Source organism: Arvicola amphibius, chromosome 2 (genome assembly GCF_903992535.2).
Source record: "Arvicola amphibius chromosome 2, mArvAmp1.2, whole genome shotgun sequence".
NCBI lineage: Eukaryota > Metazoa > Chordata > Mammalia > Rodentia > Cricetidae > Arvicola > Arvicola amphibius.
The window spans coordinates 132,978,202-133,121,695 of record NC_052048.2 but is presented as its reverse complement, the minus strand read 5'-3'; the positions used below and the strand labels follow the sequence as shown (position 1 = coordinate 133,121,695).

General features: G+C 50.3%; 1 protein-coding gene across 1 annotated transcript; it reads right to left on the bottom strand.

Moving 5' to 3' along the window:
- Window positions 1-37,283: 37,283 nt before the first annotated feature.
- On the bottom strand, window positions 37,284-143,180 carry Dnmt3a (DNA methyltransferase 3 alpha). The gene is made up of 23 exons (XM_038317942.1): window positions 143,084-143,180; window positions 115,799-116,040; window positions 101,168-101,272; window positions 79,105-79,372; window positions 72,917-72,960; window positions 72,357-72,503; window positions 48,619-48,834; window positions 48,200-48,358; window positions 47,597-47,704; window positions 47,230-47,386; window positions 46,817-46,966; window positions 46,655-46,699; window positions 45,398-45,477; window positions 44,875-44,987; window positions 44,533-44,716; window positions 44,229-44,313; window positions 42,726-42,871; window positions 42,010-42,100; window positions 41,668-41,816; window positions 40,706-40,791; window positions 39,801-39,870; window positions 38,548-38,666; window positions 37,284-37,876 (listed from the first exon to the last, which is right to left on the bottom strand). The coding sequence occupies exons 2-23, from the start codon at window positions 115,859-115,861 to the stop codon at window positions 37,735-37,737; spliced, it is 2,727 nt and encodes a 908-aa protein (XP_038173870.1). The 5' UTR covers window positions 115,862-116,040; window positions 143,084-143,180; the 3' UTR covers window positions 37,284-37,734.
- Window positions 143,181-143,494: the final 314 nt, after the last annotated feature.

Genomic DNA, 143,494 nt, shown 5'->3' with positions numbered 1-143,494 from the left:
ACTGCTTGGCCTGTGTTCCAGAACCTTCAGGGCACAGTTCTGCCTAAGATGACCCCCTAGTCCCCCATCCCCTGGGTCCTCCTCTGCATTAGTTTTTGTTTTCCTAAACAGCTTGAAGGACAGTGGACCTCTTTCCTTGCTTGTTGCCTGTGGCATTTCATGGTTTGTCTGGCTCACCTGCCCCCTCAGAAAGTTCTCAGAGCAGGGCCTGGAGCGAGTAGAAACCCATGAGAGTGCTGGCAGGAGGGTGAAGGGGTAGGAGGAAGAAAGGAGAGGTAGAGGGAGGAAAGAAGTTCCAAGGGGGCTTCTGACTGAGTCATGTGACCCCCTGCATGGTGAAGGCTCCTGGGAGTTCTGCACCCGGCTACAGTCATACCAGGTGGCTGTGGGCGCAGGGCTGAGGCCGCTTTCGTCATCCCAGCTTTTCACCTTTGAGGATTTAATTGGAAAAGAGATGTCACCAGGGTGTGAGAACATTACAAAGGCAGGTGCAGAAGTAACCTCCTCATGGGAAGAAAGGACTAGTGGGGGCTAGAGGGAGGATCAGATGGTCTACCGCTCAGCGTCCCCAGTGGGGACAAGCACTAGGGTCATCTCACTGGGAGACTAGGCTGTAGCCAGCACCAGCTCGAATCTTCAGGGTGGGAGCCCTGACCCATGGTCCCCCTGGAAAAGCCATGGTAGCTGCTCTGAGGTGGAAGCACGTATGCCCTCTCAGGGCCCCCTGGCAGAAAGAGACCTCTCGTTGCTGTTTGAGAGTCTCTAAATACCGGACTGGTGCCGCTATTGGCAAGGACAGAGCAAATAACAAGTTCCTGGCTATCTGGGAGAGGATAGAGAAGAGAATGAGAGGCAAGGATTCCCCTCTTGTCTTAGCGCTTTCGTATTGTATGCTACCCTTGGGGACCAAGGAGCCTGGAGCAAAAGCGGCTTTCCTATCAACTTCAGGGCCATCTGGGAATTAACCCAGCACCTGCTACTTGATGTGCTGAGTGTCATGATGCTGGGGAAGGAAGGGATGGAGGGAGGGAGGGAGGGAGGGAGGGAGGGAGGGAGGGAGGAAAGGAGCCTGTAGATTGGGCACAGAATGTGAGATATAGGTTGTGGGTCTTGGGAAGTTTAGTGTATTACGCAGCAGCCCAGGACCAAAGATACATCCTGGATAGAAAAAGTTAGAAAATGGCCTGGACCAGACCTTGCAATAAGCTGAATTCTGGATGTTGGGGCAAGGGAGCTGACCAGCATTTTAGAGTGGGGGGGGGTTAGGGCACCAGATGTGGTGGCACACCCTTAACCCCAGCAATTGAGAGGTAGAGACAGATCTGTGAGTTGGAGGCTGGCCTGGTCTACGTATCAAGTTCCAGGCCAGCCTGAGTTACACAAGACCCTGTTTTTATATTTTTAAAAAAAAAGTTGAAAATTTTATACATAATCTAGAACAAAAGCCACCATTCTGAGAACTTCTTATTCCCTGAATATGGAATATACATGTTGTCACTACTATAGAGGTAGTGGGACCTGGGAGAATGGAGCCGATAAATGAGGCAGACTAAAGTCTCATGCTGTAGCCAACTTTATTCAGAGCATCAGACAATTTATACTCTGAGGGCTAAGAGAAGTCACATAAGTAGAGTATCCAGTCACAAGGGTCAGCGGAACATGCTGGGCAAGCCACACACACGGGTAAACTGTAGGAGGCAGGCAAGCCCCAGCCTGCAGGCAAGCCCCAGGCTGCAGGCAAGCCCCAGGCTGCAGGCGAGCTGCACGTGACGAAACATGTTTTTCCAAGGAGGCATATAAACAAATACTAGCCAGGTGTAATAAATCATCTGAAGTAAACTCACTCCTCCCAGCTATATCGAGAGGGGACTGAAAAGACATTCCAAGAACGATTTTGTGTATTGAAGAAACTGAGGTCACAAGACTCTTGTTTTCTTACATTCAGAAGTTCATGCATGTTAATAAAGCTCTCTCCCTATTAGGGGTCAAACCCAGACCTCACACATGCTTCCCAAGTGTCCTCTTCCCTTACAACATAGAGAGAGCAGGAAGGGGCCATGCTGGGTGCAAGCCAGAGACAAGATCCCAAAAGCCTCCTTGAATGGTGCCTCTGGCCATTTCTGCGGAGCCCCTAGGGGGACAGAGAAGCCAAGGTTGTCAGGGAGTCACAGCGTAAAAGCCTGGGTGGAAGTCAGCTTTAAAGTGAAGCAGAGGCTGGGGCTGTGAGAATGCTGGGCGACTGGCTGGCTGTGTCCTCCTGTGTGTAGGAAGACCGCGGGTGAATGACGTGAGGAGGGGACTCATGAGTAGTTATTTAACCTCTCTGAGCTTCTCAGAGGCCCACCTCAGGGCCGGGGAGGGTTCAAGCAGGTTGGAAGATTCCAATTGCTATTAAAATTGTCAGCGCTGGCCTTTAACAGCAGCATCAGGAAGACAGAGGCAGGGGGATCTCTTGAGTTCTACAGAGAGAGTTCCAGGATAGCCAGAGCTACACAGAGAAACAAAACAAACAAACAAACAAAAAGATTGTCCGTGTAGAAACACTGGGTCCATCTGTGGGACACACGATTGACATCTGTCATCCGAGGGCTCAGGATGCTGAGACAAGGGCCTCTCAAGATTGAGGTCAGACTTGGCACTTTAGTTAAAGGGAATCCTGACTCCTCTGAAGGCTGCCAGGTGGAATGAAGGAAGAAATATGAATTTGAGCTCCATAGAAGGGCTCCAAAGCCAAGAACAAGCTGGAGAAGAGGTCCCTGGTGCCTCAGATGGTCCTGGGAAAAGGGAGGGCCCACTGCCCCCTCATCCCTGCCAAAGCCCCGGGAGAGGCAATTTTTCAAGTCGTGTTCCCATCCAGCTACAGCTGGGGCCCTTTATGGCATTCATTGCGACCCCACGGGTAAAGAGAAATCAATTTGTGTGGAGAAGTGGCATGAAAGGGATTTCAATTGACCTTTGAATGGGGTTTTAATTTGCTTTATTACAGCCAAAGGGCCCTGGTGAAGAGCCCCTTGAGACGGCTTTCATCCGCTAATGCATGTATTAGCACAGTAGCCCACGAGAGCCTGCAAGGATTGCCTGCCCCACAGAACAGAAGGGTCCAGGCCAGAGACCCACGGCCAAGGCAAGGCCTCTTCCCTGGGATTGGCTTTCAGCACCCTGGGGCCCAAGTAGAGTCAGAGTAGCAGAGAGAGAAGCAGTGGGGGACAAAGTAATCTAGGTTCTCAGTCTACATTTTTATCCCTCCCCATCTAAACAATGGCAGGGTTCCATGACCCTTGGGTCTTTCAGGGCATAATATTCTATGGATTAATATCAGGTCTAGGAATGGAACTCTGTGAAGAAATGACAGAAGCTAAATCTGGTGACTCATGCCTGGAATCCCAGCACTTGAGAGGCTCAGGGTGGAAGGGTTGCTATGAGTTCAAGGCCAACCTGGGCTACATAGCAAGACATTACAGAGAGAAAAGAAAAGAATGTGGGTTAGGGGGGATGACTGGGCATATGGTCCAGTTGACATTTCTTGCCTGGTACTTTCAGACTCCCGGGTTCAGTCCTCAGCATTGCACAAAACCAGGGGAGGTTGTGCACACCTGAAACTCTAGAGCTCTTGAGATGGGGGATGGGAAGATCAAAGAGTTTAAGGTCATCTTCAACTACTTAGTGAATTCAAGGTCTTGAATTGACCTACATAAGACCCTCTCTCGTAGGAAGGAAAGAAAGAAGGAAAATAAAATGTGGCCAAAGGCCAATGGCTAATAGCCACAACAAAGCCCTCTGAGCTTTGAGCTGAGGAGCTAGACACTTGTCCATCTGTCTTTCTGGTCTCCTTTGTACCTGCTCAAGTCTCCTCATGTGGGCTGGTCAACCGCCCTTTCTGCCTGTTCTAAATCCCAGAGAAAGTTAGGGCTGGGAGGCAAGGTGGATCTTTTGCTAAGTACCAGGACTGCTGGCAAACCCATCTTGTGGATGGCCAGCCAGCCAGCTCGGGTCACAGCTGTACCATTCATTTCATCACGATGGCGTGATGTGGAAACTTCAGTGACGCAGGAAACTGAGTCAGAACGGCCGGCCCGGCTCTTGTTCCCTGGTTCAGAGCGTGGGCGTGTTCTGCTGAGGAGCCTCTTGTCCTCTTTCCAAAGCTTGCCTTAGTCCAAACCCTCTTTTCAAAACGAGTGTTTGTTTCTGGGCAGTCAGAATGGACTTCCTGGAGGCGAGGTCTTTGCTGAAGATGTCCTGGGCCTTACATTGATACCAAGCTCTCCCGGATGACGTCCCTGTAACCACTTACTCCACACTTAGCTCGGGTGCCAACAGTCACCAGTCTGACTCAGTGCTGACCACAATACCCCCTTTGTGGGGGCCCTCATGCATTGTCTGCTGCCCTTCCTCAGGAATGCAGAGTTCTCTAGCGGGGGCCCGAGAAAGGGAGACCGACGTGGTGGCCAGGAAGGACGTTGTTAATGCACATCCATTAGCGCAGCGCATCACGGGAAGAGGCATTCAAAGTGCAGACATACCCACCTGCTGCTGTCCCCACAATGGGGTTTGAAGTGGCCTTTTTACAGACACTCAGCGCGGTCCCTGTCCCTGCCTCTGTCGGCTGGCGTCCTCAGCTTTTTTCAGGCTTGTTGCTCAAAGGTACGGAGCAGCCTGGACTTGGAATCAAGCAACCCAACTGAGCCTCAGTCTGCTGTCGCAGACGAATGACACACGGGGTCCCAGCAGAGGCAGCTCAGAGTCACCTGCTCCACAACACACCCAACAGACCATTACTCTGTGTGTGTGTTTCAAAACCTTGTTGGGAATTGAAAGCTAATCTCTAAACTGGCTTCCTAGACAGCTGTCCTTGGTCCTTTAGCTGACCCCTTACTTGAAAAAGCCAGGAGACTCCAAAGTCACTTTTTTGAAACATTCTCAGTTATAGTCCTTCATGTTATAAATCGGCCCTGCTGAATCACTTTTTTTCTCTAAATCACTTCTTATAGGTATAAGGCTTTTCATTCCAAGGTAGTAAATAAGGTTAGACATGGTGGCAAATGCCTTTAGTCCCAGGACTTGGACAGCTGAGGTAGGACTATTGCCTACTTGGAAGCCAGCCTTTGCTACACAGTGCGTTCCAGACCAGCCTGTGTGATGTGATCCCATTTCAGAAACAAAATCGGACAGGCATGGTGGCCCACATCTTTAATCTCAGCATTCAGGAGGCAGAGGTGGTGGATCACTGAGTTAATAGGGGTTAACCTGGTCTATATAGCAAGCTCTACACCAGCTGGGGATATATAATGAGACTCTGACTCCAGTCAAACAAACAGGAAATAGTAAATAAAATCTTATAATTTATTTGATTTTAAAAGGAAATTTTCAGGGCTGGAGAGATGGTTTAAAAGTTAAGAGCAGGGGTCCTGGAGAGATGGCTCAAAGGTTAAGAGCACTAGCTGCTCTTCCAGAGGTCCTGAGTTCTATTCCCAGCAACCACATGGTGACTCACAACCATCTATAATGCATTCTGGTGCCCTCTTCTGGCCTATAGGGCAGGCACACATGCAGGCAGAACACTGTATACACTGTATCCACAATAAATAAATAAATCTTTAAAACAAAAAAGTTAAGAGCGGGATTAAGAGCGTGTGCCTTTAATCCCAATACTCGGGAGGCAGAGGCAGTCAGCATCTTTGAGTTTGAGGCCAGCCTGGTCTACAGCTCAAGTTCTAGGACAGCCAGAGCAACAGGAAAAAAAAAAAAAAACCCTGTCTCAAAACAACAACAACGAAAAGAAGTTAAGAGGACCGAGTTTGCTTCCTAGCACCCATTCTCACGTAGTTCATGTCCACCTGGAACCCCAGCTCCAGAGGTCCTGGTGTTCTCTTCTGGCCTCCACAGGCTCCTGCACACACAGCGTACATTCACATAGACTCGAACAACAAAGTAAAAGGAAGGGTCATTTTATTTTTATTTATTATTTGTTTGTTTTGAGAAAGGGTTTCTCTGTGTTACAGCCCTGGCTATCCTGGAACTCATTCTGTAGACCAGGTTGGCCTTGACTTCATTAGAGATCTGCCTGCCTCTGCCTCCCAAGTGCTAGGATTAAAGGCATGTGCCACTAGCCTGGATCAATAAAGGACATTTTAATCATACACAATAGTAATAAATATGTTTAAAGGGTCAGCAAGATAATTCAGCTGCTAAAAGCACTTGTCCCCCATGCCTGATGACCTGAATTCAATTCCTAGAACCTAAGGAAGACAGAAGGAGAGAACCAGCTCCACAGAATTGCCTCTGACCTCCACACCTGCACTGTGATACACACTCACTTACACACACAGCAACAATAAGCAGAATTTTATTTTATTTTTTAAAGATTTTATTTATTTATTATATATACAGTGTTCCACCTGCATGTATGCTTGCAGGCCAGAAGAGGGCACCAGATCTCACTACAGATGGTTGTGAGCCACCATGTGGTTGCTGGGAATTGAACACAGGACCTCTGGAAAGAGCAGACAGTGTTCTTAACCTCTGAGCCATCTCTCCAGCCCTAAGCAGAATTTTATAAAGTAGAAATTTCCCTGGGGAATATAAAATGATACAAACTGTTTTGCAAGTCTACAGAAATGATAAACAAACTGGCATGGCTGTGGACATCCATAACCATAGCCCTGGAAGCAAGACAGGGAGATCCCTGCAGCTTGGGATCAGGCACCCTGCCAGATCAATGGGCTTCAGGTGCAGCAAGGGACTTGGTCTCAAAAAATAAAATAAAATAAAATAAAATAAAATAAAATAAAATAAAGGTAGAGCAATTGAGGGAAGCAACTAAGTGTCGAAATCTGGACAAACACACATACACAGATACCCTCCTCCACACAGGGACACACACAAACAAGGCTATCATGTGACCCAATAGTTCCATTCTTGAGCATAAACTTAAAAAATTGTACGGAAAATTTTGTAAAATATATATGCTCACTGTATATTATTTATAGCATGTACAGAATAGCTAGAAGGTAGAAACAATCCAGGTTGTTATCTACTGATGAGTAGATAAATAACATTGGATATGCCCCTACAATATACTATTATTTGGCAATGAAAGGAAATGAGCTGCATTGACACATTATAGGTGATTGACATATTATAGGTAAACACGATGCTAACAAGAAGCAGCCATACACAAAGGCCTATACATATTTTAGCAATTTTTTGAAACAGAGTCTCTTGTAGTCCCATCTGGTCTTGAGCTCTGTATATAGGCAAGGGTGACTCTGGATTCCTGACCCTCCTGCACTTACCTCCCAAGTACTGAGATGACAGACATGCATCCTCATACCTAGCTTATTCCTTTGATTTGAAATGTCCAGAATGGGCTAAACCATCCAGAAAGTAAGTAAATGGGTGGTTGAAGGGCTTGGGAGGTTGCTGGGAAATGGAGACTGAGTATATATTATATTATATTATATTATATTATATTATATTATATTATATTATATTATTATTATAATGGGTATTGAGGTTTTGCTTTTTTCTTTTGATGAAACATTCCTAATGCATACATTTCTAACATAGACATTGACTGTGTCAAGCTGGGCATAGTGTAATCCCAGTAACTCACCTGTAATCCCAGTAACTCACCTGTAATCCCAGTAACTCACCTGTAATCCCAGTAACTTGAGAGGCTGGTACAAGAGGATCGGGGGTTAACCTAGGCTAACATAGAGAGAGAGAGAGCCCTCATCTCAAAGAAAAGCATGGAGTCCCAGCACTTGGGAGGTGGAGGCAGGAAGATCAAGGAGTTCAAGGTCATCCTTGGCTACCTAGTTTGAGTCCAGCCTGGGATACGTGAAATCCCACCTCAAAATAAACAAACAAACAAACAGCAAAACAAAGCAAGCAAGCAAAGTTACACATACCTGGGCTCAGAGATGCCTCAGTGTCGCATGTTCTAGTTGCCTGTCACTGCCTCACAAACGGTTCAGACTCAGTGGCCTAAACCAGTAACCAATTATTTACCAGTTTCTGGAGACTGGGGGTCTCGGTTTCCAGAATCGGGAGCCCTGATGCAGAGACTGTATTTGAATGATGGAATAATTTGTAGTGCGAAGACCGGAGTAAACTTGCATTTCTGCGCATGTCTGGGCTGGGTGCTTCGCAGACCAGATTTATCTGGGTCTGTTTATTCATGTACATACTCAGGGCATGGGGGCGTCGTCGTGGCATGGTGGCCTCGGGTAACTGTGCTTACAGTATAGACCAATGGTTCTCAGCCTCCCTACCACTGGGACCCTTTAGTCCAGTTCCTCACGTTGTGCTGACCCCCAACCATAACATTACTTCCTTTGCAACTTACAACTGTAATTTTGCTATTGTCATGAATCATAATGTAAATATCTGTGTATTCCAGTGGTTTCAGGTGACCCCTACAAAAGGGTTGAGACCCCACAGGTTAAGAACCACTGGTATAGAGACCCCAGCGCTCTAAGAGTAGCGTTTCAGAAAGGTTGTAGAAGCTTGCGTGGATTGGCCTGGCCTCTGATGTCACCCAGCGTCTCTTCTGTCATATTTAGTTGGTCAAACAGTCATCAATTTTCTATATTTGTTACTTTTTCCTCATGGGAACAAAAATATTTGATAGAAGCAACTTAAGGAAAGAAAGATTGACTTTGGCTCACAGTTTCAGAAGATTTCGGGTCATCCTGACAGGGTTGCCATGGCAACAAAGGCAGATTTTGTTGTTGTTGTTGTTGTTGTTGTTGTTAGTAGGAGCATGGGGATGCTGTCACACTATGGCAGCCAACACAGAAACAGAGGGCGCAAGCTGGAACCCGCAGCAGATATAACCTACAAGAACCACCTCCAGCTGCCCATTTCTGATAATGACATACATGTCTCAAAGGTTCCACAGCCTCCACTCAGCAGCTGGGAACCAGGTATTGCAAACATGTAGCCCATGGGAAATGTTTTACACTCCAACCAAGATGCTCTTTACTCCCGGCCCCCATTAGCTCATGGCTGTCTCATAATGGAAAATGCATTCAGTCCAACTTAAAAAATCCCCGTAGTCCTAAGAGTCAAAATACTTTTCTGAAGCCTTAATGTCTTCTCTGAAACTCAAGGCAGTCTCTTAGCTATGGGGCCCTGTAAAATAATTTTTTTGAAGTTCATGCTTCCATTATACAGTGGCATAAACCTTCCTACTCCAAGAGGAATTGGGACATAGACTGACAGTCAACAGGGAGAATCTCAAGTCTTATAACTCTGTGTACAGATGTCTATGGTGGCAGCATCTAGGCTCCCATGGGCTGAGTAGACTGTGCCCCCCTTGCAGCCTGTAGGCCATATGGCGCCTCTGATGGATGCCGGTAGCTTTCCTCAGTAGATGGCCCACGTACCCCAAGATTCTGAAGATGCATCTTGGGGTTTCCAATAAACCTTAGGTTTCAACTTCGTGGATTGGCCTCACTACAAAGACTTCCACCCAATTGTACATTGCCTAACCTCAAAGGCTTGTCTCTACAACCTTAGCAAAGCCTTCCCGCAACGCTTGTATTCTACATGTGTGACTGGTCCCCAAGACAGCTTAGTGGCCTGACTCCTTGGCCTTGAGAATACTCTGGCCCTTTGACAGATAGGGGCTCTGTCTTCAGCTGGATCCCAGAGAAAGAGTCAGTAGCAAGCTGGCTTCTTGGGGAGGGGTGGTCACATCTCTAGCTTCTATCCTTCTTTCAGAAGGCTTTAGGCTGTGAGAGGGGAAGTGGTTTGCTACAAAGGTGTATTTCTCTGAGGGAGCTGGAGGGGAGCAGCACTGGAGAGGGCCTCCGCTCTCAGGAAAGTACTGCCCTGTGCATCAGCAGGCAGGAGAGCCATTAACCATTGTGCCCATGACCTTCAGTTCGCTGTGCTCCTGGAGAAGAGGATGGAAACAAAGGCCCTGGAGCCCAATGACTCAAGGCCTGGTGGATGCTTTAGACGCTAATGACAGCAAGAGCAGGATAATGGATGCAAAGGGATTGGGGGCTGGAAGGACAATGAGGGAGGCCAAGGCTGAGCATTTCTAGATGTTCTCAGAGGTCTACAACAGCGTCCCATGCTGGGCCATCTGAAAGGATTAACTTCAGGCAGCGAGACACTCATGTGCCCTCTATAGTCAGAGGAGGGACAAGGGCACACAGGAGCCCCTACTCCTGAGTCTACCCCGAGCGTGTGTCCTCAGGGGTTAGCGGGGGGGGGGGGGGGCGGCGGGTGTCCTTATGCATCTCCTACCTCTATAGAATAAGACAGGACACATCAAGGAGAAGGGGCTGCCCATGTGAACCCCCAAAGGCTCTTCTTCCAGGTAGCTTATGGAATTAGGCACCTTCAGGTCATAGGCAACCCTGTGATGTCAGGTGAAGATGTTCACACTAAGTATGTTGCTAGGCAAAACAGGTGGGAAACCGCCACATGCATGTCATCATGGCACACTTACCATTTAAAAGAACATGCATCAGGATATCAGGAACTTTGAAAAACATGCGTCTCGTGTGAATAACACCCATCCAGGGACTGCTTGATGCTCTTGTGTTTTCCTTTGTCTCTATTTTCTAAATTTTCTAAAATAAACACATGGTACTTTTTCTTTCCTTAGTGCTTTTATAAATAATAAAAATGTAAATGCTGAGGCCGCAGCTTAAGGGAAGAATGCTTGTCCAGCATGTGCAGTCCCAGGTTTGATTCTCAACCCATAAGAAGAAATTAAATTAGAAATACACATCAGGGAGACTGGAGAGATGGCTCAGCAGTTAAGAACACTGACTGCTCTTCCAGAGGATCCGGGTTCAATTCTCAGCACCCACCTGGCAGCTCACAACTGTCTGTACCTCCTGTTCTAGGGGTTCTGACATCCTCACACAGACATGCATGCAGGCAAAACACCAAGGTACATAAAATAAAAATAAATAAATTAATAAAAAAATAAAATACATGTCAGACAAGGATGATAATCCCTATATATAAAATGCTGAGGCAGGAAGCAGGGGGATCCCAAGTTCAAAGCCATTCTATGCGGCATCGTAAGACCCTGTCTCAAAAAGCGGTTACTATAGCGCTTGTCTAGCATCCTAGTTACTTCCCCATTGCTGCGATAAAATGTCCTGACAGAATCAACTTAAGGGACTGGCAAGGTGGCTCAGTAGGTGAAGGCAATTGCCACCAAGCCTGGTGATCTGAGCTCAATCCCTAGGATCCTCATGGTGGAGGAAGAAGACCAACTTCCATATGCACTCCTGCACACACACACTACGTACATGTACATACACACACACATACACACATACATAAACGTAGAAAAAGCAACTTAAGGAAGAAAGGTCTATCGCGGCTCGACATTCAAGGGTGCAGCCAGTTGTGGTGGGGAATAAAAGCAGCAAGAACTTGAACAAGCCAGCTGCTCTCCATCTACAGCCAGAGAACAGAGAGCAAGGAATGCACGAATGCACTCTGCTGCTCAGCTCCCTTTCTCCACTCACACAGCCCAGCAGACAGCACAGCCTCCAGTGGGTAGGTCTTGCCACCTCAGTTAAGCAAACGAAGATACTTCCCACAGGTGGGCTGTAGTAGGTGGAATGAGTATGGTCCCCATAGACTCACATATTTGAACACTTGGTCCCCAGTTGGTGGAACCGTTTGTGAAGGATTAGAAGGTGTAGATTTGTTAGAAGAGGTGTATCATAAGGTTGGACTTTGAGTTTTCAAAAGCCCACAGTATTCCGGTTGAGTCTCAGCCTCGTGTTTGTGGATCGGATGTAAACTCTCGCCTACTGCTACATGCCTGCCTGTTGCAATGCTCCCTACCATGATGGTCATGGACACTATTTGCCCAATCAAATGCTTTCTTTTATAAGTCTCCTTGGTTGTGGTGTTTTGTCATGGCAATAGAAAAGGAACTAGGGCACAGGCCCAGACGTAGTTGGAATTTTCTTTGGGTCATCAACCAGCTCCCAAATAAAGAAATGGAGATGTTATTAATTGTGAACGTTCTGTTTCAGCTCAGGCTTATTTTAAGTAGCTCTTATAACTTTGTTTTTGGTTTTTTTTTGGTTTTTTTTTTTTTTTTTTTTTTTTTTGGTTTTTCGAGACAGGGTTTCTCTGCAGCTTTTTTAGAGCCTGTCTTGGAACTAGCTCTTGTAGACCAGGCTGGCCTCGAACTCACAGAGATCCACCTGCCTCTGCCTCCCGAGTGCTGGGATTAAAGGTGTGCGCCACCACCGCCGGCTGTTTTTGTTTTTTTGAGATAGGTTTTCTCTGTGAAACACTCCTGACTATTCTGGAACCCACTCTGTAGACCAGACTGGCCTCAAACTCAGAGATCCACCTGCCTCTGCCTCCAAAGTGCTGAGATTAAAAGCTGCCTGATTTAGCTCTTATAACTTAATTTAATCTGTTATATTCATCTACATTTTGCCTTGGAGCTATTTTACCTATCTTTTTTTTTTGGTTTTTCAAGACAGGGTTTCTCTGTGGCTTTGGAGCCTGTCCTGGAACTAGCTCTTGTAGACCAGGCTGGCCTCGAACTCACAGAGATCCGTCTGCCTCTGCCTCCCGAGTGCTGGGATTAAAGGCCTGCGCCACCAACGCCTGGCTATTTTACCTATCTTTCAATCTTTATGTCCTACTTTCCTGCTTCCTCCATGCCATGGCCGTGGCATCTCCCTGGCATCTCTTTTTCTTCCTTTTTTCCCAGCCTTCCTCCTCCTAGTTACTCTCCCTGCCCGGAAGCCCTGCCTATACCTCCTCCCTTGCTATTGACCATCCAGCTTTTTTTTTTTTTTTCGAGACAGGGTTTCTATGTGTAGCTTTGGAGCCTGTCCTGGAACTAGCTCTTGTAGACCAGGCTGGCCTCGAACTCACAGAGATCCGTCTGCCTCTGCCTCCCGAGTGCTGGGATTAAAGGCCTGCTCCACCACTGCTCGGTTCATCCAGCTTTTTAGACCAATCAGATGCCTTAGGCAGGCAAGGTAAAACAGCAACGTATCTTTACAAAATTTAACAAACACAACACATCTTTACATAGTTACATATTTTGCAACACCCAGAGGCCTAACTCCAAGGTGATCTAGATTTCTTCAGCTGATAATCAGCAGTCACTACACCTGACAAGCACAAATCCTTACACTTTTTTCCAGCGTCATTTAATCGGAGCACGGTGGTGCGTACCTGTAATCCCAGCACTCGGGAAACTATATAGAGTTCATGGCTAGCACAGGCTGTGTCAGAGCCTGTCTCAGAAACAAAGAGTCTGCTAGACAGAGAAAGCACTTTCTGTGCAAGCCTGGTGACCTGAGTTTGATTCCTGGAACCCACACAGAAAAACTAAATGTAGTAGACCTAGAGCGTTAGCTCAGCAGTTAAGAGCAGGTGCTGCTCGTGCAGAAGCCCGGATCCCCCTCCCAGCACCTACACAGTGGCTACCAATCATCTGTTGCTCCAGTTCCAAGAGATCCAATGCCTCTCCCTGGCCTCCACAGGCACTGCCTCCACGTCATGCACGTCCATACAAGCAAGCAAAAACCCCATAGATATAAGTCTTTAAAAAATATTTTTAAGCTAGACATGGTATGTGTGACAGACTTCTGGAGAGATGCAACCCACACATCCACTCATCCCAGGAAGGGAACCTACAATAGACCAAAGTAATGACTGCATCCAAGTCCTACTCAGGGAGGTAAGGTGGATACTAACAGGAGTGTATGGGCCAGGGATGACTCAAAGGAGCAGCCATAGCACGAAAAGCCTGCCTTGGGTGACAATTTTGTTTTGTTTTGTTTCTCTGTGTAGCCCTGGCTGTCCTGAAACTCACTCTGTACACCAGGCTGGCCTCGAACTCAGAGATCCGCCTGCCTCCCGAGTACTGGTGTTAAAAGCATGTGCTGCCACACTTGGGTTGCATGACAACTTTTGACAAGTGGAGCTCTCTGAGCTCAGCAGTGGGAGAGGCTCTTCTCTGTAACTCAGTTCTGAGACGCCTCCCTGGCAGCTGTTTGCTCCTGCTATAAAGCCGGGGAGGGGCCTTCAAGGATCTACCAAGTTTCTACTTTCTCAGATACGTGACCATTCTTATGCCTCCTCAGTCTTGTGGGCCTCCAGCTCCCTCCTGAAGGAGAAGTTCTGGTTCAGAGGAAGCTGCTATACAAAATGGTGACACACAGCTGTAACCTCAGCACTCCTGTGGCGCCATGGAAGGCAGAGATGGGAGGAATACCAGGAAGCTACCGATATGAGATGAGATACTTAGCAGAAACAAGAGAGATACCGCTTTAACATGGTGATGATTGGAGCCAGTCCCCAAAAGTTGAGAGCACATGTATGTTCTCTACTGTGACAGAAGTTATAGAGTGACTCTCTCTATAAAGAAAGGGAACTTATTAGAATGACTTACAGGTTTGGTCCAGCTAATCCACCAATGGCTGCCTATAACGGAAGGTCCAAGAAACTTGCAGTTGTTCCATCATGAGGCTGGATGTCTCAGCTGGTCTTCAGTACATGGCGGAATGCACAAGAATTAGGTTTTAATGCCAGCGATGGAATGGACTCGCTAACAAGTCAGAAGAAGGCAGGTGAAGAGCAAAACTTCCTTCTTCTACATCCTTACATAGGCTTTCCAGCAGAAGACGGGGCCCAGACTAGAGGCGGGTCTTCCCACCTCAGAGATGCAGACTAGAAGTGATTCTTCCCACTTCAGATTGAGCAAAAATCCCTCACAGGTGAGTCCCAGCTTCAGATATAGTCAAGCTGACAACCAAAAGAAGCCAGTACAGTCCCTTTGGCCTCTGGCCAGTCAGTGAAGCCTAATTGTCAAGTTCCAGGTCCCATGTGTCAGACAAGAAGCAGGTGTCAGGTGCTGGGAATGTTCTGGAAACAACAGGTTTTTCCTCGAGAAGCTTATGTTCCAATGAGTGAACTTGACAGACGAGAAAATAAATAACCAAATAAATGAACAGTTGCAATGTATCATAAGTGCCATGGGAGGAAAAAAAGTAAAATTTTCAAGAATCTCTAACATGGTGCAATACTGGAAAACTATCAGGATTATGATAACAATAATAAGCATTTCGGGGAATGAAACAGGCAATTAGGTGCTCTGGGAAGACAAAAAGCTATGTGGAAAGAAATATAATCAGTGTGGGAATTTGTCTTTGCGGTGAACAATATTTACATAGTCATTATGATTTAACTAAATGTAAAGTGTCAGTTTGGAGGTAACAGATTGCACAGTTACCTAATGGGAGGGTCTAGAAAAGTCAGTAGAGGGGTAAAATGCATAAAGTAAATTTGTAAACATTGCAAACTAAGTGTTGTGATACAAGCCTATAGTCCCAGCACTGGGGAGGCAGGGGCAGGGGGGATGGTACACCAGTCTGTCCTACTGAGCGATTAGTGAGCCCCTATCTCAAAACAAAACAATGGCAATAACAACTGCAACAGTAGCGCATTATTTAGAGAAACTGAGCTAGAGACTAACAAATGCCCTTAGAAATGATTCCCTCCAGCAAAGAGCCCCCAGATGGTAGAGGGGGCTGTCACAGGGGTTTGGCAGGGAGTAGTGAAACTTGCTTTGCGTTCATTGTTTCTGCCTGTTTACTGCCACTTTGTCGCCAGGCCCTATCCCAGACACTAGAAACCCAGAAGTAAATGTAACAGCTGAAACAACCAACACTCAAATCCACACGATGTTGCAGAATGGTAAATATTGTGTACAAAAGCAGGCGAGCAGGACCGGCTTAGAGACAGGCCAGTTCAGTGGATAAAGGTGCTCGCCCTAAGCCCTAAGCCAGCAGCTTGAGTTCAACCCCAGAACTCATATTGTGGAAGGAGAGAGCTGATGTCTCAACACACATGCCATGGCAAATGCTCCTTCACCGCGTGCATGTATACATATACATGTACATGTATATGTACATACACACATACATAAATGTAATCTTTCCGAAAAAAGAGAGATAGGATGGGGAGAATTTTTGTGCCTGGTGCCCTCGGCGGTCAGAAGAGGATGTTGGGTCCCCTGGAACTGGAGTTACAGATGGTTGTTAGCTACCACGTGCGCGCTGTGGACTGGGCCTAGAGTCTTGCAAGAGCATAGAGTGCTTAACCAGGCAACCATCTCTCCAGCTCCTGGTTTCATTTTTTTTTTTTTTTTTTTTTTGAGACAGTCTCATGCAGTCCAGGTTGACCATGACTCCTTAGGTGACCAAAGATCGCCTTGAACCTCTGATCCTCCTGTCTTCATCTCCCAAGTGCTAGGATTACATGGCTGCCCCCACCATGATGGGTTCACGTTGTGCTGGGTATGAACCTGCGTTTTTTTTTTTTTTTTTTTTTTTTTTTTTTTGGTTTTTCGAGACAGGGTTTCTCTGTAGCTTTGGAGCCTGTCCTGGAACTAGCTCTTGTAGACCAGGCTGGTCTCAAACTCACAGAGATCCGCCTGCCTCTGCCTCCCGAGTGCTGGGATTAAAGGCGTGCGCCACCGCCGCCCGGCTGAACCTGCGTTTTGTACTGGGTCTAAAGCCAGGGTTTTGAGAAAGCCAGACAAGCAAGCACCCTAGCAACTAAGCTACACCCCAGCCCCTTCATTCTTGCTCATATCTGAATAAAACTTTGCTGCATGGCATATTTTATTCATATATCTGAGCTCTTCCTCATTTAGCTGTTATGAGCATTCATGCTGAGGGTTTTGTGTAAATGTTAATTGGTTCTCTTGGGTTCATGCCCAGAAGTGCAATAGCTCATGTGATGACTCTAAGCTTACTTTTTTCCCCTCGGAAGAGTTTTAAACAGTTTAAATTGTATTCTTAATTATTGTGTGTATGAATGTGCCTGAGTGTAGAGAGCAGAAGGGGTCATCAGATGCCCAGGAGTGGGGATCACAGACAGTTGTGAGACTCCTGACCTGGAGCGGAGAAGTCTGCTGCTCCACCTGAATTGCTGAGCTCTCTCTTCAGTGCCCTCGCCTCCTTCTCCTCTTTTTTTTTTTTTTTTTTTTTTTTTGGAGGCACACTCTTACAATGTAGCCCTGGCTGACCTAGAACTCACTATGTAGACCAGGCTGGCCTCGAACTCACAGAGATCTGCCTGGCTCTGCCTCCCAAAGGTTAGGGCTAGCGGTGTATGCAGCTGTGCCCGATGTTAGTTGTTGTGGCTGTTCTTCTCCTCTTCTATATTTTATTGTAGGTAGCTGGGCAGTGGTGGTGCATGCCTTTAATCTCAGCACTCGGGAGGCAGAAGCAGGTAGACCTCTGAGTTTGGTTTGAGGCCAGCCTGGTGTACAGAGCAAGTTCCAGGATAGCCAGGGCTACACAGAGAAATCCCATCTCAAAAAACAAAATAAAAAACAGGACAGGCTCCAAAGCTACAGAGAAACCCTGTCTCGAAAACCAATATATATATATATATATATATATATATCGTAGCCAGGCGGTAGTGGCACACACCTTTAATCCCAGCACTCAGGAGGCAGAGGCAGGCAGATCTCTGTGAGTTTGAGGCCAGCCTGGTCTACAAGAGCTAGTTCCAGGACAGGCTCCGAAGCTACAGAGAAACCCTATCTCAAAAAACTATATATGACAGTATTTGCATGTACACACACACACACACACACACACACGAATTTCCCTTAAAGCCTATTGCTCAGTGTTGGAGAGATGCCTCAGTGGTTAAGCGTATTTACTGCTCTTATACAGGACCTGATTTTGGTTCCCAGCATCCATATCAGGTGGCTTCACACAACCATCTGTGTAACTCAAGTTCCAGGGGACCCAACACCCTCTGGCCTCCTCGATCACCTGCACATACATAGTGCATATAAACTTATACAGGCGCACACAAATCTATGCATATAAACAAGCCTTCTGTTCTTCGTTGTGATCCCAGTGTATAAATCTGCCTGCATTGCTGTGGGCTGCATCCTGGAGCAGGAAGCACAGGACCACAGTGCATGGTCACTTAATATCCCTCACATCAGCATCGCACACAAGTGTGAGTCTCGGCCAGCATCTATTTCTGATCTGGGTGCTGAGTGAGAGGATCAAGGAGCTGCCGAGTGCTGAGAAGCTAGAGCTGCCTCGGAGACCTGGAGAAGCAGGCCGAGTACGGGTTGTGAGTGTAACATTGCCAAGCTGGCCTGCTGACTGGCATGGCCTGTGGCCAGAGACACTAGCATATCTCTGCTGCAACCCAGGGACTGTGGGGACAGAGTGGGTACAAGAAGCTAAAGACGGCACAGCAGCCGAAGCCAAGTGCACAGAGGAGCAAGCCCTCATTCTAGCGTCCGCGGAGTGGCTCAGATGAGTCACCTCACTGCCTACCTTCAGATCTGGAATTCGACATCCTGTGGGCATTTCTGGCTTCAAACTCCATGGTTCCTGGCAGGAAACAGGGACTCTCTGTGACTCCCAACCTCCCTAATCCAGATGGCTTTTCCTGTGGAGATTTTTGTTTCTAGTGGGGGTGGAGGAGAGCCTTCCTCGTGCTCTGGGAGGGATTGGGAGGTCCTGATTTCCACAGATTTGAAGCAAAGCAGCTCAATTCAACGGAATAAACACTTCCTGAGTGTCCTGGGTACAGAGCCATCTTCCTCTTTCACACGGGTAGTTGCGGGAGATTCCTGTTCAGGCTTCCAACCTCGGTGGCCCATTCTCCACACACTGAGCAGAAAGACCAAGAGGCACTGCTATCCCTAATGGCCCAGGGGACCCCTGGATTCTTCCACCTCTGCAGGTTCTTCACCCCACTCCTCCCTCCCTCCCACAGGAGCACTCCACTGCCACATGTCCTCCGTAGCCTGGTCTAGCTTCTCCCCCAGCTGCCACTGCTGTTTTGTTTCCATGAACTCTGCATTTTGGTCCGGGCTCTGTGCGGGCTAGCCAAGCACTCTCCTGTTGTGGCCGTAACTCTAGCCTTCCCGTTAGTCTTTCTTGGTTAACTTCCTTGAAGCCTTTGTTCAAAGTCAACCTTGTGAGAGACTTCCCTGACCTTTGTATAAAATAGCACCCCAGGGGATTGGGGCAACTGTGCAGAGACGTGCTTGCTGTGCAAGTGTGAGTTCAGACCACTGACTCCCGCGCAACAGCTGTATGTGGCAGACAGTGGGTACCTATGTCCCCTTACTCGGGTGAGACAGCGACAGGTTGATCTCTGGAGGTCACTGGCCAGACAACCTAGCCAAACTGCTGGGTTCCAGTTTCAATGAGAGACCCTATCTCGATCAAGAAGAGAAAGGTGGAAAAAGACTCCTGACATCTCGACTCTGGACTCCTCATGCATGTGCATGCATGTCTGAACACGTGTGCGCGCATGCGCGCACAAACACACACACACAAACACATTCACGCAAACCTTATTAGAACACTTAAGCCTTTCTCTCTCAGTTCCCTTGCCCTAATTTATTTTCTTCACAGTACTTACCAGAGCCCTCGTTACATGTTTATGTACTTCTCATCCATCCATGCACACACACACACACACACAAACACACCCCAAACCATGAGCTTCATAGCAGAAAGGACTGTTGCTCTAGGTTGGTTCAGATCCGGTAGTCAAGGCCTCCTCCAAGAGAAACTCCTCTGCACCAGTCCTGAGGTTAGCAAAGCCGAAGGCGCTCTTCTGCAGCAGTCTCGAGGTTAGCAAAGCCTAAAGCGTGCGCTAGAGAGGAGACGCGGCTTTTCCACTGAAGATCTCCGATAAAGCTCTTAAACAGGGTTTAGTGCTCAGGGAACCGTGAGTTCAGAGAGGGCATTTGGCCCAGGGTCGAGCTGTGCTCATTACACAGGAAGCAGAAAGACACGCTTGCTGCTCGGGTCTCCCAGTCCGGGAGCTGCGGTTTGAGTGAGGGGAAAACAGGCTGATTCTTATCTCCTTGAAGATCTCAAACAGGTTCCACAGGCCAGAGCTGTTTGGAACTCAAGCAGGCCATTACAATCCCCCCACAGTAGATCAACCCTGCCCCCTGGTGGCCATACAGGGCAGAGCCTCCTCCGGACTCAGCCAAAAGAACCTAGCTTTCTTGTGGACATGTTAGAAGACATAACATGCGGGATTTGGAAAAAAAAGAATCACATTAACTAGGTTGGAGCGAACGCCTGTAATCCCAACACTAGGAAGTCTGAGGCAGGATGATCAGGAGTCCAAGACCAACTTGCTTAGGCTACATAATGAGTTCAAGGCCAACTTGGGTTACATGAGACCCTGTCTCAAAAGAGAGTACAATATTGTTACAGTGACCTTATTATCTAGGTGTGATGTGCACAAATCCCAGAACTCAGGAGGCAGACGCAAGTCTACAGCAGGTTTGATACTAGCCTGACCTATATATGAGTTCCAGGTCATACAAGGCTACACAGCAAAACCATCTTCAAATAAGATGGGGCATTGTAGAGCACACCTTTAATCCCAGCGCTTGGGAGGCAGAGGCAGGTGGGTCTCTGTGAATTCGAGGACAACCTGGTCTACAATAGTGAGCTCCAAAACAGCCATACATAATACATAATAGAAAGACTCTGATTAAAATATCAAAATACAAACAAAACAAAGCAAAAGGGCTGGAGAGATGGCTCGGTGGTTAAGAGCGAGTGCTGCTCTTCTGGCGGACCCGAGCTCAGTTTCAAGTACCCAAGTGGGACGGCTTGGCCTATAACTCCATCTCCTGAGGATCGAACACCTAGGAAGCTTTCTGCTTACACGTGCAGGCTCATGCACGCACACACATACACACACACACACACACACACACACACACACACACAAATTAAAAACAACCACAAGCCGGGCAGTGGTGGTGCACACCTTTAACCCCTGCATTTGGGAGGCAGAAGCAGGTGGATCTCTATGAGTTGGAGGCCAGTCTGATCTACAGAGTGAGTTCCAGGACAGTCTCCAAAGCTACAGGGAAACCCTGTCTTGAAAAACCAAAAGAATAAATAAATATATAATAAAAATAAAAACAACCAAAAAAAAAATCAAATCCTCTTTTGAAGATGTGTTTATTTGAGGGCAAGCACTCACGACATGAGCACGCCACTGCACTTGCATGCTCAGGGCACATGAATTTCACAGTCTCGGGTCTCTACCTCTCACCTCCATGTAGGAGCTGGGGTAACAGTCCAGCCATCACATGAGCTATTTTTCACGTGGGTTCCAGGGACAAGGGTCGAACTTGGATGTATCAGGCACATGCAGACATGCTGATCCTCTGAGCCACCCCCATTGTCCTTTGGCGGAAGTGGGAGGTTGGGGTTTTATTATTTATTTAGTAATTTTGTTTTGTTTTTCGAGACAAGGTTTCTCTGTAGCTTTGGTGCCTGTTCTGGAACTAGCTCTGTAGACCAGGCTGGCCTTGAACTCACGGAGATCTGCCTACCTCTGCCTCCCAAGTGCTGGGATTAAAGGTGTGCGCCACCACCGCCCGGCCTTATTTAGTAATTTTTTTTGGTGTTTGTTTGTTTGTTGTTTTGTTTTGCTTTGCTTTACTTTGCTTTGGGGTTTGTTTGTGTGTTTAGTTGGTTGGTTTGGTTTGGTTTTTCAAGGCAAGATTTCTTTTGTGTAACAGCACTAGATATCCTGGAACTCACTCTGTAGACCAAGCTGGCTTCAAACTCACTTACCTCTCCCTCCCAAGTGCAAAGATTAAAGGTGTGCGCCACCACACTTGGCCCTATTTAGATCATTTTTATAATCCTCATGCTCCTGGAGTTTCCACCGAATTTTGTTGTTACCAGGTCCTCTGCTCCATGAAGAACATAGAGAGTACCTTCCACATTGCAGGCACCAGCTAGGAGCAGAATTACTTAGGATACAGCTTCTCTCAGTCCTGGTTGTAATCACCCTGGGCTCCTCTGCCCTGAAACCTCCACTCCGTGACATAAACTATATTGTCACATACTTGGCAGGAAAATCATTGCTTAATGGCCACAGGCAGCCACTGAGTGAATGCCCTCAGCCGTTTGTCTAGTAAACAGTCTCCATAAGTGACTGCTTCTTCAGGTCAGAATGAGGCAGAATGATGAGTGTTTAGTCTCTGCAGGAGAGAGCTCACGATGGTCATTACTGCCTCTGCGGCCTCCACCCCATGCCTGAGAGTTCCAGTAACAAAGTCACGGCATCCAATATCAGAGTCTACCCACGAGGGGCCTTGCTAGGAACAAAGCAGTAACCGGAAGGTATCAGCAGTTTAACTTAACCAAGGGTCCACATCCCTGGCAGAAGCTGCTGTGGCAATCCCAGTAACTCAGGAGGGAGAGGCAGGAAGATCAGGAGTTCAAGGCTAGCCTCAGTAGGTAGCAACTTCCCAGGCAGTTTGGGCTACATGGCATCCTGACGAACACTTTTTTTTTTAAAGAACAATCCCTTGCACGCTGGATGAAAAGAGCGCATTCATAATGACAACACAAAGAAAAGCTGTTCAGAAATTCATTAATGGGAATCTTATAAATCCTCTCTAAATGAAAGATGTGGGCTTGAGGAACATGACAGGCTTGAATAAGCGGAAAGATACATGCTGTATGGAACAAAAAAGAACGGCGCTCTGCACAGTGCCGCGCTGTGCACAGTGCAGTAGGCAAGTGTGTAATCCTAGTATTCTGGAGGTAGGTGGGGGACTGGGAGTTTACAGTCATCTTTGGTGCATAGAGAACTGGAGGCGAGCAGGGGCCACACGAGATTCTATATTCCATAAAGGGCGTGGTGGTACACGTATTGAGTCCCAGAACTGGGAGGCAGGGGCAGGCATATCTCTTTGGGTTTGTTGGAGGTCAGCATGGTCAACATAGGGAGAACATGTATGTGAGAGAAAATGCTTCCCTAAGTTAACTTACATTTTTGCCAGACATGTATTGCTGTGGAATATTATTTTAACTGTGCAAAAAAGATGTGTTTTTTTGTTTGTGATGTGGAATATTACTTTAACTGTGCAAAGGTGTGTTACATTTGTTTACGCTGCATTTGTTTAATGATGTGAGGATGTGTTTGGTTATGTAAAGATGTGTTATATTTGTTTCACCTTGTCTGCCTAAGGTACCTAATTGGTCTGATAAAAAGCTGAACAGTCACTAGTTAGGCGGAGAAAATATAAGTGGGTCTGGTGGACAGAGAATAAATAGGGGAGAGAAAAAGAAAGGGGGAAAGAGAGAGACGCCTGGGACAAGAAGCCAGCAGCTGCCAGACAGACAACGATTAGCAGTGAGAGTAAGACACACAGGAGGAAGGAAAGGGAAGGCTGAAGCCAAAGGCAGACAAACAGGTTAATTTAAATTAAATGAGCGAGCCGGATATGAGCCTAAGCTAGGCCGAGCGTTCATCATAATAAGTCCCCCCGTCATGATTTGGGTGCTGGTTGGTGGCCCAAAAGCAAAAGCCTGGTATTTTCATAGATAGACAAAAACCTTCTGTCCTGTCTTTCCCTTTCCAACCCTAGGACTCTCTCTCTGCAGAGCCTGTGCCAATGTGGTGATATTGAATGTTTTATATGGCTCTCCCAGGAGGCTAAGAAAGCAACACTAAAAGTCATCTGGCAAATAAGTGACAAGAGGCAATAAACCTCTTAACAGGTCATCTTACTAGGTGGCAAAAGTAGGGTGAAGCTGAGGCAGCTTGGCCTGACCTCAAAAGTCGGCAGAAAAATCAATGAGACGCACTGGACCGGACGTGGACCCGCTGTATGTGGATGTTTCATATACTCTCAAAGTGGTGCAAAATCAATAGGGAAATAGCACAGGAGAAAGGGAACCATTCACAGAGCAATTAAATATGGATCCAGACCTAATCCTTTTCATCAAAATTAACTGCGGGTGGGTTCAAAATGGAACCCGGGGGGGGGGGGGGGAACCAAAACAAAAAACAGGACCATTGAGCTTATGGGGGGTGGTATGCATTCATTAATCTGAATCTTTAAAATGTAAAGCGCCCTTGTGGCAAAAAATACAGCTAGACAATAGATAAACTGGGGGAAATATTTGCACCACAATGAGAGACAATATCCTTAACTAGGAAGAAGGATTAGAAATCCATAAAGCGCACAGAGTGAACCCATCAGAGAGTCTGAGATCGATGCAGGATAGACTCGTGGGAAGCCCATCTCAACGCTTGACTGTTAAGACACAAATTAAGACGAGAGGAAAGTGTCAAATGATTAACAAAGACACCGGGAAGTGCTCTTGAGGGTGAGATTATTTGTGGAAAGGGAAATTGCTGGAGCCTTTCAGGGTGGTGATTTTAACAAAAGCCATCAACATTTTAACTGCTTATGCCGATCAAGCCAGCAATTCTACTTCTAAGGATTGATCTCTGAGGTATTTTCTCGACAAGGAAGAAAAAAAAAAAGCTAGGATCGAAGGCGGCTAGGACAGAGGGTGTCAGCCTGGATTGGGTGGCTGGAAGAAGCTCTGGCACCTGGAGTCGAGAGCTGGGCTGGTCTTGCTAACGTTACTTATATATTAGTGTAACTATACGTGTACAAGCAACAGGAAGAAGCATCTGTGTGCTTGAAAACTCCTGGACTGGGGTAGTAGAGGGAGCGGCTGCAGGCAGCAGGCTAGAGTCTGGAGGAGAATGAGATTGCTTACCGCCTTCTGCACTTTCATTTACTATGCCGTGGGGATTTCTTTTTTCTTTAACCTTTCTATTTTTTTGTTTACTTTAATTTGGGTGTGTGGTGTTTAGTGTTTGTGGGCATCCATGAAGGTTAGAAGCCCCTAGAACTGGAATTACATGTGGTTGGAAGATGCTCTACTCAGGTATGGGGATCTGAACTCAGGTTCCCTGAAAGAGCACAGACAGGTGCTCTTAACCACGGAGCTCTCTCTAGCTCCCAAAAGCTTTTTAAAAATAAAAAAAATTGTTATTCTATGCATATAAGTATTTTGTCTGAATGTATGTGTTAGAAATAAGCTTAAGATCACAAAAAAAAAAAAAAAAAAAAAAAAAAAAAAAAAAAAAAAAAAAAAAGACCATCACTTCAACTGAAGTGTCTGGACAAGGCAAAAGTTTACTCCTACCTGATCTAGAGGGTGCGTGCTCAAGTCAGGAGTGGCAGTACACACCTTAAGTTCCAACACTGGGAGGCAGAGGCAGGTGGCTCTCGGAGTTGGAGGCCAGCCGGGTCTACATAATGAAATCCAGGACAGCCAGGACTACATAGTAAGACTTTGTCTCAAAAAACAAAACAAACACACAAGGTGATTTACTCCAAAGAACAATCACAGAGCCAGGAAGGGCAGTTGAGGTTTTTGGTTCTTGGGTTTTTTTTTTTGTTTTGTTTTGTTTTTTTTGTTTTTTTGGTTTTTCCAGACAGGGTTTCTCTGTGTGGCTTTGGAGCCTGTCCTGGAACTCGCGCTGTAGACAAGGCTGGCCTCGAACTCACAGAGTTAAACTCTGCTTCCCAAGTGCTGGGATTAAAGGCAGGTGCCAACACCGCCCGCCTGGGCATGGGCATTGGTTTTTACTCTAACCCAGGTGATTGTCTTTTCCCCTCCTTGCTGCCTCTGCCCTAGCAGTCTTATTGACTAAACTCTAAAAGAATTGAGGCACAGGAAATGAAGGAGGAAAGGGGCCACTACTCCCGCCATCAAATTCCTGGAATGTTGTGGCCCATTGTGCAATAAAAGGTTTGTGGGGGGGCAAACATTTGCATAAAATTTTCAAAAGGTGGGGGAGAGAAAAAATTTGATTTCCTGTCCTAGACCCACGTTTTATAGTATATGATGAAAGAGACTCATATTTAATATTTCTTTCATATATGTGGACTGCATGCTTGCCTGGCACCCCCAAGGAGGCCAAAAGTGTGAGTCTGATTCCCCTGGAAGTGAAGTTACAGATGTTTGTGAGCTGCCACATCCCCCACCTTTAAAAAATAAAACAAGCCGCGCGGTGGATCTCTGAGTCTGGGCGGTGGATCTCTGTGAGTCTGAGGCTGGCAGCGATCACCCTGGACCAGCTGCCGAGGCCTAGGTGGCCACTGAGGCTGCAGACGTGCAACGCCAGTCATCACCAGAAGGAAGCCCGCCCTGTCCCCTAGGCCAGCAGGGGCACAGAGCACCGCCCTGCTCTGCAGGTTCCTGCCTGTCCCTGCCACGTGACTTCGCAGAGGAGAAGCCAGAGGCGCTATCCTCACCTGGTGTGTCCCAGGAGGCCCCGGAGGAAGGTGACAGCCATGACAGCTCCTGCAGCTGCTCCGGGCTGCCTGTCATTCTGCCACTCATACCTCAGGCGTGACACTGTGTGGGCAGAAAAAGGTGGGGGCTTCCATGTTCTTCCCTACGGAAGCGAATGCTGAGAGCCAAGCCGGGAACTTTTGGTGGCTAAAAAGAAAGTCAGCCTGTGCGGGAGAGGAGGGGCTGTCTGACATCAGGTGAAAAAACACGAAAAGGCCCTAAGCAAAAGCCCAGCAACCCCACTTCTGGGTATTTTACGCTAATGCAAGTGTGCCCAGGAACACGTGGCGTAAGCATGCGCGCTCAGAGGCCTGGCTGGAAGCCTAGAAGCCGGAAGGGCTAATTGTGAGCCGTGAAGGACGGGTCATGGCTGTAGAATGCGCTAAGAAGGGGAGTTGACCAGGGTTCTTGCGGGAAAACTACGGTTTTCCTCTCTCCCTTCTTCTAAGATTTAGTGTGTGTGTGTGTGTGTGTGTGTGTGTGTGTGTTCATTCATGTAGGCACTCACACTTGACACACTGAGTCATTTCCCTAGCTTTGCTTTTTCTTTTAATGGAAAAAAAGGTATTTATAGGTTAGGGCTTGGATTTTTTTTTTTTTTTTTTTTTTTTTTTTTTGTCTCTTGGAGGACATTTTGTGAAACTACCAGTATGGCCTTAAACTAGATAAAAGTAACCAAGACTGGGCTTGAATTACTAGTCCCCTGTCTCCACCTCCTTCAGGCCTCTCTGAAGCAGTCACAACCAGGACACAGGAGCCTTAGCCCATCCCCTGCAGACTTCTCCAGTCCCACGCATGGGTCAGTGTGAGTCAGCATGAGTCCACATATATCATGGTGGAATTGTCTTTAAGTGTTTTTACATTTACTTATGTGTTTGTGTGTACATGGGCACATGGATGCACACGTGCCACTGCAGACATGTGGAGGTCAGAGGACAACTTGGAGGACGTTGTCCCGACTTCCACCACGTGGCTTCTGGCAGTTGAACTCAGGTCGCCAGGATTGGCAGCAAGGGCCTTTACCCATGGAGCTATTTCACAGGCCCTAAGGAACTGTCTTTTAATGAACACACTTGTATGTGTTGTATGGAGATGGTGGCTGAGAGATCTGACTTTGAGAGCCAAGCCCTCTTAGAAAAAAAACCCAGCGACCACTGGAAAAGAAAGGAGTCTGTATTTCAAGAGACACACACAGACCTCCGTCATAGCTCACTGGTCCAGGGTGACACTGTGGTCCGCTCTGAGCAGCCAGAGGTCAGAGGTCACAGGAACCTGGTGAGGAGCCAGAGATGGGGCTGACAGGTGCTACAGGTTGGACCTGAGGCTGGGAAGTCAGAGGGAAAACAAACGAATGAAGGAAGATGTGGGACACAGCCCAAAGGGGCAGGCTCTTCCTAGTTGCCTTCCCTGGCTTGGGCAGCTGGGCTCCAGGCAATTCTATGGGTAGTCTAAATCCCTATAATATCGGCCGCTAAGCCAGCACACAGGGAAGTCTTCAGAAAATGTAGGAAAGAAGCCATCAAAATGACAGAGGCCTGCCTGCCTTCTATGGCTGGGGCTTTTTCCTCTGCCCAAGATTGACTGGGCAGCCAGGACCTGGAGGAAGAGAGAGGAGCCAGGACTGAGTTCTAGCATGGGGAGAAACAATGGCTCAATATTAACCCATTTTCCAGAACCCAACACATTTTACACCCAACAACCCAGGGGAAGTTCTTCATTGAGCCCATTTCACAGATGGAGAAACCTAGCCAGGCTCTGAGCTGGTTGGATTTCTTCCGCTTTAGATTCACTGAATCCACACCCACTCCTGGATCTCTGCTCCTCAAGTCTGGTCCCCTTAGCTGGCCTGAGACTATTAGCAGAGCAGTGAGGGCAATGTTGAGTTGGCACCTGGTACAGTCCTAGGCAGCCAACCACTGGAGTTCCAGAGACTGTGGCCTTCTGCCAACCACACTGGCACATGGCCTGGGCACGGTGGTACTGTCTCACCAACTGTGGCCCTCGGTGGCTGCTAACTGCACCCAACTGCAGGCCCGGTGTCTGGGTCTCAGAGTGACCTTGGTTGCCCAGAGTGAGGATGTGTGCCGGGTGGGCATGCAGGACCCTTCTGGAAGGGTAGGGATCTTCCTGTTACCCAGAAGTCTAGGCAGGCTGCCTACTTGGGGGGGGGTGTGGAACCAGGAAACCCACTGAGGGTGGCACAGGCACGTGCAGGGACAGCCCTCTGAGAACCTGCCACAGTCGGTCAAATAATATCAATAATATCATTGTCAAAATACCACAGTCACGTTATGGTGATTATTTTTTTTCTTGAAGCTCTGTCTTCTGAAGCCCTGGGCAAGTTTACCTGCTGAACCATCTTGCTGACCCCACCTTTAGCTTTTTTATGTGTGTTCTGAAGATCAAACTCAGGTCTAACCGGTGTTTCTCAATCTCTAGACAGTGCAACCCCTTGGGGCTCAAATAACCCTTTCACGGGAGCTGCACTTCAGATATTTACTTTATGACTATTTTTAAAAATTTAGCTAAACTTAATGTTATGTGCATTGGTGTGAGGATGTCAGATCCCCTGGAACTGGAGTTACAGACCATTGTGAGCGTCCATGTGGGGGCTGGGAATTGAACACGGGTCCTCTGGAAGAACAGCCAATGCTCTTAACCGCTGAGTCATCTCTCCAGCCCATACCTTACGATTTTTAATAGTACCAAAATTGCAATTATGAAGTAACAACAAAGCTAATTTTATGGTGGGGGTGGGGGCTCACCACAGTATGAGGAACAGTATTAAAGAGACACTGTGTTCTGTCTGTTTTGTTTTTGAGGTAAGATCTCTTTATATAGTCCTGGTTGTCCTAGAACTAACTGGTTATGTAGACCAGGATAACCTCAAACTCAGAGAGATCCTCCTGCCTCTGCCTACCGAGTGCTGGGATTAAAGGCAGGTGAGTGCTATCACACCCAGCCAAGCATCAGTTTTTAAGGGGCCAAAAATGGGGGCAAGTCAGGAGGGAGCCGAAGTCCTGGGGGAGGGGCATTTTGTTTTTCAGACCGCATCAAAGGCAGCCCAGGCTGCCCTTGAACTTGCCACCCTGGTAAACCACGTGTAGTTAGGAGCACTTTCTGCTCTTCCAGAGGCACCCAGCACCCACATGGGGGCAGCGCACCACTGCCTGCAACTCTGGCTCCAGGGAATCCCACGCTTCTTCTGGCTTCCAAGGGCATCTGCATGCACATGTCACAGCACGAATAAAAATCAATTTTTAAATGTTATTTTAGCTCCTATCCTACAGCTGCCCTTCAGCTCCCCAAGTTGACTTTCCTCCCAAATCAGTTGTCCCTGTCACAGAGTCCCAGTCAAGGAGGGGGCAGGACCACTGAGGGAAAAGGTTTACCCTTTCAATGCGCCCTGAAGCCAAGGCAGAATGAATTCTTGCAGGTGACACCTGGTGACTGACAGGTGCTCCCATCTGCAACATCCATTTTCTTAGGTCCCCGCAGGCCCCATTCACAAACACACACACACACATGACCAGAGATTACGCAAAAGCCCACACCAGCTCTGATGTGTGCTCTAAGCCTCCCTCCTGGTCAGCTATGGCAGCCCCCGTCCCACCTCTTTTGTTCAGAGACCTGCCAGTCCGGGCTGACTGAAGTTCAGCCGGGGTAGCGGAGTGTATGCACCACACACCACCTAGGCATGGGGTATAGGGTGTCACTCAACACTGTAGCTTGTTTCATCTTCCATGATTCTATCAGCCCTGGCTCTGCACCCCCATCCCTGATCCTCCAAATTATCGAGGGACACCAGGAGTTTCCTTCACCAATAGGTTTTGGGTTGTTTTGTTTTGTTTTTTTGAGTCAGGGCAGGGTTTCTCTGTGTAGTCCTGTAGTCCTGGAACTCACTCTGTAGACCAGGCTGGCCTCAAAATTCAGAGATCCTATCCATAGGTTTTTACTAACTAAATGGCAGGCAGTTCCTTGCCTCGAGTACGCTCAGGCTTGGATGGCCATTAGATATTTAGGCATGGCTTTCAGATCTAAGGATGTCTCCACCCATCTCTCCCCAACCTCTCCTGAGCCTTGGAGCCAGTCTTGGAGACTGAGGCTGTGTTGTCTCTGCCTGGATTCCACCAGGAAAAAGGATGTGCAAGCTCCTGTACCCCCTGCTTCTCCTTACTGTCTAGCTTCTCAAAAATAAGTCTTGGGCTGGGGAGATGGCTTGGTGGGTAAGCCTGCTTGCTGTGTAAGTAAGAACCTGAATCCAATCCCAAGAACCTATGTAAAACGCCAGATGTGGCTGCACCTCTGTAACCCAGCACTGGAATGGGTACATGCTGGGTAGTGGGCTGGGGCAGGTCATGTTGCTTTTCTCACACCCAAGGTTGTGCCCTGACTTTGTCATGCAATGTGACATTCGCATGTGCAAACACACACACACACACACACACACACACACACATTCCCCACTGGGATTAACATGTGCGCCATGGGTTCCGTGTGGTTTGTCTTTATAGCTCGTAGCGGCATTGGAGAGCCTCTGAGGAGAGTTCCCAATGAAGGGAGTCTGAATTCTTCTCTGCCCTGTCTGTCATGACAACACTAAGGTCCCTGATTCTGGACCCAGCCTCCAGAACAGTGAGCTAAATTAGCATCTTCTGTTCTGAGTTACTTAAGCTCTGGGGACCCTGTGAGAACAGGCTAAGATACCGTCCAGAATATGCATCAGAATACTATGGGCCCAGTTTGTTTCCTGCCAGACACAATCTCAGAGCTGACACCCATACCCCGTCTGCTGACCTCTTGGAAGGAATTGGGCACCAACCAAAACGTCCACTGTAACTTTCTCCGATTGGTCTCATTTCTGGGAATCTATTTCAAGGGGAAAAAAATACAAAAAGGGGGAAGCCAAAACATAAAGATGTTTATTGAAGCTCTATTTATAGCGAAAATAAAATATATATAAACAAACATTCAACAAGAAAATGCCATGCAGCCATTTAAAAGTAAGATTTCACATCAACATTGAAAAACATCAAGAAAAAAGTAGCGTAAAAGTCAAATATACATTTACAACCTTGTCAAAGAAAGAAAGAAAAAAGAAACAAGCGAGAAAAAGTGCCCATGAGGAAACCTGTTCAGCAGGGCTTTCCGTTTGCCCCCGTGTCCCCACACGGTATCTCTGCCATCCTAACCTCCCAAAGCCTGGTGGAATAAACGGCCTGAACAATCCTTAGGCGTGGGCACCCGGGTCAAGCCTGCTGGGTACTGCTGGAGATATGTAGGACAGACAGACCTTACAACTTGTTGGACCACAAGGCCCTGCCAGGCAGCCTGTAAGCCGCCCAGGAACAGCCGGGCTACTTGTCCCGGCCCTTGGGCCACCTGTCAAGCGTTTGCAAATATCTCCTTTAAATCCCAGGTTCTCCCAGGATTCTCCCAGCCCCAGTCCTCTCTACCTCTCAGGCTGCTACTCTCTGGACCCCCGGAGTAAGTAAATTCCCTCTGGGTCCTCCTATTGTCATCTGACCAGAACGCCCGTCTGTTTCCTGCTCTGGTCTCAAGACATCTGTTGTTTCCGGAAGTTAAGCTGCCTTTCTAGACAACTTCATCTAACTTATTTCTGAGCTTGAGCAAACTCCCTGTCCCTGGGTCCCAGCCCCTAGTTACCACCCACATGGGCGATACTCTAGAAATCCACTCCCCCATGGTATTATCTGCACCCTCTAGGGTACTTCAGCCCTCTGGAGGACTGTGAGCTGTCACATGGTGGGGGGGGGGAGACGCAGGACAAAAGGACATTATGACGGTGCTTTTTTTTCCGTTTTTCTTTTTGCACAAAAACAGTCCATTTATTCAAGTGTTCTCCAGCACAAGTACATTAGAAAGGAGCTTTATTATATTCTTCTGGGCACAAAAAAATGTGATGGAAGCGGAACTTGACAGACTTTCTACATCTGCTGTACGCATTGACCTTTTTAATTATTTCATCAACAGCTATGTCACAAGCATCACGTACACAGAGATACAAGGGGACGCCGGGTGGTGCAGCAGGCTGTGTGCGGCCCCCACGCCTCTCCTGGCTGTCCCAGAACCAGACTGTGAAATGTACATTATTATTGTCAATAAATAGAGAAGCAACCCTAACAAAAAAAAAAAAAATACAGTGGTAGAAGGATGCTGGGACCAGAAAAAACAAACAACAACAATAAAAAAAAAAAAAAAAAAAAAAAAAAAAACAGGAAAAGAGAGAGAGGAAGAGGAACCAAAAAGAAAGAAGGCCAAGGGAGGGAAAATTCTGAGAGGTCCTGCACTTAGCTGCGTGGAATGTGGAGTAAAGCGCTCTGCCACCGGGGTCAAAGCGAAGTCGCCTGGAACAGTAAACGTTATTACCAAATCAGCTACAGAGTTTATTTTGCAGTATGAATACATGATTTCCCACGAGAAAGCACCCGCTACTTCGATGCCTCAGCTAAAACACGTGAAATCGCTCACTTAGTTTTCAAGTACAAAGTTAAAATGCCTTTTTAATAATAATATATCAGAGTAAAATAATAGTCTCTTTTAAACTCCACTACAAGAAAACAAAACAAAACATCATTGTCCAGACAGCAGACTTAATTTAACAATATATATTTTTAATAAAATGTGTTTAGCACCTTGTTGAGTCACCTCCTCCCCTCTGCATATTCTAAAGAATTTCAGCTTTTATTTGTTGTTGTTTCTATAGAATTCTAGGGCTGGGCAATCAAATTAGTCTGTAAAATGGGACTAGGTGAGACTTTAGACCACTGCTCATGTCCTCAGGTTCAGGGGCGGGGCCGCTTTAGGAGGACCACTCTATGAGCCCGCAGATGAGCTCCACCCAATAGGGGAGCCAGTTACTGGAGTTTCTGGTGTCCCCTAGAGAAGCTGCCAAGTCCCCCACCAGCTAAGGGCCTTCCATATTTCTCCCTCTGGGTCCACTTCTTGGTCTCAAGGCCAAAACTCCAGTGCCTGGGGCTAGAGCCTTTTAGCCAGATCATGGAAGCCTGCGTACAAGATCCCTATTTCCCAAAGACTTCAGCTCTCTTACCACGAACATGCACAAGCTCACAATGACCCTCACTGACCCTTTCCTTAGGGGTCCCCTGACCTGGCACTGTTGCTCTGACTAATGGGAGAGAGTCAAGAGCCATTCTAACTCAACCTCATCACTCAGCATCACCACCTCTGCCGTGTAGTGGGGTGAGAGGTTTCAGCTGTTCTTTGCTATGCGGGGCAACTCAGGGTCCCCACCTCATCACAAGCATGGCGAGCAGTCAAGTGCCAAACTCAGATCTAAATATGGACTGGCTTAGAAGCTCAACTGGGCTGTTCACACAGTCCTGGCCCGGGGCCAGGGCTCCTACAGCAATAGTTTCCTCTGGACAAACTGCGTAGTAAGAAATATAGAAACCAATAATCTGTAGTTTTCCTATAAGCACATTCTTTCAAAGTGACTCAGCTTAACTGCCCCCAACTCCTAAACCAGAGGCTTTACCCTGGACACAGCACGTGATGACTGGAACAGAGCATCCCCAGGAGAGAGATGCTATCAGGGCTGGTAGGCCCTTCCAATGTCGGCCTGCCCCACTACCTGCCACTCCTGGATCCACACTCGCCACTTACCAACAGCCACAGGGATACTTATTTGCAATCTCCCTATCTGCTGCCACACCCAGCCCTGCTGCCAAAATGAAAAGGTCCCTGCTCTTTAGGGGACCTTTGCTTTCTAATAGGGTATCCAACCCCAGAGATACAGCCTGCTGCAGGTTCCCAGGCTTACTGGGTCCTGTGGGGAGGAATTAGCACCAGCTTGGACCCCACTGGCAAGTGTGCCTCCACAGGAGGCCTTGGTTCCGTGACCCTGGCGCTAGCACCGGCTACCTCCCCTGGGCAAGGGCCACAGATCTTTGGCACGAGGCTTCACATGGCACCTGCAGAAGGGAGGCTGTCACTCAGTCCCTAGCACCTTAGTTTCCAGGGAAAACAAAGCCTTCTCTTTGGAAAGGAGACCCCACAGGGAACCCCACTGGGGATCCTCCCAGCACCTGGCTCCAGCCTCAGCTCCACCCACAGTGAGCTCCTATCTGTACAGCACAAGCTTCCTACAACCCCACCTCAGTGCCCACAGCAACCTAGCAGCTTTCCTCCGAATGGGATTCCAGAAGCCCCACTTGGAACAGAGGTGGATGAAGGGAATTACAGCTGTGCCAAGCTGGCACACTCCCAAAGACCCCCCAAAAAGAGACTGGGGAGGGGATGGTCAATGGCTGACTTGGCTGGTGCCTCCATGCTACAGTGAGTCCAAATCTACACAATAGGCTGGGAGGAAAGCTAGTAAACCACCAGAGGCCCCATGAGGAATCCATTCTAGGGAACTTGTCAGGTCAGGATTGGGCGGCCATCTGGAAGCCTCAACTCAGTTCCTCAGGGATGCCACATCCTTCGCCACGGAGGCCTCACACTAAGCCCAAGGACTGGGGAGCACCAGGCCTGGCTGAGGTGGCGCTGGGAAAGGCTAGCTTCTTTACATAAGCAGTGGGCAGAAGTGGAAGAGAAAGGCCCTTGAAGAAATACCTGCCAGTAAGAGCTGGGAAGACCTTGGCATTGGCTATAGGGGGAGGGAGCACCCTGGACTGCCTAAGGCAGCCCTCCTCCCCCCCAGTCCTCCTGCACGGTGCTGGTGGACTCCAGGTCAGAATGGAACCCTGCTGGAGCAAGGGAGGACATCACATTCAGCACAGGGACTTCAAGGGGGCAAGCACTCCCCTCTTGTGGATGCTCTGGCCAGTCTCTGCCTGCCGTAGCAGGGAGAACGAGCTGTAGTCTTAAGTCTATCCAGAGAAAATGAGCAGAGGCGGGTAGGACCACACAGCCCAAGAGGAGTGACGAGCCACCAGCTGGGCTTACTCCTGAGCAGCAACTAAGGGAGCCAAAGCCTTTGTTTGGTTTTACTAATTTGCTTTATTCCAAAGGTAAGGTTCCCTGTCCCATTTTAATTTTTAATTTTTTTTCGTTTTCCCAATGGAAGCCCAGTGACCAAGATAGATTTCAATTTGACTCTGGTTGGGGAGAATAGGTAGGGGGAGTTGAGGGCTGACTTGACTGGTGCCTAGAGTTGCAGGTCAGTAACCACAGGCTGCTAACAGAAGAATCTTTGACATCACCAGGGGCAAAAGGTATAGAACACAGACCTGCTAGAGGAAGCACCTGCTTGGACCAAACCTCCTCCTTTTCCTGACTTCAGCACCTAGCAACTTCGAGTCTTCTCTGTCATCAGGGCAACAGAAGTGTGAGAGCTGCATGGGCTGACTCCAGTGTCCTGACCCTGGGAGGAGTGTGCCAGGAGCCCCCTGTGTGCGTCCAGACAGAAACAGGTTCCTGTGCGTGTTAGACTGACTGCTGTGGGGCTGTCTGTGGGAGGGACCCAGGCTCAACACAGAGCCCACTCCCTCCAACCCCCACTGTGTCTACTTCTTATACATGACCCTATCTATGTATTTATATGGGGCCTATCATAGGCCCCATCTTTCTAGGGATGCGGTCTTGGGACCATGTGCTTGACAGCACACCTCCCAGCCCCTGCTGGTCCCAGGAGGTGCCGTCCCCCCTCCCATTATAAAATATATATCTCTATATGCCACATATCTACACTCCATCCACCCAGGCAAGCTCTGCCCACTGGGCCCTCACCTTGGGGCCAACAAACGCCTTCCCTTCCCACTGCCAACACCAGGCTGCCTGCCCTGGGTAGGGAGCGGAACAAAGTGCGAGCAGGTGGGCCCCAGGTGACACCGACTCGAGGCGAGAGCCCAGCTGTCAGACCAAACACTAGAAAAGAAACACACGCCATTCCAACCACACATACGAGGAGAGAGGCTGCCCCGGCCTCCCTCCGGCCCTGACACACCGGACTCACGAGGAGGGGAAGAAGAATAAGAAGAGAAGAGTGACTGGCCCGGAGGGTGGGCCTCAGGATGCCCTGGCCGCCTAGCTTGTTGCTGTACTGCCCAGTGGCCCACCTGGCCCGAGGGGTGAGAGCCAGGGCACCAGAGCCACTGGGCCTTAGAAGCACCTGCCACCCCCACCCCCCTGCACCTTGGTTTGAAACCTAAAGGGAAGGGTGTTGGGTTTCTGTTTTCTCAAAGAAAATCTGAAAACAAACAATTATAACCAGAACCGTAAGAATAATTATAATAAAGGTGTCATCAGCCTTCCAAGTACGAAACTGCAGTCTGTAGAGATGACCAAAAACATCACATTCCAGGCCCAGAGCTGCCTTGTGCAGATGGGACGGTGGGGGCCTCATAAAAGAACACACAAAAGGCAACTTAGACAGAAAGCACCAGCACATTTTGTATGTTTTTTTATTTGCTCCAGGTGGGGTTAATGGCAGACTACTTTCCCTCACTCTGGGTTATTTCTGAGCCCACGAGGAGCCTTCAATGTGGCTGACAAATTCAAAATCGCGGGGAAAGTTTTCTCACACCATCTTACCAAGGCAGTCATTTTAGATTATATTCAAAGGTTATTGCACGAGTCTGGATAAACTCCACACTCAGCTTCCCCAGGTTCTGACCACCTCAGCTTGACCCTGTTTTGGGCAGGGAGAGGCTGGGCATGGGGGGGTGGATATGGAGCTGCCTCCCTCCCCATCCTGGGCTGAATCCCTCTGCACAGAAGGCCGGGTGGAAGCTGATGTCTTTACTCATCCCGCTGTTGTGAAAGCACCGTTATGAAGTCGGGTTGTACAGTAGTTATCAGTACCTTTTATATATATATCTCAGAGCTACCGTATATATATAAACTGTAAACAAGAGGTAACAGCGGCTTCTAGAAACTGGTTTTCTTCAAGGTTCCCTGTATGGTAGGCACCTGAAATACTGTAGAAAAGTGTCTGGTGTGGTGTTCTAGCGCCCTGCGGCTAGCTGGGTTCTGATTTGCATGACCAGGAATGGTGCTGTTGAGACTGCTCAGGGGCTGGGAGGGGACTCTGCCTCCCGAGGGTCTCTATTCTGTTCCTGTTTGTGCTCCTATCTGCAGGCTAGAGACAACCAAAGATATATAGAAAAAAAAAACAAAAACAAAACAAAAAATATATAAATTTTTATAGAATTTTTCCTCTCTCCCTTTCCTGTCCAAGGTATCACTACTTTCTGTTGTTACTGATTTTGCTGCAATAACCCTCGTTTCAGTCACAGCAAGAAACAAAAACCCAAACAAACAGAAAACCCCTCTGAAAAAGAGTAGAAAACAAAAGGTTTACCTCCTAGGAAAAGGAGGGGAAGAAGGGGAGGGCCTATTTTGATTTTTAAATAGGACTGAAGATTAACATTGAAAACTCAGGAGATGATGTCCAACCCTTTCACAAGGCCAAGCCCTCCGGCATTTCCTCCTCTGCGGTTTGTTTTAAATTCCTTTTTCTCTTCTGGGTGCTGATACTTCTCTCCGTCCTCTCGTTCTTGGTGTTTTATTGTGTTTTGTTTTTTGTTTGTTTGTTTAACTTTGTTATCATCACTACTGCAGTTTGCCCCCACGTCCCTTACACACAAGCAAAATATTCCTTCAGCGGAGCGAAGAGGTGGCGGATGACCGGCACACTCCACGATCGGCCCAGCAGTCTCTGCCTCGCCAAGCGGCTCATGTTGGAGACATCTGTGTAGTGGACAGGGAAGCCAAACACCCTGTGGGAGGAAGGCAGAAAGTGCTGAGTGAGGGTGGGTGCCAGGGCAGTTAGCTCACTCTGCATTCCTTTCAGCTGCGTGTCAGGCTCTCTGTGGATTTAAAGATAGGTAATGTAATCCCGGCTTTAAGGTTCACATTCACCAGAAACAAACCAAAAAAAAAAAAAAAAACACCCACACCTCTGGAATACCTCTTGGACATGCTCTACAGATTCCCTGCACATGAGAGCTGGACAGGTGCACACAGCCTGAGGCTGAATACACTCAGATTAACCCCAAATGCCCCTTCTGGGAAGAGAGGGGCCCTCTGAGTAGGACTCTGACTTGTGGAGTTCCAAGGGTGCCTGTTGCTCAGGGTGTCTGTGTGAAGTGACCTTTTCGTTTGGCCAAGGAGGGGCCCACCCAGCTGTGGTCCATAAGCATCTACACTGGCCTTCAAAACACATCCAAAATACCCAGGAGGGATGGACTGGGTTGCAGGGCTCCAATGTGTTCTTTGGATGATTTTAGGACCCCTCTGAATAAGAACGAGTCACGAAATGTGCAGGTCCTCCCCGGGAGCCTGGCATAAAATTCACTTACAAAATCTGGGGGAAACAAGAATGTGGCAGCCAAGACAGAGCCTTCCTTCAAAGCAGCCCTGGCCAGACACAAGCACCCAGTACAGCTACCTTTCCATCTCAGTGCACCAGAGGATGTCTTCCTTCTCATTCATGAAGACGGGGAAATGCTGGTCTTTGCCCTGCTTTATGGAGTTTGACCTGGTGGTAATGGTCCTCACTTTGCTGAACTAGAAGACGAAGAGGAAGAGGAATGAGCAGGCGTCACTCACTGATAACTGACTGGCTGGCTGGTCCAGTCCATTCAGGTCACTGAGTATAAGCCTCCTTCCTGGTCCCTGTCTCCCTTCCCACTCTGAGGCCACTTGGCCATTCCTGGTAATAGCTAATCGGCCTAGAGGGAGCAGCTGTGACGACCTCACAACTCAATCTCCAAAACACTGGCTCTTCAGGGTGAGCAGCTTGCAGACAGAAGGGTAGCAATGACTCAGCAGTCCAAAAGACACACGGTGGGGACCATCAGTCCAGACTGCAAGACTGCGCGGGCCACGGGAGAGACTCCTCCAGAGAGAAATTACATTACAGGAGGTCACTCTCCATGCTGCAGGCTTTGAGGTCCCATCAACACAAGAACAAAACAAAAATTGATCTTTTCTTTTTAAGTGGAAGAACAATTTTATTAGAGCTTATAAGAAAAACTCCAGAGAAAGCAAAGCTACAACTTTCAGCAGCTGCCTGGAAGAGAGAAGGGAAACGCCATGCCGTTCAAGCAAGCGTGTAGATCAGACACATGGTGGACAAGCAGCCATGTGTGGAGGAGGGCGGCATTAGAGACCGAGTGAGGAAGCACAAAGAATCCAGAAAAAAGTTCTAGTCAGGATTCAAAAAAAGAAGGGGGGAGTTAGAAAAGTTGCACATGTCTGGGTCAGAAGGGGGCAGACCCAGCCAAGCCTCATAGGGACTGATCTAGGCAGTAGGGAGACACCCAACTTAAAAAGCTCAGGGACAAAGGAGCAAGGGCTACTTTGCCAGAGGACCTAGGTCCGATTCCTAGCACCTACATGGAGGCTGTTCCCAGGGGCTGTGACATCCTTTTCTGGCTTCTGTGTGCGCACATGTCGTGGTGCAGAGGACATGTTGGCAAATGTCCGTATACACACACTAACCAAAGTACATCCAGAACCCTGCTAGAGCCCCCTCAGTGGAGGTGGGATTAAGGGTCAGCAGGCTTAGCCCATTCCCTGGCCAACTGGCTATATGATCCCACACCATCCCAAGAGGACAGGTGGTGCACAGCTCTGCCATGCACCACCTGATCCTGCCATCAGCTACCGCCCCCCATTGTCCTGGGTGCTGAGGCTGACCTTGGCTATTCTGCCGTGTTCCAGACACTCCTGCAGCTCCAGCTTATCATTCACAGTGGATGCCAATGGCCTAGGAAGCAAGAGGCACCATGGCAGCGCAGAGCAAGGAAAGCCCTATCCAGGTGCCAACCCCCAGCAGTCACGGGACTCAGGGCAAGGTCTGGAGCCCTCCACCCCAAATAGACACACACAGCATAACCCCCTATATACATGTCTGTTCACAAGCAACCACACAAGCCTTAATCCTTATGGGCACATAAATTTAAAACCCCTTTACACCTGGCTTTACCACAAAGCAACCTGTATCTTGATTTGTGGTAATTATTTCATGGGTTGGTATGGAGGCTGGAGATGATTGGAATATAAACCTTAAATGCATACTTTACGACTCAGTTTCTCCAGAAAAGTCCAGTGCTAAGGAGGTAGAGGTCCAAGAGTTAGAAATCTGAGGCTAGTCCGAGCTATGTTGGACAAAAGTTTTGTTCCAAAATGTAAAATTCTGTGTTGCGGTGTTGTATTTAAGGGGCAGCCTGGGCGAGGAAAGGCCTTCCCTAGGTTAAGAATTAGCTGGGTGCAATAACACAGTCTATCAAGATGGGGAAGAAGCAAGGCTTCCTGAGTCCGAGGCCCAACTAGACGACATAGTGAGACCCTGTCCCAGACACCAGGGCTGGGATTGCAGCTCTATGTTACAGCACTTGCTTACTATGTGCAACAAAGACCAGGTTTCATCTGCAATATCCACTTTCTCAAGAAAAGTGTTTAAATACACACACGAACAACAGACACAGCCGCAGCCGCTCAGCAGAGGCAGTCCGGGCTGGACCCTCGGCGTTCCCCCCTCCTTGGGCTTCCTGCCTGCAGCCACTCCTCTCAAATCCCCCATGCCAGGAGCGCTCACCAACCTGTTCATACCAGGAAGGTTACCCCAGAAGTAACGGGCTCTGTGTGCAGCAGACACTTCTTTGGCGTCAATCATCACAGGGTTGGACTGTAAAACAGGAGATGGTTTCAAGATGAGCAAAGAAGGAATTAACTGCTGGGTAACCAGACTGGCCGAGGGCCTTATGCCTCTGAGGCACTTCTGTCTTAGGAAACCATACACTGGGACAGCGTGAAGGCCCAATGAAAAGCCAGAAGTAAACCTAGATACACTCCACATGTGCTTGCTAGAGAACATTCAAGACAGACCAGCAATATCCAAACGAACTTTCTGTAGTGACAACAGCCACTGTGTCTCCTGTGTGTGCTTCACATGAGGGTCACTCTTGTTAAGACAGCCACAAGGCTGTGGGCCCCATCAGACCACTCAGGAGCTCAGGAAGCACTGATATGCCTGTGCTCACTGTGCCTGAGGTGCTACTGAGCTAGAGATAGTGGGAGCAGAGGCCGACAGCCCGCCCCAGAATGCCCTGGGTAGCAGCACCACCCTCCCCCGTGCACGACTTGTACTTGGCTCAGTGCTAAACTGGGGCTCACATCACAGGAAATGAAAGCAGAGATGAACCACAATTTCATCTCGGGTGCCAGGGAGTGAGCATAGGCCATTCTGGTCAGGGAAAAAAAAAAAAAAAAAAAAAAAAACCCGAACATGAGTTCTCTAGAGAACCCAAGTCTCAGGAGTCTGGCCCCAGCCTACTCTTTTGACCTGAAGCCTACCATGCCACCTCTTGGAGTACGTAAGACCACTCTTTCTATGAGGGCCTCTAGCATTGCTGCCTCTCTCCATGGGAGTCTTCCTCAAGCTGCCCATTGCAAACAGAAGCCACCGGTCCCCAGCTCCACCATGCAGACAAGTCAGGGATGAAGCAGCGCTCCACGGCAGAAGCCATTAGTGAGCTGGCCAAACCGAGGTTGCTGGCTATACCTCGAGAAATCGCGAGATGTCCCTCTTGTCACTAACGCCCATGGCCACCACATTCTCAAAGAGCCAGAAGAAGGGGCGGTCATCTCCCTCCTTGGGCCGCGCATCATGCAGGAGGCGGTAGAACTCAAAGAAGAGCCGGCCAGTACCCTCTGAGAGGTTGGAAGAAAGAGAAAGCCATCAGCTGGGGCTGTTTGCATCAGACAGTGGTGAGGCTTGGGCATGGGGAGGGTGAGGGAAAGGGGTCACTGGAGGAGGTGCCAAGGCAGAAATGTCCAAAGAGGACACCTAAGACCTAAGCTGAGAAATACCAGCGCAAAAAGCAGGAGCCAGGCGGATACCTACCGTAAAGTCCCTTCCGGGCAGGGTTGACGATGGAAAGGTCATTGCAGGGACTGCCACCAATCACGAGATCAAATGGGCCCCACTCCTGGATCTAGAAGGACAAAGGTAATGTGATGGGCCCAGCTGCTGAAAAGTTCTGTTGAGTCTAACAGTCATTGAGGCTTGATTTCTTGGTGAGCAAACAGACCCAGCAAGGAGCCCAGGAGGTGTCAAGCAGAAAAAAAACAACAAAAACCCTCAGCCTTTCCCAAGGTGGGGGAGGAATTGCCAGGGTCCTGTGAATGGCCCCCTGGAGTTGCAGAGATCTATACAAGGGCACCAGGCTCTAAAGGGAAGACTGCCAGCACTCCCTTAACCCCCTGAAAAGACTGGTAAAAGAATTTGCCAGAAGCACCTAGATGACAGCCTCTCCTCTTTCCAGTCCAGAACACATTACCCCAAAGAGCCCTGAAGCCACCAGAGAACAGCAAACTCCATTTTAGACAGGCTGGGGCTGAACCAGGGCTTCAGGGCCTCTGGACAAGGGTTCTGTAATTCTACCTCTGGCCCCCATATTCCCACTTCTAATCTGCTCATCGCCCTCCCAAGCCACAGAAGTAAAATGGAAGGGCAGGAGGAGAGGAGAGTGAGAAGGACAACATGGAGAGACTGAGGTGAGGGTGGTGACATTCCCAGCTGAGGCACTGAGGGAAGAGACATCCCGCAAACAGACATACATGCTTCTGTGTGACGCTGCGGACGTCCCCGACGTACATGATCTTTCCCTGGTGCCGCACCATGCCCACCGTGATGGAGTCCTCACACACCTCTGAGGCAATGTAGCGGTCCACTTGGATGCCCAGGTCCTTTAGCACCAGGAGCCCTGTACCAGTCAGCATAGAGCAAGGACTATCAGAGCCCTCAACCCGATACCTGGTCTTAAAGACTTGTCTTGCCAACTGCACCCGGGGCCACGTGTAGGCGTGAGTTTCACCTTGCCCACAAAGCTCCCTGATATCTTTTCCCAATCAAAGCAGATAAGCACAGACAAGCAATATGGCTGTGCTTCAGTTCTGCCTATGAGGAAGGTGGCTAAAGGCAGGAGACTAGCCAACACAGCAGGTGGTTTTAGATCCAGAGGCCTTCTCACAGCTCTCAGTTTCCATGACTGCGGTGCTGACATTACCTATCACTTCCTGTTGAAATTCTGCCGTCACATGACACGAGGGAACAGAACAGCACTTGCTGTTTCGCCATTGGCCCAGTTCCCCAGCAGCCCCCTAGGACCACTTCTCAACCTCAGCTGGTTTTCCCCATCTTGGATTGTAAATGTCAGAGTCCCTTCATTTATCATATATACAGTGTTCTGCCTACATGTACACCTGCAGGCCAGAAGAGGGCACCAGATCTCACTACAGATGGTATTGAGGCACAATATGGGTGCTGGGAATTGAACTCGGGACCTCCGGAAGAGCAGACCTCTTAACCTCTGAGTCTTCTCTCCAGCCCTAGTTTTTTCTTAACTAGCTAAGGTGACTTCTTTACCAGACTCCCCATCAGTGCTGCCTACCCAGGGACGGGCACAAAAAATGAGGGACAGTGGCACCATTTCTATGCTCCCAATAGGTCTTCTCAGGGAGCTTCTACAGTCTTAGGTGTAACATGATTTATTGTTTTAACTTTTTTTAAATATTTATTTATTTATTATGTATACAATATTCTGACTGCATGTGTGCCTGAAGGCTAGAAGAGGGCACCAGACCTCATTACAGATGGTTGTGAGCCACCATGTGGTTGCTGGGAATTGAACTCAGGACCTTTGGAAGAGCAGGCAATGCTCTTAACCACTGAGCCATCTCTCCAGCCCCGTTTTAATTTTTTAGACAGGGCCTTACTATGTAGCCTCAGCTGGCTAGAACTTGCTATATAGACCAAACTAGCCTCAAACTCAGAGATCTATTTGCCTCTGCCTCCTGAGTGCTGAGATTAAAGGTGTGCACACCATGCCCAGCCTTAACAAGCAATAATCATCCTGCTGTTTTATTTTTGAAATATAACCAGGGCGGCCTTGAACTAGCGGTGTAGCCTATGAATGAAATCCTGATCCTCTTGCCTCTGTCAAACACTGGACTGATGTACACACTATCATGCCCTGTTCTTAAATCATTTAGTTTTATCAGATACACAAACATAGTACTCCACTCTCCACAGGCCAGTCCCTCAGAACCCATGCCACTCACCTGTAGCAATTCCATCGAACAGAGATAGCACCCGGATGGGCTTCCTCTTTTCAGCTGGGACAGGTGGGTAAACCTTTGGAGGGTCCTAAGTGGTGAACACCATTAGTCAGGTCCATGCCTGGGTCTGCCCCAGCTTCCCATCCTGTACTCCCCTCAGTGGAGAACTATAGGCCTCCTAGATTGATCTGCACAACTTCATGTACCTCTCGCTCCCTTCTGCAACCCGTCCAGGCCCCATAGCCCACTGAATTGCTCTCAGAGTCCAGCCTCAGGAAGGTGTCACCACAGCCTGGACAGTACTCACAAATTCCTGGTCATGGTTATTGGCAAAGAACATCTGGAGCCTTGATGGCCAGTCTTCCCGTCTCCGCAGCAGGCCATAGGTGCCCTTGTGCCCACACATATAGCAGTTCCAGGGGTCTTCCTTAATGGCTGCTTGGGCAGCTCCTGGCCCCACCAAGAGATCCACACACTCGACACAAAAACACCTGGAAGAAAGCCCAGTGAAGAGGGCAGAGTCTTGGACCCAGCCTAGAGTATAGTGGTAGGCGGGAGTGCTGGCTGGAGCAGTGGGAGTGGTGCAAACAGGGGGTGGCAGGTGAGAGTGAGGACCCAGCCTGGGGCTGTGGGCGGGCCAAGCGCTCACCTGCAGCAGTTGTTGTTCCCGCACATGAGCACCTCACGCCCCCCACAGCAGATGGTGCAATAGGACTGGTACCCGTCATCGTCGTACTGGTACGCGCACTCCAAGAAGCAGTTCTAGGGCGAATGTGAAGGGTCAGAAGCACCAGTGCAGGGGTGGGGCAGCAGAGCCAAGGGGAGACAGGCTCTGACCCTGACAGCAAGGTGGAGAAGGGAGCCGCCCACCCATAGTTCCACACCACAGCCTGCTACAGGGGCTCCCAAGGGCATGGCAACTCACCTCTCAGTCAGCCTGCCTCTCTGCCACCCACCCTTCACCCACCACTGTAAATCCCACTCCCGCCCACGTGGGGCAACACTCCAGCATGCAAGGATCTTTCCTGATGTAAACCAGAACAAGCCTTTGTCTTTGGAGCCTGAGTGCACTGTGGGTTCTGCATCACATTCAGTTGGGTGCTGGGTCCCAACGCCAAGTGACAGCAAGGAGGTCACCTCTTTAGGAGGGTTGTGTCCCTTTGTGTCCCTACCTTACAGTTCTGGCACATGCCACCAATGAAGAGTGGGTGCTCCAGAGTAACGTTGAGGCTTCCACATGAGATACAAATGTCTGTAAGATAACAGGATGCCATGAGCAGCCATCCAGCCATCCCTGAGTTCCTGTCCACCGGGGGCTGGAGTCCACCTGATACAACATCCACCAAAGCGCTGCCATGACAGCAGCCAACACTGGTAGCTCACAGCCATAACCTTAGCGCTTGAGAGGCTGAGAAAAATCTACTATCAGCCTGGACTTCAAAGTGAGTTCAAGACAAGTCTGAGTGACAGGAGATTCCGTCCCAAGACAAAGGCAAAACCAGCAAAGGTCTGCGGAGACAGCTGGTTCAAGGAAATATGAGGGTCCAAGTTCAGACCCTCTGCACCCATATTAAAACGTCACGCACAGTGCACCAACTGGACTCTGAGTAATGGGGCAGACAAAGAAAGGAACATGTTGTGTCAAGTCCAATGGGAGTCATGGGGCAAGTTGGGGGTAAACATAACTGTATATGCACACAAAATTTTCAAATTTAAAAAAAGGAAAAAAGCCAGGCATAGCAGTGTATGTGTAATACCACTGTGGGGAGGGGAAAAGGTGGGGACACTGGCCATCCAGCTCAGGTGAAATGTCGCAGCTCCTGGTTCTCTGAGACCCTGTCTCATGAGATAGAGTGCAGTTGAGGAGGACACCTGACGTCAGCCTGGGCCGTCCACAAACACACGCATACACACATGTGTGTGCTCATTCACAAAATATCCTGCATACTTTCACCGAATGGTAGCAGCTGGTCTGTAATCTCAGAAGCTCGCTCATCTCTTTCAGCTAAAGCACCACACCAGGAATAGGACGACACAGTGACAAAACCCGTTCATGAGAACATGGTGTGGATCCAAGTCGCCCTGCGGGGCTTCCTCGGGCAGTCCTCCTGTCCTGTCCTGTTCCTAATGACATGAAACCCTATCAACAACTCATTACCACTGGATTAGGGGAGGTGGATACTGGCTGAGAAGGTAAAGAATGAAAATGGCAAGGTCGACTTCAGTCAAGTTCAACCAAGGCCACAAGGACCACCCTTCTCTGATTCCATTGGGGGTACCAGATGGAGATGGAGGGTTGTGCAGATAAGGTCCCTGTTCCCACAATACTCCAACCTTCCCAAGAACCCATGCCAATGCCACTCCACAACTACGGCCACACTGACTGTGAGGAGCAAACCACCCACCCTTCCAGGCCAGGCCACACTTACCCTCGATGTTTCTGCACTTCTGCCGCACCTCATACACTAGCCGCTCTGCAGAGGATGAAAGCCTACCTTAGGAGGATGCCCAGACGGCTCAGGACGGACACCCACCCAGGTGATGCCTGACCCTCAGGGCTCTCAATTCCCTCTCCAGAGCCTGGCCCCTACCTCTTGTGCGTTCATCAATGATCTCCTTGACCTTAGGCTTCTCTGTGGTGCTCTTTCTGGGCTTCTTGGCTGGTGGGGGTGGTGCATACGCAGCTGCCTCAGGCTCAACCCACATGTCTGTGTAAACTTCCTTGTATGGATTCTTCTCCTCTGCACCAAGAAGACAGGTGACCACACTAGTTATAGGCTGATCCTAGCACAGTACCCACAGCGGGACACCACACTGCCCCAGATGCTTCCTTCCCACTCCCCAGTTCTGGGGTTCTGGTGAGTCAAAGGATGACAGGGTACTCTGGAAAGGCAGAAGAGCACACCCTTGGGATGACAGGAGCCTAGGATGTAATTTCTATCTGCCTCACTGTGGGGTCTCTGTAGCTCTCCAGGTCCAGGATGCACTGGAACAGACCGCTTACCTTCTGGTGGCTCTAGGCCCTTGGGACCAGAGGGCTGGAAGCCCCCAAGGGCCCACTCAATCATCTGCTTGTTCTGCACCTCCACAGCCTTGCCAGAGTCATTTTCGTCACTGTCATGGCAAGCTGGAAACAGCTTCCCAGCACGGCTGCTGGCCACCTAGCAGGGAAAAGTAGGGACAGGTTAGATGACAAGTAAAACCCAAGTCAGAGCAGCAAAGACAGACAGGCAGTGAGCAGGAGAACTGCCAGGAGGGAGAGCGGAGATCCCCGCCCAACGGTCTCAGTTCCGGCGAAGCAGGCTCCAACTTCCAAGAGTCCTGGGAGCCCCACCAGCTAAGCTGCCCGGAGCTGCTGGGGACATGCTCACCTGGAGGACTTCGTAGATGGCTTTGCGGTACATGGGCTGCTTATTGTAGGTGGCCTGGTGGAACGCACTGCAGAAGGAGCTCAGTGGCATGAGCTTCTCCACGCACACCTAGAGGACAAAGCCACCCTCAGTTTGTTCCTCCCATGAGACATGGTTTTATCCTACAACTGCACAACCTGGCACTCCCTGTGTAGGTCAGGGTGATCTTGAACTTGTGCTCCTCCAGCTTCAGTAGAATTACCATATCCAGTTGTTCCCTATACAGTTAAGCCATGTACCTAGTAACTGCTAACCAAGAGAACACTAGAGAGTCACTGGGCCCTTGGGAGACCAGAGACATTGACAAAAGTGACAAACAGGAACAGGAGCTTAGAGCAGGAGTGGGAAAATACTGAAGGGCCCCTGGCAAGGGACAAGCCTGCAACCTTTCTGCTCAGTTCAATGATCACTATGGCTTCTTCCACTGAACCCATACAGGAGGGCAAACACAGTGTATTTTTAATGCCCTTATTCTAGAATATTCTGCACCAAGCAAAATCTAGGCCACAGAACCAAGGCCTCTTATTCTCTCCCCACCTCCTGACCACCAAGAGCCCAACTCACCACTGAGAACTTGCCGTCTCCAAACCACATGACCCAGCGAGTGCCTTCAGCGGCTCGGCTCCGGCCTGTCATCCACCAAGACACAATCCGGCCTGGCCACCACGAGAAGCCCCGAAGTTTCCCCCACACCAGCTCTCCAATGCCAAAACCCCGGCCATCCTGGAGCACCAAGGAGCAGAAGTCATTTAAATAGCAGTCACAAGTCCCAGTCACCCTGAAACCTCCCACAGCCCTGGGCATGAGGGAAGGAGAAGAAAGCCCAGTGAGAATGCAGAGGGCAAGGCCAAGTCAGTCAGTATCCCCAGGAAGCCCTGCAAGCAGCCAGGAGGAGACGGGACATGAGGAAAGAGGGAGGAGCAGCTGTCAGTGACAAGACCCCAGGAATGAGCATCGAGGCCACCGAGAGGCCACCTGCTCACCTCATACTCAGGCTCATCGTCAGCTGCTTTGGTGGCATTCTTGTCCCCAGCATCAGCCCCCACTGGCTCAGGGGTGGTGGCCACAGTAGGAGACGCAGGGTCAGTGGGCTGCTGCACGGCAGGAGGGCTGGCCTCCTCCACCTTCTGAGGCTCCCCAGAGGCCTGGGTTTCTTCTACAGCATTCATCACTGCAATCACCTTGGCTTTCTTCTCAGCCTGGGGAAATGGGGACAGGAAGTCACCTTGACCTCTCCAGGAATGAGCAAGGCTCTGTGACACTCAGAGACTCTTCAACCCTCTATCAGTGTTCTGAAGATAGCAGCTCTTCCCCATCAGCAAAAGCAGCTAAAGTAAGAACAGCTGAAGTTGGAAGGCCTACTCAACTCCCTCCTGCCTCCAGGAAAGTGCACCATCACCACGTGTATACCCTTTGGCCTTTTTTGACACAGGATCTCACGTAGCCCAGGCTGGCCTCAAACATGCTTGTTGTAGCTGAGGATGATCCTGAACTCTTCATCCTCCTGCCCTACCTCTTAAATTCTAGGGTTACAGGTTTACACCAGAAGGGCTAGCATCTCAAATGGTATTTGAGCATCACAGTTCAGGGAAGGATCTTAGCTTCCCAACTGAGAATGTAAGCTTTGCATTCTTCCTCTCAGTCTTTTTGGCCATCAAATCATTCCTGCCTAGCTTCCAGAACACAACTGTGTCATCTCTTAGAGTATATCCACTGGACGGTGGTGGCGCATGCCTTTAATCCCAGCACTCAGGAGGCAGAGGCAGGTGGATCTCTGTGAGTTCGACACGAAGGCCCTGGAGCCCAATTCCTTCTCATAACCTGTTCAAAACCAGGCACGCTGGGTATGTACCTTTAATACACACCCAGCACTTAAGAAGGTAGAGGCAGGTGGATCTCTATAAATTTGAGGCCAGCCTGGTCTATACTCCAGGATGGCCAGAGCTAAACATAATAGACAGACTTGTCTCAAATAAATAACCAAACAACAACAAACAAACCACTGCTCAAGACCTCTATGAAGTGCAGGCTCGATGCCAAGTTCCGGGAACCAATCAGCTCACCTCCATCAGTAAACCTTGAGAACCCATCCTCAAAATTCAAGGCTCTAAACCCATTTTCACCATAGCAGCTGGGAACGGAGAGAGCAGGGAGAAGGAACCATGGCCTTTCTTGTTTTTGTTTGTTGCTGTTGTTTTTGAGACAGAGTTCCTCTGTGTAGCCTTAGCTGTTCTGGAACTCACTCTGTAGACCAGGCTGGTCTCGTCTCAAGTGTGCACCACCATGCCCTGCCCAACCTTTTCAAAATCTGTGCCAAGAACTGAACCTGAAGCCTTGTGTGCTCTTACATGTGTGCTCTACCAAAGCCCCACCCCCATTTTCTGCACACAGCTTTCCCCACAAAAGGTGGAGCCATGCAGCTAACTCTCAAGACTAAAAGGGGGAGGGACTAGCTAAACAGGTAAAGGTGCTTGAAGTGAACTTGGGCCTCAGGCCTCACTTGGCAGGAGGACCAACTCCAGCCAGCTGCCCCCTCATCCCCACTGTCATACCATGAGGCTGGGAAGAAGCACACTTGAGTAAATTAATTTTTTAAAAGATTGGAAAACTGGGGCTGGAGAGATGGTTCAGCGGTTAAGAGCACTGGCTGCTCTTCCAGAGGTCCTGAGTTCAATTCCCAGCAACCACATGGTGGCTCACAGCCATCTATAATGAGATCTGGTGCCCTCTTCTGGCCTGCAGGCACACATGGAAGGAATGTTGTATACATAAATAAATAAATCTTTAAAAAAAAAGAAAAAATGTATTTAAAAAAGATCGGAAAACTTAGAACCATATCAGGTGTAGCATGCACAGCTATAGTCTGAGCACAAGCGGGAGAACTGCTCATTGGGAGGCCAGCCTGGACTACTTTGAAATTGGTCTTAAAAAAAAAAATCAGGAGCTAGTGAGTGTCTATGTGCCCCCGCCATCCCGTCGGCATGGCAACTCATTAGCAGCTGACTGGCCCAGCCTTTTCTTAGGAGTTGTTCCAACCTAACACTCAAACTCAAGGTTTCTGGTCACTTTTCTTGACCCATTAAGAGCCTAAATCAGTATCAACGATTCCAAGGATGCTCCGAAGGCCTGTCACCGCACAAGTACAAAAGCAAAGCTGCTCGCAGGGTCACCTTTGAGGTGAGCAATCCAGTAACATTTTATTCCAATCTTCATGCTTTTGCCTCAGGGCAACAACCCTTTTCTTTCGCTGATCCCTAAAACAGAGGGTGGCAATTCTGAGTGTTTTCTCTTGGTTCAACAAATCCCAGGTGGACCGATACAGCTGGGAAGACCTGCTCTTAGCCAGGGAAGGGAAGAATGCAGGGCAATTGCTCAACTTTCCCCAACCTCACCTGGCCAGCTGCTTTCCCCTTCCCGCCACCAATTAGCCATCACCTCCCCCAAAGGCGCAACAATTTGGGCCCTCAGGCAAGTCCTTTCTCTCGGAAGCTATCTCCTCGTCTGGAATCATTATCTGCAAATTACACACAAAGATACAACACCCCTGCCCAGACGTTGTCTTTCTTCCCACCGTGCTTTCTAGAACTTCTGACAGCCAAGACAGACCCTGCCTTAGGCGGCTGCCTCCAATGACCCAAAGACCTGGTGTGCATGCCCCACGAGGCTCCTCAGCCAGCACGAGGCATGGGGCATGCAGAGGGAAAGGGTCTGATACCATTTCCATAGCAAGGAGTAGCTGGGAGGCGAAGGCTCCTCTCCAGGCTGCCAAGTCTCTAAGACAGTACTGCCTGCCACCACCCTTATTATTCCCCCACAGCTCCTTTGTCTTTCTCCTCACCCCCTTCACCACAGTTGGTGAAAATTCTCCCACAACTTCCCCCCGGTTAGTCAGATGCTGCTGCTGATAGCTGCATAGCACCCCCAATCCACCAGTGCTGAACATGTGCCCAGCACAGCTTGGGCTGGCAGAGGAAGGGGGCCTGCCTCCACCAGGACCAGCACAGCAGAGGGGGTTAGCAGCAGGAGGCCAGAGGAAAGGGGAAGAAGGGGCAGCACGGCCAGTGGGGGAGGGGCTCATTAGAATAGGGAGCCTGGCAGTAGAACCACCCTCCTTCCCACGTTCACTACCCCTACCCCCCAAGCAGACAATAGGAAAGGGAAGGGTTAACTTGGGGCTCTAGCATTTGGTCTCTAAGCCCCGAGACTGAGCAGGGTCCAAGCGGGACACAACACCATCCCCCAATACCTATGACTCAAGAAAGCTGCTAGGCCTAGGGATCCTCGGGCCCAGGAAAGTCGCTGGTAACCCTGCTGCCTACAGCTTCCCTGTCCAGTCCCGCCTCCTCAGGCAGCTGTACCGGCTCCACCTCCCTCGGCGACTCCCATTCCAAAGGTCAGAGGTCTAACTGCCTCTTGCCCCAAGCCCATGCGGCTTTGGGCTATCTCAGTATCATAAGACACCAGGCTACCCTTCTCGAACCTGAGGGTTAGCACTACTCCCTGCCATCACCCGCCACTGCTTTCTGGATGCCGGCCGTAGTGATACAGGAATATTGGGGTGTACCGTGGGAGGAAACTGTCCCTCTCCATAGTCCTAGAGTTGGTAGGGCCTTGAGGCCAACATGGTACCGCAAGAAGGCACACAGGTCATCAAGAACTGCCAGACACCCATCTGCCAACAGCTACAGCCCAGGATGCTTCCAACCCAACTCTTTACAGCTTTCAGTAGGGCCGTCTGCTCCCAGCTTGCAGTTACCACTACCAGGACTGATCTTCCAGTCCCCTGAGCGTGCCCGGTGACACATGAAGCCAGTGAAGAGTGGGGCCTTGAAGCTCCAAAACACAAAAGTGAGTGGGACGACCTAAGTGAGCACCCCCCGGAGCTCAGGTGGGCCAGGGAGGCTGACTTGACTTCTTTGCCATACTGAGAGCTGCGGGGACCCTCCCACCGGCCCTGCCACCTCCCCGCCCCCGGTATCCCCAGGGCTCCGTCCAGGAACCTACCCATAAGGCCAGGTGCAGCCCCTCAGCGGTCCGGCTCAGGTGTGAGCCGCGGCCCGAAGCTCTGTAAATAGCTGCCCGTCTGGGGGGAGGGGCAGGGGGCGCTGGGGCTGGGGGCGGAGGGGGCCAGAGGGAGGGGGAGGGGGCGCTGGGGGGGAGGGAGGGAACATTTTCTTTGTCTAGAACTCCAGGTCACGTGGGCCCCGCTGGAGTTCCTGGTTGGTTACGCGCGGACCGGGGGAGGGGGCCGGCCTCCTACGCTGGCGCTGAGCCAGCCCCTCACCCCGGCCCGAGGGGCGCAGGGGGCCTGGGGGCGAGGCTGGCCAGTCCGTTCCCAGGGCCCCGCCCCGCCTGCCAGCTCCTGCGGGCTGCCTGCCCTGCCCCCTCCCCCCAACTCTGGGGATGGGGGGTATAGAGAAGGATGGGGGCCCTGGGGGAGGCGGGCAGTGTGCCGGCTGCGAGGAGCCCAGAGCAGCCGCGGTGGGACAAGAAGCACTGACTTCAGACAACTTGAGAGTGCCGCGAGAAAGTTGTAGAAAGTGAGTTTCACAGAAGCACGAGCAAAGTTAAAAAAAAAAAAAAAAAGAGAGAGAGCGAGCGCACGAACAAGTTTACAGATTAGAGATGAAGCCTGGAGTTTAACGAACGCAGTTTAGGGAAAGTCAGGATATAGACGCTGGTGAGCAGAAGGTATCACACACAGGTTGGGGCGCTCCGGAACAAGAACTGCTGTGGGACACAGCCCCCCCTCTCGGTTTACGCTACAGGGGAACACGGCCTTCACTCCCAAGAGGTCATTTAAAAAACCTGTGTGTGTGAAGTACGCCTGTAATCATACCACTTGGGATACAGGAAGATCAGGAGTTCAAGGTCATCATTGACAAACACAAGTTCAAGACCAGCCTGAACGCTATGAAACCCTGTCTCAACAATTATGGGATGGAGATTACACAAGCACGCACGCGCGTGTGATAGCTTCAGGAACCACCAGGTGCAGTCTAGGCCATTTCAAGTTACTCGAAGCAAAGGCACAGAACCCTAAGGCAGACATTCCCAGCCCCCATTAGCACTGAAGCATCAGGTACAGGGATGGACACTTGTTCCTGCTCTCAGGAAGTTGATAGATTCCACTAGACTTGGGGAGATGGAGGGTGTCACCGAAAGCAAACCCCTGTGTCAATAACTACCAAAACCACCAAGCAGGTGGCAGAAGATGGCATCAGATGAAGGGTGTGGGTGACAGATGAGGCAAACAAGATCAGAAGTAGACCAGGAATTGGAGGGGGAGCAGCAAGAAGGATAAGATAAGTCAGTTATTAGATGGCAAGAAAGCAGCTCTGCCACCCTCTCTGTTCTGACAATAGGAAAGGACGAGGTTGCACGGTGGGAACAGGTCAAACATGTAAACAGATGTATTCTGTACCATGGCAAATGCTCTAGAAATACAAAGATTAGCCAGGATTCAGACTGCAAGGGGAATGCTCCCAGCAGGAGACTGCTGTGTGGCCGGTACACTTGTGCAAAGGTCCGGACTTAAGTTCTGATCCCACAACCATAACCTCGACACAAACCACTTAGCCCCAAGAAGTCTGTGTTTCTCATGATGACACCAGCCCTCTGAAGCCGTGGAAAACCAACACCCTGAAGACAATGAGCTAACTCCCTAGGTGCCTGTTCACAGCCAGCAAGCTGGTACATACCAGCTGGAACAGGGATGGGTATAATGAGGCGAGGGGAGACCCCCTGCATCTCACCCGGGGCTCTACTCACCCTTCCGGAGACCACCAGAGCAAGTGAGCAACTAAATGGGCTTTCTCCATGTGCAACTTTGTGGGGGGAGGGCCAAGCCTGCAGTGCACACTGTAATCCCAGCATTTAGGAAGCAGAGAGATTGGAAGATCACTTCAAGTTTGAGGCCAGCTTGGGCTACAGAGTGAGACTCTGTCTCAAAAAAAAAAAAAAAAGAAAGAAAGAAAAAGAAAAAAGAACAAAAACCTTAGGAGTACAACAAACTTCCCCAACAAGAAAAAAAGGAGCAATCCTCCTGCCTCAGAAAACTCTCAAGGTCCTCTGCTGCCAAGGATTAGGTATTGGGCCAGCTCTCCAGGCCGCCCAAGCTTTTAAGACAAGCCATGAGTTTGGGGTTGGGGTCTAGCTCCACGTTAGACCACACGCTCAAACCATGGTTTCATCCCAAGCACACCCCCTCACCACCACCCCACCCTCCCCCCCCCCCCCGGAAGGAAGTCCTGAATTGACTCCTCTTGCTGCCCTCTGACCTTTAAGACATGAAAGACTTGCTTGCTGCAACCTCTTCAGGCACAATAACACCGCAGACCTCTCAAAAAGTTCTTGCTTTCCGGCTTGGCTGCTCTTTTCAGATGCAAACCATTCTGGCTTCTAACTCCTTTTGTAGCCAAGGCTAGCCTTGAGCTCATCTCCCTCCAGGTGTGCAGCACACACCTGGCTTTCAGATATTCTTCACGTCTCACCTGTCTACAGAGCGTGGCTGAAAACCTTAAATACTACCCTATGGAGTTCTGCAATTTCTTCAGACAGATACCTTTCCGTGCAGCCAGGATGCCAGGCCTCAGAACTGAACTGAACCATTCTTGGTCCACATACAAAGCAGATTTTCTTTGACTTCTCAAAGTAAGGGAGTTCCTTGTGAGGTCTTTTGACTAAGATGAAGCTAATCAACTTAAAATAGCAGCATCAGGCAAGACAAGCTATGTTCTTGAAATTGCTTTAAGACTATGCTCCTAGGGCTGGAGAGATGGCTCAGAGGTTAACAGCACTGCCAGCTCTTCCAAAGATCCTGAGTTCAATTCCCAGCAACCACATGGTGGCTCACAACCATCTGTAATGAGGTCTGGTGCCCTCTTCTAGCCTGCAGACATACACACAGACAGAATATTGTATACATTTTATACACACACACACACACACACACACACATATGAGACTATGCTCCTAGATAGATGTGATGGATGTCAAGAGCCTGGAAGATGCCATGGAGGGAGGGGGGTCTGCCACAGTCCAACAGAGAAGGTGGCCTCAAAACAGTGAATGTTTTGTCTTGACTCAAGCCACCAGAGCTGATAAGGCACCTCTTAAAAGACATCTGACTCTCAACCCTCATCCTGTATTCATCGGGCGAACTTCATTTTAATTACATTTTCTAGTGGTACTCATTCCAATAAACCACCAGCAAACATCGGGACAGGTGTCATGCTCCGAGTGAAGCATGTCCCACTGTGCATGGCTGTCCCAGGTCACTGGAGCACAAGGTAAGAACTGTGTAAACTTGGTTTCCTAGCTATACAGAAATAAGATGAAGCCAGGCGGTGGTGGTGCACACCATTAATCCCAGCACTCGGGAGGCAGAGACATGGGGATCTCTGTGAGTTCGAGGCCAGTTTGGTCTACATAATGAGTTCCAGGACAGCTCGGGCTATACTGAGAAACTCTGTCTCGAAAAACAAACAGAAACAAGATGAGCCTCCAGGCCAGATCACCAAGTGGATAGCAGTACTGTGTGTGTGTGTGGGGGGGGGGGGGTTTCAGTAGTAACAGTCACACCTGTTTGAAAAGCCGTGGCCCCAGTACTGTGCCTGCAGCATGCAATGCCCCAATGCCCCAGGGAAGGAGGGATTGTTGCTGCCTTCATGTATAGGACAGGAGCCACCTACGGCTCCTATAAAGCCACATAGAGGAAGTCACTACATCTTTTCTTCTGTACAGCTAGCTGCACAGACAGGGAGACCTTCCTAGAGCAAAGGCTATGAGGTCAGGATGGATGTCAGTTGTGAACTTGCCCTTCGGTGCACAGAAGCCTCAGTGTGAAGCAACCAACACTCCAAACAACATTAAACGCCCCCACAACTCCAAAGGTCCCCCTAATAACAACACATAGCTCCACACTCTGCTCTTTCTTCCCACAGAGCCCCTCCCTTTCAACTTCCACCAGGTGAACCCTACTAGCCTTGCCTTCTAAGCCAGTTCTCTCCCCCTAGCAACAAAGCTCCTCTAACTCTGGGCTGTCCAGGGAAGCAGCTCTAGCTGTATGTAGCAGGTTAAATTAATCACAATTACGTGAAAATTAAACCACAGGTCCTCAGCTGCAGTAGCCACATTATACTACACGTCCAAGAGCCACTATTTGGGGTGCGTGGGAACAGAATGCAAACAATCCCATTATCACAGAAAGTTCTGGATAGGGCTGCCCTGAGCCCCTCCTCCTTACTTCCCCTACTGTTCCTTATCTCCCCTCCTTTCCTGCACCCTGCCATTCCACTGTAAAATCTCCTATCAGCCTTGCCTCTTAAAGAGGACTGGACTCATCTCCATGAGATTACAGCTCCCTAGAGGGTAGGCATGGGATCTTCCTTGGGCTTCCAGTGGAAACTATGGACAGAGCACCTTGCTAACAATGGCGGAATAACTTGTGTCGGCCGCACTGAATGCAACACTACACAGGAGCCTCATCTACACCCTTCTCCACATTCCAGGCTGCAGGCAGATCCTGTCCATAGCAGACATCCTAATGATTGCCAGGAGGGTCCTGCTTTAGGGCTCTCCAAAGCTGCCAGGAAATGTTCGTTTCCTATCCCCCTGCAACCCATATGGAGGCTGCAAGCCAATGACCAGGACCTGGCTGCTGGCAGTGAAGCTAAAAATAGCCTCAGAGCCAACAGCGTGGAGTTAGCAGGACTTGTTGCTAAGGAGACAGCCACAGAGCGAGCAACCAAGCAGGAGACGGTGTCAGACATTCTCCAGGAGAGCAAAGGCTGGACTGGTGGACTCAGAGTTGACAGGGGTCCAATGCTCCCACCTAGAGATGGTCTGCCTTCTGGCAACTCCTAACTAGTGTTCAAGTGGGGGTAAATATTCCCCCCTGTCCCTCAGTACCTCATCTCCATGGCAACCACCAGGACTGGGTTAAAGTACCAGCCCCTGGAAGGGAGGCCTCCGCCTGGAGCTGGTTGTTATGGCAACATCTCCCCCCTTTCCTGTCATTCTCTCCCTCCTGGCTTCTCCTGAGGGATGAGGTGGGGGTCAAGACTTAGCTTAACCACCAGGACCAGGAAACACAAGCTTCCCAACAAGACTAAGCAGCCAGCAGCTCGAGGATCCTGGGAGCCCAGGAAGGTCAGTGAGTCACAGCAAGAGGCAGTGCATCCTCTCTCTTGGTCCTTCACAGGTGACCCTGCCAGAGAGGCCCAGAGGGAGATTTAAAAACACAGATGCTGATGTGGATCGGCAGACATGGATGGGGACCAGGACTCTTAAAACCACCGTAGGCAATTCCAACATCAGACAAGTGGGGAGACCTCAGAAAGCTCAGACTGTGGGATACAAGTGAGGAACTGGGTCCGTAAGAGAATTGAGTCCACCAGAAGGGTCAGAGCCACCAGGTGAGATGGACATGACCTAGAAAGGAGGGGCACTCCCACACCTCAATGCAGGTGTCCCAGGAGGGCCACCACACCTCCTGGGCCTCTCCCTTCAGCCACTGTCTGGCTAAGTCCTGAGTTGAAATCAAAGCAATGGGCAAGCTGTTCCCTGGGGCAGACAGCAGAGGGTGGGGGCTGGGAAGCCTGCTTCCCACAGCTCAGGCAGATGATTCAGACTAAAAGAGAAATCCATCCTCAAAAGTAAGGCAAAAGGGTCACCATGGCAACCATGAGTGCCAGTCTGATTGATTTTACATTGCTAGCCCAAACCCGGGGCCCTGCAACAGAACCTTGTCCCCAGCTCAGAACAGTATTTGGCCTAACGCCACACACCCTACCCCCATTGACCAGATCCATTTCCTGGAGTCAACTGTGAGCCTCCCAGAAACACACCTACACTGGGATTGTTGAGCCTGGAGCACCTGCAATAGCCCGGCAGGGGGAGGAGCTCTGAGGAGGGGCAAGAAGGTGGAAGAGATGAACTGCCATGCTTCTGTTACTCACAGCCTAATTGTGTGCCCAGGACCCACCACACAAACCACAGCCACCACTCAGGACAGCATGCAATTAGACGGTAAATTATGTGGTAGTGATGCTTCCTACATGTGCTGAGGGAAATGAGCGGCTGCCAGAACCTCAAGGGCAGGAAGATTCTGGGGCTGTGTCCCAGGAATAGACATAACCTCTACGCATTAGGGCAGGGTGGGCAGGGTGAGCAGATCTGGAAGTCACCTGCAATGGCACTGTCTTCCTGGGAGCGTGGCGAGGGCAGATGTGAGATGCACAGGGTCAGCCGTATACGTTTCTCCTTCGAGAAGAAGTGGCCTGGAGCTGCCGTATGTGAGGGAATTCTCACTAGCGGTGTCTAACACAGAGGCTAGAGGATCAGCTAGGAACCCAGTCCTTTCTTCTCGCTCACTCCCTATCTCTGCACATCCTGGTCTAGCCCAGGCACCCCCATTCCTGAGCCGCCCCTAGCTTCCAATCTTCTCAATCATTCCTACCCTTGAAAGCCCCAATCCACCAGGCCTGCCTGTGGGCTCCTGCTACCATCTTCCTCATGCCACCCTGGCCAGACATCCGCCTACTTCCTCTGTAGCTCCGGAGCCAGCCCCCAAACCAGCCTCCTTTCCCGATATCCCAAGGCTGCTAGGTCTGCAGTTCCACTTCTGTCTACATCTGAGGACCAGGGCAAGAGGCACGCGCTGGAGAGGAGGCTGTGTTGCAGATTCAGACCTCCCTTTCCCTAGCCAGAGAAAATCAACGGGAGGTGTGTGGGGTCTGAGACTGGGCAGGGTGTTGACAGCGATGACAGGATCCTAAGTGACCACCTAGCTTCTCTAGCCAGTCTAATGGGACTGCGGGACATCATCTGCTCGACGTAGATGGGATCAAAGGAAGCCCAAGGGGCTGGCACTTAGGCAGAAAGACTCTAAGGGCAAGTTTGCTCAAGTGATGGATGTTGTCGCCCAGGAGAAACCTGAATCCGCAGAGGTGCTAATCACATTCAGCAGGGAGAGTGGGCCAAGAGGAACACGTACACCACCCTTCCCCCACCCTTCCTTCAGGATCCAGGGGTCAGAGAAAGACTCAGAGGACCACCATTCTGATTCAGGCATGCAGACCAGAGTTTCAGGGTCCAGAGACGATGGGAGGAGCCCAAGCAGACTAGCTCGGCTATTGCTGAAAACAATAGGATGGCCTCCATCTCCATCCGAAAGAGAACATTTAAATCAAAGCCTTCAGTCCTTTCCGGTCTTCCTACCCCCAGGGTTTGGAAAGTGAGAGCGGCAACCCCAGTGGAACCTTCCAATCACCTGAACTGTCACTCAATTTCCCCCAACGTGATTAATCCGCCCCAGGCAGTGATGTCTAAACAAACAGCTCCACGTGACCCTAGTGCTCAGTGAGGTCTTCCCGTGCCAGGGATGCAGCATGGGGGGCTCTGAGCTAAGTTTAGGTCGGTTCCTATCAGAGAGTGTTTTTAAACATCCTGCGGGGGTAGAGGCTGATATCCAGCCTGCTGAGTGACTGAGGGCAACACACACTCGAACACACTGGTGGTGATGCTGGTTTGTTGTTATTAGAATAACACTCCCACTCAAGCTGGCCTCACCTTCTGGGCCCAGGTCATCTTCCCACCTCAGGCTGGCACTGGGCCTGTGGGATGGACAGCACACCTAGCTAAGCACCCTCAGGATAATAAAGTAAGTTTAACTACACCTTTGCTGTCTGAACTCCCCCACCCCCAATTTCCTTGCAAATAGCATTGAGATTTTAATATACAGAAAGAGGACTGAGTTGTTCCTTTTGTTCAGCCCACCTGAGCTGGAACACAAAGACAGGTGCTGCCTGTCAGCTGGTACAGGCTGGGAAGAGTGCAGTGCCAGGGCAACGTGGGAGCCCCCTGCCGTGGCACTGTAAGCAACAAAACTCTACTCCTGGTAGCTGACTGGAGAGGTGAAACCTAGAAGGTCAGGGTGAGGGGCTGAAGTTAGGGAGAGCTAGCTGATTCTCAGGCTCACGCCTGTAATCCTAGCACATTGGAGGTAGAGGCTGGAAGATCAAGAGTTCGAAATCACCCGCATCTATATAACTTCATCTGCGTCTATATAATGAGTTCAAGGCCAGCCTGAACCGACAAGATACCATGCCTCAAGATAAAACAAAAACAAAAGGAATGCTCTCTGGCTGGCCCAGGAAGTTCTTCAGGAAGCTGAACGCTCCTGTTTCTCCTTGTCTTGGTCTTGCTGTAGGTCCTGTCTGTCTATTTCTATTATTCCCCTATGGTCATGGTTTAATGCTAGCTGCTCAAGAACAGCTTGCCCCAGACTAAGCAAAAAGTATCCCTTTCTGCAAAATGCTCTTCCCCACAGTGGGGTACACAGAAAGCTTAGAGGTAACCCCCCACCACAGGAACCAATGGGAAAAAAAAACAAGCTAGACTCTCCCCAGGCTGGCCTGGAACTCACTCTTAGTCCGGGACAGTAAGTTCTCTCAATTCTGCCTGTTCTACCTGACCCTCAGTAAAAGTCAAACACAGCCTCCTACTGACCCTGTTCCTGAAAACTTTCTCTTTGAGCCCCCTTACACCACACCAAGAGTTGGCATGTTAAAATGCAAGCCAGGTTCTCTCTGCTTCCAGCTGCAGACAGCCTAATTCCTCACCATGGCAGGAAGGTCCCCGATGGTCGAACCAGCAGCTTCCTCTTCTCACATACCCTCCCAACCCTGTACTGCGTATTTCTTGTCTCAGACGGACCAGCAGCTTTGAATCTTCCCCTCCTTGCCAATTCTTTTTCCGAATTGCCTTAATTAGGCTTGGTGACAGTCTCCGTGAGCTTCCCTATCATCCCCCAGGGGGTCGTGATCCTCCTCTAAGCTCTGAAAGCACTGGTCAGATCTGGTCTGCCTAACACAGCCTTGCTCACTCAGTCTTCCTGCCTCCTCCACCATGTAGTGTGTCTCTGAGACAGAGCCTGTGTCACCAGCACAATAAGCTGGGCCTTTAGTCAATGCTGAGTTAAGGCTTCTTAATTCCCTTTAATAGACTCTGAGCCCATGTGGAGCTACAGCATGAGGGCCCTTTCTCCCTAGGAGCAGGACCTCATGGGGACCTCCCTGATCAATGGGCAAAAGCATACGAGTGCGTGTGTGCGTACGTGTGTGTGTGTGTGTGTGTGTGTGTGTGTGTGTGTGTTTCCTGGTTGCTTATTTTGTTTTTGTTTTTCTGAAACAGTCTCAGTTGGACCAGAACTCAAGGTAGACCAGGCTGGCCTAGAACCTGCCATCTTCCTCCTTCCTCTGCCCCCCCCCCCCCCAGGTGCTGGGATTGCAGGGAAGTGTGTATCGCCATGCCCAGGTGTTTGAGACAGTCTCCAGTAGCTCAGGCTAGCCTTGAACTTTTGGTCTTCCTGCCTTTACCTCCCAAGTGATAGATTTAAAAGTGAGCACCATCACACTTGGTTTGTGCATTGCTGGGGATGGATCCCAGGACTTCCTGCATAATAGGTAAGCATTCTACCCACTAAGCCACACCCCCGGTCCACTTCCATTTCTGGGTGTTTTACTGTGCATATATATGTGCACCATATGCATGCAGTGCCGGAAGCCAGAGTGGGTGTCAGATCCCCTAGGACTGGAGTTGTAGACAGTTGTGAGCTGTCGTGAAGAGCAGCCAGTCCCTTTAGCCGCTGACCATCTCTCCAATCCCTTGATCTTCTAGGATTTTAGTTTTTTTGTGTTTCAATTATATGTGTGAGTGTGCAGGTGAGTACAGGGACCCACAATGGCCTGGGCCTGAAGAGGCCATTAGACAGATGCCTTAGAACTGGAGTTACAGGCACTTGGGAGCCCACAGATGTGGAAACGGGGACAAAAGGGTCCTCTGCAAGGGCAGTCAACACTCTTAAGCTCCCAACCTTCTCTCCAGCCCCTAAATTGCATTTGTGGATGTGTGGTCAGAAGATAATTTGGGGAAACTGGTTCTCTCCTACCATATGGGTCCCAGGAATTGAATTCAGGTTGTCAGGCTTGGCAACAAGTGCCTTTACCTGCTGAGCCATCTTGCTGGACCACACCCCAACTCTCTTATGAACAGTGCAGGGGGTGGGGTGGTCTTAGGCATGCTAGGCATCTACCTTATCTGTTTTATTTTGTTTTCTGAGAGTTGGTCTTGATATGACTATGTAGTTCTGATCGGCCTGGAACTCACTATATAGACCAGGTTAGCCTTGAACAGAGTTCCATCTGCCTCTGCCTTCCGAGTACTGGGATTATATTCATGAGTCCCTCCTATCCAGCTCTGGGCCTTTAGAATCTGTGTCTAAAACAAGAGAGAAGGGAGGGGCACAGTGATGATGACCGGAAAGCAGGACTCTAGCTCCAAGCCCAAATGATCTACAGATTATTTTATAAGCATTTTCCTAAGGGTGCTCTGTAGATTGTGAGCTCCGAGCCATCACTTAGGACAATTAATTTAGAACTGATGTTTGCAGCAGTACAGGTGACGGAGGGCTACAGATTATGATTCCAGCTCTTCCCACCCCTGAATAATAAATGTCTAGAATTCCTGGAGGTGGGCAATCTATGTCTATCACATTATAAATCAGGACAGTGAATTGATCAACTAATCTGGAGCAGAAGCTAAGACTCTGCTAAAACCAGGCCTACAGAATTCCACTCCGGCATTATCTTAATCCAATTTTACAACTTCAGACGTAGCCCTGAGAAAACAGCAAGTCAAGGGCAGGGCAGGGCAAGGGCACCCGGAGCAGTGCTGAGAGGAATGAGTCTGAGGGTCTGCCCAGATGGTAAGATCTGGGAGGTCAGCAAGCTAAGGGCCTCCCTTCTGAATTCAAAGCACCAAAGAAACAGGTCTGGGTGCCAGACAGAAGTAACCTGAGAAAGGGAGTTGGTTTTGGCCAGGGGACCTTCCTAAGGCCATTTATGGCTCTGTTTTTTTTTTTTGTTTTGTTTTTGTTTTTCGAGACAGGGTTTCTCTGTGGCTTTGGAGCCTGTCCTGGAACTAGCTCTTGTAGACCAGGCTGGTCTCGAACTCACAGAGATCCGCCTGCCTCTGCCTCCCGAGTGCTGGGATTAAAGGCGTGCGCCACCACCGCCCGGCTTTATGGCTCTGTTCTAACTAACCTAGGCCACTGTGGAGGTCAAAGGACAGACCAAAGGAGTCAGCTCTCTTCCTTCACCAGGTGTGTTCTAGGGACCAAACTCGGGTTATCAGGCTTGGTGGCAAGTCCTTTACCCCGAACCATCTTGCTGTCCTGATAAAGAAACTTATTACAGAACTGGGGGTTCGGTTCAGTGGTAGAGCATGTGCTTAATGTGCACATGTAGGGGACACTAGGTTCTGCCCCAAGCATCAAACCAAACATAACCAATGTCAGGCTACGCATCAGGTCTGTGGAGAAGGTAACGCTCCTGGCACAGGCTGAGGTCAGTGAAGCGCACCCCTTCCCCGAGGTCATTCTTAGCCATAGCCAGCAGCTGCACCCTGGGGACATTACTACCCCTCACTTGTTTTCTCATGACTAAACATGGGGACTGTTCAGAAAGCTGCTCTTTCTGTGCCCAGAAGTGAATTCTCTCCAGTGTGTCATCTTCTACCTTGAGCTGGAGACCAGCTTGGCTACCTACTGAGTTCCAGGACAGTCTGGGCTACAATGGGAGACCCGTTTCAAAACAAACAAACGGGCCCAAAGGTAAGCCTTTTGCACCTGTAATCCCAGCATTTAAGAGATGGCAATAGGAGGATCAAGAGTTCACAGCTCCAAGAGTCAAGTTTCAAGGCCGCCCTGCGTTAACTGAAACCCCCTCTCAAGACAAACACCAGAAACCGCCCCAGCCCATCCACTTATCACAGCGGCAGTCCCTTTCTGACATTTTCCAAAGCCCAGATGTGCAAAGGTCAACCTAGGAGGCTTTTTCTGATTATGGCCTTCATATGGGAGCCCCTTTAAAATGCTCTCAGCCATTTGGTAATGTTTCAGTAAAGCTGTGGCAGCTGCAAATGTTCCTATTCTATCCAGGGTGGCCAGGCACTCCCAAGGGCAAAAGCTGAGCATGGCAAGAGCGAGGAACATCCGGTCAAGTGACACCCACTCCATGGTGCTGCTGCTTTGTGCTCAGCTTTCTTGGTTTCCACGGCAAACTGCTCAGGAGATCACACTTCGTTCACCTCAGCGTCCACAGACCCTCACAGGAGGCCCCTGCTCAGGGCGTGCAGGGTGATTACTTATTAAATGACATACGGCCCAGCAGGAGGTGACCCTCTAGACACTCACAGGCTGTTCTTCCGGGGACACACAGGAAGCAGTCTGTCACAACCTCAGGTTGTAAAGCAAAGGGGAAGCCACATTTGTTAAAACTCCCAGAAACAGCAACAGCAACACAAATGGTTAATAAACATATGAAAAGATAACTTAGCCTCACTTGTTAATTGGGAAATGACAATTAGAATCATAACAAGAGACCGCTTTCCTACCCATTTCAGAGCGCGGCGGGGAGCTAGCTGGGGTGTGAGTCAGAATCAGTGTGGCCCCTTCCTAGCAATCACAGATTTTATAAAATACAAAATGCACACCACTCCTTCCACTCAGGATTCTCTTTCTAGGATGTGGTGTTAAGGAAACACAGAAGCAGGCTAACCCTAGCATGCATGCAGATCCTGCTTCAATCCCCAGCGCACACACTGATCTGGGTACACAACTATAATCCAGGCACCTACAAAGTGAAGGCAGACAGGGCTGAAGCTTAACTCATCTTCAACTGCATACCAGGTCTGAGGCCAGCCTGAGTGACCCGAGACCTTCCTCACACACATCAAGGACCTTTTACTGCTACAGCATGCCTGGACAGCAAAATACTGCCACACAAATGGAAGCCTGGTTAAAAAAAAAAGAAAATCATAGTGCCGGCTGGTGGTGGCACACGCCTTTAATCCCAGCAGCACTTAGGAGGCAGAGGCAAGTGGATCTCTGTGAGTTTTGAGGCCAGCCTGGTCTACTAGAGCTAGTTCCAGAACAGGCTTCAAAGCTACAGAGAAATTACCTCGAAAAACCAACCAACCAAACAAAACAAAACAAGAAAAAAAAGAAAAAAACGATGGCAATTCACACAGAGAAAATATAATAGTAATTATGTGGCTAAACTGGCCACCTTATTGGATGTGAAAACCCAAAGTGTAAAGGGAAACCGCAGAATGGTTCCACTCATAAACACAGACCTATGAGTGCTAGATTCTTAGACACACACACACACACACACACAGAACAGCTATGGCACGCATCCACCAAACAGCATCAAAGACCTCTAAAAGTAGTTTGTTATCTATATGTGTGTGGTTTTGGAGACAGCATCTTACACTGCAGCACAGCTAGCCTGGGGTTCACTAGACAAGGCATTCTGACTGAACCTGTGGTCATCCTCCTGCCTCTGCCTACTGAGTACCACTCTGATCTCAGTGTGCGCTATTATGCCCAGCTCTAGAACATATTAAAAGAATTAAAATTGTGTGTGGGAAAGTCTTGTAAAATAAGAATGTGTTTGTTGTTGTTGTTGTTGATTTTTTTTTTTTTTTACAAAGTCCTATCTTAGAAACTAATAAAAGTAGGTATCAGCAAGATGGCTCAGCTGGAACATCTGCCAGTTAAACCCAATGAGCTGAACCTGGGGCGTGTGAAAGGGTGGGAGCACAGACTCCACAAAGGTGCTCAACCTCCACATGTACTTCATAGGTACATTTATAATACATATAGCATACACAAGTACATATATAATAATTTGCCTGGTGAGGTGGTACCTGCCTTTAATCTGAGCACTTAGGAGGCAGAAGCAGGAGCATCTCTGTGAGTTCGAGGCTAGCTTGGTCTACATAGAAAGACGGTGTCTCAAAATAACAACAGTAACTAAGCTCCTAAAAGAGCCTTAAAGGTTGTATGTTCTTTATTAATTCATATACTTCTATGTTTAGTATTCTTTCTTCATGCAGCCCACTTCAGGCAAGTCTGTGCATTGGGACAGCTTGGTGCTGAAGTCTGAAAAACCACAGGAGGGAACCACTAAAGCCAGCATTTGCACAAAGCCTCCTAAGGCCTAGGAACAAAGCCCTCCCTCCCCTTCCGGAATGTGATGGTTTTACTCCTGGCTGGACAGCCTAGGGTGGGGGCAGGGTGCACCTAAGGGCAGGAGGGGGTGGGGAGACCACAGATTGTTACTATCACAATGCAATATCATCTGATAAACCTGAGGATGCCTGAGCCAGAGCCCTACCTTCAAGCTGGAATTCTGGGATATACCAGATACCCTAGCACCTGGAATATGGGAGGCCTGCCTTGAAGTGAGTTAGGATCGCCAGGGTGAAAATGTTAGTGAGTCCTAACATCCACCATGGAGTCCTAACACTGGGCTGATTTTTGGAGGTCACAGGGTTGAAACAATGGGAAACAGCCAGAACCTGTATATGTGATGGGGCATTGGGGAGCTGCCACAAGCCCTGTAACAGGGCTCAGTCATTTATTACAGCAGGGCCAGCAGACAGAAGACAGCAGCCTTCCGCTCTCTGGCAGGAAGTCCCATTCAGAGATGAAGGAAACGGCCAGTTTTCCTCATCACCTATTTCAAGTTTATTTCATTTGTGCAATTTAAGTTATGTATTTATTTTTTAAAAGAAAGATCTCACTTGCTATGTAGACCAGGGCTAGCTTTTGAATTCAGAGATCCAGCAGCCTTGACCTCCTGAATGCTGGGATTAAAGGCACATGCCATCTTCCCATCTTCGGGACTTTATCTTGGGCAGGTGAAAAGCACGATCTTCCCCAGTGGCTGAGCTGTGACTGACAAAGGTGGAGAAAGGGGAAACAGGCGGCGAAAGGAGCTTCTTATTTGTGTGCGCACTGAGACTGAAGCGAAGGCCTCTAGCTTGCTAGGCAAGTGCTCTCCCATTGGGCTACATCCCTAGGCCTAGGAAGGGGGCTTTTAGGGTGAAAAAAGCCTCCGAGGTGGTGCAGATGCAGGTGGGAGCTAGCAGAGACTTCCAGCAGCGCAGGCCAGCCCTTCAGGCTTGACCACACATTTCCATTCCTGAAAAACCCTGGGAATCTCAGAGATGAAGTAATGGCTTTCAAAATGCTTCCTGCCCTCTTCCCTGAAAGTCCAGTTCATCCTCTAAAAGTCCAAAGCTGCCTCCTGCTGATGAATCGGTCTGAAGCCTGCTCAGAGCCCTGTACTTCCTTTTTGTTTTGTTTTGTTTTTTCAAAACAGGGTTTCTCTGCAGCTTTTGAGCCTGTCCTGGAACTCACTCATTCTGTAGGTCAGGTTGGCCTCGAACTCACAGAGATCCGCCTATCTCTGCCTCCTGAGCGCTAGGATTGAAGGTGTGCGCCACCATTGCCCGGCTGGTCACTGAGATCACAGGACTCAAACTGTGTCTGAGAAGTTTTAAAGCACGGATGATAATGACATCCCATCCATGTAGAAAATGTTTGATGGTGGCAGTGCCTGGGAAGCAGATGCAGTTGTGGCGGTAGATGCATGGAGGGTGTGGGTGTGATCAGGAGTGGGAAGGGCAGGGAATTCAATCCATGAAAGCTTTTCTAGTGAATCTTATGTTAAGGAAATGAAGATGGGTTCTGAGGCACACACGAGTGATCCTAGTACTTTGGAAGATCAGGAATTCAAGGTCTGTCTTAGCTACATAGCAACAAAAACAAAAACAACCCCCACCCCAAACCAAAGAAATGCAGGTAAGTGTTAGGTGGGTCAAAAAGGGGAGACCTGAGAATACCTGAGCAAAGGGGGACAAAATATGCTGCTGAGAAATGCAGGAAGTGTAAACTTCAGGGCATTGGGAAGGCCCAGGGAAGCAGTATCAGAAGAAAAGGTCAAAGGCTGAGGAGCTAAGGTTAGCCTTAGAAGGAGGTGGGGAGGGTGGAGAGCTAGTCAACAGTCATGATCACTTGTTCTTGAAGAAGGCACAGGTCCGGTTCCCAACACCCACATGGTGCCTTACAATTCTTATAGCTATAGCTATCCATAACTCCAGTTCCAGGCGATCCCACACTCTCCTCTGACCTCTGTGGGCACCAAGCACACATATGATGCACAGACACATATGTAGGCAAAGCAGCCATACACACACACACACACACACACACACACACACACACACACACACTTATTTATTTATAAAGAAAGTGTGCCTGATAGTTTCTGCTCTGTAGTTTGGAAAGCTACCTGTGGTTTACCAGCAGTTAGTCCTTCCTTGTCCTCTAGCTAGCAGGGTGTGGCATTTCGAGCTAAACTCTTTAAGATTGAGAAACCTAAACTTTAATTGCATTCTGGCCCCACTCCTCTCCTGTCCTGGAGGCTTGTGGCCAGTCAAGGATCAAGGCATGTGTAGTTACAACTCAAAAAGATCTGTAGACCTAGTTACACTAGAAGTACATTTTGTTCTGAGGTCTCCACACTGCAAGTCACAGGCACCTCCAATATTTCAAACTCAATCAGTGTTTTCTACTTTTCTGTTAACGCTTAAAGACCAATGGCATCTGTGTTGGGTGGGGTGAGAAAGCAAATGCCCAGATCTAGCAGACAAGACTAGAAAAGCTTTTGGTAACTGATAATTGCTGAAGTAGGTGACAGATACATGCATATACAGATACCGACATAGATATAGCGATACGTATGTGTTATACATACTGCATGTATTATATAATAGATTTCTCATTCCACTTTTGTGCATATTAACAAATGTTCCTAATTTTTAATTTTCTGAGACAGGGTCTTTCTATGTAGCCCTGGCTGGCCTGGAACAGCCTAGGTAGACAGAGCTGGCCTTGAACTCAGAGAAACCCATTGTCCTTTGCCTCTTGAGTGCTGGGATTAAAGACATGCGCCACCACACTTGGCCAGTGTTCCTAACTTTTTTTATTAGTCTATTCTGTTTCAAGACAGGTTTTTTTTTTTTTTTTTTTTTTTTGGTGGAGTATTAGTTTGGGATGTTTCACATTTGTTTATGCTATGGAACATCTGTTTAATGCTACAAAGATGTGTTGCATTCTTTTATGCTGCATTTGTTTAACTCTGTGAAGCTGTGTTATTCTGCCTGTCTAAAACACCTGATTGATCTAATGAAGAGCTGAATAGCCAATAGCTAGGCAGGAGAAAGGATAGGTGGAACTGTAAGGCAGAGAGAATAAATAGGAGGAGAAATCTGGGGAGAGAAGATAGAGGAGCAGAGAAGGAGAGGACTCCAGGAGCCAGTCACCCAGCTATATCGCAAGCCGCTGAGTGAAGTAAAGAAAGGTATATAGGATAAAGATAAACGCCCAGAGGCAAAAGGCAGACATTAGAAATTAAGAAGTCGGCAAAAAACAAGCCAAGCTAAAACCAGGCATTTATAATTAAGAATAAGCCTTGGTTTATGATTTATTTGGGAGCTGGGTGGCACGCTCCCCAAAAGAGCAAAGAATAAAGAGCCAGAAGAGTAAAATACCAAGAACTACAAAGGTTTCGCTGCGTAACACTCCTGGCTGCCACTGGGGAGCTCACTCTGTAGCCCAGGCTGGCCTCAAACTCACAGAGATCCACCTGCCTCTGCCTCCTGAGTTCCGGGCATGCGCTGCCCCCACCTGGCTCCTAACTTATTACTTTGGTTTTTTTGGGTGACTGGGGCTTGCTGAGTATGTGTAGGTGGGCAGAGCTTGAACTATGTGGTGACATACAGTCCAGGCTGGCTTCAAACTTGTATCTTCCTTCTTCAATCTCTCAAATACTGAGATTATAGGTGGGTGCCATCATACCTACCGTACATGTTCTGAGTTTAAATTTCAAAACTGTTACTTCCGTTTGTTTGTTTGGTGTGTGTGTGTGTGTGTGTATACACCTGTGTGGAGGATGGAGGAGTTGGTTCTTCTCTGTGGAAGTTCTGGGGACTAAACTCAAGTTGTCAGCCTCAGTGACAAGTTCCCTTACTGACTGGGGCCAACTTGACCACGCAAATCTTTTAAAATTTTAACAGAAACTTAAAATTGTTAAAAATGGATCTTCATTTCCTAGGAGTAAGAAATCCCCTCTAATTGTGCCTCAGGCTGCCCTCCATGTGCTGATAGACGAGGAGACCCCAAGTCACCACCTCAGCACCTCTGACTGGGGGCTCAGGAACAGAAGCAACGTGCACACACAGCCAGAGTGCCAAGGTCGCAGGAGAAGAGAGACAACAGTCGCTTCTTGACAGTGCACCCCAGGCTCAGTGCTCAGGGCTATGGGTGCCCCTCTCAGACCTTGGCCAGGCTGCCCTTTCTCCACTCCTCAGAAGGATGACTTCTGCCTTCCTGGATCCCAAAGGAACGAAAAACAAAGCAGCCAGAACCAACTACATCCCCTCCCCCTTGTTTGGAACTTTCTCCAGGGCAAGCCAGCACACATGGTCAGATAGCCTGAGGTCAAGACCCTGTTTCCTCTCCCTCCCCGTGGGAGTGGTCCCCACAACCCACCCTTCCCACAGCTGATCTTTGGAATTGATGGCTGCTTAGGTCTTTATCTGCCTTCCCACCTCCTTCCCTTTGCAGTCCTGGGCTGCTTCCAGCTTCCTCCTAGATCCCACCAGCTCCCTCAGGCTTGACCAGTGTGGGGCATGCTCCCACCTCTAGAGAAACCAGCTCTCCCTGACACACTTTCTCTCCTGGTCTCCTGTGGCCCCTCTCAGGCCCACAGCTGCAGCTCTTTTCTCATTGGACCACAACTTTGGTAATTTCTGCGCACGGAATGCTAAGACTCTGCCATCTTTTTTTTTTTTTTTTTTTGGTTTTTCGAGACAGGGTTTCTCTGCAGCTTTTTTAGAGCCTGTCCTGGAACTAGCTCTTGTAGACCAGGCTGGCCTCGAACTCACAGAGATCCGCCTGCCTCTGCCTCCCGAGTGCTGGGATTAAAGGCGTGCGCCACCACCGCCCAGCTTGCCATCTATTGAGTAGACTCCACAGACCTTGCCTTGCTTTCACCTTGGAATCTGCAGCCCAAAGTCCAGCTTCCAGCTCCTTGGCACTGAACTCTGAAGTTTTTTGTTTGGTTGGTTTTTCGAGACAGGATTTCTCTGGGTAACAGTCCTAGCTGTCCTGGAACTTGCTTTGTAGACCAAGCTGGCTTTGAACTCACTGAGATCTGCCGGTCTCTGCTTTCCAAGTGCTGGGATTAAAGGTGTGTACCACCACCGCCCAGTTCAACTCTGAACTCTTGATCCCAACAACTAGTCCTCCTACCAGAGCAAACGGTACAGTCATCACCTCGTGGCCAGGCCAGACCTGACAGTGTCCTTGTCAGGGCTGTAGCAGCTCTCTGGTCTGTCCATCCACACGCCCTTGATCCCACTGTCCTGTCTCCACTGCTGCCACCTGCACCTGAGTCTTTTCTCTCCATGAACACTGTCCACATCTAGACAGTCTGAGCAGGAAATGCCACCTAGGCCTCACTGAGCCTTCAATCTGTTTTGTTCTTCTCACTCATCAGAGCACCAGCTCCACGTGGGCAGCAGCGCCATAGGCATGCGCTGCCTCCCCCACAACTAGCACCCCAAAAGGATGGTGAGAGGACAAATGAACCACCTAGCCTAGCAGTAGGAGTCTGGGAATTCTCGTAGTTAACCCTAGCGGGAAAGTCTCGGCCATAGCCTGACAAGAGTTCCAGAGGGCGGCTAGAACTGAATTCCGGTTTGCTGCTCTAGCACCTGGCACCGAGGAAAGAAGGCATCTCACCTCCCTTTTCCATCGTGCCAGCCACTCGTCCCGTTTCCGTTTGCTGATGTAGTAGGGGTCCCCTGCCTGGAAGGTGAGTCTTGGCATGGGTCGCTGACGGAGGCTGGACTCCCAGCCCAAACCACCCCGCAGTCGGCCCCGGGAGCCCTAGGACAGAAGATAAACAGGCATTATAAGGTGGGCACAGACACCCCTGAGGGTTTGCCCCTCGTGGAGGGGAAACTGAGACGGGTCACACATCCCAAACAGAATATAGAGATCCTGGCTGGCCAGAGGGGTTGTTGACCCCAGAGTACTGAGGAGGGACTCAAAGTTGGTAGGGACACAAGAACAAGACAATGGGGGAAGTGCTTGATCTCCGGAGGGGGATGAGCTGGCTGCCTAGCTAGGGGACTTCCAACCTCCACCCCCACTTCCTCTCCTTCTCACAAAGGGACACCAAAGAAGGGGCAGGGACCCACCCTCGGGCCCCCTCACACACACTCGCCACAGTCCGTCAGAGAGGTGGCTTTCTTCTAGAAACAGGATCCAGAGCCCCTGGGGGTGAGGAAAACACTTGCCTCCATTTTCATGGATTCGATGTTGGTCTGCTTCTGCTCTTTGCCTGTGGAAAGGGAAGAACAAGGAGACTGTCACAGGGGTGGCTCAGAGGAGGCACACAAAACGGGCTTCGAAGCAGCCACCATCCGCTGCTGGCCTCCAGCCCCCCTTCGAAGCAAGGAGCAGGAGGGTGAAGAGGCAGAGGAGGGCTTGAGCTGAAGAAGCCAGGCTGTTCACTTCTTTGTGTGAGGTAGGAAAAGGTGCTTAGATGTGGCCAGTGGGCCAGCTGGACTGGACCCCGGTGGCGCAGCCCTATCTTTCGTAAGATAAACTGTAAACAGTTCCAAATAGTATTATTAACATGTAAACTGTCCTCTGTTCCTGGCCCACTCTCAGGTCATCAAGAGCAGTCTGGATTCTAACTGCCCCAGTGTGACCCCCTAATTTCTGCTGATTCCTTGCCAGTGTTCTAAAGGTTGGAGTGAGCACTGGTGTGGAGCAGGGTTTGGCATACAGTAGGTGCTCAATACGTGTCATGTCAGCATGTCCCAGCCCCAAGGAACTCCTTCCCTGTAGCACACATTTCTCTGTTCTTCTGGCTTTTCTCAAAGTTCTGGCCTGGGCACCGATTCCAGTTCCAAGGAGGGACATCTGGGTTGGGAGCAGCAGTCCCTACAGCGCCATCTTTAGGAGGGACTCTGGGCTTCTCTAGGCCCGACATGAGGGCTGCTACATCTTCCTTTCCGCTTCAGCCCGCCCGGCCGCTCCTCTCGCAAACGGGGAGAATTCAGCTGCCTTTCACCTAGGTGCCTGAATGCTTTTTTCTGAGGCTGAGAAAATACAGGACTTAGGCCCAGAGCAGGAAGGTCACTACGGCTGGCTCATGTAGCGTGGTGTGTAAGGGGAGGGGGGTAAGGAGACAAAGAGCCCCAAACGGAAAAAACAGCCCTGCTCATCGCCTAGCACAGGAGCGGAAACCACCCGCAGCAGCATTTACGGTTCTGAATTTTTAGCCTGGACGTTTCCCTCTTGTTACCAGACATGACCTGGGGTTCCTCTCTGCACCTGCCCTGAACACCCCGACAGCCACGTGTGCCTGGCTTCCATCTACGGTGGTGGGAGGGAGGGAGGGAGGGAGGGCAGAGCCCCTGCGGGACACCCCGTGGGTGTGGACCCCGTGGGAGGTAGGTGTGGCGCTGGGCCTCGTGGAGGCGCTAAGTGGGAGGAGCGTGGTGGCCGTCACCCACGTGTGGTTGGGGGCGTGCACCCTCCCAGCACAGGGTACGTGGTTGTCCTTCTAAGTCACGACTCCGTCTCTTTCTCCACGGTCTCTCTCCCACCGCCCAGCTCCCCACTTTCCATGGTGCTCGCCCTCAGGCCTGCCCTGGGCCTCCCACCTCTGGGGCCAGCCCCTCCCTCAGACCTCGCTGCTCGGCCCAGGACCCAAGCTGCCAGGAGGGGGCGCCTGCTCTGAATCGCATTCCACACTCCTGCTGAGGCTGCAACAGCTGCAGCAGCCATGCAACAAGCGGCTGAGGGTGGTGAGTGAGGCCCCCAAGCTGACCCACGCTGTTGGAGTATCTACTGACCCTGAGTTTTCTGAATATCCACCACCACCACCCCACACCCAGTGGCTTTTGGTTACGTTTACCAGGAGTGATTTGTTTATTAGAATACAAGAAAATCTGAGCTGAAAAGATGTGGTTGAGTTTGCTGAATGTTTCACACGGAAACTGAGGCCTGGTGAGCAGATCTATAATCTAATTTCTGGGCTCCTGACTCCCAGGTGAGCTACCACCGTTATTCCTTGTTTCCTTTGCCAGGCCTCCAGCCCCCAAAATCTTCCGAATGGAGACTTCCTGAAAGTTTCTAAATGGCTTCTTTCTGGAATTTTCTCCCCGACAGACTGCGCATGACCACGTGAGGGAGCGTCCTCTCAGTCACACGCAGGCGCGCACTCTCTTCCTCTCTCCAGCCTGGCCGGCAGATTGGCTGTCATAGAATGCTGGGCGGTCCTACTCTCTGAGGGCTCCCTCTGCAGCCTGTCTGCTCCTGGCACAGACCCAGAGTCCCAGAGCCAGGTGGCTGCGTGCCTTCCAGAGTGGCCCTGGAGGAGAGGAACATGGCCCCCAAAAACCCCAGGTCCTGGGGACAGGGGAGGTCAGGAGCTTCAAGTACTACCCAGCAACGACCACCAAATTCTCTTTACAATGAGACAATATCCCGGTAAAAGGGCAGATGCCACACTTATTATAAGCATGGTCACTAGCCCATATTTCTCTCAGCAGAGCGGTCTTATGCCGACCCTCACCCACTCCTCTGTGACAGGCTTCCTGTATCCCAGTCGGGCCTCCTGTGCTCAGTAGCTGAGGATGACCTTGAACTTCTGATCCTTTTGCTTCCACACACCAAGTTCTGAGACTACAAGCACATGCTTGTACACCTGGCTTCCCTACTTTCTTCCCCATAAGAAAAGCAGAGACGATACAGTCTTCCTGGCACAGGCTGACATTAGACAGCATGAGGATGTCTAAGGTGGAGCTACAGAGTCGGTATCTTGGCTTCCCAGGTACTATAGACACAGCTAGCCTGTGGACCACCGAGCAGCTGAGGGCAGAGCACACTGCAGTATAGGCAGGCACCATGGCTTTCCATGAAGGAAAGATGGAAATCTCTGTTGCCAGATGTTTGATTACACTGTGTAAAGATAGTCACTGTGACTGGTTTAGTAAAAAGCTAAATGGTCAATAGCTAGGCAGGAGGTATAGCAGGGACTTCTGGACAGAGACAGCTCTGGGAAGAAGAAAGGCAGAGTCGCCAGCCAGGCACAGAGGAAGCAAGACATGCAGAAGGAGAGGTAAAAAGCCACGAGCCAGCATATAGATGAATAGAAATGGGTTTACTTAAGTTATAAGAGCTGGTTAGAAACAAGCCTAAGCTAAAGGCTGAGCTTTCATAATTAATAAGTCTCCATGTCATTGTTTTGTGAGTTGGTGGCCCCCCCCCAAAAAATCCACCTACAACTCCCTGAAGAGTCTTGGAAGGAGGGGAACTATGTCTGAGTCTCTTTGTTCTTCATCTGAGGTCTTCAGCTGGGCATACACTAACAGCTGACTGCTGGGCAGAGACCAGCCTCCAGACACCAGCACACTGGCCAGAGTCTCTAGGAGGCTACTGCACACCTCTCTTGGAATTCTAGAGTCAGGAGTGAGTGCTCCCAAGTCAAATGGAAGTTGAGACCTTGGATGTCTGTGCCTACCATGCTTGGACTTGCCTGTAACTTCCCAATCCAGCCTATCAACCCTTTGACTTTTTTTTTTACCTCTTAGACAGAGGCATTTGCTACCTCCCTCCCTCTCTGCGGTCATCTCCTTCCATCTCTGTGGATTCATTTTGCTTATCAGAACTGACTGCTTCCTCCCCACGCCTGCAGCAGCCCCTAACTTCTCACCCCACTTCACAGACCTTTCAAACTGCTGGGGAGTCTACATGGAAAGTCATCTTTTCCAAGCAGCCTGGCAGGTCCAGCCCTAAGAAGACAGCTAGGAAAACCTGGCGTGGCCACTTGCCACCCACTCCCTGCCACATCCGTCCCCCTGGCTCTCTCCCATCCAGTCTGGTGGCTTTTGTTCGGCCTCTATACCCTGCTCTCTCCACCTTGGAACCAGTCTGTTCTCACTGTCTTCTCTCCCCAGCCCTCCCGTGATGGGCTCTAGCACACCCAATTATGAGAGAATAGCTCAGGTCCTGATGTCCTAGCTCCTCACGGCACTGTTCTTACTCGAGGAGCACTGTCTGCGCACAACCACACATGTGATTTTATCATATTGCTTTTGAGAGAGGAAGCTGGACTAAAAGTTGTTGGGCAGAGGACGACCTTGAACTCCTGACTTTCAGTCCTTTTCCCAAATCCTGAGATTTGGACACTATGCCAGTTAACACAGTGTTGAGGGTTAAACCCAAGCTACATGTCTAACCCTAATGGAACATCTGAAAGGGCAGAGTCTTTAACCAACTGTGAAGTCCTTGAGGAAGAGCCAGGTTTCTGTTCAGGATGGCTTCCACAGGCTGGCACAGGACCTGGCACACACCAAACATGTTTAATGAACACTTGTTGGCTGACCGAGTGCCTAAGAACTGGAATGCAGACAGGAAAACCCTTATACAAACCCTCAAGGTCAAGGAGCAGCCTTGGAGCTCTGGCTCCATCCTGCCTGGCAGAAGGGACTGCCCTGGCCCTGGCTCTGGCTCTGGGCACCTGCCTTGTGTGATCCCAGCACTCCGGAGGTGAGTCACAGGAGCACAGCGTCTGGCTAGTAAGGGCGCTGAGCTCTCCTGCATGCCTGCCACTGTGAACTGCAAGGAGGTATCTCTCCTCGAGCTCTCCCAACACTCCTCTGAGGCCGGGAGAGCTGAGAGCCACACAGGACAGCGCAGCAGAACAGAGCAGAAGAGCAGGAGAAAACGTTTACCGATCCTGGGTTGGAGTGTTAGATCAGTTGGTACACTGCTTGTCCAGCAGACATAAAGTCCAATGCTCTGGGACCAATCCCCAGAACTACATCAAAACAGGTATGGGCAGCCAAGATGGCTCAGCAGATAAAGGTGCCTGTGACCAAATCTAACAACAAGTTTGATCTCTATCCCAAGGGTTTACATGCTGGAAGGAGAGAACAGAATCAAGTTGCCCTCTGACCTCAATATGTATGCCATGACATGCTCAAGTACCACACCCATACACACAAATAATAAAACAGGCATTGGGTATATGGTTGTGTGATTGTGGAACTCAGGAGATGGAGGAAGAAGGATCAAAAAGTTCAAGATTAGGGCCAGGTAGTGGTGGCTCATGCCTTTAACCCCAGTACTCAGGAAGCAGAGGCAGGCAACATTTGAGTTTGAGGCCAGCCAGGGCTACATAGTGAGTTGTTCCAGGCCAGCCAGGGCTACATAGTGAGACCTTTTTTGGAAAAAAAAAAAAAAAAAAAAAAAAAAAAAAAAAAAAAAAGAATTCTGTGGCCAGAGGCCAGGTATGGAGGCATGAACAAGTCACTTCCTAAACTGTACCTTCATCCTGGACTGGGGGGTGGGGGTAGGGGGCGGCGCTAAGAACACCTCCTGAACAGAATCATTTGGAAGAGTAAACGGAAGAACAATGCAGAGTGCCTCAGAGCACACTCTGCACATGGTGGAACATCACAAATATTTGCTGAATAGTGAATGAAAGATATTTCAAAGTAAGTTTGGAAACTTCTTTTCTGGAAATATTCCCTCTTCTGCATAAATATTAGGTTTGGATTCATGCAAAAATAAGTTATGCCAATTAATCAATTTACTCATTCCATCATACACACTTGGAAGGAAGACTTTTTGAAATTAAAATGCACATATGCAAAACAACCTGGCAGAGCCCGGGAGGATCAAATGTGATAATGGAGGAGGAGGTGCTGTGTAAACTGTGAAGCCCGGTACAAATGCTAGCTGTCCTCATTACTCACTTGTTTACAGCTCGCTTGGCCCTGAAATCTCTGGCTTAACCTAAAAGTGAAAAGTGGGCAACTTTCCAAAATTCGGAGCTAGGCCACAGAGTCCCCAGATGGTGAGGTCTGAGCAGGGCAGTGCACAGCCGGCCTCCATCAGCCCTCCCCTTAGTGTCCACTGTCACAATTTACATGGTGGAAGTTTACCATGGAGTCAGCCAAACTACAGTGTGCCAGGCAGAATCTCTGCACTGGGACAGGTGAGCATGGCATTTGTGTCCTCATGAGCCTAGGCAGGTCATGTATAAGAGTAAGCAGGCCAGCTGGCAGTGGAGGGAAACTGAGGCACACAACCAGCCTAGAAAGAAGGGGGGCACTTATTACCCCAGTTAGCATCCCTTGGCATTATGCAAACCCACTGTTGCCTGTTGCCAAAGCCAGCTTTTTTTTCTTCCTCACAAAGAGCCAAAACTCCAGATTTTCATGTGGAATTTCTTGATTTTTTCAAAATACTGGCAACTAATGTTTTTAACTGTTTAGCACAGTAGGTGGGCCAAGTAAACATGTATACAGGCTGTTTTCATCCAGTAGCTTCTAGACTATGGCCTTGGCAAAGGGATGGTCAGCTCCCACCTTTGCCTAGCCTCCTGAAACCTGCCAGAGACCCAAGTCTGTGACTCTTAGGGGCTCAGAGGGCCCAGAAGAGGGTTCCTCAGGCTGGGACTCACCCTCTTCTGCAGAGGCTCCACGGCCCTCCTTGGTTGTGCAGCAGCCATTCTCCACAGCTCGGGAGGATTCTGGTGGGGTCTCAGTTCCCTCTCCTTCAGCTGGGGTCCCACCCTTCTGCCCTGCAGCTGGGCTCCCCTCCTCAGGTTGGGGCTCACTTCGCTTTTCCAAGTCTCCATTGGGTAACAGATCTGAGGAGCCAGAGTCCTGGGCCATGGGCTGAGACTTGCTGGTCACTGCAGGGTCCTTGGGTGGGTCACTGCTCTCCACCTGGAAAGGATGAAAACAGAGGAATGTCAGGATTAGACCCGAGTTGCAGACCCTCTGAGTTTGTAATGAAAGTCGTGTGCACTGTGCGTTTATGCCTGTCTTCACACAAGCAGATGCAGTCACAGGTTTGCTGACAACATTAGAGGCTTAAGGGGACTGTGGATGTCAGGCAGACCTGTTCCCACCACCCCAGGGATACCCCACTGCACCCCAACTCACTAAGACTCCCACTTCTAAACCAATGATCCTGCAGTTGGGGGTGCAGCCCATTTGACAGAGTGCATGAAGTCCTGGGCTCAGTGCCCAGTACCGTGTAAACTAGACATGGTGATGCACACCTGTAATCTATCACTCAGCAGGTAATGGCAGGGGCATCGGGAGTTTAAGGTCATCCTCAGCTACAGACTGAGTTTGAGAGCAGCCAGGGTTACATGAGATTCTGCCTTAAAACTAAAAGCTGGCAAGTTGGCTCCATAGGTAAAGGTGCTTGCTATGCAAGCCTGGTTACCTGAGTTCAACTCCCTTTGTAGAGAGAACCCACTCTGGAAAGCTGTCCTTTGCCTCCCACAAACACTGCATGCCCCTACACAGATGAACATAATAAATCAAAACATAAGAACAAAAAACAAAACAAAAATTTTCCTTGTGCTCCATCATTGAAATTGGACCCTTCCTCAGGAAATTCCAGTGCCACCAGATCAATCCCAGAGGCACCGAGGCTGGCCTGACGACAGCTCTCCTAGGCTTCCTCCTATGTGCTCATGGGGCTGGGAGGCAGGGGTGTCAAAGACGTCCTCACTAAGAAGCATTCTCTAGATCTGAGCTAGCCTCACAGGTCTCTGTCCCCAAACCAGGCCCCCATAGGTACTCTGACCCAGGCTCACCAAGGCCCCAAGCGGTGTCCAGCTTGAGCATCAACTGCCCTGGGTATAGATAGAGCCCTCCATGCCTGTCTGGAAATACAACAGACGGCTTTATCCCCTGGGACCTGAGGTCAAAGTCTGCTAAAGCTCCAGCTGGTAGAAAATCAAATCAGGATTCACTCAGGCTGTCCTCACATGTCCTCTTGTGTGTGTGTGTGTGTGTGTGTGTGTGTGTGTGTGTCTACTTTTCAGTTATCTCTCAGCTTCCCTGGGAAGCAAAGAAGGAACCTGATGCTCCTGGAGAATTTAGTCATTTGCTCAGTGTTGTCTGCTTTCAAAGACAAGGTGTGCCAGGGAGTTTGCACTCTCTCTCTCTCTTTCGTTTGTGTGTGCGTGTGCGTGCATGTGTGTGCATGCACGCATGCGTGCACATGCTCACATGTGCTCTGTTTTTGCTCATCTTGTGGCAAGTGGTCAGAACATCTTTTTTGTTTTTGTTGTTGTTTTGGTTTTATGAGACAGGGTTTCTCTGTAGCTTTGGAGCCTGTCCTGGAGCTAGCTCTTGTAGACCAGGCTGGCCTCGAACTCACAGAGATCCACCTGCCTCTGCTTTCCAAGTGCTGGGATTAAAGGTGTGTGCCACCAGCACCCATCTTGGCAGAATGAGGTGTGTGGCTCAGGGTCCCTGCCTTAGGTCGACACTCTGCTACCTTTGGAGGCACTATAATGTGCTTAGCAACCCTGCCAGTAGAAAATGCTCAGGGGCAGGAAGTGCAGACCAGGGGCAGAACTGGCTCAGCAAGCCCCAGGCGAGACAAGAGCCAAGCATGGTGGCACATGCCAGGAATCCTAGCATCTAGAATGTAGAGACAAAAGGATCAGGAGTTCAAGGTCACCCTTAGCTATGTAGTGAGTTTGAAGCCAACCTGGCTGTCTCAAAAACCCAAATCAAAAAAAAAAAAAAAAAAAAAAAAAAAAGAAGGCCCCCTCCCTCTTATCAGGGAAGGTGATTACACTTAATCAGTGAATACTGTGGTGATATTTTGTTTGTGCTCTAACAAATAAAGCTTGCCTGATGGAGGAGTGTCTATGTGTTACTTTCATTACTAATAAAGAAAACTGCCTTGGCCCTTTAAGAGAACAGAAAATTAGGTAGGCGGAGTAGACAGAACAGAATTGTGGGAACAAGGAAGCAGAGTTGGGGAGACACTTCAGGCATTCGCCATGGGGAGTCTCCATGCTGCTCCTCTCCGAGATGGACGCAGGTTAAGATCTCTCCTGGTAAGCCACACCTCGTGGTGCTACCCAGATTACTAAATATGGGTTAAAGCAAGATATGAGAATTAGCCAATAAGAGGCTGAAACTATGGGCCAGGCAGTATTTAAAAGAATACAGTTTCCGTGTAATTATTTCGGGTGTAAAGCTAGCCGATGGCCGGGTGGCGGGACCCAGCCCCACCGCTTCACACTACAGATTGGCGCTCCAACGTGGTGCTAAATCCACTTAAAAACCTTGCCCGCTTGGGATCAGAAAGAAAGTACTCTGAGACCATGCCAATGGCTCCCTGCTCCCTGCCTGCACCTGGGCAGATGGCGGAATCAGGCTTAGGCGAGCGGGACAGCATTTGCGGATTCCTGCCGCCATAGAGAGAGATGTTTTCAGACTGCTCGGTGCTCTGCGCGTCAGATTTGACTGTAACTTGGATAAAGAGTTTCTGTGCTGCACGCTCAGTATCAGAATTAAACTGCTGAGTGCAGCTCCAATGTGGACTGCTGTGTACCTGGAACTTTGTGCAGCTCAGGGACACCAAATGACTGAGGCAGTAGCAGCTCTGGCTCTGCTCCGCCATGCTAAACTGTGCTGACCTCAGGCAGGTCTATCGTAATTACCATAATAACAGCGCAGTTAAGGTTTAGACTTGGCTGTAAACAGGCGGTACCGTATTACCTCTACCTGGCGCAACTTAAGTTTTTAAAAAGTGGTTAACCTTTTAAGAAGTGCTCCTGGATATTAAAAAATTACAGATCCACAATAGGACAGATTCAGACATATAAATGTACGTAGGCTTGAGAGAAGAAAAAAATATAAAAAATAAAGTTAATGCCTTAAAAAAAAGGTTAAAGTCTTTAAAGAGACAGAGTACAGATAGTTATAGATTAAAAGAAGTAAAGTGATAGAGTAAAAATAAGCCACGTAAAAATGGAAAATTCACAGAGAGTCTGGATTATGTATTTTGTTGTGTTTTCTTTGATTTTTTTGACTGTAAAGGAGCTAAGTACAGAGAGACATTTCATTATATGGGCTGCCAGTCTAGACCAGAATGGACATCTTAACGGTATGACTTCAGGATTTGGATCTAAGAACATGATGCTTTGGAAAAGAGTTTCTTCTTTTGTTTTCACAGAGGACGAGACTCTGTGGATTGCTTCTATCCCAATATGGTATGATAGACCACGCCCTCCTGAAAGGTTGCTATGAACATCTTCAAAAAATTACTTCACTCAACTGCCAACTGAGAGGAACCTAGCACACAGGTTACACCATGAAAGACCTAAATAACAGCGCCCCCATTCAGCAGGAAGCAGTTTGGAGAGAAAAAACTGCGCCCATTTTCCCAAATATTGCTTATAAATGTTCTTTTACATTTAAAGGGGGAGATGATATAGATATGAATTTGCATTGGTATAGATTTTAAGGTCAATTTTGTTATATGTATATGTATTTCTGATCTTGATTAAGCTATTGTGATTGTAGTTCATTTTAAAAACTGTAATGTATAATTAGGAAATATAGGTTGTTAATGGATAATCATTGATAATAGTTAAGCTTGTAGTCATGTTATTAGATTTTCTAGATATGTAGAGATATATTTCAGTTAAATAGACATTCTTCATATCTTTCAAAGACTGCAGAATATGGCATTTAATGTTTTAATAACTTAGGGTTTTTCATGACAATGAGACACGTCTGCCTTTGGCAGCACCAGCTACTTCAAGAGGAAGATGGGCATCAAAGAGGCTACTTATGGAGTTTGTTAGCCATTTGGGCAAGAAACTGCTCTTGCCTGGACTGTTGCATAAACTGGACACAAGGAACCCACAGAAAGAGGACTGCTGAACTTGCCTAAAGGTGAGATGGTCTTTTGGGGTTCCTGATTCATTAAAGAGTCTGCGAGACATTCTGCAGGACACAGCAGAAAGTGACTGAACTGTCTTTGGAATTTCCTGCTTCATGAAAATGTCTGCTGGATACTTATGGGCCTGTAGGCTGAAGATGGATGCCCCAACGGTACAGAGGAACTTTGGGTGACTGTCCGGGCAGCGAGTTGTCTCTGTCATTTCTAGAGTTTGAAAGTTGCATATGACTTGTTTACTTAGGTAATATTATATCCTTCTGGAGTCTTTGATGGAGTTGAAGAATAAATAGTTATAGCTTTCCTTAGTTATGATAAAAGATAAAATAGATCTAAATATTGTAACTGTAATTCTTGCTTGATAACTGTTTTGTTACATGTAATTTTACTATGTTAAAGCCTTTCTTTTCTGTTTAAACAGAAAAAGGGGAAATGATGGAGGAGTGTCTATGTGTTACTTTCATTACTAATAAAGAAAACTGCCTTGGCCCTTTAAGAGAACAGAAAATTAGGTAGGCGGAGTAGACAGAACAGAATTGTGGGAACAAGGAAGCAGAGTTGGGGAGACGCTTCAGGCATTCGCCATGGGGAGTCTCCATGCTGCTCCTCTCTGAGATGGACGCAGGTTAAGATCTCTCCTGGTAAGCCACACCTCGTGGTGCTACCCAGATTACTAAATATGGGTTAAAGCAAGATATGAGAATTAGCCAATAAGAGGCTGAAACTATGGGCCAGGCAGTATTTAAAAGAATACAGTTTCCGTGTAATTATTTTGGGTAAAGCTAGCCGGGTGGCGGGACACAGCCCGCCACTTCCTTCTACACTTGCCTGAAGATCAAAGGGCAGAGCTAGTCACTACTTAACCAATGAGGTCAGGCAGTGGTGGCATACACTTTAATCCCAGCACTTGGGAGGTAGAAACAGGAAGATCAGAAGTTCAAGGCCACATTGGGCTACTTGAGATTTAATCTGTCTAAAACAGTCTAAAAGAGAAACAGAGCTCACACATTTGGCCTAGGTTCTCCTGCCTTTAATCCCAACACTAGGGAGGTGGAGACAGGAAGTGATATGTCTGGGCTGAGAGAGGAATATAAGGCAGGAGGAGACAGGGGCTCAGCCCTATTCGGTCTGAGGATTTTGTAGAGGTAAGAACTCTAGTGGCTGCTGCTCTGCTTCTGTCTTTCGGCTTTTACCCCCTAATATCTGACTCTGGGAGGTTTTTAATTATTCAAACCAATTTGATTCGAGCTACAGGATATTTTACTTGAGTCTTTGTTGTTCTTTGCTTCACAGGGTCCAGGCTGGCCTTGAACTTATTTATTAAATAGGTAAGGATGATCCTGAACTCTTGATCCTCCTCCCATCTTTGCCTCCTGTGTGTTGTGCTTGACAGGCATTTATCACCTTGCGTGGATTTTTTTCTGTTATAAATATATATAGTAATGGGCCAGGCGTGGTGGCGCAGAGGCAGAGGCAGTGCTAGGCCAGGCAGGACTACACAGTGAGAGTCTTAACAAACCAAACCAAAAGAAATGTATAACTGGTAATAAAAATCAGACACACATCATACATTTTTCTGTGTGACAGGATCACAATTACCCCAGCTGGCCACAAACTTGCTATGTAGGTAAGGATCACCTTGACCTCCAGATCCTCCTGCCTCCACCTGAGGAATGGGGAGTGCGTAGACCAAACACCCAGTTTATGTGGCTTTGGAAAGTGAACCCAGGGCCTTGTACTTCTTGACAAGTGCTGTACCCACTAAGCCAAAATCCCAGCCCCTTAAAAAATTTCAATTGCACAAACCAAAATGTTAGAGTAAAACTGAGCTGGCAAGATGGCTCAGCTGCCAAGTCCAGTGCCTAGCTTTGATGACCAGGACCCGCAAGGTGGAAGGAGGGAACCAGCTCCTGCAAGTTGTCCTCTGACCTCCACAAGTCAGTTTCTCTCCCTCTCCTCCTCCCTCTCTCTCTCTCTCTCTCTCTCTCTCTCTCTCTCTCTCTCTCTCTCTCTCTCTCTCTCTCTCTCTCTCTCTCACACACACACACACACACACCACACCAAATAGATATATGTAAACAAAAAATTTTAAAGAAATAGTTTTTTAAGGTTAGAACTCCAGTTGGAAGGTGGGAGTGCACGCCTTTAATCCCAGCACTTGGCAGGCAGAGGCAGGTGGATCCCTGTGAGTTTGAGGCTAGCCTGGTCTACAAATCAAGTTCCAGGATAGCCAGAGCTACACAGAGAAACTCGGTCTCAAAAAACAAAAACAAACAAAATGTTAAAACTCCTATGTTAACACCCCAAGTTCTTCCTCATTAATCATCATTAGCAGCTTGACAAATATCCTTTTCAGTCCCTGTTCCCATCCTCCTAACTGGGTCTCAACATGTAGCTCTGGAAGACCAGGAACTCAGAGATCCACGCACCTTCACTACCCAAGTGCTGGGACCCTGCTCGGCCTTTTCAGACTGTTTCATTCGCAGACTGGAGACGTGGCTCAGTGGCTAATGGCTCTTGCGGAGGACCTAGGTTCTATTCCTAGCAACCACATAGTGGTTTACTGCAACTCCAATCCTAGGGACTCCAGTCTCTCTTCTGGCCTCCACAAGCAACAACCATGTACATGGTGATCATACATATAGGCTTGCAAAGCACTCATAGACATAAGATAATTTTTAAAAAGTGAAATAAGGTTTCATGTAGCCTAGGCTATATACAAGCTATGCATCTGAGGCTGGCCTTGAACTCCTGATTCTCCTCCTTTTGCATGCCAAGTGCTGGGATTACAGGCACATGCCAAAGGCTGGACTTCCTTTTTAGGCTTTTTGCAGTCACATGCAAGTTACGCATTTATTCACATATTCACACACACAACGCAATCCAAGATCATGTTCTATCATGCTACCCATGTTCTACCGCTCACTTCTTCCCTGGTAAGTACAGTGGCATCTCTAGGCCCGCATATGGCTCTGCCTCCTGCTTGGTGGATGCTCCATGACTCTCGCCAGCCGTCGGTACTGGGGCTGTTCTGCTTCCTACTGGGGTGAGCTCTATTACTTCCAGGTCTCTATAGCCATGCAGATCTACAGGGCAGTCCCAGGAGGACTGGCTGGGCTACGTGTAGAGGAAAATGACAAACTCCCTTCAAAAAGGCTACAGCACCAGCACATAGCCTGAGAGGCACAGACCGCCAGCCCTTTACCTCACAGCCTCCGTTTCAGGACTAGGATGGGAACTGTGAGTCCATGGCTATCTGATGAGGAGCCCTGAGAGGTGCCAAAAACAGGGACCAAACAAGGCCTTGGGAAAGAACAGCAAATCCAGTGTCCTCCGATTGCGCCACCTCCTGAGGAGCCCAGCAGCTGTCCTTGTCGCTTTCCCAGACTACCGTGGGCTCTTCATCGGGGAAAGAGAAAGTGGCGAGGAGCTGCATTAGTGCGTGCCTCAGCAGCTGGGGGTTTTGGTAGGCTGCAGCACGGAAGAGAAGTGCATGATGGGAAGAAGGACTCCTCCGACCTTGCCAGGCCGCTGCTGCTGGGCAGCTACATGAGGAAAAGAGGAGGGAGCAAACGTGATCATCCGCTTGCTTTAGCCACCGTGCCATGTGTCCGACTGCACCCTGACCTTCCTCGTGTCGGTCTGTCACTCTGCAAGGCTGAGTCACACATGACAGAAGGACATGCCTCACTGCTCTGGTAGACACTTTCTAGGAACCAGAGGTGCCAAGTCCCACAAGGCCAACATGCTCTTCAGGGAGATAGGCACAGGTCACACTTGGACAGAGCCAATCTCTCATGGTTGCTCTCTCTCTTTAGCCACTAGCTGCTCCACAGAGCACCCCATAGAGGCTTACTTCCTGCCTGGGGACCACGTGGCCTCCTCACCCAAGGACTCACTTCCTGTTGTTGCCAGCTCCACAGTCCAGGAATCTAGGATTGCTAGCTCTGGGACCCAGCCTAGCCCAGGGGTTCTCTGCCTGGTCACCCAGTCTTTCAATCACACTGCATAGGTGCTTCTCTACCGGTCCTGCCATGAGCCCCTCAAACCCCCCCCCCCCAACGCCCCATGCAGTAGCCTCAGATACACCCAGAAGGGGGAGCCAGTACACGGGGGAATAAAGGAATGGAAACCTACCACACAGCTGTAAGCCTAGGACCAGCTTGGGGGCTGAAGCGCCTACCCCTTCCCATTGGTCCATACCCTCCCACACACTGTTGGGGCTTCCTTGCATGTACTAGGCAAATACTGCCAATGACCTGTATCTCCAGCCTCACTACCAACCCCAAGCTCTCTTCCTAACCACCCTGCCCTCTAAGGTTTGACTCTTTGGTTCCTATTTTGTTTTGTTTTTGGAGATTGCTCTCACCTAGTCCAGGCTAGTTTTAAACTTCTGTCCTCACCTCCCCGTCACCCACCCTACTGAGTGCTGGGATTACTAGTATGCATTACCATGTTCAGTTTTTGTTTGTTTGTTTCTTGTTTTGTTTTTGAGACAGGGTTTCTCTGTAGCTTTGGAGCCTATCCTGGAGCTAGCTCTTGTAGACCAGGCTGGCCTCGAACTCACAGAGATCCACCTGCCTCTGCCTCCCGGGTGCTGGGATTAAAGGCATGCCACAACAGCCCGGCCCCATGCTCAGTTTATACAATGCTCAGGGTGGGACCCAGGGTTGCGGGCATGCTAGGCACCCCCTCTACTCACTGAACTACATCCCTTTTCTGGTTCTGATAAGCGATGAGTCAGCCACTGACCTGGGTTCAAGTGAACTCATGACTCCTACACCATAGCAAATCCCTGCTTCTCCTTACCCTCCAGCACCCAGGGCTAGGCAGGGCCCCTCCCAAGGGAAATACACCTATAGGAACTGCCCTGAGAAAGAAGTCAGGTCTATAGTCAATGGGCAGAAGTATTTTTCCAGTTTCTGGGGAGGAGCCAGGTGCTCACAAAAAGGGCCTGCTTGTCTGGCCTAAGTTCCCTCCCCTGTCCCGATCAGATCCTGGACTCTTGGGACACCGGGACTTTGAGCCAGTTGGACACAGGTACTTGGTTTGAGCCAGCTGGACACAGAGCAAGACCCCAACAGTGCTCCATAAATATTCCTGATTGCTTCATTAATGGCAAAGACTATGTTAAAAGGGCAAACACATTGCTCATGAGCCCAGAGGGAGCTTTGTACCCCCGCGGCCATGTCAGATCCAAGTGTCACACTAGCTGTTTCTGTTTGCTTTAGTTCTGACAGTGCCTCTGAAGAAGACAGCACAGCCCTGAAACAGGCACTCCACTGAACACTGCTGGCCATCTTAGGAGGCACTGACCGTAGCTGTGGGGCAGCATCTGAAAGGCAAAATCTCCTCTGAAGAAGTGGAGGCGGGGTGCTCTGAAACTCTGGAAACTGTGACACTAAGATCCCAGAGTTCAGTCAAACTCAGCCCCTTGGCCATTGTCTGCCTCCTCCACCCAGCATGCCCCATTCTGGGTCCGTAAGTCCTGCCCACAGCCTATGCATAGCCCTCACCACATAGGTGGCAGACATGGACAACTGCGGGGGCCCAACCTCGCCCTGGAGACAGGTAGAGTCCATTGTGGCATTCACCTCTAGAAGTTCTGAGTTTGCTGGCCCTTGTCCTCCTGCCAGACAAGACCCTATCCCTGTCTCGAGACAATCCCCCCACCCTTCCTCGCTATCCAGCACCCACCCCCACCCCCACCCCCGGCCTCTGCTTCGGGCAACCCATTCAGGGCAGAGTTCACCAGTAGTTCCCGGCTAGGGAGACACCACTGCTACCCCTCAGGGCATCTGCAATGTGGCTGGAGATCTACTGGTGTCACATTTCATATGCTGGCAGCTAGTGGATGCAGGTCAAGGATGCTGCTACACACCCTACTATCAACTACATCTGGTCGCAAGAATACATTTAAAAAAAAAACTGACAAAAAAATTCTGTGGTAGCTGGGGCTGTGGTGATCCGATCCGTATGTGTAATCCCAGCTCTTGGGAAATGGACACTAGAAGATTGCTACAAGTTTAAGGCCAGATCTGGACTATGTAGGGAGACACTGTCTCAAAAATAAAAATAAATGAAATAACCCCCCAAATCTATGATAAGGTATATATGAAATTTGTCGTTTTAGCCATTTTTGCGTATACGTCAGCTACATTCATGTGCTGGACCATCACCATCATCCCACACAGAAATTCTGCACCCCTGAAGCAGTAACTCCCTTTGCCCGTTGTCCTAAGGAAGAGCTCAGATGCTGCAGGAGGTCTTGGGATAGATCTATGATCTTGAAGCCCTTAGGCTACATGCAGCTCCCATAGCCCTCACCATGCAGGTGACAGATGTGCACAGCTGTGGGCCCAGCCTCGCCCTGGGGACCAGGAGTCCACTCTGCCTTTCCCTCCTCCACCCATGGCAGGCCACGCTGTTTACAGAGATCCCACTCTCTCATTACAGAGCTCACCATGCTGGCCTAATGGCTTGTTTACTGAATGTCTCCCTTCTGGACGGTGCTTTATTTCTCTTTTCCTTTCTCTCTACCCCGCTTCCTAGCACCCAGCACAGGGCTTGGCATCCAGTCACCTATAAAAATCAATAAACTTAATTATCCCATGGATCCTGAGGCAATATATGGAGTCCTAGCTTGTCTGAGGAAGACGACTCCAAGGCTGGCCTCGGCTCACAGGCACCCCTCATGCCCCTCAGCAAAGCTCCTGGGATGAATCAAGGAGGGGGCATCTGAAGGGCAGCTGCCTCCCTGGCCGAGCCTCCCTTACAGCCAAGAGAATGGCAGCCTCCAGCTCAAGGAGGAGCCCAGGGTCAATCAAGGTGCCGCCTGCTGGGGCCTGGCCAGACTCCAACCAGTTTGGAGCCCTGTGCCACCCACCTTTACTCTCTAGCTAACTCTGCTACAGGGTAACTCTGACTTGCCTGTCCCAGGTGAGGAGTGAAATGTCACACTCCCCATGGGGGATACAGTTTATAAAAATTATTTTTTATAACTGTGTTTACATATAAAAGCCCCCAAACCAGGCTTACAAGAGGAGAAGGCAAAGATATCGGAGGAATGGAGGCCAAGCGCCTATGGTGCTCACCCAGGTAGGGAAGGGAAGGGGGAGGGGAGGCTCACCCAAGTAGGGAGGGGGAGGGGAGGCAGTTTCCTCCCTTTCCTCCCTAGCCCCTTTCTCTTCGATCCACCAAGACCCCTTTCTGCACTCTTAGGGCCTGCTGTTGTGTTTTTAAGGCCTTGGCAGTGCTGGCCCATCCAGGAACCCTGCCAGTCATAGGCCCTTGACAGTTCCATATGCACAGACACAGGTCCACCCCAACAACACAGAGCAGCCACTGGCCAGCTCCTCAGTGGTGGCTGAGTCCCATGGATGCAAGGAGAGATGGAAACAAAACTGTATCTTCAGGCCCATCAGCACAGACCTAGCCCGGTTGATTCCAGGTTCGGGAATCAGTTGAATGTCTGGGTAAAGGGGCTGCTCTACCTGGGGAAGCGCTGGCACTGGGCTATGACTGCCACCCCAACCCTTTCTGCGGCCCTTTCCTGTCGACAGTTCCTAAGAAGCTACGGTAGCAGGAGGGCCAGGGAGACCTACCCTATGCTCTTCCCTAAGAGGTTCCCAAGCTTCCCTTGCTTGGGAATAGAGTCACATGCCATGGCTTTAGAACTAGGTGTCCAACTCCAACTGTCTTCTATCCAGTGGAATAGTTAAAAGGAACAGCAGTGTGGACAGGGCCAGCAGGGCTGGTGAACGAAGAGGGTTATTCTAGAATCCCTGGTCCAGGCCTATTTACTGCCCACCTCTCAAGTCCCTCTAGGTTCTTATGACTTCTGCCTGGCTCTGCCTCTTCCCCAGAGACCTTTCCTAGTGTAAACTCAGCCAAGAAAAACCTACCAGGCTATCACAAGCCATGGCAATGGGCTATGAAGACAGGCATGTCCAGTGAGTGGCCAACCCAATGACAGAGTTCTAGCAGGATACCAGTCCACCTACATGAGGGCCTAGCTGAGCTCTTTGAAGACAACTGCAAAGGGTGGGGTGGGGCTGGAGACATGGCAAAGTAGTTAAGAGCTTATTGCAGAGCACATGGGTTTAGTTCCCAAGACCCACATGTGATGTGGGAAGTGATGTATGCTGTAAATATGGTTTATTGCCATTGGTTAATAAAAAAGCTATTTTGGGCCAATAGCTTAACAGAGTTAAAGGCAGGCTGAAAGAGATATAGAAAGAGTAGGCAGAGTCAGAGAGAAGTCATGTAGCCGGCACCAGAGACAGACATGCCAGAACCTTGCTGTTAAGTCACAGACACATGGCGATAAACAGATTAATAGAAATGGGTTAATTTAAGATATAAGAACTAGCTAACAATATGCTTAAGCTATAGGCCAAACAGTATTGCAAATAATATAGTTTCTGTGTGATTATTTTGGGTCTGAGCCGCTGGAACGAACGAGCAGCCTCCCCCAACACATATTGTGGGTCACAACCATCTATAACTTCAGTCCCAGGGATCCAATGCCCTTTTCTGGTACCTCTGGGGCACCAGACACATATGCTCATATACATAAAAATAAACATAAAGCAAAACTTTTTCTCTTTCTTTTCTTTTTCTTTTCTTTCTTTCTTTCTTTTTTTTGAGATAGTGTTTCTCTGTGTAATAGTCCTGGCTGTCCAGAACTCACTCTGTAGACCAGGCTGTCCTAGAACTCACAGAGATCCGCCTGCCTCTGCCTCCCAAGTGCTGGGACTAAAGGTGCATGTCACTGGCACCTGGCTATAGGCAAATTTTTAAAAAGGTTCCAGGGGAACTGGAAGGTCCTGTGAAAGAAGCATTGTATGTAGGGCAGCCATGTAGCAAAGGAAGTCCCTTTACAGCCACTTCTGAGGGATGGGAGGATGGCTCAGCAGTTAGGAACACTGGTTGTTCTTCCACAGGACCGGTTCAATTCCCGGGACTCACATGGTTCACAAGCATCTTAGCTCCAATCCATGGAGCTCTGGCACTCTCTCCTGGTACCCAAATGTAGGCAAAACGCCCATATGCACAAGATAAATAACTGAAAGGTAAAAACACGGTCCTTCCCACCTCTGCTGTCCCATAGGTGGTGAGTCTGGGAAGGAACCCTCGGAAGTAGTGTCTCCCCAGTGCTATGGTCATCCTACCCCCATCTGACATGACTTCAGAGCCCACAGAGCCTTTGTCACTCTCTGGAGAGCCATAATCACCTCCCCTAGGTCATTCACTGCCATTCCCAGGCGTCCCAGCTTGGTGATGTCTTTCGGGAGATGGAAAGAACCGCCATGTGCTGCATCTGTTGCTTTTCTTGCTGAAAAACACCTGACAAAAGCAACTTAAGGAAGGAAAGGCTCATCCCAGGATGCTGTCCCTCACGGCATGGGAGGGGGCGGCAGCTGGCCACACTGCATCAGCGTCAGGAAGTGGAGGGGATGCTGGTACCCAGCTGCCTTTCTCCTTTTCATGCAGTTCAGGATCTCAACCCAAGGAATGCCGCCTCCCACATTCTGGTTGGGTCTTCCAACTTCAGTGAACCCGAACTAGCGCCTCCCCCAGACATGCCCAGGGGTTTGTCTCTTCAGGGAGTCTTGATCTGGTCACTTGGCAGTCAGTGTTAAACATCACATGCATACTACAGTCCAGGTGAGGAAGGAAACGTGTCAAAGGCTTCCCTAGGGTCCATGTGCCGGCCACTGTGGCATGGATGGAGAGAGGCTGGCGTGACTGGACCACTGGGAGGACACAGCAACGGAAACCAATGCATGGGAGAGGCTTATTGGAAGTGACCCTAAGACGTGACGCCAGGAAGGAGTCAAGATGAGGCACAAAGAGAGGTGCGCCTTGTTATTTGTTATTCCAAGTTCACTGGAATAACAATGAATATATAATAATACAAGCTATCCTCCCACTGGGTTTGTTATTTCCTCCAATGCCAGTGTGGAACCAGCTTGTTAGTGCTTTCCCACTAAGCTACACCCCCAAAGTTAGGACCAGCTATGTATAGTAATTTCTACTGATTATTTCAGAAGCCTTGGTCTTTGACAACAGCCCTGACATTGTCCTCAATGGGCCATTGCTGGAGCCTACGGCATCTCCTTTGTTCCTCCGTCTATCCGATCAGGGGCCAGTACTATGGTTTTCTACACTCTCACCAGGTCCTGGACTTGCTTCTTGCCCCCATGTTCCCTCCCCATTTCTCAAAGAATACAGAGTAAAAACACCAGGTGTGATTGTGTATGCCTATAAACCCAGCACTTTAGAGGCTGAGGCAGGAGGATTGCCGGTTGGAGACAAGTCTGAAATACACAATATGATCCTGTCTCAAAAATAAAAATAAAAAAGCTGGGTATAGTGGCACACACCTTCAATCCCTACACTTGGGAGGCAGAGACAGGCAGATCTTTGTAAGTTTGAGGCTAGCCTGGTCCACACAGTGAATTTCAGGACACCATGTCTCAAAAATAAAATGAGTAAAATCCCTCAGGCCACCTGCACACTATCTCTCCAGCCCAATTAAGACCATTATAATGGAACCTTATAGTCTACGGATAGACTGGTAGCTCAGGGCCTGCCTCTCAATCTATACAACTCACCCGCTGCCCTGATCACAGGGTCTCAGGAGGGCCTGCCACTTTTCCTTGGATGCTCCCTTCCTTCCTTTAAGGGCCAAGCAAGCTTCACATGTCCCAGCAAGTCTTCCCTGGCTCTATGACCTCAAGGTTCCCACCACTGACCAGGCCCCTCCACGCTGGACTCCCTCACAGTTCACTTGAGTGTTCGGGAGGGCAAATCTTCAGGGAAGACTTAATGTCTGGAGCTGCACACACACACACACACACACACACTGCTTTCCTCATGCCTCCTGGAAGGCCACTGCTGGGATACGACCGACCGCCCGGGAGCAGCAGCCCAGACTAAGAGAGCCTAAAATCAAGGGGGTATCACCGCCCGGGAGCAGCAGCCCAGACTAAGAGAGCCTAAAATCAAGGGGGTATCAGCCACTAAGTGTCAGTTCAAAGAGCAGTTCTGGTCTGGAGACAAGGAGGGCATTCTGTTGGGGAAAATCAAATGGTTCTGAGACTGGAGAAGCAAACTACTCCGTGAAGCCATCAAAGCTGAGTAAGCCTGCCCAGCCAGCTGAGGCTCAGCCCCACAGCTCCCTGGCTTCCCCTGGCTTCTGCCCTTCTGCCCTACAGTGCTGCTCTCTGGAACCAACTCCCTCCTAGCTGTTCAGGAGGCTGCTATGGAGTAAGGAGACCAGCCTAGCTCAGCTGAGCTCAGTGCCAGCTCCCACCCACTCCTCCTCCCGCCCTTGCTGGGTTATTCTTAGCAAGAGTGACCTCAGAATGCTCCCTCCAAGCAAAAATAACCCTGGAGGAAGTTGGTGGGTATAAATCCCCACTGATACGCATGCAGCTAGCAAACAGTGTAGAAGTTTGCAGGACTGGTCTCTCTATCACACACACACACCTACCTCCTACCCTAACCCCATAGTCTGGTGGGCCAAGGCAGAAACTGTCCCCCTGATGCCCCAGTTGGAACCATCCACAAAGAACAAAGACCTCTGCAGAGCTGTCTGGGCTTGTGACCAGGCAGGAAACAGCCGTACACAGTCTCACTTGTCAGACTGCAATGTCTGCAGGAGCTGGTGAGCAGGGAAATGGCCCTTTCTTCCCGCCGGGAGACACACACACACACACACACACACACACACACACACACACACACACACACGTCTCCTCTCTTGCATGGGCACTGGCCAGCCCACAGGCCCTGGCCCAGGTACCAGCTCCCTTCCTAAGCCCCTCCTAGCACGGCAGCTGGCTTCCTGTTTCCTGTTGCCGGCACTATCTTGGCTTTCACCAATGCAAAGCTGCCAGCTAAGCAGGCCAATGCCTACTCTCAAGCAGGCTGGCTTCCCAGTCCTTGGGCCACTCCAGCTCCCCCAATTATTCTCGGACTCCCGAGATTCGTGTCAAACTCCTCCCTCAGTTATATTTCCTTTTTTTAAAAAAAAAATATTTTTTGAGACAGGGTTCCATGTGGCCCACGCTAGCCTTGAATTTGATTCTAGCTAAGGATGACCTTGAACCTCTGATCCTCCAGATCCCAAGTGGTGGCATGGCAGGTGTGTTTACTCAGTGCTGAGCATCAAACCCTGCGCCTTGCGCTTGCACGACAAGCACTCTACCGGCTAAACTACACCCCAGATCTCAGTTTTCTTTGTATGTTTTCTGGAACAGTTTACACACATTTTCAAACAGCCCTGCATTCATATATTAATTTAAATAAGAGCCTTTGGGGACCCAGGCTCACAAGCCGTGTATACATTAGTGAGAAGGAAAACACAGGGCTTCACAGTACGGGGTGGGGATCCAAGTGGTGAAACTTCTCATTAATTGTTAGTGTGTGTGTGTGTGTGTGTGTGTGTGTGTGTGTGTGTTCATGCCATGGTACTCTTTGAAGGTCAGAGGACAACTGTTGGCAGCCAGTTGTTTCCACTCCCCATGGATTTTTCAGTCTTTTACCTACTAAGTCATCTCGACAGCCTGAGGGAAGCCTTTCAAATGGCCTTGCAGGCAACAAAGCAGGACGCTATTGGCCTTTATTCTTGGTCTTGGTCCTTGGAGGTGGTGTAACGAAGTGAGCTCCACTTGGAAGTCATGCAAAAGAGATGGTACCAAGGGTCAAGAGGCAGGAGGATTGTGGCAAGTTCAACGACAGCTAGGGCTACAAAGTGAGATTGTCTCAAAAAACAGCCAGTGCACACCCCAAACCAGCTAGGTGTGGTGGTCATTCCCACCTGCCAACTCAGTGCCTGAGAGATGGTGGAGCAATAGATTGGAAACAAATACAGGCGCAAGGACTCATGGACGTGATGACGTACCTCGATTATAGAAGGGATGGGAGGGGAGGTAGGGAGAAGGGGGGAAGAAATTTCCAGGGTAGGGGCCTGGCTCAGGCTGCGCTTTTGCTGAGGTGTGTAAACCAGGTCTGAGTGGCACTGAGAGAGCATGTAAAGAAGTAAATAATTAAATTGCAGCTCAGAACCGTCAAGACAAGCAGCAACCATGTTTCTGGAAGTGAGGCCTGCAGACCACTGCCATCCAAATGTGTGCCTTCCAGTTCATCTGGTCTCTTAGTTCTTCACCAGTATGATTTTACAGCCGGTCAAGCGGGGTCTTTCCATCTAAGGGGGCCAAATCAGCTTAGGGGTTTTTTTTTTTTAATTTTATTTTACTTATTTTAATTTTTAGTTAAAATTTAATCGTGTGTGTGCGTGTGGGTGTGGGTATGCGTGTATTATTGGAAGGGGGAGAGGAGGTGCGCACGCCACAGCATGGGTATGGAGATCCCAGGACAACTCCGCGGAGCCAGTTTTCTCCCTTCCTTTTCAGGTTCGGGGACTGAACTCAGGCTGCCGGCTACGAGCAGTGAGTACAAGTCCCTTGGCTCACTGGACTCTATGAAAGAGCAAAGGTGGGGAGATGAGCCTGGGGGGAAGCAAGAAAACAAGGTTCTTCTGCCCAAGGGGGAAAGTGCTGGGCACTAGTGGGGGGGGGGGCAAGGAGAGTGACATGGTAGGGTGCTGGGAAGTTGGGTACAATGCTCTGGAGCTTGTCCTATAAGAAACTGGGAGTCCTAGGGCTTGAGAGATGGCCCACCATTAAGAGCACTTGCTGCTCTTCCAGAGGATCCAGGTCCCAGAACCCACATGGCAGCTCACACCCTGCTGGGCTCAGTGGCACACACCACACACCTTTAGCCCCAGTACTCCAGAAGGCCAACCTGGTCTTCAGCCAGGGCTACACAGTGAGGCCCAGTGAAAGAAAAGGGGGGGGGGAGAGATGGAGTCCCTACAGCAGAGGGTCTCCTCTGTGGGTCTGTGGTCCCTTTGGGGTTCAAACAACCCTTTCACAGGGATTTCCTAAGGCCACTGGAAAACACAGATATTTACATTAAGATTCACAACAGTATCAAAAATGCAATTATGAAGTAGCAACAAAAATAATTTTATGGTTGAGGGTCACCACAGCATAAGGAACTGTATAAAAGGGTCGCAGCATTAGAAGGGTAGGAACGGCTGCCCTAGAGTCTCAAGAACAGAGACCTGCCAAGCAGGACATTACTGTGACCACGGCTCTCTTCTTTAGTACATGAGACTGGAAGATACATTTCTTCTTCCTATCTAAAGGGCGAAGTGAAGTAGGCTGGACATCCCTGGTTCAGGGTGCTAACACAACAACACCCAAGGGCGGATATCTGAGGATGGCAACATAAGACAGGCCTGGGACAAACTGAGGAGGAAGTCAAGGGTGCTCAATCCTGGGGCCCAGGAGGAACACTTGAAGCTCTGTGCAGTGCTGCGGAGTAAAGCCAGCATAAAGGAAGTCCTGTGTCTGCATTCCCCTGGGTCTCTCGGACTCCCCCTCCTCTCTCTCCCTGCCCTCTACAGGCTTCCTGGGAGACAAACTGGGTCTCTAATGCTCCTTGGGAATCTGGTCCTAGGGCCACCTGCAGCAGAACACAGAGAAGCCTGCAAAGCTCCTGCTGAGAAGGAGATAGGGACCCCAGGAGAGAGGAAGAAGCCAGGACCAAACACTTGCCCCACAAGAGCAAAGAACCCAGCCCCAGGCCATCAGCAGCCAGCAATAACCGGAAGCATCCCCAGGTGGTCCAGTAAAAACCCCCGCATTTTCTGAGTTGACTTTCTCTGTTCCCTCCAAAGTATAAGATGTCCCTTAAAAATTTTTAAAGCAACTGTTGAGTTTATTTTCATGTAATTTTTGTCCATTTTTAAAAAATCTATTTATTTATTATGTTTACAGTATTCTAGGTATTCTGCCTGCATGTATCCCTGCAGGCCAGAAGAGGGCACCAGATCTCATTACAAATGGTTGTGAGCCACCATGTGGTTGCTGGGAACTGAACTCAGGACCTTCAGAAGAGCAGGCAGTGCTCTTAACCACTGAGCCATCTCTCCAGCCCAATTTCTTTTTTAAATGTATGAGTGTTTTGCCAGCTTGTGTGTCTGTGTTCCACATCCATGCCAGGTGCCCTTGGAGGTCGGAAAGAGTGCATCAAATCTCCTGGAACTGGAGTTGTGTACGGTTGTGAGCCACCATATGGGTACTGGGAGTCAAACCAGGGTCCTCTGCAGAAGCAACAAATGTTCCAAACTGTTAGGCCAACTCTCCAGTCCCTCATAACAACACTTTTTAAAATTTAATTTAATTTTTTAGACAGGGTCTCACATGGCCAAGGCCGGCTTCAAATTTAGCTGAGGACGACCTTGAACTTCTAATCCTCCTGCCTCCACACTCACAGACACATTCTGCCATGCTCAGTATTATATGGTACTGGGATCAAACCCAGGGATTCATGTAGTGATATTTTATTTGTATTTTAATAAATAAAGCTTGCCCAAAGATCAGAATGCAAAGCTAAGCCATTAGAGGCTGGGGAGCGGTGGCATACACTTTTAATCCCAGGATTCCAGAGACTGAGGCAGCCGAACCTCTGTGAGTTCAAGGCTACCCTGGGCTACACAAGATCTATCCAGAAACAGATCCAGGTAAAGGTGGCTCACACCCTTAATTCCAGTGTTTGGGAGTCACACACCTTTTATCCCAGTACTAGGGAGACAGGAGCTAGGAGCGATAGGGCTGGGAATGCAAAAGAGACAGGAACTCTCTGGAGTGTGGAGTCTGAGGATTCGTGGAAACAGGATCTCACCCTTTAGGTCTGAAGATTTGGCAGAGGTAAAAGATCTCTCTGGTGATTGGCTGCTTTGTTTTTCTGATCTTCAGCTTGAATCTCAATGTCTGTCTCCGGGTTTTTATTATTCGTGCTACAGATTCATGCACGCTAGGCAAGCACTCTACCAACCAAGCCACATTCCCAGACCACAAGGCTTCCTTCTAACGTTCATCTCATGTCCCGGATTCCTCAGTGAGCACTAGCTCTCCAAGGAGCTTTCTGTCCAGGGGCCTCTCCTCTGCATCTAGGTGGCTGTAGTGTTACCTAGGACACAGGCTGGACCGTATCCACCTTTGCGTGATGTGCACCGCCTCCCCAGGAGGGCTGCTCAGACGTCAGTATTGGAGCCCACCCCTAAGGTCTGCAGCCTGGCCTGCGGACACTGGCCGCTAAAATTATGCAAGTTTAATTATCTGGCCAGCACTGCCTGTTTGGGCTCCACTTTGCTGTTTGCAAGTACCCCAGGAGGGTACAGGCATTCACGGCAGCCCTGTTCCAATGAGGAATTGGTCAGAGAGGGTACATGACCGTACGAGGTCACATAGCTTCAAACTGAGGACTTCTTTCTCCTGACACTCTGTGACTGCCATGGTACCCTTGCTCAGCAGCAGCTGGCAGAGACTGGGTCGCGCACCTCGCTGCCACGGCACTCTAGAAGGAAAGCATCCTGCCTGCCCTTCTCAGTGGCAAGCACAAGCTCATGAAGGTGGTGAGCTGTGAAGCTGGCATTTGAACCCAGGTCTTCTGGATTCCAAAGACAGTATTTTTCTTTCTGCACTGAAGCCGGACCCAGGCATGGCTGAATGACTCCCTTCCAGTCCCCATTCTGCAAGTTATTTCCTTAGACCCTCTGACCCAGACTTTCCCCCTCTCTCGGTGTGGTGCCTTCCTTTTGATTTTAGACCGACAAATTGGAGTCAAGGGGTCACTGCCTCTTTATTTGTTACAGGTGGTGGCTCTGGGTCTTCAGCAACTAACTAGAGTGGAGAAATTTGTTCTGCAGATTACAGGCTGAGGCGCCTCAGGGGGGACAAGGGTGTGCCTACAGTCACAGGGGGCCAGCTGCCCCTTCACACACCTTCACCCCCCAAGGTGCTCTCAGGTGAGAGCGTGGTGCAGAAGTACCCGGGAAATTTGCCAGTGCCGCCTGCAGCAAGCCGGAAATTCTTCTGAACTCTCATTTCATCCTTGCATTGTCAAGTGAATTTTTCATTACAGGCCATAAAATATCCATGTGTGCTTTATTATGAAAATGTCCTAAATGACTTACCAGCTAGTCCCCTAACTCCCGCTCTTCTCTCTACAGCAAGCAAGCTGGACTTGGTTCCCATCAGCTCCCGCCTGGTTCCCAGGCCTCAGCCTCCCCGGACCTACTTTCCTACAGAGCTGTGCAAAAACTGCTGCTCCCTGCCTTCCCTCCCCCCCCCCCCCATCCTCCTGCTCAGAGTTTACCGGTCTCTGCTGGAAGGGCTAAGAGAAAGGAACCAGCTGGCCTTCTGCTGGGAAATAATTATCTACCGAAGTTAGGCATGAGGGAGGCCGGCTCTTCCAGCCCACAGCTTCGCCACACCCCCAGCTTTCTCCATCTTGAGTAGACCCTGAGCTCCCCAAGACCTCAGCAGCATGGCTCCCTGACGGAGGAGCTTGTGGGCGTCAGGAGGACCTGCACCCTTCCTGCAAAAGCGCAGCATCCCTTCCTTTCTCTGGAACCAGGCTCTGACCTCGAGTCCTTTCCTCGAAGTTCCCTTCCTGGGAGCAGAGGGGCCTGCAGAGGGACCCTTCTGGAGGGAAGCCAGAGCCTGGCTGAAATCTCAGCTGCCATACCCACCAGCCAAGTTCTCTGGCTTCTAGTTCAAAACTGGAGGAAAACAGACAAAGACAAGGTGTTCAGGAGGCTCAAAGAATGGAGAATCTAGCAAAGCCCCACAGCTGGCCTTAATATCCCGAAGCCTTAGACACACATCGCCGCTGTCCACGGCACAGGAACGGGTCGCGTGAAAGAGGACACTCACCGGTGGGTGCTTGCGCTTCCGGCCAGGCCTCCCCACCTTCCGGGCCGTGGTGCTGGGTTCCTGGCGCTCTTCTTTGCCACGATTCTCCTCCTGTTCCTCTCCTTCCTGTGGGCACAGACACACCCCGTAAGTCAGAGCTGACCCAAGAGGCACTGTGTTCCAGGCTAGCTGGACTGGCATTGGCCTCCTCCTATCCTAATTCCACAAGTCACACATCCAGGGCTGTGCCATGCTGTCCCCACCCTTCTTGGATGGTAAAGCTGAGCTCCATCTGCATACAGCTTCTGGGGCAGATGTTCCTAGCAGGCACAAGACCCTATGTTCAACCCCAAGCATTGACCAAATAAAAAAGTTGGGTAAGATCTACAGGGCCTCCAGGAACCCCACTCTGTGTGTGTGTTTTGATTTTTTGTTTTGTTTTGTTTAAGATAGGGTCTCAGCTGGGCAGTGGTGGCACACACCTTTAATCCCAGCATTTGGGAGGCAGAGACAGGGGGATCTCAGTGAGTTAAAGGCCAGTCTAGTTTATAAAAAAAGTTCCAGGACAGCCTGGAATGTTACACAGAGAAACCCTGTCTCAAAAAACAAAACAAAACAAAAAAGACAGAGTCTCTTGAATTTGCTACTTAGACAAGGCCTCAAAAGAAACCATCTGCTTTTGCCTCTTGAATGTCAGGATTAAAGATGTTTGCCCCATGCTCAGCTCCCTTTTTGTTTTTTTGTTTTTCTTCAAAAGGGTTTCTCTGTGTAGTCCTGGCTGGTCTGTAGACCAGGCTGACCTCAAACTCAGAGATCCATTCCCTCTGCCTCACGAGTGCTGGGATTAAAGGAGTGCGCCACCACCGCCCAGCTGTGATAAATAAATCTTAAAAAAAAAAAAAAAAAAGTGTGTGTGCTGCCACCACTCTGCTTCCTTCTTGATTTTTAAGACAGGATCTCATTTAGCTCAGATTAGGCTCAAACTCCCCGTGTAGCCAAGGATGACCCTGAACTACTACCTCCATCTCTGGGTGCTGGGCATGAGCCTTCATACTTGGCTTTAACCATACTCATTTTCTTTCTTTATGTGTAGGCGCATGTGTGTATGTGTGTGCACGTGTATGGAGACTTTAGGTGTTTTCTTCAAATGCTCATCTTTTATTTTTTTCCCCGAGACAGGGTTTCTCTGTATAGACTTGGAAGTCACTCTTTAGACCCGCTGGTCTCAAACTCACAGAGATCTTTCTGCCTCTGCCTTTGAGGCTGGGATTAAAGGTGTGCACCACCACCGCCCAGCTTGCTCTCTACCTTTTAAAAAATAGTAAGAGTCATTACATATAGGGTCAGGTGGTGGTGACTAACACATTCAATTCCTAGCACTCAGGAGGCAGAGGCAGGTGGATCTCTGTGAGTTCGAGGTCAGCCTGGTCCACAGAGTGAGTTCCAGGACAGCCAGGGCTACAAAGAGAAACCCTGTCTCGAAAAATCAAAACAAAAAGTTACTACACATATTATTTGTGTGTATGTGCCTGTACACACATGCACCACAGTGTACATGAGAAGGTCAGAGGCCTTTCAGCTGACTGTCTCCACCATGCCGGTTGTTGAACTCGGGTGGCCAGGCTTTGGGTCAAGTGATTTTCATCCACTGAACCCTATCGTCAATCCTAAACCTTACCTTTTGAGATCAGGTCTTCTCAATGAACTCAATGACACAGCTAAAATGGCTGTCAAGCACTTCCTGACTATGTCTCCCCAACACTGGTGTTACAGCTACACACTCCTCACCCAGCATTTATGTGCATGCTGGGAAATCTGACCTCAGGTCCTCGTGTTGAATTGCAAGAACTTTACCCACTGAGCCATCTCCCTAGCCCCCACATTTTCCTAATCACTAGACCGTAACACAAGGCTCTGGTAATGGATTTATTTCTGAGTCTCTTTGGTTTGGGTGTTAGGTGCTGAACCCAGGACTTCCTATCTGCTAGGTAAGTGCTCTACCACTGAGTCATATTCCCAGACCACAGTAGGTTTTATTTAGATGAAGAAAAAAAAATCTACATAGGTACAAACATTTAAGGAGCAAGCTATTTAATGAATCTTTATCGAAAACAAGACAACATGAGAAGAAACGGTCGATTTAGTGATGTTGTTTATAATGCATGCAGTACTCGAAATACAGGCCTCTGTGCAAAATGGAGGAATTCGTTCAGGCTGTAAACACCTCTTAGTCCATGTGGCCTAGTCCTGATGTCATCACTCCACAGAAGCGTCCTGGAGACCACGGTACCCTTGATCCTTCTCACTCATAAAGTTCTGTTTGCTTTGTTCCCATTTGTCAAAACCTACTCAGGGCCGAGACCTCTGGGCTTTGCCTCCTGGGGCAGAGTTGCATGCCTAGAAAGTCCTGCTTCACTGCTCCAACCTGGCCACAAACCACCTACAAGTCCCTTTTGACTCAGCAGACTCCAGCATGACTAACCACTGGCAGAAACAATGTTGGGGAAGGGGAAAGCGCCCTGGACCCAGCTGAAGGATAGTAAGCTGCTCCCCAAGCCCCACATGGTTTTAGTAGCTGAAAATGGCTTTGCAGATCTCACTGGAGGAGCCAAGCCGCAGAAACAGAGGTACCATGGACAGAGAAGGTGAGGGCGCCCAGGTTTCCTGGAGATTTGAGATGGTCCTCCACATCCCACTCAACTTTCATTTTCTGTGATTTCAAAATTGTCTGTGGTTCACCACATTAATTTTCAGGTATTAGTAGGGCATGCAATGAAGACCTACTGTGACCAATCTCAGGCATCCGACAGACAGCAAAGAGCATCCTTGACCTTTATGCCCGTCTGCCCACCCATCCATCTATCCATCCATCCATCCATCCATCCATCCATCCATCATCTACTCAAGGCATGTCTGGGAAGAAGACAATCACAGCTCAGGTTCTAACAATCCCCTGAAGAATGTGAGTGGAGGTGACAGACAGGCATACCTCAGCACCCGCTGGTGGGGACAGTCCAGCTTGCAGAGGAGACGGAGTAGACAGAGGCACAGATGCCGTCTCAGGGCATTATAGGGTCAAGGAAGGTCTGTTACTAGGCAAGAGACATCTGGCGAGGGGTCATCAGAGCTGGCTTCAGAGGGCACTGCCACTGGGCACTACACAATGGCATGAGGACAGGGGGTTGGAGAAGGGCTGGAAAGGACCATGTAAGGAGTCCAGCCATAAAGGTTCTCCGTGAGGAGTCAGCAAGCAGAGGAGGGTCCAGTGTGGAGAGAGGGAATGGTGCCAAGACCACTGTCTCTGGGGGTTCCTTTTAGGAGAGGCTGATAAGAGGTGCTAGAAGGCTCTGGAGAGACAGGCAACAGAAGGGGGACTCAGAGGGATCTCAAAGGACCTGCCATGGGTAGCCCAAGGTCATATGCCCAAGAGAAGCCAGGTTGTTGACTCAGAGCTGTCTCCCAAGGTTCTAAGGATATCCCTGCAAGAAAGGGTTGCTGAGATACACAGACCAAATCTGATCCGCGCAGCTCAGAGTGTGGGGTCACTGTGGGACAGCAACTTTGGGAGTGAGGTATTGCTTGTGGTTTGACTCTACCACAGCTTGTTTCCACCTTCCTAGAACTAGGAGGCGGTGGTGGACATGCACAGGACCTGCAGCAGACTACAGCAGGCCCAGGGCTCCCGTTTCCTCATCATGGGACCCTGCTCTCTGAGCCTCAGTTCCTTCATTCACAGGATGAGGTGAGTATGTGGCCATTCCGCCTGCCTCTCGGGTACCACAGTAAACAATGGCAGCTCTGCTGTCTATTGTGTTCGTTGTTTCTTCCTCAGAGCCTAGGATGGATCCTGTAGGACCTACACTACCTGAGATTTGACCTATTTCTTTAGTAAATTACATATATTAGTTACTGGTTTGGGATGTGACCATCTAGATTTCGTTAGGAAAATCAAAGAGTGAGAGCCAATCTTGTCTTTAATCAGGAAAAAAAAAAGAAAGAAAGAAAAGAAAGAAAGGTGGCCACCACAAAGTGGGCTAGATTGGTAGACTTGCCTAGTGTGCTTGAAACTGTGGCTGGATCCCTAGCACTGCACAAACCAGGTGTGGCAGGACATGCCCACAACCCCAGCACATGGGAGGTTATCCTTGGTTAAAAGGAATATTCAAAACCATCGGAGACCTTGTCCAAAACAAAAATGGAAATTGAACCAAACCAGAGACTCTTGGCCTTTCGGTACAGCCCCGCCCCTGTTCTCACAACTCCCAGCAAACATTATGCCATACGGCTGTGGCCCACAGCTTCACCCCAGACAAGCTGTTCAGGCACGCTTCACACACTCAGTATACTCTTGCCACTGCCGATTCAATTCAAGGTAACCCAGCCCGGGAAGAAGGGGCCCGCCTCTGCCTCTCCAGAACCTGGAGAGTACCAGGCAGGGGCTATGTGCCAGTGCCAGGCCCGAACCCTATGCCCAGCATGAAGCAAGCTGTGCACAGACCTCCCAGTCTTCAGAATCTACATCCAGGCTTGGCTCCCACCTTCCCTCATGGCTCAGAAGTGGGAAGCAAGTTATCAGCATACCATTCTAAAATGGAGGGCGAGCTCTGTTCTGGGCTTGCCTGTGGTTCGTGCTGCTGGGCAGGGGGCTGATACACTGAGTGGGTGAACAGATGGCCCGGGCCATGCCCTCAGTGACTCCAGGGAGGTGTATCAAGTGGTTTATTCTCGCATCTGTCGGGGGCCTGTTTTACAGTGTCTGTGCTGATGGGTTACGCAAAGGAATGTGAGCTATGCTTCTCAAATCTGTAAGCAGCACTGAGTGAAGGGCGTCTCTAATATTGAAATGCAAGAATCTGAGCGGCAGTAACCTGAGCACGTGGAAACAGCAACACATTTAGTGGGAACAGATTAGAGTCCAGGTTGGCCTCCTCATCTGTCAGGTTAGGAGATTCAGTTAGTCACTTTTAAGAGCTGGGGGGGACGGACAGAAACTATAAATGGGGGTTTGGAAAGAGCAGGGCTGGGTGAGCAGGGTCTTCCTGTGCTCTGTGCTTACTAGCCACCTCCAACTTACCATCTTCTCCACAGCTTGCTTTCCTCATCCATAAAATGGGGATCATACTTACTTCACATTGCATGAGCAATAAGCAAGGGGACAGATGAACACTGGCACCTGACAGTCACTGGGGAACTGTTCACTTCCTCCTGCCTCCATACAGCCTGACCATGTTTCACAGGCCAGCATCCCCAGCACCTCACCCCCACCCCTCTTGGTCTCCAGCAAATCCCAGCGCTCTCCTCCATGTGCAGCCGTCACTCTCGAGCAGACAGATCCCAACATCTGGCTGCTGCCGTTGCTATGGTGAGCTATGCGGATGCTGGGGCTCCCCGACTTTTCCAAATTGGAAGGTGGATTATGTCATTCTACAGAGCTTAAGCCTCCTCTGAGGGGAACCCCAAGGGCCTGCAGGATCAAATCCAGCTCCTAGTTCTTGCAAAGGTCCCCTGGGCTCTTGCTTGAATGCCTGTGTCTCCTTTCCATCCCAGGGCCCCAACACAGGCAGCAGCTGCAAAAGTGGCTGCTTCCCCAGGCATCTAGGCATAGTTATTTCTTCTGTCTGAACCACCTTTCCTGAAGGCTTCCCAGTCTCACTTCCTGGGCTTGTGTTCCCTGGTCTTCCTCTTGTCCCCTACCTAGACTGAATGGGTAGATCCTGATAAAAGGGTGTCTATGCCTGTAATGCCTACTGCATAGGAGTTCAACCTGAGCATCATGCTGACTACGAGCTTCTTAAAGGAAGCAACCAGAGCGGTTGTTTATTTTTGGTTTTGGAGGTAGAGTCTCACTATGAATTTCAGGCTGGTCTCAAACTTGCAATCCTCCTGCCTCGGCCTCCTAATGCTAGGATTATAAGCGTACACTACTGTGCTAGGCCAGTCGGGACTTCTTGGGAGGTGGAGGCAGGAGGATCAGAAGTTCTAGGCTAGCCTAGAGTACTTGAGAGCCTGCTTCAAAACCCCAAAACAAAATGAAGAAAGGCCTAGGCTGATGCGTCTACACAAGACAGACACTGGAAGCCCTTGGATGAGTGACTATCACATAGCGGATACTCAGGAAAGAATAGAGTCCACATACACAAATGAGATGAACACACAAACCTACAAACCTGGGCAAATACACAGTACACAGGGCTCCAGAGACACAGAGATCTTTGTTTCCACAGTCACAAACAGGATTATTACGGTTTTAGCCCAGCCTGGTCTAAAACTCATTATGTAGCCCAGGCTTGCCTCAAAACTTAACACCAATCCTCCTGCCTTACCCTCTCAAGGGCTGATAACAGGCATGAGCCACCACACCTGTGTTCTTTTTTTAATATTTTTTAAGTTTATTTATTTATTATGTATACAACATTCTGCCTCGATGTATGCCCCGCACGCCAGAGGAGGGCGCCAGATCTCAGTTCAGATGGTTGTGAGCCACCATGTAGTTGCTGGGAATTGAACTCAGGACCTCTGGAAGAGCAGCCAGTGCTCTTAACCTCTGAGTCAGCTTTTCAGTCCCACACCTGTGTTCTTTTCTATATGTTACTGTTTGTTGGGGAGGCCCTCAGGGTGTGACTCGGAGTGTCCCAAGTGTCAGGATTACAGGCATATGCCACAACCCCAAATGTATCTTCCATACCTTAACACAATGGTCACTTCCCAGTTCTGGAGTCTTTACAGCGTGAGGGCACCTTCACAAGGGTGTCTGTCCTGCTAGAGCAAGTGGTTTCCGTCTAAACTTCGGAGGCTATGGTTTGACCTACATGTTAGTGCAGCTTACAGGATGGATTATTTTAAGTCACGCATAACTTTGCCTGACAAGCTTGGCTGTGCCAACAATAATCGCTCACATGTGTATAGTACAGCAGAATCCACATACTCTTTTTTGTTGTTGGGTTTTGAAACAGGCTCTCAAGCATCGGAGGCTGGTCTTGAACTTCTGATCCTCCTTCCTCTACCTCCTGACACTGGGATTATAGGTCTGCACTACCATGTCAGGCGGTTTCATTTTATTCTTCTGATTTACAGGAACCAGACTGGGTGTCATGTTTTCCCATGACACAGGTAGTAAACAAGAGAGACTATGAGATTCTTGGAAGGTGGAGAGGCAGGCGTGAAGGCCTTCAAAACAAACGGCTCCACCTTCTCATTCCCAGCCTGTGTGTCTTTCCAATGTAGCTGTCATTATATCCCCCTATGCCATGTTCTACACACACATGTGCAAGCACATACAGCAAAAACATGAGTGATGCACACCGACCGCACACCTGATATTCACTGGCACACACACACACTTATTCATGCTTGCCTCTTCATGCCTAGACACAGGTACCCTTGCCCCACAAAGAGATATTTTGCCAGAACCCCTTTCTCAAAACAGAAAGACATCCATGCTCCCGTCAATGATTAGACCAGAAGCCACTGACCCAGAATCTGCTGATCGGATGCCTCAAGTTGGTGTTTGAGTCAAGGAGATGAACGTGCCAGATCTAGCCAACTACCTGCCCGGGCCTCCCCGGACAATAAGCTTGTACTGTCTTTGCCAGCTGGCTGGTCTCCCAGGGGCTGTCAGTGGCTGTGGAATTTGATGAAAAGAATTGTCCTCTGCAGGAGGCGAAGCCCTGCCCCGGCCGCCAGAGCATCCTATGGTGGGAGCCCTAGCAGGGCACGGCAGACCTGTACAAAACATGCACAGCTCTCACATGCACACATTCACATGCAGACATGCCTTGTCCCCCGACAACACGTGGTTCTCGCTACACAGCAAGGGGCAAAGGCTGAGCCCCTGGAATCCCAAGAATTGCTCGAGATCCTTCTATAGTCACCTCTGAAAGCTCATTAGCCCTTTGTTTCAATAATTCGACAGTAGTCCGCAAACATTCGGTGGCTGCATAGGATAAATACTGATGGAAATTGTCCCTTCTAGCCAAAGGCCACATCCCTGGAGACAGGAGACCTGTCTTAGTTTTCCTTTGCGATCCCCTATAAATTATGGGTATTTGTACATAGCAGGTGCTTCATTCATGTTAAAGAATTAGCAATAGTTTTGCCTGCCAGGGCATCCATCCTGCCTCCATAACCCTGCCTGCCTCACTTACTTCTGGAACAAACACAAACACAGTGGGCTGGATCTCACCCTCCACCAGCAGGCAAGGCAATAGGGATGTGATGAAAATATCCACTGAGTACCTCCTAGGTACTGGATATGAATGGACTCAGTCTCGAGCAGGAGATGACATAGAAACGAGCCCGTGGCCGAGGCAATGCTGCGGTCTACAGTGGAACAGCTGGCAACCAACCCTGTGGGCACTACACCCACTCATGCCCGCTCCTTCAGCAGCCCACTATGGCTCTGGACTTTCCCTGATGGCCACCTGACCTCTGTCAAGTTCCCTAGCATCCTTTGGATCCCAACCTGTGGAGTGGGGATAAAGGCAGCAGACATCTCCCAGGCTACTATGAACAACTGTGTTTAAAGGATATGCCTAAATAACTCGCCACATCATACAGTGAAGATACCTATGGCTGACACCTTACCTGTCCTGCGGCACTGCAAAGGTAGCCACGGGTAAACCAGCCCTCCTGGGCCCAGGCCAGGTGCCAGGGCAGAGGGGTCATTTCCTGTCCTAGGACACTCACTAGTTAAGGTCAGCTCTCCATGCTCCCTCTACATCACTGAGTCCAGTCTTCCCTACACTTACCCTAGGGAACCTGCTTTCCTAACAGGCCTGAGCTCTGATCCTCACCTTATCATTTACAGCAGGAAGGACCCAAGTGATGACAGTCCTGGCTGGAGGCCCTGTGCAGGCTCCTGGAGCTATGCACAGCAGGCTGTAGACCTCACTGCTGCTTGCCTTGGTTTCCCTTCTGTCCCATGCATACAGGGACCTCAGGCCTTTTGTGCCTGCAGACCTGGAGAAGAGCTTCTCCTCACAATTCTGACTCGGAGAGGGCTCCAGGCCACACTCAACACACCCCACCTGGCTCCCTTCCCCCAAAGCCCCGAGGGGGCTACCTCCAAAAGGGGGCAGGCAGACAGGTAGGGGTGGAGGCAAGCAGGCAGGCCCCGAGCAGAGGGACGAGTGATAGTTATCTAAAATCTAGATTAATGAGGCTAGCTTACTATGTAGCATGTCCCTAAGTCAGTCAATCACTCACATGCGCCATTTCCCTGAAGTACCCCAGGCAGACGTGGAGCTGGCTCTGCAGCTGAGTCACACATGAGACCCCTGATGCGAATCCAGGCTGGTCTCCAGGGCCTGGCTGACCCCGCCCAAGGCCTTTCTGACAGCATGGCTACACTGGATGGCTCATAGCATCTAACTTTAAAGAATTTTAGACAATATAAGCCAAAGCCTGGGTCCTGGTTGGCTCTAGCAGGCCATGTACATCAGAAGCCTGCCGCAAGTGCCAAGCAGTCAATTACTCCACTAAGTAGAAATGTACAAGTCATTATCATGTGAGAAGGAAAAAAAAATCAACTTTTCTCTATTTAAAAATACTCTAGGGATGGGGGCAAGGGGCTGGGAGATGGCTCAGTGGCTAAAAGTATGCATTGCTTTTTCAGAGGACCTGAGTTCTATTCCTGGCACTCACATTAGGCAACTCACAACGAGCTGTAATTCCAGCTCCGAGGATGTGGCACCTCTAGACGCCAGACCTCTACTTATATGTGGCATGTGCACACACATGTGGCATGCGTACACACATATGGCATGTACACACATACATGATATGCACACACATGCAATTTAAAATAAATTATTTTTTTGTTTGTTTTTGTTTTTCTTTCTGGAGACAGGATTTCTCTGTGTAGCTTTGGAGCCTGTCCTGGAACTCTCTTTGTAGACCAGGTTGGCCTTGAACTCACAGCAATCCATTTGCCTCTGCCTCTCAAGTGCTGGGATTAAAGTCATGTGCCACCGCTGCCCGGTAAAATAAATGATTGAAAAAACAATAAATAAAGGAGGCAGGAGAGAGGGCTCAGTGGTTAAGAGCACTGGCTGCTCTTCCAGAGGACCCAGGTTTAATTCTCAGCACCCACATGGCAGCTCACAACTGTCTGTCACCCTAGTCGTAGGGGATCTGACACTCTCACAGAGACATACATGCAAGAAAAACACCAAAATTTTTTTTTAAAATAAAAATATAAAAGTCCTCTGGAGATGCTCTTCAGAGGAGCCTCTAAGTGAGCCCTGAGTGATCATGGAGGGAAATCTAAGCAAACACAGGCAGAGGAGCCCCCAGAACGCTCCATGTTCCTGCAGACTGTGGACCGGCAAGCAAAGCCAGGATTTGAGGCTGGCAAGGACCTCACCCAAGGATGCCCTTGAGCTCTGTGCCACACTGAGGAAGAGCTCAGTGCCAAGGGAACCCTGTACTTGCCAGGCCTCTGGGCTGGAGGAGGGAGGTAAGAAAAGAGTCCTAGTCTTAGCCCCATGCACACCTACACACACACACACACACACACACACACACACACACACACGTACTTTTGAACTCTCCAGCACAAATCTGCACTATTGCAGTCTCCTCCACCCCACAAAAGGAAGGGCAGGGGGGTAAGCTGCCCGAGGACCAGCCCGACTGACATGGCATGGCCTTACCATCTTTGTTCCCTCCTATCCCTGTCCTTCACTAGTCCTCCAGGAACATCTGGTCTAACTTGCAGACTTGTGGAACTGAGCTGAGTTAGAAGCTCCTGGAAAGGTAAGGAAGTCTGAAGACAGGGTTGGAAGGAGGAAGAAAAAGAACAATACATCCAAAGAGTAAGGGACGTAGAGAAGTGAGATGCCCATAGTAGTGTCTGCAATGAGGAAGACTGTGTGTGTGTGTGTGTGTGTGTGTGTGTGTGCGTGCACGTGTATGTGTCCACATTCCTACTGGAGCAGAAGTGCCTTTGACATCCACAAGGGAAGAGCTACACAAACCCTCAACTTTCATTGTAAATGAACACCCTTCAACCTGCGGCAGGAGAAACCCATGCAACACTTCTGGGCAGCACAGCTGGAAGCCGCTGCTCACTCCATCCCCCTTCACCCGGGAGGACCCTGAATAGCACCCTGGGAGACTTCAGACCAGTGGCTTAGCATTTCTAAGCTTTAATTTCATCCTTAATAAGACTATCATAAGAATATCAGTGCCTTTGGGGTAACTATAAGAAATAAAATAATGCATGTGGCGTTTCTAGCAAACGATCAATGCTCAATGCATCTTGGCCACAAAGTGTCTGAAGCCAGAGCAAAGAAGCAGGCAGGTAATAGAAAGAGCCTAGGGCCTAGACACTGCCTGCTCCAGTTCATATGTGGGGGAATGTTCTTGTTCCTTCCCCTCCATAGTGATGACATGTACTTCCATTTCCCCTCTGAGTTCCTTGACTCCCTACTTGCCTCTTAGAGCCCCAACCCTGTGCTATAGACTCATTTACCAAGGCACTGCTCCTAATCCCCACATGAGCCCCTCTGCTCTCAGCCTCCCCAAGCAGCAACCCCTGCCCAGCTCACGGATGGCAGGATGCAAGAATGGGGTAACTTCTATAGTCCCCTCTGTGTCCTCTGAGACGAGCACAGCCCCTTCTGTCTTTCACCACAATTGCACCCCACCTGTCTGGCCCTGGGCTCTCTGGTGGAGTCTGATGTCTCTTGGCTCCCATCCACGGCATTCTTCCTACTTCATGCCGGTGCAGACCCTGGGCAATCATGTGCAAGAGAGGAGCTGTAGACCCCACCCTCCTGGGCTGAGGGCGACAGACCCCTAGGGTCCCTTCCCCAGAGCTCTCAACTCTGCAGGTCAGGCAGGGGCTTGCACCATGCAGTTCCCATGTTGGCAGGGGACGCTGAGTGGTTGGTTTGGGAGTCACATCTGAGTCACGCTGGTCTCCTGGAAACTGTAACCCATGAGAATACAGTCAGGGCTTTCCCAGAGACGAGGGTGATCGAGGAAGCAGCCAGCAGGAGAGAGGAGGCAAAAGCAAGGCCCAGGAAGGGTACACATGGTATCTGGAGGCAGCAAGGATAAGGCTAGACAAGCAGGTGGGGCTGGTGAATGAAAGGGCCAGCAGGAGCCTCATCCCTACCCTCAGGCTCAGCAGATGGCTCCATTGTGCCAGGTGTCTGTGGCACCTCTGGAGGTTCTTTGGCTATAGAGCAAAGTCCATGTCCCCCATATGCAGCTACACAATGCCCCTGCCCTAGGCTGGCTTTCAAGGACCATTATGGCAACTGTCAGTGTCTCTACCTGCCTTTACCAGGTGTCTGTGTGCTGCAGCTGGAGCCAGTCCATAGGTGCTAGGGAGGGGTGCCAGGTGAGCCAGTGTATGTGCTGTGGGTGTAGGTGGTTAGAAAGGAGGCCCAGCCAAGCCCCAGCCTTTGTCTGTCCAGACTGCTGTCATCTTTTGTTATAATGGCCCCTGCCAGTATGTGAGTATGCTCACTCTATCAGTCCCGGGATCTAGGGCTGGGTGTGTGCTTGTTGCCACCCGAGCCAGAGTAGTTACTATGGGTAGATAATAATAGCAATCGTAATCCCTCATAATTGGACCAGACTTTGCTGTCTGCAGGGCACTTCCCTGCCCGTGACCTCATCTGACTTCCACAGGCACCCTGTAAGACAGACAAGGCTGAAGTCACTATTCCCATTTCCCAGCTGAGCAAACACAAGCCCAGAGAGCCTGAAGTCACATCTCCCACAAGTGGCAGCCCCAGGGCTGGCGCCTGGGACTTCTGACTCCTTTTAGTGTTCTTCCTCTGCTCCATACAGAATTATCACAATACAGAGACCACCTGCCTTGCAGGATGGGGTGCACAGTCCAACAGCAGGAGTCTGCCCCATCTGCGGGGGGTGTCTGAAGAATATGTGAAGGGGTGTCAGCATCCATCAGAGTGTGGAGCCAGGGCAGAGGAGGCTCAGTGTCACCCAGTCTAGCAGAGACACAAAGCCAGGCCCAAGGAAAGGGGGGAAATAGCTATAGCACAGCTGCCATTGCAGAATACAGGAGACTGTAAGTATCTGTGCACTGATTGAGTTCAGAGCAAAAGGAACTGAGGAAGCCTGCAGGGAACTTAGACTATCTAGTCATTTCCCATGGGATCAGAAGGGAGAGGCTGGAGGGCTGGGGATGTCGCCCAGTAAGCAGAGTGCTTGCCAGGCACACACTAGGCTGGGTTTGAACACTGCATAAGCCAGCTGAAGTAGCACAAGCCTAATCTAGCACTCAGGAGGTAGAGATGGGAGGATCAGAGTTCAAGGTCATTCTTTGCTACAATAAGGGCATTTAAGGCCAGCTTGAACTGCGTGAGACTGTGTACAAAAGAGAGGGGGGAGTGAACTGAGAGCTCCCAAGAACCCAGTTCAGAGGCACAGATGATTCCTGCCTTGTCAGTACATATGTCTATATGTCTACACACACACACACAGAGAGAGAGAGAGAGAGAGAGAGAGAGAGAGAGAGAGAGAGAGAGAGAGAGAGAGAGAGAGAGAGCGCAATGTGCAGGGTTGCAAGCTGGGGCCCTGGACTTTTTGTGTGCACACCTATCTGTATGTGTATATATTGGGGGTGGGACCCTTGTGTATATCAAGACTATGGGTGGCTATGGTAAGGTAAGATCCAGGAGTTATGAGACCAGACCCCCATTTGGGCTTAGCAGAAGCTCAGCAACCCCTTCTGTAAATCAGGGCCACCTGCCTTACCTCACATGTCTCAAGGGTTGTCACCAGGACAAAGGAACAATGATGGAAGACACCAAGAACACAGAAACACACAGAAACACACATGCACATTAAGGATGAATGGAGCAGGAAGGAGCCAAGTAAGGGTGAAGAGGACTCCCAGCTGCTGCCCTTGCTTGGGGGCTCAGGGGCCCCACACCTGAGCCGTGGCCAGCCCTTGTCAGAAGAACAAACTTCACACTTCTCCCAGAGGCTCAGAACGGCAGGACGGTGAAGCGCAGATACTGACCAAAGAGGCACAGACTCCAGGGTTGGAACTTCCGGCCCCAGGTCCAAGTTAACTTTTGTGGTCCCTTCAGGGGTTCCCACCCATTTGATGAAATCCCTTTACTGACCCGACCTAGAGCTTAGTAAAATGTCACCTCTCACGGGACTCTGAAAACACAGAAGTCACTGGTTCCATGGCCTAGAGCCACATCAAAGACTACCCAGTGATACTCGCTTTGGAGCCTGGGTAGGTGGTGACATCATTATCTCCAAAGGTTGATGATGTCACTTGGTCCTGAACATCTGAACACAGCCACGTGTGTGAATGAATGTCTGTGTGGGCTGATCACCTCATGTCTACAGTGCCCCAGAAAGCTACTGAATACAATGGGGAAACAGGCAAATCCAACACAGAGGTACAATGGCTTACCTGACATTATACAGTATAGGGCAGATCCAAAAAGAAATCCAGGTTTTTGGGACTCCCCTACCCAGATGACCCCTCAATGAGGCACCACCAAGAGCTTAAGTCTGTGCTCAAAGACCACAGTGGTCTAGAACCTAGAACCAGGACTACCTTGGTTCAGAGCCCCATCTCACCTCAGAATTTAACCTCTCATTATGTGGGGGCACCAGCCACAGGGTCCCTCAAGAGCCCAGTGGGCTGCTCACCTTTCTGTCATCCTCCCGCTCCAGAGTGGAGCTGCTGGTGTCCCCGGGGCCGCTGGAGGGCATTGCTGGCAGCTAGGCAGTGGGAGGCAGGCTGGGGCTTCGAGGGTTCTGTGGAGCTGCTGGGCTTCAGAGATGGAGTTGTTGTGGTCTTTGTAAGCAAGAGCTAAAACTTAAACATAGATCCTGATGTCAAGCCCCCGAGGAGAGTTGCTGCCTCTGCGCTGGCCTTCAGGTGGCTCTGCCTGTGGAGAAGAGAAGCTCATCAGCAGGGCACAGTCAGGTCCCTCCCAGGACTCCAGTCCAGGGCCAGCGGGGCCTCTGACCTCTCTTCTCTCAGTCTCGGCAGCACGCCAGAGCGTGAGAAACTGAGGCAGACTCCACCTCTTCGGAGGTCCTGGAGACTATGACAATCCCTTTCAGAAACTCAAAGGTGTAGTGTGTGCCACTTCTGGGACTTCCAGAAGCCTCCTGCTCCCCCCTTCTCTACTTTTCTTCCCTCTGAACATTTCCGCAACCCTCCCTCACCCCAGCCAGTCTCTGGGAAATCCCAGTCACCAGAGGCCCCTAGCCCAGCTACATTTTCCTTCTAATCTGTCCTCACCCGACCCCCCCACCCCCACACCGCTCCTCAAGTGGAGGAGGAAGTGAGCAACAGCCACAGGATGTAGTGAAATGAATGTCACTTTGCTCAGCCTGCCTGGGACCAGTACCCCACTAACAAAGCTGAGGTCCTAACCCAGGCTGTGCTGGGATACAGGTTTGCTGGACTCTGGGTGTGAGGGGTGAGGCCAAGGCCATAGCCTCACTGAAAGGCATGCGAGCACTCTCTGCAAGCCCCTCTTGTGGCCCCATTTGCCTCAGAACTGGTGGGCCTGAGCCCTTCCAAATACACACTCAGCTGTATTTTAGGGGCTTTTCTTCCTCCTCCAGGTGTGGGCCGCAAGCCAGTGAAATAACAAAGCCTGAGTCTTAGGCCACAGCTCAGGGTGGGTGTGTTACTGCGACAAATCAACCCCCTTCACTCCAGACACACGCAGCAGTTCCTGCTCCCCCCACCCAAGAGACAGCGCCAAGCCCCTGCCTTGAGTGTGTGCCTGCCCGGGAGGGGATTGGCAGCAGTGGGAGAGTAGGAGGTAGGCTGGATCGGAGCCCACCCACACCCTTCCCCTTCCAGTTCCCTGTTCTGCTTCCCAGCTCCCCTCCCTGTTGGGCCTTTCCTCCCAGCCCCCTCTGCTAGGGCTCCCTGGAAAACCAGGAGTGGGAGACTACCCAGGCTTGGGTCTCCCAAGGGACTTGTTTCTTCCCTACGGATGTGACCGCTTGGGAGGCGGGTGCCCCAGTTTGGGCTCTGCACTGGCAGTGGTGGGAGGAAGCTGGAGCGGGAAGGGGCCATTTCAGATCCAGAAGGGAAAAGGCCTCAGAGGTTAAAAACCAAGAAGAGGCTATGCCCAACAACGGCACCCTAACTAGGCAGGCTCCAGGGAGGCGGCATCTTATCCCTACAGCACTAAGCTTGGCTAGGTACTGGGTTCTGTGAAGGTTGGCTGCCCAAATACCTGAGAGAGTGGCTGGCAGTGAAGAGAGTGGCTCCACACCGTGACACCATAACTCACTTGGAAAACTCCAAACACTTTCTTAGTTTACTGTTAAGGCTAAGGCTCAAACAGTTGGAATATGTCTGAGGTGCGAGCCAGATCTCATGATTGAACCCTGAGGGACTGAGAGCTCTTGGAAGCTAAGTCCCCCTTATCCCCAAGCCTACAGAAAATGCTCTCCACAGCATAAAAGGAAAACAGATCCAACCCTGTACTCCAATAGGTTTTCCTGCTGCCATTGGCCAATGAGTCCTCCCAAATCCCAGCTTCCCTTGTGATCACAGTCCATTCCATTCACACACATCAAAGCCTTGAAAAGTGGTTTGATAGCACCGAGGAGGTCAGTGGGAAAGAATGTTGGCCCCAGAGCCAGCAGATAAGGTCCTGACTGGGTTAGCTGAGTCTCAGGATGTCATCTGGCTCCCACCTGCCCGGCTGTTGGGGCCTCACTGGCAACAGGAGAGCTGCCAGCAGACTAGAGAGGTACCTTCAAGTGTCCCACAAAGGACACAGACCAGGCACAAAGTAAGCAATGGGAATTAGTCTGAGCCATGGTCCAGAGAGACACAGGAGAACCTGAACTCGGGTTCTGGGAGGGGAGTCCCTGACCCGGAGGGGGAAGGGAGGGAGTGGGCAGGAAAGGCAGAACAGCAGAGGGCACCAACCACAAGGGCAGTCACGCAGGAAAGGGAAAGGAAGGAAATGTCTCTTGGGCCACCCACATCCCTGACAAGCAAGCTTCAAGAAAGGTCATCACAGAAAACGGTGGTCCTGGGTCAAACCTTTGTGTTTCTCTGGAGATCTCAAAATCCCTCAGCATGATCTGAACTTCTGAAATCGTCAGCATGGGACCAGGCAAGGCCCCATTTAGTGGCCAAGGTCCCAAGCCTGCACACAGCACTGCCCACCTGCTCCCGAGAGCCACATTCTTCTCAAGTTACCCTGGCTACAGGGGCAGTGAGCTCCTGGACCACTGTCCCGAGCCAGTAGCAGGCACAGAGCCTACCTCAGTCTCTGGCAGTCCCCAGCACCTACACCGTCCTCCTCATTCAGACCACAGCTGCCCAACAGGAATCCTCACCATGAGCTCAGCCATCACCACCAGCAACTTTTCTCTTCTCCTCAATAATTCTTCATGTCCATAGAGACCCTGAAGAAAGTGTGTGTAACAACACCATAAAAGTGTTCATCCTTAGGGCTGGAGAGACGGATCAGTTAGTGTACTCGCTGCTCTTCCAGAGGACCCTGGTTCCCAGTACCCACACCAGGTGCCTCAAAACAGCCTGTAACTCTCAGCTCTGCCATCCTCTTCTGGCCTCTGCAGGCATTGGTGTGCACACACGCACACACAAATAAGTCAGTCTTTAGCAGGGAAATCCTCCTGCCTCCACCTTCCACGTGCTGGGATTTATCAGTCTGTCTACCACGGCTGGCTGGTCTCTGTGGTACATGCCAAGGACCCCACTAACTGAACTGCCCTGACAGAAGCTTTCGTTGTTGCCATTTTGTTTTCTGCCCACAAGCTTTCTACACAGCTGAGAATTTGAGCTTCTGACCCTCCTGCCTCCACCACCAGGTGCCGAGATTGCAGGTGTGTGCCACCATGCCTAGGGAGAGCTGTAATTCCAATGGCCTCCACATCTTCCTCAACCTCCAGACAGATCTTCTCTTCTAAAGGAAGGTGTGAAGTGACAAGAACAGGCCGAACAGGAGAAAAGACATTACAAACAAAACTTCAAGACTGGGAAATGCTGATGAGATTCTTAGGCTCGTCCTCCACTGGGCTGGAAAACAGTGGCAGCCAGGCCCAGATCTCCTCTAGGGCAAAAGGCCTAAGGATGCAGCACTTACACCAGCACCATAATGGGGCCAGGACTGCCTGTCTGTCCACCAGTGTGAGCACCACAGTGGGCGTCCACCAGTGTGGATCTGAGAGCTGACAAGCCTTCAGGCCAAGCTTCCAAACAACTCCTCTAGGTTAGTTGGTTGCGGTTGTCTGTTGTAGTTTTTTGTTTGTTTTATTTTTGAGACAGGATCTTATTATAATGCCCAAGCTGGCCTGGACCTTTCTGTGCGGCCTAGGATATCCTCAGACTAAAGATTTTTTTGCTTCTACCATGTGAGCGGTGATTTCAGGCATGAACCATGACACCTGGCCAATCCCCTGTTCATCGCTTATTTATTTAGAGAAAAGGTCTCACTGTGTAGCCCTGGCTGGATTGGAACTGGCTTTATAGACGAGACTAACTTATAACTCACAGAGCTCTCCCTGCTTCTGCCTCCTGCAATCCCTGTTCTTAATCTAGAAAGGTCAACCAAAGGCCAATAGATGCTTCAGGAAAGCGTTTGACTCGGAAGATAGGGACCAGAATAAACAACATCAAACTGTGTGGAACAAAACACAAAGTCGGCAACATGAACATGGCAAAACAGAAAAGATGTCCTGTAGCCACGAAACAAAAAGGTGATGCTACTGAAAAAGAAAAGTTAGAGAACAGAAAGCACTTCTAGGGGCTGGAGAGATGCACGGCTCAAGAGAGTCCACCGCTCTTAACTAGGACAGGGGTCAGCCCCCCGCATGGCACGCCGTGGAACAAGCTTTTTACACTGTGGCTATCTGTTGCTCTCTTGGTTTAATAAAGGACCAAAGGGCCAATAACTAGACAGGCAGAAGCTAGGCAAGACCTGCAGACGAAAAGAGAGGCTGGGAAGAAGGGTGGAGTTGCTAGACAGATGCAGAGGAAGCAGGAGATGAGCATGCCGTACTTTCATGTGTTAGAGCGTAGATAAGAGATACGGTTAATTTAAGTTAAAAGAGCTAGCTAGTAACAAGCCTAAGCTATCGGCAAAGTATTTATAATTAATAATAGGTCTCTGTGTGATTATTTGTGAGCAGGCTGGTGGGACATAAAACACCACCTACACAGCATTCACATCAACTGGCTAGCAACCACCTGTAACCCTAGTTTCTGGGAATGTGACACCTCTGGGTTCCTTGTATATCCACACACAGAGACACACATACTTACACACTGCTAAAAAAATATATATGCATCTTTTAAAAAAAACTTCTAGAAATACAAAATCATGGTAGTAGAAATATAAAACTCAGTGGCTGACTAGAAATGAAATGATTTATCATATGATCCAGGATCTCACTAGCCCACTATCATAACCTCACATATCCAAAAGAGATGAAAGATGTCAAAGAGACATCTGTACTCCCATATTTACCAAGGTGCTGTTTGTAATAGGGAATCAACCAACGGGTGACAAAATAAAAAGAAGATGGGATGTATGGCTGATCAGTATTGTTCAGTTACAAAACAATGGAACTTCCATTTGCAGCCACGTGGGAGGGTTAGGAGCACCTTTAATCCCAGCACTTGGGAGGAAGAAGCAGGTGGATCTCTATGCGTTCAAGGTCAGCTTGGTCTACAAAGAGAGTTCCAGGACAGCCAAAACTGTCACACAGAGATATCTGTTTTGGGGAAAAAAAGAAGGGAGGAAGACAGACAGAAAGAAAAAGGAACCAGGCATGCCACAGGGCATTATTTACATGTAAAAGCTTGCCTAGTCAGGGTGGCACAAGCCTTTAATCCCAGCATTTGGGAGGCAGAGACAGTCTGGACTACCTAGCAAGTTCTGAGCCTACCGGAGCTACTGTGAGACCCTGCCTCAGGGAAAAGGAGAAAGCTGTTTTATGTGTTAGTCTCACAGAATAAAGGACAGAGTAGCAGTTACCAGAGGAGGGAGGAGGCGTGTGAGAGGATGAGAAAGATGGTTAGTGGGTACCGGGGTACAGCTAGATACAAGTAATAACTTTTTTAAAAAGTTTTTTTTAATGTGTATTGTATACATGTGATTATGTATGTCACATGTGTGGGCTCCCTCAGAGGCCAAAGGAGGGTGCTGTATCCCCAGGAACAGGGCAACTATGGGTAGGTACCAGAAACAGAACTCAGGGCCTCTGCAAGAGCAGCAAGCACTCCTAGCTGCTGAGCCATCTCCCAGCTTCACGAGGAGGAACTTCCAGGCTCTGCGGCATGGAAGAGCGACGAGGAGTCTGACTGTTCCTAACACAAAGCGTGGGTGATGCCTGAGGTGACGGCTATGCCAATCCCTGACCTGATGAGCACGTTACCCAGAGTACTGAACCACCACAATGCAGGCAGCAGAGGGGCTCTTTAGGTGGGGTGCTGGTTGGAGAGGCATATCAGGGAGTTCAGATCCCAGGAGTCCAAGTAAAAGCTGGGCAGGTGCAGAAACACACTTGTCTGTAATCCCAGCACACGCCTGTCCCAGAAGTTGGAGGTGGAGAGAACTACCAGAAGCTTTGCTGGTCAGGCAGTGTTCCACATTCACACACATGTGCACACCTGAACACACATACATGCACCTAGGAACATGGAACACACACACACAGACATGCACCCACTTGCCAAAATATCTGACAATATGCACCCAAACCTGTGTGTAGAAAAATATTCATCATTTAATAGAAGTGGTTCATTAAAAAGAAATAAAAAGGTGGACATGTTGTGTATAACTGTCATCCCAGCTATTTGTGTGTGTGGGGGGGCTGAGACAGGAGGTTTGCTATGAGTTTAAGGACAGCCTGATCAATATAGCAAATTTCAGGTCTGTCAAGTCTACATGGTAAGATACGGCCTGGGGGGAACAAAGGAAAAGAAACAAAGCTCACCTCTCCCGGTAGGGCACTTCACTCTGTCATCTCATCATTTAAGTGTGAGACTAGAGTAAAGACACTTTCGGCCACACCAGGTCTCACACTCTATTGGAAGGAAGCTGGGAAAATGTCTAGAATGCAGGGAACCAGCACATGAGACAAGGGGAAGGGCTCTTTGTGAAGCTAAAGGAACTACACAGAAACACCCTGACTCAAGACGCAGGCCTGCCAGGCCCTGCCACCTGCCGCTGGACCCGACCAGTGGTAGAGACACCCTCTAGTCCTAGTCTACAGCCGGACCCAGGTGCTGTCTGGATTGAGGTACGGAGTCCCCGGTCCTAGAGAACACACTCCAACCAGGCGGACGAGCCGAGCAGGAGGAAAGCACAAAAACATCCACCACCAACAGGTGGGGAGAGTGCCAAGGGTCACCGCAAAGGGGCATCACATGTCAGCCATCACAGCCACATGCCTAGAGAACAGTGGACCCAACCCAGGGTGAATGAGTACAGATCTCAAAAGAAGACAATCCACGGCTACTGTCTCTCTGCAAAATCAAGCTGATGTTATCAGGTGAGTAGTAGAAGAAGTCAGCAACGGGCACAAAGGAAACAAAGCCCGCCTTTAATCCCAGCACAGGGAGGCAGAGGCAAGTGGAACTCTGAGTCTGAGGCCAGCCTGGGCTACTGAGTGAGTTCCAATAGCTACAGCTACACAGAGAAACCCTGACTGGAAGAAAGGAAGGAAGGAGGGAGGGAGGGAGGGAGGGAGGGAGGGAGGGAGGGAGGGAGGGAGGGAGGGAGGGAAGGAGGGAGGAAGCAAAAAAAGGAAGGAAAAGAAAACAAGGCAAGTGAAAAACAAGGCAACGACTAACTACAGGGAAAAATGAGAAAGAAACTAACTAGGCTCAGCTGTGAATAAGTCACACTGACATAGTAACACAGATATTTGTTTGTCTAACAAAGGTGCTTACAAACACACACATATTGCACAACACTTTAGGTAACACAAAATTAGTTACTTAAAAGAGCAGATTTCTTATCTGTTAGCCTGAGCATTAGAAGTCACAGTGGTTCTCCTAAGGCTAAGGCCAAGGTGCCGGCAGTTCCGCTTTCCTTCCTACAGACTCTAGGACGGAGAATCCACTTTCCCACTGTGCCAACTTCTAGAGGTTGACTCCTTCCCTCGGCTCACAGTCCCTTCCCTCTCCAAAGCTATCCTGGCCATGGGTCCCTCGTACCCTGTTACTGACACTCCACTCCTGCCTTCATCTTTCATTTCTAAGAACCCTCGTGATTACAATGATGGATTCCGATAATCCAGGATAATCTCTCCATTTCGAGGTCTTTAATCACATCTGCCAAGTCCCTTTGATCATGTGAGGTAACATATCCATAGGTTCAGGGAATCAGAACATGGCCTTTTTTATTATGCCTGTTAGAAGCAGACATCTACATATGTGAACGTAAGCACGATAGACATCTCTAAATGGGTGCTGGAAGGGTGTTATATAATATAATAATATAATATAAGCCTACTACAGAAACTGCTTCAGGTGGTTCAGGGGATAAAGGTGCTTGCCACCAACCCTGGTGACCTGAGTCTAACACCATGGGGGAGGGAGAGCACTGACCTCTGCGAGATGACCTATACACACATGCCAGGGTGTATGAATCCCCTCCCACACACACATAAATGTAATAATGTTTCAAAAGAGAATCTATTAAGGAGAAAATCAATGAAAAATATCTATATAGAGGGATCAAAAACTGTTCATATGTGCAGAAGTAGGAGCTACAAGAACATAAAGTAAGATTGCTGGGCACATCTAAAAGGACCCATAGTGGCTGCCTCTGAGAAGGCAGAGGAGTAGACAAGGGCCGCCTGCGTCATCTTTGGTCATCTCCTGCTCCCTAGACCCTCTGTATGTACTACTGATAGGAAAGATGACTTACCAGGAGAGACCAGAACTAGGGGAAAAGGCAAACTTCACCACAGCCAATGGCGGTGCGTGGCCGCTATCTCTCCACCGCAGCCAATGGCGGTGCGTGGCCGCTATCTGTCCTCCAGAAATAGGAGCAGAGCTACAGTCATTCCCGTTCTGTTGTTCTGTGAAATCAGCACAGCCCACAGAGCAACCACCTCACAGCTCCACCACCAGCTACCTTCCTCCCGGCACGCACCCTGTCCTTCATGAAGTATCCAATCCTCCACATGGACAAACTCCCAGTCCAGCCCATGATATCACCTCACTTTCGTCACTCCAAAACTGGGGGTGTCCAGTCATGCTGAATACATCCAGTCACACTTCAGATCAAAGCCCCACAACCCAGTCTCCTTCTGGGGCCTCAAGTTGGTCCCACCCACTGTCCCCAACACCATCTCCACCTTCCTCTCCAGGCTCAACCTCCTCAACAGCTCAGAACGGATGGTGCCTTAGGTCCCAGCTCCCCCTTCATTCAGCGAGGGCCTGTGTATCACTCAACCAAAATAACCCGTCAGCACCCACAGACCTGAATCCTTGTTCTACCCAAACAGCCCCAAGTCAGAGCCCCAAAGTCCCTCCTTCCCCACCTCCAGTCTTCTGAAGATTTCTGAAGGTTTTGATTGTGCTTGCATTCCCCCCACCTCCAGACTCCCTGTGGTGCGAGTGAACATGTGACCTGACAGAGCCAATCAGAGGCTTTACCTGAACTTTTTTTAAACTGATGCTACAGAAAGATGAGCGGAGCCAAAAGTGAGTCAGGGGGTTGCCAGTCAGTCTGAGGTCATAAGAGATGAGCAGGACCTAGAACAAAGAGTCAATGAATGGAGACAGAACCAAAAGTAACAGCAGTGTGGGCACCTGAGGTAAGGGAACTTCCTGCACTGTGTGAGCCAGCTGCCTGACTCAGGAGCTGGTCTCAAGCTCTGGGAAGCCCTCCAGGATGCCAGGCTGGTCCAATCCTTGACTTTTTTTCTTTGAATCGGGTTGACCTCAGGTTCCTCAATTGCAAATGGAGGGAACAACGGGAGTCGCCTCACAAAACTGAGGAAAGACTGAAAAAGTGATGAACCGAAACGGCTTCCTCGAGAGCCTGGCACTGAGGAAACATCGATAAATCTTCACAATTATTAGAGTCTGACTCATCCACCCACAGATTTCTCTCCTTTCTCAAAATCCCTGGAGTGCCCACAAGTGGACGTCGCTCAACCAGAAGCTGTGCTTACTAATAAGCTCCTACGCCACGCCACACCACGCTCGCGACGAGAGCTTTACTATGTCAACATTTCATTAATGCTCGCACAGCACCCCACCATCTGGAGTGGGAACTATTTTTATCCCCATTTCCCAGATGGGGAAAATGAGGTCTGGGAAGGCTCTTAATCTGCCCCAAGGTCACAGGAAGAGGACCAAGGCTCAAAGGCCACTCTGTCCATCGCCGTCTCTCGTAATGCGCTCAGGACATTTGCAGCCATATTCACTTTGGGCACAGCTAGGGCAGGAAGCAGTTTCCAGCCCACCTTACTCCTGGTTCAGTTTGCAGGCTGGCGGGGGTGGGGCGCAACTGTAACCAAATGTAGCGCTCTGCCCTGCAGGAGCTCATTTATTCATTCAGCTCTTTGCCTGCCCCACAACAAGCACTGTGCTCGAGTGTGTGTTAATTGTTCCATTCGGTCCTTATAAGGAGTCTAAGAAGCGAGTTCTGTTGTTATCTATGTTTTTAAGAAAGAACGGAGAATCCTAAGGACCGCAGCTGTGACCATCCAGGATCATGGATCCAGGTCCAGCCAACTCCACAGCCCTTGAAACAGGGCAGCACCCAGCAAGGCACACTAAGCATAGACCCCAGTGTCAAAGGTACCGCTGGTGACCCTGAAAGACCCCAGCTCCTGCACAATTGGGAAAGAGGTCGAGATGACTCCTGCAGGTGGTGGGCTTGTTCCCCACCCTCATCGCCCCATCATCCACAAAGGTGGTCCAAGCAGAAAGTGAGAGGGGCAGCAGGGTTTTCCCCACCTCCGACCAAAGCCTCTCTGGGTCACAAGGCTGAGGCTGTGGGTAGAAGGGACAGGAGGAGGTCTTGGTTCTACTTTTGGGTGAGATGACATCACCGTCCCATTTGCTTCCACCTTCACAAGTGTCATCGGCACAGCCCACCAGCTGCCCACAGAATACCGAGAGCCTCTGGTGATGGGCCGACAGTCCTGCCAGCCTGTCCTCACTGCAGAGCCCGGCTGACTCAAGAGTCATCATCTCACACCCCCCAGAAACCAGAGCTCCACCATCGGAAGAAGCATTCACGAGCATGCTACACCTCCCGCCACTATGGCAGCCACAGGGGAGGGATGGATCTGAATCATAGACTCCTTTGCTTGCGCTAATGGTTACCATGACACAGCCCCTGAAGCAGAGAGAATAAAAGGTTTATGCCCAAAATAGATGCTGTGAAAGAGCTGGAACTGTTCTCAGGAGTCAACAGGAGCCACCACAGACTTCCATAAAGGAGCTCCTGTTGCAGAGTGTGGGGCACAAAAGACCCTCTCCTTAGGCTATGTTGGTAGCAACCACATGGGCTTCCCATGGACTAAGTAAGGACTATGGGTGACCAAGCTTGAAGATCCATGGGAGATCCAGCTTGTGGTCCCTGACGAGTTCTGTGGCAGCTCCCACCCTCTTCGAGCTGGCTCCTGAACCACAGCTGTGTATTGCTCTCACCGTTGCCAACTACAGAGCCTCTAGCCTCTCTTCTCCAGCCCCCTTCATCTGGCTCGTTCCTGCTCCCCTCCCCATACCTTCCATCTCACAGGAGACACAACCTCCAAAAGAAGGCTTTCACCAGGAGGCCTCAAAATGGGTCTGTAAGAAGGTGAGACATCTGCCTGGCACTTGGGGGCCTCTGGGGCCATTGACTCAACTGTCTGTAAAGAGCCGTTACGATGTCAGGGTGACCGGTCCTATTAATAAGCACTGCTGGTGTGCAGGACCCCAGGAAGACCAGACTAGAATTAGGGAGATCCCTCCAGTGGAGCCTAAAATTTCCATGCTCCCAAGTAAGGGTAGAAGAGGATTCTGCTCCTTCATGAACAAAGAAGGCTTGGGTCACTAATGAAGCAGGACCAGCTGCGGCTCTCCAGGCTACTGTTTAACAGGAGGAAACCAGATCGTAAATGTGGTCTGTGAACAAACACAGGAACCAGGACCGTGAGCTACAGGCAATTGTGAGCCACCTGATGTGGGTGCTAAGACCCAAACTCAGGTCTTCTGGAAGAGCAACAACTGCTGAGCCATCTCTCCAGCCCCTGACCTTGAATATAATCTTCAGCTCCTACTTCTCAAATGTTGAGATCACAGGTCTGTGCCACCATGACTAGCCAGCATTAGAACTTTGGAAGGGGAAGTCTGGACAAGTAGAGATGCTCAGTCCCTCCGCTGCTGTGCAGGAGCACAGAGGGGTAGGAAAGGAGCACATGACAGCTATGTAACCAAAGGACTAACTAAGCACTGCCAGGTGCCAGCGCCCTTCATTGCCTTCTCTGTGAAAATATGTACGAGCCCTTTAAATATTTCTCCTTTGCTGGCTGGCACAACGTAAAACTTAGGAGAAGGCACCGGCAAGCCTGGCAGCCTTTAATCCCAGCACTCAGGGAGGCAGAGATGGGGGATCTGAGTTCGAGGCCAGCCTGGGCTACAGAGTGGATTCTACAACAGCCAGCACTACACCAAGAAACTCTGTCTCAAAAAAAAAAAAATCATAGGAGGAGGTGACAGCAGCACTGGAGAGACACTCGAGGAGGAAGCGGACCTTCCTGGACCCAGAGTGCTGTCCTGAAGTTTCCTTTATCGTACAGAACTTCAGCATCCAGATCTCACAGCCTGGATGCTTTCAGGCATCAAGCTCTAAGAGGAACCCAAAACTCCCAGCACTCAGCTCTTTGCCTGTTGCAACGTCTCCAGACGCTGGCTCCAATCCGGTATGAGAGCAGCCAGCAGTTCCCAGCATGCCCTTGGAGAGCTGAGCAGCATACCTCGAGGAAGATGAGGAAGATGCCTCCTTCAGACCCAAACAGTCCAGAACCTAGACTTCTAAGATTCATCCAAGCAGCACTAGTGACTTCTCTGCCGTCCGGGGAGCCGTGACCACACCCTCGCCATCAAGGACTGGCTCTCAGCCCCGGGGCAGCCTCTTCCCTGGTACTCTGGCAACTAAAGGGGCAGGAGCTGTTCTCATAGCCGCTACTTCTGTATTCACTGAAGTTCTTTTCTCTGCCTGACCAACCCTATTATCCCAGACCCCTGTTATAGCTAATAGTTCTTCATATTAAACTTTCCTTGTTCAAAACACCATGAGGTTTCTGTCTCCTGATGGACCTGGTCTGACACAGTCACTCATCTTTGTCCTTCCTTAAGAACTTTTTTTTTTTTTTTTTTTTTTTTTGGTTTTTTGAGACAGGGTTTCTCTGTAGCTTTGGAGCCTGTCCTTGAGCTTGCTCTTGTAGACCGGGCTGGCCTCCAACTCAAAGACATCAGCCTGCCTCTGCCTCCCAAGTGCTGGGATTAAAGGTGTGTGCCACCACCACCCGGCCTTCCTTAAGGTCTTTGAGTTTATTAACAACCCTGCCAGCTAGCCACTCTGTGATTCAAGCACTCTTCCTCAGCAATCATGTATGGAACGCCATTGTTGAGTTGAGTTCCAGGGTGAACGAGAGCCCCTGCTTCTGGAAGTTCACAAACTCAAGGACTATCTGTGCTCCGGGACTGCCCCCCCCCCCGACCTTTGCACTGTGTCCAGGGCTAGTGAGGGGCCAGGCCTGCCTTCACTGCTGCACTATTGTGGCTGCACTACTATAGCTGCACTATTGCAGTTCTTCCCTGCAGCCCCTAGGCTTACCGCACACAGTCCTCCACCTGCAAGGCTCTGTCTGTCTGAACTTTCTCTGCCTGCCCATCTGGATACACAGATGAAATTCTGCTCTTGAGAACCAGGTCCCTAGAGCGGGTCCTGTTTCCTAGTGTCTCAGCAGAATGTCCACGCAGGCTTCCCTCAACCCAAACCTGAGGCCCATGAGAAGTTTATGACTGACTGTGGTGGAGGAACAATCCCGGAGGTATTTAAGACAATCCCACAGCACACTGACAAGGGCGGGTGGTGCAGAACGCAAACCCTATCTTGCTAAAGCCGACTCCCCCCCAGCTGTGAGGTGCTCTTACCCTGACAGCTGGCTACATGCAGCTTTGATGCTTGCTCTGACATCACCTCGCCTCTCCCAGCTGACCCCCATCGCTCCACGCCTGATCATGTCCTCATTTGATATCCTGTTTCCACAGTCTGTTCACACCATTCTCCTCTGAAAGGGGAGCCCCTCCCAACCCCCCGAGATCCCCTCACCCCATCCTTCAGGCTGACTTATCTCCTTCCTTCATCCCTGCCTGACCACCTAAGGGCTCTAACAGTGTCTGTGGGTGGTCATGCAACTCTGCACATGTATATAGATGTGTCTAGTTTCCCAAACATATGAGGTCAAGGTTCATGTCTTGTTCTTTTCCAGGCAAGCAGCACAGCCCACAGTTGGGGCTGGCCTCTGCCTGTTCTAGGTGACCCTTGAGTAGAGATGACTGTGGGAAGTCACTCCCAGGCAGCTGCAACATCCCCAGCACAGCGCAGCAGTGCCTAGAGTGAACCCCCAATCCTTGCTCTAGGGGTCGCTTAGCAGAGCCCCAAGGCATGGAAAGGCCACATGGAGCTGAGGCGCTATCCACCATCCCCAGGCCAAAACTGACGCCTGCCATGGGTTTTGCAGGTCTTCCTGCTCCCAGATGTCCAGGTGAAGGAATCACAAGGAACCCAGAAAGGGGCTGGCCTCCCACCCCTGGCAACCCTTGGAAACTGGCTTGCCTGCAACCACTCTTTAGCACAAGGTCCACAGCCAAGCTTCCTCAGGCCCACTCTATTTCCCTTTCTCCACACAGCATGCCAATAACTATGGAGCTGAACACTCCTAGGTCAGAACTGGTAAGTCCCCTAGGGTCTTCAGGACCTGGGAGGGATGGGTGGAGTCAACTCCTCCTCAGAGAAGGAGCAGTTCTTACAACCTCTCTGTGCACCTTGCTCTGTCTGCCTATCCTCCCTCTGCTCCAGTGGAAAGAGTTGAGGAGAGCAGGAGGAAATCCACATCCCAGACCCCTCAGCCCCTCCACAGAAGCCCCACTTCAGTGGTTCACCAGACCACTCCTCAGACCCCCATCTCTGACGTTTAGAGGTGTGGGGCGTAGCTTCCTATCTGTGAAGTAGGGTGAATGAGAATTCCCAGCTTGTACATCTACCTCGAGCTATGAGAACGTCTGAATGACGTGTTTAGCATCGTGCCTGGCGTATGGGCAGATCTCAACAAACGGTCACTTAAAAACTACTCTGTGACTCAGGATAAAGGGCCAAGTGACCTCGACTGTGCGCTATGTTCCACGCAGAGCAGCTAGCTCACACTCCTAGGTGTCTGCTGCAGCCCAATTCAGGTCCACAACTTTCTTCCTTCCAGGGAGACCTTAGAAATGTCTGTTATTCACACAGGCTCAGGTGTATACACATCAACAAATGCACACAGACCAAGCACACACAAAACTCAGACGCGCACGCACACAAACACACACACACATATATATATACATGCATAATACAGAGAGAGAGGCATACAAACACAAAACACAGATACACAGACACCATCACAAGCATGCACAAAGCCACAGATGTATACAGCGGATTCACACACAGAAACACAAACACATACCTACCAACACAGATATACATACAGAGGCACACAGACATAGAGATAGTGTGACACAAACACAAGACACATGCACACAGACACCCAGATGGGTGCACAGAGTCACACAAACACAATCACAGATGAGCACACAGAAACAGACACAGGAACACACACTGGAAGGCTCCCATGGTGACCCACGCACACTGGCCCTCCAGGAGCTGCAGACCCTGGGGGATGCCTGGAACAGGGGGCCTGAAGCCACCCCAACACAGATGAGCGTTTGCACATTTCATCTACTATGTGGGCCAAAGAGGCATTTGGAAACCAGCTTGGGAAGACCATAACCGTTCACAACATTGTTCTGCAAGAGAATATAAAACACTGCCCTAGAAACAAACGTTTGCAATCGAACCTTCCAAAAGCTGGGAATTGCCTGTACCAGAAAACTAACAGTGCAAGAAGGGGGGAAAACCGCATAAACTTGGTTTGCCTCTGTAAAATTAATACCAATTACAAAAACATTTATGTGAACTGCTTACCATTTACACCTAATTACCATGCAGCACAATTATGCATATCATTAAGAGTACACAGGATTAATTACACTGTATGTTTCATGTGATTACACCTCCACACCCTGAGTTCACAGAGACCCAGCCTCCCCAGGGTCAGGCCAGGGTTGAGACCCTTGCCAAGTTCTGCAGCAGATCCATAGCAAGCCACGCCCAGCCTCACGGCTGCTGGCCACAGACAGCCTGAGTGAGGTTTTGCTGGGCCCTTCTGGCCGATACCATCAACATACACACCCCTGACGAGAAGCCATCTTTGGCCAAAGCCAAAGGAGTGGAGAATCTTCAAACGTCTAAGGGTCACAACAGGGTCAAATGGCCCCTTGGGAACCTGGCCCCACTGTCTCCAGGGGTCCCGCCCTGCAAGGGCAGCCCACCCAACTACAGACCTGCCCACTCTCAAGTTCATCTGTAGCCCCACGACTGCCACCTCTGCGCTCACTCTCTCTGATCCCCTCAGTTCCCACACTCAGTAGCCTCTCAAGTGTGCTGGGGAGACACAGGTTGGTGGCAATGAACTAAACACGAGGAAGTCACGGGCACCTGATAGAGACCGTCACGGCTACAAAGAGCAGGAGGTGCCGAGTCGGCTCTTGCTCAGCTCACAAGACGGAAGGGGAAGCAGGCATGTGCAGACGCGCTTTCTCTGTGCCAAACCAAGAACACACATGGCTGAATTTAAATCCTCAAACACCTGGGAAGCCAACTGCCTAAGGAGTCTTTTAAAAGACAAGCGAAAGAAAATAGCCAGGCTTAGAGCAAGGAGCGCGTACAAGGCAAACAAACAAACAAACGAGAGAGAGTATGCCCACTCGGCAGGTGGCAACGCCAAGGTGGGCAGAGGCTGGGTGATCTGCTCAAGGACACACGCCAAGGAAGTAGCAGAGTCAAGGTCAAACCCCATCCGCCTGCCCGGGACCAAGTCTGATGGCCTTGGCCCACTGCCACACCGCCTCTGCCTGAGTTCAGCAATACCAACAAGGTTCATGTCTTTATCCCCAAATCCTTTGATTCTACCTCGTGAAACACTAAAGACACCTTTCTCTCCGACAGTTTTTGCCTGTATCCTGTTCCCTTACCAAAAAGGCTGGTCTCAGCTTGTCCCCTCCTACTTTGGCAGACCTGGCCCTGCTGGAGAGGGGCAGCTTTACTCAGGCCCAAGGACATGCTCAGCGATACTTACCCAAATGGAGCAGTCTGGGAGTGGAGGGCTAGGCCTGGCAGCTCATCTCTGGGGATAGGGGGTGAGGGATTACCAAGAAGCAGACATCCTAGTTCAAATCCCCAAACGCCAGCATCACTGCCGCCTATGGCACAAGCCTGGTGAAGTCACTGACTCCCTGACACATCTGCAGGGCCGCCTAGCTCTGATGAAAGCAACCCATCCCACGGACGCCCCTTCAGGGCCTGCTGACGCAGGCTCTCACCTCCTGCAAGCCTGGCCCAGGCCCAGGCTCTCCTAAGGAAATCAACTCAAACCACAGCTCCAGTATCCCCCAGGAAGCAACACCCCACAGGCCTCATGGGCTCTCCTGCGCAAGCAAAAAAGGGGTCACCACTGCCCCCCACCTCACCCCCTCCTCCTCTGCACTGTTGTCCCTTACAATTATTTCTACACTGATTTTCTACCTGCATTTCTCTTCTTTGGTGCCCCCAAATGACCTTTCTTGGATGTCACTGGTGACCTAGGGCTCCAAGACTAACACTCAGCCTCCTCTGGGGATAATATCACAGCTTACCACAGCCTGACTGAGCCCAGCCCTCTAGCTTCATTGGGTTGAAAATGCCCTTGACCACCTAGCTAACTGCTCCTGCCCTTCCACTCAGCTTAGGCGTCACATCCGGCAGAATCCTTCAGGACTCTCCCTCTTTGTGACTAGGCCTCCCTTGTCTAGGCCAGTAAAGACGAGAGCCCCTTCCTGTATTTTGTTGTTGTTTTACAGCTGCCCACAGCTGACAATTTGTTACCCATCTCCCACCTGAAGCTGCACGGCCCTTGGGTCTCATCTGTGTAACGAATGCATGGCACCCTGGGGGTTTTTCAGAGGTGAATAGGGACACTATGCATCTGGAGCAAGGGACCTCCAGAGAGAAAGCTGAAAGGCTGCTAGACTTGCCACCTTGGGGCCCAGGCTTCAGATGCCAGGCTATTGGGAGGGTGTTGACAGCAGAAAATACAGAGGCACTGCCCAGCCCCATTGGGCTTTTTAGATGAGCTTCCAGAACCAGGGAGGGCCTCAGACCATCACCACTGGCCAGGCTGGGAACCACAGGCCTCTGAGAGGACAGCAACAGGCGCCACACTGTTGCTGGCAATAAAACCGTTAGAAGCCATTGCAATGCCAGTTGCCAAGCTGGTTAAGGTCTGGACCCTCCCATGCTCTAGGCTATGGGCAAAGCCAGTAGCGTCAGCAAGATCAGAACCCGTAGACCAGGGGGCAGGGCAGGTCATCAGGGGCAGGGCTTGGGCCATACCACTTGGGCGGGAGCCTCTACAGTCAATTCCTGGCTTTGCAGTGGGAGTTACAGAGACCATCAAGGTAGCTCAGGAAATGAAGGTGTCTGCTGCCAAACCTGACAACTGGGGTTTGATGTCCAGGACCCACATGGTGGAAGAAGAGAACAGACACCTCAAGGGCTGTCCTGACTTCCATACATGTGCCTGCCACCATCTATCTACAAATATATATGGTGACCATGGGGACCCTCTCCCCTGCATCCTAAGGATAAGCATTTTGTAGGCTCTCACACCACAAGGCCTTCATGAGAGCTCTCCTTATTCATAGAGCACTGTACAATGACCCCCACTTAAAGAAAAGGGGCACATCCTTCCTGGGTACCCACTGTGTGCAGCTGTCCTTGCCCAGTTCACAGAGAAAACCTGCATCTCAAAGCTGTCGGCAGCCAGGCAGCCAATGAGTCTCAGCATCTGAGATGCTAACCCCCAGCTTCCTTTTTATCCTGCACACCTGTCTCCAGGAGCCTGAAACTAAGTAAGGGTCTGATTCAGAGGGATGAGCCCTGGTTTACCTCCATACTGGGTTCTTTATCTCTTCCTATCTTATCCCTTCTAGCCTTGTCTCCAACAAGGACAGCTAGATCCAAGAGGCACCCCTGGCCAGTGCTGGGGAAGGTGCTGAGGTAGGCAAGGTGGGTATGATACTATTGCCAAACAACAGGCCCTGGCTTCCTAGGGTAGCAACGTTACCAGGAAAAGGAATTTTTATGCTCCCTTCCTTACCTCTCTTTTTTTATGCTGTTACCCACCTCCTCAGGAGCTCCTGGATCAGAGCTGGACACAGCTTGAGCCCATATACCAGGAGAGTTCTACAGATACTCCTTCCTATAGAGGAAGGCTCACTTTGTCCTGCTTGAGAGTGGTCTCCACCCTGGCTCAATCTTTGGTTACGTCTTCAATTCCCAGGGAACAATTTGGGGGATAGTAGTTCACTGCAGTGATGCTTTTTAGAGGGATTTTCAAAGACTTTCCCCCATCCTGGTCCAGCCATAATCCTACAAAGCTAGACTGTCCATTGTCCCTGGAAGTCGAGTACAAGCGGCTCCTCTGCACCCAGCTCTTCTTGATCTGGGCTTCTTCCTGCACACAGAGTCACCTGGCCCCGAGTCTTTAAATTTCTTACCATTTATTTGTAATTTTGTTTTGTTTGAAATAGTCTATGTACACCTGGCTGGCCTCAAACTCACAGAGATCTTCCTGCCTGTTACCCAGTGCTAGGATTAAAGGCATGCATAAGCACATGCACCTCTCTCTCTCTCTCTCTCTCTCTCTCTCTCTCTCTCTCTCTCTCACACACACACACACACACACACACACACCACACAAACAGTTGTTTATGTGGGTTCCTGGGGATTAAATCCTGATCACCAGGCTTGTCTTGCATGCATGTTTCCCTACCGAACTCTCTCTTTTTTAAAGATTTATTTATTTATTATGTATACAACATTCCTTCCATGTATTCTTGCATGCCAGAAGAGGGCACCAGATCTCATTATAGATGGCTGTGAGCCACCATATGGTTGCTGGGAATTGAACTCAGGACCTCTGGAAGAGCAGTCGGTGCTCTTAACTTCTGAGCCATCTCTCCAGACCCTTTTTAAATTTTTTTTTTATTTTTTTAAAGCATTGATTTATGGTTCTTTTGTTGTTGTTTTCGAGACAGGGTTTCTCTGTAGTTTTGGAGCCTGTCCTGGAACTAGCTCTTGTAGACCAGGCTGGCCTTGAACTCACAGAGATCCACCTGTCTCTGCCTCCCGAATGCTGGGATTAAAGGCATGCGCCACAATTGCCTGGCTTCTCTCTCTTTTTTACTTTGTTGTTGTTCCCATATTATTATTATTATTTATTGTTTTTCGAGACAGGGTTTCTCTGTGTAGCCTTGGCTGTCCTAGAACTCACTCTGTAGACCAGACTAGGCTCTAACTCAAGAGATCCGCCTGCCTCTGTACCCCGAGTGCTGGGATTAAAGTTGTGCACCATTGCCACCACCACCTTGCTCCATGGTCTACCCACAAGCTTTCAAGTATGATTTTCCTTTGTTAGCAGACCTCTCAATCCCAACTTGCCTTTATCAGGACTCCTATTAAACCGGCTCTGCAAAAGCCCCGTGCCTGATGGTTCCTTTTAGGGACCTGCCTTTCAACAATTTCACAAAGCCCAGGCTGCCCTCAGATTCACTGTGTAGACAGAGAATGCCCTCGGACTCTTGCTCCTCCTGCCCAAATGTGTGTACTACCAAGTCCAGCTTTAGGTTCTGTTTTGAGATGGGGGGGTCTCACTCTGGAGTCCAAGTAGGCCTTAGACTCTTAGCCTTTTTCTTGCTCCAACCTCACGGGCTTGGCTTCTGTTAGTTTTCACTCCTGATCCCCAGCCATGCTCCCAGGCCTGGCTTCCCATTGGCCCAGCTACTGAGGATGAAGCCTTCTACACTGCAGACTCTTTCCCTTCATTACAAGAGTTCTGGATAAAATATGGCTCTACCCCAACCCCTTTTATGAGTCAGGTGTGAGTTTATTTGTTGTTGTCATTATAAGCAAATTCATTTACATTTTTTCAAAGAATACAAAAACATATGACAAAAGAAAGTCATATTCTTGACAATAGGCTGGTGTCTCCCTAAGAGGGAAATCTTCTCTATGCATCCACTAACCTATAAATGTGAATAATTAACTTTTTTCTTTGAGACAAGGTGTTGCTGTGTAGTCCTGGCTGGCCTGGAACTTACAGTGTGGACTAGACTGGCCTTGAAATCACAAAAGATTTGCCTGCCTGTCTCTTGAATGCAGGGATCAAAAGTGTGTACAACCACACCTGGATTTTCTTTTCTTTTCTTTAATTAAACTTGACCCACACGGTGGAAGGAAGACACCCACAGCTGTCCTTTGACCTCTGCATGCTTGTCATGCATGTGTATAACACACACAACAAACAATAAAATAAAATTTTAAAGAGTTTTAAAAAGTGAATTATACCTCTAGCACTTAGAAAGCAGAGAAGGATGGATGAAGAGTTCAAGGCTAGCCTGGTCTACAAAGGACAAGAGTGCATCAAGCACACTGCAGTTCTGGGTAACCCAAGAGCACCTCATGAACACTCAACCAATAAGGATAGATATCCTCACCAGCTCACATGCTTCGAGGGAATCTATGTAGATCTCCTTTTATTTGTAAGTTTATCCTTCCAGACTCTGTATTAATACACATGTCCATTCCACCAGCAAGCCTCCTCTCCAAGGCGTCTGCCAGCTGGAATGTTAGAGGATGCCTCCATTTGGCATGGGGAGGGCACACTGCCTGGCACCTCCCAGAGTCCTTTGGGAAACAGAGAAGTCATGCTTCAAGGTCATGGCCATGCATAGAATCTCAATGCAGTCCTCATCCAGGCAACAGCTCGGCCCACAAGCCTGACCCTCAATCCCATCGGCACTACCCTAAGCAACTCAGGCCACCTTTCAGAATGGTTCCTGGAACTCACTGACCTGTCAGGTCCAAACTGTCCTCTGCACCAGCCTCCACCATGCAGGACAATACCAGCACTGGGGCCCGGTGCAGGGGTTCACACCTGCAATCCCAGCACTCCACAGGCTAAAGGTATGGAGCCAGCCTAGGACAGAGCAAGACGCTGCCTCAAAAATAAAAACCAAACCAAACAGGAACACTAGGTTAACATTCACGAGATCCCAACCCCAGTCCCACCACCTGCCCATCCATCTAGGCACCCAGACAGGTCAGTTAACAGGCTCAGAATTAAAAAAAGACCTTGGTGTTTGGAACAGAGAGGCAGGATCAATAGGGATGACCACAGGAAAGAGAAAATGGGAAGCTGGTGTGGTATCTGAATAAGGTCAGGAAACCTTAGGGGTCAGAGGATCACAGCAGGACAAAGCAACAGTCACTGCTGAAAAACAATCATACTATGGTCGGGTTCAGTTAGAGGGCCCTGTGCCCGCACTGACTGTGGAGCAACACCCACACCTGCTGGCGCTGGGCTAGCTGACTAGGTATCCCCTGGTATAGGGGAAGGAGGGGAAGGCGAGGCAGAACTGTAGAGGCAAAACACCTGCTGGGGGGGGTCTCTGCCTGGAGCATGGGCAGCAGGGGATGTAGAGACCTCTGGGACACCAGAACAGGGACTTCTGCCTAAAATCCACAGGGCTGTAGCTATCAGTGGCAGCACTGGGGGACCTTGGCCTGCCCTTCCCTTTGTTGCCAAGACCCCCTGGGGCTATGCAACTGGACTCTGGCCTTCCTGTCCTGAAGTCTGAGCTCTTAAGCCCCAGTCTACGGAATGAAGAATTGAGATCCTGCAACGCCTGGGCTCAGCTGGCCCAGCCTGCTCCCCCCCCCACCCCACCCCCTGCAGGGAGAGTTAGGGCATTTCTCCAGGGGCACACACAAGAGTTACCAATTGCAGGGACCCTCTCCCCAAACTACTGGGAAGCCTTAGCCAAGATTCCAGCGCCTCCCAGGTCCCGGTCCACCTCCCCAGGCATCCACCCCATTGCAACTGCCCCCAAATGATACCCCTCCTCCCCACTCCCCCGCCCACTGCACATGTCACTCCTGGGCTGCCACTAGGTACTGCCCCTTCCTCCTAAAAGCCCATCTTCACCCCTCAGTTGGCAGTGACCTCCCTCCCCAGCACATTGCAGCTGTAAATTAGTTGGGTACTCCACAATACAGCATCTCCTCAAAGTGGGCACAGGGCCGGACTCACAGGAAATGCCCAGCAAATAAAATCTCAGGCAAGAGGAAGCAAACACAGAGGGAAAATGCTACAGACCCAAGGCAGAGAATGAACAAAATGCTGGAGCTAACTCGAGGGACTGGAGGTGCTCGGCCAACCTGTTGACAAAGCCATTTGTGAGACTGGTGACAGCCTGCCAAGATTTCTAAGCAGCGTCAGCAGCGCTCACCCAGGTTTGGGGAAAGAAGCAGGAAAGTGGGTGGGGTTTCTCAAAACACCCCCCTCCCACGCAGACCCACATGCAGAGAGCAGAGACAGCAGCCCACATATTCACTGACCCTTGGCTAAGATGGTGACTCTGACACACATCCTGGGAGCCAGCAGCTACCTCCTCCTCATTCCAGGACCCTCGCTTACACAGCACCGAAGTCGGCACACATAAAGCAGGCTGTCTGAGCAAACACACCGGCACAAATCCACAGACACATGTGCACCCATCCGACCCACACAATTAGTGAGATGGAGGCAGCTCAAACACGGCACGGATCTCTGGGGAAGAGACTTGCATGTGGGGAACTCAATTTCATTGCTTAGGGGAAAATACTATCATCACCAAGACAAATAAAGCCAGATACACAGCCCAGGTACGAGAGAGGCTGAGGGAGGATGGCGACTTGAGCACAGGAGTTTGAGACCAGAGTGGATTAAGAGTGATTTCAAAAATAAAAGAAACTTAAGACAAATGACCCAAAATGAGTCCTTAAAGTTCTCAAAGTAGCCTCCTTATAATACCAGCACTTGGAAGGCAAAGGCTTGAAGATCAATTCAGGCCAGCCTTGACTACACAGCAAGACCCTATCTTGGGGGGGGGGCAATGAAAAGGCACCTGGTACCTTGATGGATAAGCACCTGGTACCTTTAATTTACTATTAAAGCCCTGGTCCAGAGCAGCAAAGTCCTTTCAGAAACCCAGCCTTGCTGAGACAGCTGATGGCTTCTGGTATGCACCAGATACTAAAATGGAGGGAGAAACAACTCCCCCAAGGCCCACATCCTAGCTCTAACTTCTACAAGCCAAACACACCCAACCATCAGTGGGAAAGAGGTGGTGATGGAGACCCTAGGCCAGCAAACTGGAGGAGGTGGCAAGTGGTTAAGGGGCCCTTCTGCCTCAGGCCCTGGGTACAAGAGGCAGCCATGAGAGGAACTGGGCATGACCTCACCCAGATAGCCCCCAACCCAGCTCCTAAGTGTCCTCAGGGCTCTCCTCCCACCCACGAACCTAAGGACTGGATCATCACTGGTAACATCTTAGAAGGGGTCAACCATTCTGAAAGTCGAGGCTGTGCTGAGTCTCCCCTTTCTATATGGCTCCCTCAAACAGGAGTCTTGAGGGAATCTGGGAAAGAACTTGGGTCTCTGGGAGACTTGCGCTCTCCAGGTGGTCTATAAGTAGATAATGACCACTGGACTTACCGCCAAACACAGAAGGGATAAGAGAGCAACAACCTGGGAGAGAGTGGGGCACTACCCTCATGGGAGCCCCACTAAATATCCAAAAGAAGACCCAGAACACCCCAGAGGGCAGATCACCTTCAGCTCATCTTGTCCCTCGCTGGCGTGTTGAGAAGAGGAATGGCAGAAAGGGGCATGAAAATGGTCACAAAATGTCCTTAAGGACTGAGGGACTTGTGAGAGATCAGACTGGGAGAGACCCTTGCAAATTACCCGCACAGAGATCTCTACGCACACCACGTGTGAAGGCTGCGTGGAAGCTGTGTTTTACACACTCAGCAGTCAGACCAACATACCATCCCGGCCCTCTCTGCCAAAGCCCAACCCCTGGCAGGCCCTTACTCTCTCCCACCTTCTCTAACTAAGAAGCCTTCTCCATCACCACTACTGTGAAGGGGGCGGGGGACAACGCCAGAACAGCCTATCCCTATTCTGGGTCTGAAATTCCACCAGGAAACCTGGAGCCATAGAATTTTAAAGTTGGAATGGGGCCTTCAAGCGTCATCAACCCCCGCCACAGAGGAATCCCGCCTGCAGACACACCGACAGATGGCCCCTGGCGCCTCTCTAGGCTCCTCTGGCGTGGAAGGAAGCCCTAGCATGTGGGGTGTTCATTCCTTGAGTCTAAAGGGGATTCACCTTTCCTCAGGTGAGGCTCCAGGCAAGCACAAGAAAGCCTGGGCCACCATGAGCCCAGAATCAGGAGCTGAAGACTGGATGGGGGAGGGGAGGTGAAGATAAAGCACCAAGAGGCAACAGGGCCTGCAGGAGAAGGGGCTTCACGAAAGTGAAGCAGGCAGGTGCCAGACCTATGACACAATTCGGCCTGGGGCCCCTACCAACCCCTGCCCCCAGACACAAATGAACACTCTGACATTATTACCTGTCAACAGCTCCACCAGGGCTTTAATGGGTCCCAGAAGCAGAGGAGACTAGTCAGCTTGCCTAAAAGCCCACAGGAACTTCTACAACCCAACTATCCAAAGGCAAGTGACTGCCCTAACTACCTGTAAATGGCCCCTGCCAACATAGGGGATAGTCCAAAGAGGGTCCGCCTGGCAGCTGGGCTTCCCAAATCCCACAGGCCAGTCCTAACACCCCAGCAACGCAAGAATAGCTCCCCAGGCTGCAGCTGTCACATCTGCCAGGAAGGGAGGAGGCACAGCGGAGCAGCACCTGATCCCTGAATCCCTGCGCAGCTTGCCCGCCTGCTTGCCCAGGAGGAGGTTCAGCCGCTGGCAGCCCTGGGTGAAACATGAAGACCGAACTGTCCCCAGGGGATGCTGATGGCAGTCTCTGGGCACAGCATCGAGGGGCAAGCTGGGTCACCCGGCTGAGAATACTCCTCCCCGAAGGCTCCTGTCCCCTCTAGTTTGAGAGAGTCCAGTTGTGCGGTCCCCAGCCCGCCCTTCCTCCCCAGTCCTAAGCAGGCCAGAACTGCCCAGCTGGGTGCAAGACGCCATCTTGGGTCAAGGTGCAGCCACGGAGGGCTCCCCTTGGGAGCCCGAGAAGGGAGCCCTGAGACCAAAGTGGGAACCTATTCCCACCCAGGGTGCTCACACCTACTCAGCTGGCTTTGCAGGAGAAGAGGAGAGGAGGGGATGCAGAGACGGGGGAAGCAACTGAGGGGGGAGCGAAGGGAGAGGGTGCCCCCAAGAAGGCAGGCTCCAGAAAAGCAAAATGAAGTTTGGCAGCCATAGGGCCGCGGGCCCCGCGAAGAGGGGCTGGGGGAGGCCGGGGGCGGGCCCTGGACACATGCCAGCTCGGTCCGCGCCAACGAGGAGGGAGGGCTTGACGGCCTGGAATGGGGAGCCCGGGTGAGGGCGGGACACGGACCGTGGCCGGCGCCGCTCTGAGGCTCGGGGTCTCCTGAGGTGTGGGCAACGTGGGGACCGAGACCCCCGATCCGCAGCCTCCGCGAGGCCTCGTCCTTCACTGTGCAGATGCGAAGCTTTCAAGGACACGTCTACAGCGGCCCGGCGGGGGTGCGTGTGAGTGTGTGCAGGGGGAGTCTGCCGCAGGGGGCGACCCCGGCATCCCCACCGGAGTCGTTTCCAGCCTCGCCGCTCCCGCCCCCGCCCCTTCCAACCCTCCACGGCCGGGCCCGGGGATCCTCGCCCACTCCCGCCCCGCCCCCACACTGCGGCGCCGCCGCCGCCGCCACCACCGCCGCCCCGCTCCCACGGCCCGCAGCGGGGGCAGGGAGGAGCCGGGCTCGACGCCCCCCCTCCACGCCGTTCCGCCTGGCCTCCGCGGGAGCGTGCGCCCCCCGAACGGGCACGCTCCCCAAGCGCGCACCCCTCCCAGGCCCGCCGGCGCCCCGCACCCCCAAGCCACAGGTGGCCGCGGGAAGATCGCGAAGCCGCGCTCCCCGGCGCGGGCCCTGGCCGCCCCTCGGCCCTGCCGGGGGCCTCCAGGGTCCCCCCGCCGCGCGGGGCCTCCAGGCCCGGGGGAGGGGCGGGGCGGGGCGCGGGGCCCGGGTCGTGCCAGGCTGCCATTTTCTGCCGTGGCCACGGCGCTCCCCGGCCGCCCGCCCGCGCCCCCTCAGCCCCCCTCCCGCCGCCCGATTCCGGGTCGGGTCCGCGCCCCGCAGCGCACGGCTGCAGGCCCTGGCAGGGCCCCGGGGCGGGGGCAGAGCCCGGAAGGCGGAGGCGGCGGGGCCCTGCGGCAGCGCGCGTCGGGTAGCGCGCAGGCCGGCGGAGGCCCCCCGCGGCATTGTACGGACTTGAACTTGAGCCCGGGCCGGGCGGGGGCGCCGAGGGGCGTCCGCGGGGGAGGCGGCGCGCAGGAGAGGGGCGGCGGGCGAGCCGCGGGGACATAAACAAACCCTCGGCCCGGGCCGTCCGCGCCCGCAGCGCCCGCCCCGCGCACCGAGTTGCGGGGTCCGAGCCGCGCTCCCCACCGCCCCGCTGCGCCCTCCCGCCCGCCCACCCTCCCAGCTCGGGGGCCGCGGGCCGCGCTGGTTACCGTATGGCCCGGCGGGTCGGGCGGCCCGGCTCGCCCTGCTGCCGCGGCGCCGCGTCCCGGCTCGTCCTCTGCTCGCGCCGCCGCCCGCGCCGCCTCCCGGCCCGCCCGCTGCCTGCCGCGCTCCCTCCCTCCGTCGCTGTCGCGCTCCCTCTCTCCGCCTCCTCCGCCGGGTCCCCCCCGCCCGCCCCTTCTCTCCGCCTTCCTCCTTCCCTCCCTCCGGCCGCCTGCCGCCCAGGCCTCCGCCCGCCGCTCGCCCCCCGTGGCCGCGCTGGCTACGGCCCCGGCGCTGCGGAGCCGCCCGGGAGACATCACCGGGGGCCCCGGGGCGCCGCGGCGTGGGCGGCGGGCGGTCCTAGCGCCCCCGGCGGGAGGAGCGGGTTCGGGACCCCGCCGCGCCCCGGCCGCATCGCT

Coding starts and splice junctions, on each gene's coding strand:
- Dnmt3a (XM_038317942.1), bottom strand. CDS start 115,861: ATGCCCTCCAGCGGCCCCGGGGACACCAGCAGCTCCACTCTGGAGCGG. Junction 72,961..79,104: donor TGGAGCCTCTGCAGAAGAGG/GTGAGTCCCAGC, acceptor CCCTTTCCACAG/GCAAAGAGCAGAAGCAGACC. Junction 47,387..47,596: donor CCATCTACGAAGTCCTCCAG/GTGAGCATGTCC, acceptor TTTCCCTGCTAG/GTGGCCAGCAGCCGTGCTGG.